The following is a 113,877-nucleotide window of genomic DNA, read 5'->3' as shown; positions in this document are numbered from 1 at the left end:
AAGCAGGTACAGGGTACCTGTAAAAAGGAAGAGCTACCTGATGGGAATAATACCCTTGTCAGAGGAAATGGATCGTTGATTATTAATGGAATTAGCGGTAGAAGCTAAAATCCATTGCATTTTAGATTTTACCATGTGAAGATGTAAAGCCATAGAACTCCCAGTTTCTGGGATGTGATAGGAAACTTAGAATGTAGTAAGGAATTTTTTATTTTAAATCCAAGTTATCCTTCCCTGATGTTAGTAAGTAAAAGTGATTTTTTGCTAAGAGAAGAGACTGCGAGTCTTTATTGTGTGCGTGCAACATTAATTAGCTTCTACCGCTAATTCCATTAATAATCAACGATCCATTTCCTCTGACAAGGGTATTATTCCCTTCACTACCTCCCATCTTCTGCTTCCAACTCCCCAGTAAGAAATGTAAATGACTTTCAGCTCTGACACTGGTTCTGATTTTTACCCCAGGCACGCTTTGCGGTTAAATAATTAGGGTTGCCAACCTCCAAGTGGAGCCTGGAGATCTGGAATTACAACTGCTCTCCAGATTACAAAGATCAACCACCACCACCACCACCCCCGGAGGAAATGGCAATTTTGGAGAATGGGCTCTACAGAACCAGATCCCTGCTGAGCCCCCTCCCCCAAACTCCACCCTCTGCAAGTTCCATCCCCATCCAGGAATTTCCCAAACGGCAACTGGGATTTCCTTACCACAGTCCATGGATGGTCCAACTGACTGCATTCTTTGGGAGGACACAATCCAGCTTCCGTCCTAGAGCCTTCAAGGAGAATGTGGGATCTGGAGTGAGCTTCCAGACGTGGTTTTGATTATAACCACACAACTTCTAAACCCATCTTTGCTCCCCTGTAGCCTGACTCTCCCCAAATCGGTCCCCTCATTCCTCTACCAATCCCCTTTGGTGGCTGTCCTCCATCCAGCCCAGTTTGGGTAGGGCATGACTAGATTACCAACTTAAACAGGCTTGAAAGTGGCATAGGTCCAGGGTTGCGCTTTCATGAGTCTTGGCTCACTTCTTCAGATATGTGAAGGGAAAACTCTAACATGCCATTGCAAAAAAAAAACCTGTACAATCCCCAGGGTATCTTGGGTGATGCCAAGAGAACAAAATAATGTTAGAACCGATTAAAGCTTGTAGTATCCACATAGGAGAACTACAAACCCTCTTATCAGGGACCATGTGGTTTGTATACTTCATGCCACCCCAAATGTTCTGTTCCACTGCACAGCTAGCAAACTGAACAGCCAACCCGACGGGTTCGCTTTCCAGCGGTTCTCAGACTTTTGAAAGTGGAACCTACTTCTGAACATCCTGAATGTTTGCTAAGTAATTCCATGCTATTTCCCCCCTCCCCAGGATGGAATGCCGGGATCTCACTTTGTTTGGCCCCTTTAGCTGTGAAGACGTCTTCCAACCATTTTTTAGCCGTGGTATCCAAAAACCTTTTAAAGCGATTGTCTCGTCCAGCGCCTGGAGCTCGGCCCCCAGGCCCCTTTTGAGTAGTGACAACAGAACTCTTAATGTCCAAAATATTACATCTTTATTATTTCTTCACATAAATGCGTAAGGATTAATCTCTCAACTCACACATCGCTGAACAGGAAGTAGATGCAGAACATATCTAGAGTCTTTGAAAAAACAGATGAATTGGGAGCCTCCTTTCTCTTCTGTGGTCACGGTAGAACAAAGGATTTCAATTTACCCGGGCCGGAGGGAATTGTGGGAAGAAGAAGCTCTGATAGCCAATTAGCGTGCAGTTCAGAAACATCTGACCTAGTGTTGGTCTGGACTACATTTCCCACGATTCTAAGTCTTAAAGGGCTAACTACTACAAACATTTTCTATGTAACATTTTGCTTTCTGCTGGGGCAGCACACTCCCCGCCTGGAATTCTTATGAATTCCACTAACTGCATGCATACTATGGTTAATATAACAAGTCTAACTGGGATTATACAATACTACACACAACTAGGTTGCATAACCAAAGAACATGCACACGGTCTAACAGGATTCACCAGAATTATTCTTTGGCGCACAAAAGCACCACTTCAGTGATCGGTCTGGGAAGAGTCTTGGCGCCATCTGGTTTGATGACGCGTACTTCGACCTTGCGAACTCGCCCGTCTGCACTTGGCATGGCCTTCTCCACAAGTCCCATAGGCCATGCATTCCGAGGAGCTTCCTTGTCTTTCAACAGGACCACATCTCCCTCATGTAGATCAGGTGTAGAGGTTTTCCACTTGTGGCGGCCTTGCAGAAGTGGGAGGTATTCTTGTCGCCATCGCTTCCAGAAGGTGTCAGCTAGCACCTGAACCTGTCGCCATTGCTGCTTGTGCAAGTCTTTAGCGACAAAGTCCCCTGGGGGTGCTGGCCAGGCTCCAGTCTTCTGCGTCAGCAAGGTGGCTGGTGTCAGTACCATTGGGTGGTCAGGATCTGAGGAAACTGGAACCAAGGGTCTGGCGTTGATGATAGCAGCAACTTCCGCCAGAAGGGTAGTTAGGACTTCGTGGGAGAGTGACTGAGTTCCCATCAGCATGGAATCTAGGATGCGACGTGCTACTCCTATCATGCGTTCCCATACACCTCCCATGTGGGATGCATGGGGTGGGTTGAATGTCCATGTACAGTCCTGGGAGATCAAGTAGGAGCTGAGGGCTGGATCAAAGTCTGCAGTCCCTCGTATCCCCAGCTCTCTGCAGGCTCCCACAAAGTTTGTGCCACGGTCGGAACGGAGCATCTTGATAGGTCCGCGCACAGCGAGGAATCGTCTGAGGGCGTTAATGAAGCTGGAACCATCCAAGGACTCGATCACTTCAATATGAACAGCTCGTATGCTCAGGCACGTGAAAAGCACTGCCCATCGCTTGTTACAAGCTTGTCCTCCTCTCGTCCTGCGTGCAACTATATTCCAGGGTCCGAAGACGTCAAGCCCTACGTTGGTGAAGGGAGGGTCCATGCTGAGTCGATCCGCTGGCAAGTCTGCCATCAGCTGGTGCTGATGCTTCCCTCTGAGCTTGCGACACTTTACGCACTGGTTAATGATGGCTGCTATGCATCGTTTTGCGCCCACAATCCATAGTCCAGCCGCTCTGACGGCGCCTTCTGTGAAATGCCGTCCCTGGTGGTGGACTGATTCATGATAATACTTCACCAAAAGGATGGTGATATGCTGCCGTGCTGGAAGGACGATGGGGTTCTTTACTGTTGAGGCTAGATCCGCTCTGTTCAAACGCCCACCCACTTTCAACAGCTCGTCGTCGAGGTAAACATTTAACTTAACGAGGGTGCTGGTCTTCGGGATTGCTCTCCCGCTCTCAAGGCACCTGATTTCCTCTGAGTAGGCCTGACGCTGCATGCTTGACAGAATCAGCCATTCTGCGCGATGTCGTTCATCTGGTGACACTGTCTCAGAGTTTCTGTGGCGGACAAAGTGGATCAGGCGGGCTACTCCCCGAACGAGCGCTGCCCAGGTGGAGTAGCGGTGGAAACGTTGTGTCCCTAACTGGAGTCCTGTCCTCGCTTCAGTCTGCATGCAGGAAACTTCGGGCCTCACGTCGGTATCCTGATCTGGGGCTAGGAGGTCATACCTCGTCTCGGGCCGGACGGGGCTGTCTGGATCCCGAAGGAACTGTGGGCCTGTCAGCCACATAGACTTTGCCAGCGATGATGCCGGGATTGACCGGGTCGCGTGATCTGCTGGGTTCAGGTCCGTGGACACATAGCGCCATTGGCTTGGTTCCGTGGACTTCCTGATTCGCTCCACTCGGTTGGCCACATACACGTAAAACCTCCGGCTTTGGTTATGAATGTAGCCCAGCACCACTTTGCTGTCTGTGTAGAAGGTGGTGACTGTGAGCTCGAGTCCTATCTCTTTAGTTAGGAGCTCTGCCAGCTCTACGGCCAGCACGGCCCCACACAATTCTAATCTGGGAATGGTGTGTCCTTGACGTGGCGCCAGTTTTGCCTTTCCCATGACGAAGCCCACATGGATATGACCTTTTTTGTCGGTGACTCTCAGGTATGCAACGGCCGCTATGGCTTTAGTAGATGCATCTGAGAAGATGTGCAGCTCTCTACGGGTGGCGCTGGCAGGTGAAGTCGGCACATAGGGGCGGCATATGTTCACGTCCTGCAGGCTCTGAAGGGAGTTTCGCCAAGCTTGCCACTCCTGGATCTGATCCGGGGAAAGCGGCTCATCCCAGTCCTTTGTTCTCAGGGAAAGCGCACGAAGGAAAAGCCTCCCTTGGATGGTCACTGGGGCTGCGAACCCCAGGGGATCAAACAGGCTGTTCACTGTTGAGAGGACGCCTCGCCGAGTGAACTGCTTCTCGTGTCCCGGCACGTGAAAGGTGAAGGTGTCCTTTATGATGTCCCAACTCAACCCCAAGCTGCGCTGGATGAGTGACATGTTGGTACCTAATTCCAGGTCCTTCATACCTTTTGCCTGATCCTCTGGGTCGAAGGCCTTTAGCACCTGCATACAGTTGGATGCGATCTTGTGCAATCTAAGGTTAGCCACCGCCAACATTTTTTGCGTCCTCTTTAACAGGTCGATGGCCTCAGCTGCAGTAGATACAGACTTCAATCCATCATCCACGTAGAAGTCCCGTTCCACGAATCGTCTAGCTTCGGAGCCAAACTCCATCTCCCCCAGCTTTGCCGTCTGCTGTAAACCATAGTTGGCAATAGCTGGAGATGACCCATTTCCAAAGACATGCACTCTCATGCGATACTCTGAAATCTGTTGGTTGTGCTGTTCATCACTGAACCACAAGAAGCGCAGATAATTGCGGTGGTCCTCTCTAACAAGGAAGGAGTAGAACATCTGCTGAATGTCGGCCATTACAGCTATCGCTTCCTTCCTGAAGCGCAGGAGAACACCAATCAGACTGTTGGTTAGGTCTGGTCCCGTGAGGAGGACCTTGTTTAATGAGAAACCCTGGAACTGCGCGCTGGCGTCGAACACTACTCTGATCTGGCCAGGTTTCTGTGGGTGGTACACTCCAAAGAAGGGAAGATACCAGCATTCTTCTCCCTCTTTCAGTGGTGGTGCAAGTTCAGCATGGGCATTCGTTAGCATCTTGTCCATGAAATCCATGAAGTGAGCCTTCATGTCTGGCTTGCGTGCTAAAGTCCTGCGCAGTGTGAGGAGTCGTGTTCGTGCCTTCTCGCGGTTGTTGGGTAGTCGCTGTCTGGGTGTTCGAAAGGGGAGTGGTGCGACCCAACTTCCTTCCTTATTCTTTTCGAGGTCTGACTCCATCAGCTTCAGGAACTGTTTGTCTTCAATGGACAAGGCTGGCTCATTGTCATCCTTGGTCACCTGGAATACTGTGGAGCCTAAGGTATAGAGACTTTTCTCAGTGATTGTGAAATGATCCGGGCATGGCTTCCCATGAGAAGCACGGCCATTGTCCAGGATGCTCGTGGCAAAGATGCTGACGGTGGCTGGGGTTTGGAGGCGGTCCACACACACGTTCCCCATGATAACCCATCCCAGTTCCAACTTCTGAGCATGCGGAGAGCCAGGAGGACCTCTGACTTGTTCGTGACATAAGAACAGGTCAGAACAATCCATTCCCAGCAGCAGCAGGATTTGCGCTTCGGGGTCCAGGTCAGGTATGTGGTCAGCAATAGGCCGCAGATGAGGGTGGCAGAGTGCGACATCTGGTGTGGGAATCTGTCCGCGGTCATTGGGTAGCGCATCACATTCTAATAGCGTTGGGAGATGGAACTGAGCACCACTTTCCAGTGCTTCAATCTGGAATCCACTGGCTGTCCTCCCCGCCGTGAGCTGGACACCAGCACACGTTTTGAGGGTGTACTGTATCTCGTCACCATCCAGGTGGAAGAGCTGGAAGAATGCAGGACTGGCTAGCGAACGATTACTTTGCCCATCGAGCACCACATACATCTTCACAGCCTCGTCAGGGCGTTCCGTGGGGAAAACTCTAGCAAGGCACACTTGATGACAGGTTCTCTGCTTCGTTGGAGCACCACAGATACGAGTACACTGGGTGCTAACAGCATTGTCCTGAGTAGGGGCAGTAGTCACTGCCGTCACCATTGCAGGGAGACTCATTGCAGGCTCCAGTGATGCCTGTGTGGTGGTGCCCATCATAGGGTGTTGTGACAAGATGAGGTCAGCATGAAGAGCTGTGGGATGCTTGTCGCTGCCACAGGCCGAACACAGAATGGTGATTGGACAATCCCTAGCCAAGTGGTCCTTAGACTCGCAGCACTTGTAACACAATCTGTATTCCTTCACCAGAGCCTTCCGCTCGTGCAGCCCTTTCTGCCCGAACTCTCTGCACTTATTGAGCGAGTGTGGCTTCTTGTGCAATGGGCAGAAAGCTCCCACAGGCCTCTCCGTCTTAGGTCGCAGCGTGGCAGCTGAGACTTCCGTCTTCTGCACAGAGATGGTGGCCTTGACTTTCGTGTCTCTGGACGCCAACTTCTCTTCATGAGCTCCGCCGTAGAGTTTATCCAAACCAGTGTGAGGGTCAGTCCTGTCTCTCGCTGTCCTCCTAATGAAGTCAACGAGAAATGAAAAGGGGGGGTAGGCATTATTGTTGTTCACCTTGAAGGTAGCCACTTCTGTGCCCCACTTCTCTCGCAGCAAGAGAGGCAGCTTGTCAATAATCCTGTCCTGTCCGCTGAATTGATCCAAACACACGAGACCGGACAGCTGTGGATTCTTCTTGGCCGCCTCCACCTCCAGCAGGACATCCAGTAGGTCCCATAGTTTGGGAGTGTCTTTCAAAGTCAGTTTAGGGAAGTCCTTCAGTTTCCGCATGAAAACGTTTTCGATGTCTGTAGGTCTGCCATAGCGTTCGTCAAGCCTTTGCCACACTGTCCTGAGTGCCATTTCAGGGTTCTCGACGTGCGCTGCATAGAGTCGCTTGGCTGCATCCGAAGAAGCTGGCCCCAGCCATGCGATCAAGAGCGTTAACTCCTCATCTGCTCGCAATCCCATCTCCCCTGTGACCCTCTGGTAGATGACCTTCCACAAGAAGTAGTCCTCCACGCGATCCGTGAACTTCTGCACACCCTGTTCAGACAAATTCTTCCGGAGATTGCGTGATCCCAGGTAGCTGCCACTGTACTGGGGAAGGCGGGTAGGGTCTGGGAGTGGAACGGCATGAATGAGCTGTGTGGGATACTGAGCAGTGAGCCAAGTCGCAGGAAAGGCAGGTGACTGGAGTGGCTGAGCTGCGGGCCCAGCAGATGGTTGGGGTGCAGGAACAGTGGGAGCAAACATTGCAGTATTTGGAATCAAAGCCCATTGGCTGATATCTGCCTTGCGTTCGGACCCACCCTCCACTGGTACGCCGATGAGAGCTTTCTGTTCTGCAGGTGACTGGAGCGGCTGAGCTGCAGGAATGACAGGTGACCTGAGTGGCTGAGCTGCAGGAGCAGCAGATGACTGGGGTGCAGGAGCGGCGAGTTGGCTGATGTCCACTGGTACGCTGATGAGAGCATTCTGTTCCCGTACGAAGGACAGCACGCGGTGCTGTGTATCCTCTTCTTCTAGCTCCTCAGGCCGGAAACCCAGGTCCAGCCGCGCTGCCGAATCGAAGGTCCGAGCCCGGGCCTCCAATTCTGCGGCCTCACCTTCCCGAGCTAACGTCCGTAGTCTCGCTTCTCATTCCTCTTGTACCGCTCGTTGTCTGGCTTCGCAAGCTTCTTGCTCCTCACGGAGTTGGGTCTGCCGAACCTCTTGCTCTGCTCGTTGTTTGGCTTGCTGAACCTCATACTCCGCTTGTTGTAATGCCGCTTCCCTTCTCACGCCTTCTTCCTTCCTGGCAAACTCTGCTCGTTTGGCGGCTGCTGCCGCGTCAGCTTTGGCTTCCAGCGCTATGCATGCCAGGCTAGCGTCTGATCCTGACCTGTAGGAGCTCCCAGAAACGTGAGAACGGGCCTTAGAGGTGGCAGGTCTTGACCTGTGGGAGCCCTTAGCAGCATGGGAAGAAACCTTCGAGGCGACAGAGGCCCCGGACTTGAGGGTACCTCCAGAAACGTGGGAGAGGGCCTTGGAAGACTGCCGTTTTGAAGAAACAAGGGAGTGGGCTGTCGAAGGCATGTCTTTCACTGATGCCAGGTGTGATGGTGGAGAGGAGAGCTGTGTGGTCGAGTTCCCCTTTTCTGCTGCCTTAATGCGGACGTCTAGGTCTTGTGCAGCGCCTTCGAAGAATCTCTCTCGGGTCTCCCGTTGATCCTTGAACTGTGGTGCCTCCTCTGAGCCCAGTTGGGCCAGGATTATCGAAATTCGATCCTCGTTCCCCCACCACTGTGAGTACAGCTGTACACGACGGGCCTGAAGGCCGCGCAGTTCCTCTACACTGCAGCTAGTAGTGTCTTTCTGTAATTCTCGTTGCGCCTTCTGCCATGCGCGTTCCGCCTTATCGCAAAGCTCATCCTTTTGGCTCAATAGATAGTCTCTCATCTTGGCTGTGAGCATTGGCATCCGATGCACTGAGGTCGTTCCGTGCATTTGATTTGTTGCTGCTGCAGAGGTGGACTGGTTGCTGTCTGCTCCATCTGGACCCACGATCAGGCTTTCGTCTCCTGGTCGGAGGTTGTCAGCTCCCGAGTGGCGTGTGTCATCACTAGACTGATCTCCCGTGGCTGCAACGTTGGTGGACATCCTGTCCTCCAGGTGGTGCTGTCCTCTCTGGGGGCGCAGTACCGTTGCCGTCCACCAGGTGGCGCTGTTCTGGTCTGCTTGGGTGCGTGGGTTGCCAGCCCTCAGTTGTTCTTGGCTGGCACTAGGCGGCGATGATCCTAAGCTTTCCTTCTATGCTGATGTTGGGATCCTGATTCCCCACTCCCTGGTTCTCTTTTGGCCTCTTATACTCCAACTTACAACAGGGAGATTTTCCTGATTTGCAAAGGGGTAGCCGTCTGGTGCTTGGACCTCGTTAGCTGTCTGAGCTGTATGGGGCTCCAGTGACCGTGGCGTGCTTTGCTTTCAGGGAGCCAGAGACTTCCTGCCTTAATGTCCTTGTGGGCTAGGTTAAAGGCCAGGAGTTACTTAGAGGAGAAGTGAGCTGAATGCTGTAGACATTGCAAAACAGGAGCATGCAGACTAAAACCTTTTAAACTGTTCAAACTGCAGGGAGATCTGTTTCCCCCACCCTTTCTTCAGCTAGTTGGAGAGGGTAAGCTGGAGACATATACAAATGCAAATCGGCAATCTCCTTGCAATTCACATGCTGACTAGACCAGCTTCAAGCACAGGAAAAATGTCCTTTTAAAATCCAAGCCGTTTGCATGGGCTGAAGCAGTTTGCAGAGCAGGCATGCAAGTTTATGAAGTTAGTTGATACAGTCTGTCTGTATAAATCCAAAATATCCGTAGGCTCTTAATAGTCACTGTTTTTTCACTGTCTCGTCCAGCGCCTGGAGCTCGGCCCCCAGGCCCCTTTTGAGTAGTGACAACAGAACTCTTAATGTCCAAAATATTACATCTTTATTATTTCTTCACATAAATGCATAAGGATTAATCTCTCAACTCACACATCGCTGAACAGGAAGTAGATGCAGAACATATCTAGAGTCTTTGAAAAAACAGATGAATTGGGAGCCTCCTTTCTCTTCTGTGGTCACGGTAGAACAAAGGATTTCAATTTACCCGGGCCGGAGGGAATTGTGGGAAGAAGAAGCTCTGATAGCCAATTAGCGTGCAGTTCAGAAACATCTGACCTAGTGTTGGTCTGGACTACATTTCCCACGATTCTAAGTCTTAAAGGGCTAACTACTACAAACATTTTCTATGTAACATTTTGCTTTCTGCTGGGGCAGCACAGCGATGTTTTTTATAACATTTTCAAACTCTTAATACGTTGCTGGGAATACATAATGCGGTAACCCCCCAAGTCAATCCATCTCTTGCTGGGTCCTTCTCTTTTCCAGCTGCCTTCAACTTTTCCTGCCATGATTGTCTTTTCCAATGACTCTTGTCTTCTTATAATGTGATCAAAGTATGATAGCCTCAGTTTGGTCCTTTTAGTTTCCAGGAAGCGTTCAGGCTTGATTCGATCTAGAACACACTGGTTTGCCTTTTTGGTGGTCCACAATATCTGTAAAACTCTCCTCCAACATTATGGCCTTTTATGTATGGCTGTTTCCTCCCAGTCACCCCGCTGACTACTTTGGGGCTTTGCTTTGATTATGCTTGCATTTTCCAACCATCAGAGGTCAGCTTGCTCTTCCCTCACGTTTCCGTGCATTATGCTGGATTTGTGTTTAGCCAGCATCCAGAAAACGTGGGGGAAATGCACAGGGAGAGTGAAGCAACCTCTGAGAAAATGCAAGTAAAATCAAAGTAAAGTGGGGTGACTGTGAGGAAACAGCCATGCATAAATGGCCAAAATTTCAAACAAACCAACTTTCTTCCTGTCAGCTTTCTTAGTTGTCCAACTTTCACACCCATGCACAGGGAATTCTATGGTATGAATTATCTTGATCACCAGTGACACGTCTTAAGGAACTTTTCTATCTCCTCCCATGGCTGCCCTTCCCAGTCTCAATTTCCTTCTGATTTCTTGGTTGCAGTCTCCCTCTCAGTTGATGATGGAGCCAAGGAATAGAGAATCTTTAACCATTTGTCAGGCCTGTGTCTCAGTTGGTTTCGTTTTCCCACTGACCAGACTCAAGGACTGTTATGCATACCTAAACTCTTTTGAAGCTGTGGGAACCACAGCGCTGTTTGTGTTTTGTAATTTCTTGCTTTTTTTCATGCTTTTATATTACCAAGTGCAAGCCAGCAAGCTCCATTGCTGTCACCTTTTCTTTGTGCTCTGTTAACCTATATGACCAGTAAAAACCAACTTCTTTGGACCTGACTGTCTCTGACGTGGTTTCTGGTTCAGATTGGGCCAAGGGCTTACATTGTGACAGCAATCGAGCTTGCTGGCTTGCACTTGGTAATATAAAAGCATGAAAAAAGCAAGAGATTACAAAACACAAACAGCGCTGTGGTTCCCACAGCTTCAAAAGGGTTTAGGTATGCATAACAGTCCTTGAGTCTGGTCAGTGGGAAAACGAAACCAACTGAGACATAGGCCTGACACCATTTCAATTTCTTCTTCATCATCCTTAAAGTTCTGTAATACCCCATTCTTTGTAATTCCTCCTTTTTCTTACAAATGTTTCGCCATTATTATTTAGCGGGATAATTATGGGGGTTCAAATGCAGAAGGGCAGCATCCCAGGGGAGAAGAATCTCTCACTCACCACACAGAATGAGCCCGGCCACATCTGTACAAACGCCAGGCAGTCCCAAGGACAGGACCTAGAATGTAGAAGCAGGTGTGTGTGTGTTGTTAATCCTGTTTAAAGTTTTGCCACCCCCCATCCTTTCACTAGACTCGGCTCACCTGGAGAGCTTCTTCTCTGCTGGCCGCCACAACTCCTCGGGTCTGACCAGTGCCAAGAAAAACCCCACACTCAAGAGGCTCAGGGGGACCACGTTCACCACACCTGCAAGAGAAGCACAAAGGTGTGGGTCTTGACATTCAAAGCCCTATATGGTTTGGGACCAACATACCTGAAGGACCGCCTAATCCATTACAAAACTACCTATCCATTATAGTCATCTTCGGAGGCCCCTGTTTCAGGTGCTCTCGTCTTCTGAGACCAGGCAGGTGGCAACCCAGGACAGGGCCTTTTCGGTCTTGGCACCAAAGCTCTAAAAAAAACCCCTCTCTACCCAGGAAGATTTGTCTGTCCCCTTCTGTCACCGTCTTCTGCCCGCAAGAGAAAACTTTTTTGGTTTCATTTGGCATTCCCTCAATGATCCCTCCTTCCTAACCAACGTTTTCATGATTTGTATGTATTTTAACTCTGTTTTCTAACTCTGTAAAAAAATTAATGATATATGTTTGGAGGGGGAGCTGGTTTTAATGGTTTTACAATGCAGTTTTATCACATATGTTTTAAACTGCTAGCCGCCTTGGCAGACCTTGTCAGGGCAGAAAGGCAGGATACAGATTTTGTAAATAAAAATAAATAAATAAGAGAAGTAGAGACCACAGGTCAAAGATGGGGCAGCCTTTCAAAGGATAACATGCAGTCTCTTAGATATAGGACTTCAAGACTTAAATAGCACTGCTGATAAAACATGCTCCCCATCAAATTTAGGGGTATCTTTTGACTTTAATCAGCCCTCCCCATACTTATCCCACCTGTGTGATCCTTCTCAACGTAGAGCCATTTCTCTGGCCAGATTTAATGTTTTGCCATCTGCGCTACTCGAAGGCAGATTTCGGAAAATCCCTCTGTCTGACCGGCTTTGCCCTTGTGGCAACAACTGTATTGAAACGGTTGCTCGTGTCTTATTTTATTGTAGTTTCTACACAGCATCTCGTAACGAACTTTTAATAGTTAATAGACAGAAAGTCTCAGATTCTTTTAACGCTTCCTATGTATTGAACAATCGTTCGCCCCAAATATTGGAGACGGTGGCACAGTTTTTAAAGTTTGTTTTAAAAGCCCGCCAAACAGTTAATTGGATGGCAGTATCAACAAACAGCGCTATTCGATGTAACTGTCTTTTAACTATTCCATAAAGGGCACTTCTTAATATCGCCATTCTTTTTGTACCCTTCTGTATTGTGTTTTTATGCCGATAAAGGAATGGATGATTGATGATGTGGCAGCCTGGCCTCTTGAGACTCTCAGCTAGCCTCTTAAACAGAATGGCAGAATAGATGTCTCTCCAAACTTTGGTGATATTTGCACGTGGTACTCCTTGAAGCTTGACGAAAGCTCTGAAATGGGGATTTTACCGGAAGCCCATTGCATTTGAAATCTGTTCCGTGCTTCATTTGGACATTACCATTCTGGATTGTCAATTTTTGTGCACCTGATTTTGTTGTATATATACACTTACCTGATGTAAATTTATCGCATTATAACAAGTTCCTGCTCTGTATTTATATCCTTGGGATATTGTTTTGGTGAGGCTCCACCTCACAATATAACTGCTTGCAAAGTGCTTTGTATGTGCTTTATTGAGCTTTACACAAGTGCAGACTTTTGATTTCCTGGCCTCTTAAGAAGGCTGGTATAATCTGCAGCCTGCAAGCAAAGCACAGACCACCCGGTATCCACAGCAGTTCCTGCCCCCAAGCTGAAGGAACCCCATTTTCTTTAAACAGCCCCACAGGCTCAGACCATCCTATTCCCTATTATCTGGCCTAACCAAGACTGTAACAGCCTTTGACCATTTATCATAAATTACAAAGACTATTATCCAGCCCACCAAACACCTCTGGGTAGCTGACAACTGGGCGCAAAGGCCTTTCTCCACCGCTGCCCTCCCCGCACTGTGGCACTCAGAGGTATACTGCCTGTGAAGATGGAGGTTCTGTTCAGCCATCAGGGCTAATTAGCCAGTGACAGACCTTTCCTCTTCCACGAATTTGCCGTCCAAGCCAAAGGCCAGTCGCTATTTCTTGTGGCAATGAATTCCAAAGGTAAATTATGTATCCTGTTGATACCCAAGTTGGGGTTCATGTTTGCCTGGTGCTGTTTTGAGACCAATTGCAACACATACATAGTGGAAGAAAAATACAGTTTATTAGGGGCCACGAACAGACTGACACAAGGGAGTCATCTCCAAAGCTTGCATAAAGAGACGACAGATGTGCATTACATCTTATACCTTGATCAATTTGCCATTTCATTGGCGTGACAAGACATAACATAACACGCTGCACCTCATTTCCAACACACCTCTTAATCCACAGTTGGTCATCAGTTCTGCTCATTTACTTGATCTCCAACCCCTGTGTCATCTCAACTTTGTGATCTGCCCAGCTGACAGATTCCCTTTGAAGCACCCATTCATTACACAGTGACTGGTATGAATTTCTTTTTACACAGGGCCCCTTTCAGCTACTGCCTCATCCTGCTCTTTCTGTCCTTTCAGTTCACACAAAGATTCCTCTTTCCTAGCCTGAATATAGTTCTTGGCAATCACTAACCAATTCTAACATATATTAAGAAAGCATACCATATGTGCACCCAGCATTGATGTTTCTAATAATCCCCACCATTTTACTAAATAATATATATTTTCTCATATTTTCTCATACATCCCAGAGTTATAGTTTGGTCAATAAACAAGACATTTATTCATTCATGAATAAATGCCTTCTAGGGTTGCCAACCTCCAGGTGGTAGTCAAAGAGGGCTACAAGTGCTACTAGGAGTTTTGGCAATTCAGAATAAGAGCACCAGCAAAGTTACACACACAAAGGTGACTATCATGCAAATGCTGTTAGAAAAATATATTCAGAAGTAGTTCTTACTAACACAACCTTAGTTGAGCAAAACAACACAATAATTTTTTTACAATGGTCTAAAAAAGACCCAAAGTGAAGACGCAAAAGCGGTACAACATAAATAAATGTCCTCATTCCCTTTCTCTGTCCTGAATCTACAGCCCATCAATTTTACTGGGTTACCCCCCCCACCCCAAGTTCTTGTATTACTAGAGAGGGGAACAAAGCTATCTCCATCCACACCTCATTGTATAAAGCGCCTGTTTTGCTTCCTGCCTGGCATCCTCAAGGCCCTGGTTAGCCAAACTCTCAGCCCCTGTTTGGCCTGGGGTTTTGCATGCAACACAGGCCAGGTTTATGCTCAACCGCAGCATATAATGTTTTCATCAGAAATCATTTTCACTTCATCTCAAAAGCTGCCTGGAGACCCTAATGGGTGGGACGCTGGCACAGAATTTCTCTACACAGAAATAAAATAAGTACCTGCCATCACGTCGATATGCTGGTGTAGAAGAGTCAGGCACCCGCTGGGGTTAAAATAAGGTGAGTGGAACCGCTTTCGTTTCTCTGCATGAAGAGACGCTGGCAGTGCCGCCCATCTGTGACACCCTTGGCTGCCGCCACCCCCAGATTCTCAGATGCTCCTGAGAGCAATCATGTTTATCTGTCAAGGATGCAAACTTTCAGGGTCCTTGGAGCTGTTCACCAAGCAGAATAGGAACGAGGTGGAAGGGACCACCAGGGTCATCTAGTCCAGGGACAGAAGAGGGTTCGGCCACTGACATCCCCAGGGCTAAACACGGCCTTCTCCTGTCCCTAAACTGGCGGCTGCTCCTGCAATCTGCCGTTGCCCTGGAACCAGGAATGACCAGCCTCAGCAATCTAGCCAGCAGCACCATTAAGCAGCAAAGTCTTCCCTTCCTAGTTAATGGGGAGCACATGTGCCAGAGCACAGCACGACACATAAAACAAACATGTGCATGCACACACAAGAAAAAGATGCCCAAAAAGAGGTGTAACATTTAATGCCAAATCTGTTCCCCACAGACATTTTCGTTGACACCACTGGCAAGGAATATAGAAAAGCAATTCATGCACGTGAAGATCATGCATTAATTTATTTATATCTCACTCCCCCCCCCCCCAGCCCAGTTGGGAGCCAAAGCAGCTTGGAACACCGTTCTCCATTTTCTCACAACGACCCTGCGAGGTAGGGCAGGCTGAGAGCTTGTGACAGGCCCAAGGTCACTCAGCGAGCTTCCGCAGTAGAAGCGGGGATTTGAACCTGGGTCCTGGTCTGCCACTCTAACCACTACACCACACTGGCCCTCGAGGGTCACTCACGGCCCAGCTCACAGGCGTCCAGTTGGCCTCTTCCAGTGTGAAGGTCTGCTGAGAACTGAGCAGGTGAGGGAAGAGCCTGAAACAAGATTCTTTGCAGCTCAAAAGAATTGCGAGACGGGAGGAGAAATGTGGTTATGTGCTGACATTGCTAGGGTTGCTGGTTCTCCCAGAATTAAGCTGATCTCCAGACTCTACAGCAGTGGTTCCCAACCTTTTTTTGACCAGGGACCACTAGGACTTTTTTGTTCGGTGCAGGGACCCCAAGGTTCAAAATAAAAATGCTGAGAGTTTGAAAACAAACTTTAATCATAACTGTTAGTTAAACATTAAACTTAGAATAATATTTGAATATATCTTTTTATAATAAAGAACTTTTAATTGAAAATATTAATTTATTATGGGTTTATAACTTTGTTTCGCGGACCTTAATTTAGTTCTCGCGGACCCCTGGGGGTCCATGGACCCCCGGTTGGGAACTGTTGGGTATTAGAGAGCGAGCTTTGTTACATGTCAGACAGTTAAGGGGTTAATATTGTAACTAACCAAGTGGTCAGTTTTGGTGGCCATCGCCACCCTGCCGAGGGTCACGTATACAACTATTTTGCATGTTTAACTGCTTTCGATTTCTTTGTTAGAAGAGAAAGTAGTTGCACACTTTTGCTTGACTGCCAAGCAGGCAGGATGAGAGGCTCTCCTTTCGCTAAGGGTGCCTACTCATAAGTAAGCTTAGTGCCTTGCCAAAGGCTTTTGGCAAGTATAGGAAACATAGAATGTAGACAGAATTATTTGTTTTGTATCCCAGTGATATTTTTCCCTACCCTGAGTTAGAGTAAAGATTGTTTAACACAAAGACAAATGCTTTGTGTCTTTTGTGCGTGTGTGTGATCTCAATTCTCTATAGTTCAAGAGGAACGATCCAATCCCTCTGATTTGGTAGCAGAAAATTAAGTATCGGGGTTTCCTTTAGGAACTGGGGCCCCGATCATCCCCAATAGGAACCAGTGCTCTACAGGGGTAAGTGTTCCCCTGGAAGCCGCCCTCCCCAGGCTCCGCTTTCAAATCGCCAGGTGTTTCCCACACCAGAGTTGGCAATTCAAGCCAACACAGTCAGGCGGTCCACTTGGCAGGCCAATGCCAGGTCATAGGGATGCCAACACCAGCTTGGGAAATTCCTGGAGATTTTGGGGCGGAGCCTGTGGAGGGCAGGGGATGGAGAGGGGTACCAGGCCACGGAGGCCGCCCTCCAAAGCAGCCCTTTTCTCCAGGGAAACGTATCTCAGCAGTCTGGACAACAGCTGGGAGTCCAGAGATCTTCAGGCCCTGCCTGGAGGCTGGCGACCCTAGCAGGGAAAGGGAGCCGGCCACTTAAGGACCAGAAACTCCAGAACAAGGTGCCGCATAAAAGGACAACCTCCATCCAGGCCTTTTAAGTGGTCCGCTTCCGTGCCTGTTCAACTGAAATGTGACTCCAGCAGAGGGGGGGAAGCCCTTTCCCCGTGGGACTTGCCACTGGCGTGGTTGTCTTATGCAAAGCGGGCTGCCGGCCACCCACGCGCAGCAGGTCCACCTGCTTCGTAGCCACCGTAATGCCCTAATTAGTTTATAGAGAAAACATATATGCTGTCACATATATGCATATTTACATAATATGAGACACACACACACACACACACACATATATATATTCTTATATACAGATCCAGAATCACTTTGCATTATGGGTAACATGTATACTTTGGTCAAGAGACATTCATTGCTGAGGAGCCTGGGTCAGAGTGATCTGCAACTGTTTGCAGGCAGCTGACTAGGTGAGATCATTCCCTCTTAGTACAGGCAGGTTCCTTAATTAAGCCTGGAGCTTTGATTTAAGACAAAAAGTGTCATCTTGGAATGTAAAGTTGTGCTTCCTCATTAACCATCAGGGAATGCCTTGAAGAGCGTTTTTTTATTGGATATGCAAATAATTGCTTATACGTCCAAAAGGTTTATTGGACAGTTCAGTCTGACGTATGTATTATGCTTCTGTAACCACCCATGATCAAAGTCTATATCCATGCTTGCAACCCTTTGATGTGCGTGGAAATTGCTCTGCGCTTTAGGCAATTTTCACCAGCATTTTGTGTATTGGCCAATAAAACAACCTGCTTTGAATCTTCAGCTTCCAACTGTTTTATTGTAATTAAATATTAATACAACAAGGCAGGAAACATAACACCACTAGCCCGGTGTATAAATAAGACATCGTGTGTGTCCGGCTCAAGTGCAAAAAAAACCCAGGCCGGCACTGTGGTCTCCTCGGCCTGCCGTGTTTATCAGGCCTCCTCCGTCTGAGTTTTGGACGCGTCGGCTGCCCTTATTCCTGGCAGCTGGTCAAGAAAAATAAAACCCTCCTCCTCTCGCCAGGCCGCAGTGCCCTTGTAAGTCCGTGCCGGAGGTCGCTGGTGACGGAGGGAAAGGGAGCGAAGGAGAGGAACAAGAAGGCGACGGAGAGGGCAAACAGACCAGGCTGAAGAGAATGAAAGCCCTTCTGGTAAAAAACAACAACCACACTTTCGTGCCCCCCAGACGGGAATCACTAACTGTCGCCAGCTTGGCAGGAGCTTGGTTGGGACTGCGGGGTGGGTGGGTGTCCAGTTCTGCAGCTCGCTTGTGTTGGAAGAATTTCCCTTTTGCCCTCTCCCTCGGTCCTTGATGTAAATGGAAAATCTCTGCTAGCCTACTCACCAAAGCTTAGCAAAAACCTTAGTTCGTTGTGCATGGTTCTCCGCCTGCTTCACTTACCAAAAAGCAACCCAGAGAGATCTGGAGAAACACTCTTACACAGCACATGATAAAGTAAATCATGCAGCTTTATTATACTTACAAGGAAATATAAAGCAAAGAGAAAAAGCAATACTTAACTAAATATATATATATATATATATATATGACAGAATATAACAAAACTTACACACATGCAAGACAAACAATTACAGACAAACAATTACAGAGGCCTCTGGGTCAATTCCAGAGAGAGAGATGGCAACAACTGGGAAGCCTGATCTCTTTCCCCAGAATGACAAAATACCAGGATTTTGGGAGGCTCTTTTATAGGTAAAACTGTGCGAGAAAGATTTTTACAACAGCCCTCCTTTCATGTTTTCCCGGAGATAGGCTTGCCATGTTTTTGCTTTGAAGCTTTCTGCTCCCAGAATGTTATTTTCAACAGGGTCTCTGACAATTTGTTTGTTTGTGACAAGTTCCCCCAATTTAGCAGATAGATTGCTGCCGGACCAAATGTTCGTTCTCTCCTTAAACAATTACAAGCATCCTGGTGTGTTTTCTTTTGGGTAACTAGCCTCTAGCCTGCAATTTGCTTTAAGATCAGAGGCCCTAATTGAAAACTGGGGTCAGCTAAAAAGTCAGGTCTTTGTATGGCTATAGGTTATAATATTAAGATATAAGTGTGGTTATTTTTAACCCAAACTCATTTAATATAACCTAATATATTTAATATGAACTAATGTTCAATACAAAAAAATTCTCGCGACAGCTTGTTTCTCATCCCCAGCTTCGGAGCAAACAGCTCTAAGCCAACCTCGGCAGGCCGGCGGGTACTAACCAGCAACACAATCCCCGCGTTAAGACGGCTGCAGAGTCCTGCCGCACCCTCCGGACTGACAAATGTGATTGTGGCCCAGGTTCTGGATGCCAGGCACAAAATAATAGGCCCAGATTTGAACTCACTCTATGGGCTGTCAACGTTTCCTCCTTCCGGCATTGCCGGGTCAAATATTTTCAAACCGCTGGGAGCGTTCAAAGTGATTCTTCAGCTGCTCTTGATCGAACGGTGGAAAATGCACTCCATGCAGGCCTCTGCCGTCTTCTTTTTAAAATTTATCTGCAAGTGACGTGCTGCACGGTCAGAGCAGACGGTTTTGATCATCCCAGAGTTTGGTCAATAAACAAGACATTTATTCATTCATGAATAAATGCCTTCTAGGGTTGCCAAACCTCCAGGTGGTAGTCAAAGACGGCTACAAGTGCTGCTAGGAGTTTTGGCAATTCAGAATAAGAGCACCAGCAAAGTTACACACACAAAGGTGACTATCATGCAAATGCTGTTAGAAAAATATATTCAGAAGTAGTTCTTACTAACACGACCTTAGTTGAGCAAAACAACACAATAATTTTTTTACAATGGTCTAAAAAAGACCCAAAGTGAAGACTCAAAAGCGTTCCAGCATAAATAAATGTAGGCACAATTGCTCAGTTCGTTCAAAGTCCATACAAGGTCCATACACATAAAGTGCAAATGCAATAATTTAGGTCTTTGCTGCGTAAATTATTGCATTTGCACTTTATGTGTATGGACCTTGTATGGACTTTGAACGAACTGAGCAATTGTGCCTACATTTATTTATGTTGTGTTTTGCTCAACTAAGGTTGTGTTAGTAAGAACTACTTCTGAATATATTTTTCTAACAGCATTTGCATTATAGTCACCTTTGTGTGTGTAACTTTGCTGGTGCTCTTATTCTGAATTGCCAAACCTCCAGGTGGTGGAAGGAGATCTCCTGCTATTACAACTGATCTCCAGCCAATAGAGATCAGTTCACCTGGAGAAAATGGCCACTTTGGCAATTGGACTCTGTGACATTGAAGTCCCTCCCCAAACCCCGCCCGCCTCAGGCTCTGCCCCAAAAAAACTTCCGGCGGTGGTGAAGAGGGACCTGGCAACCCTACTCCATATTGAGAAAATGAATACTCTGCCTATTAAAAATATACATTTGGAGGATTGGGAGTAACTCTGGCTTTAGGTTAAGGTGGGGGAGGCTGAATGTGTCACCAGAGAGGGGATTTGCAAAATTCACTTGTTCTTTTAAAGCCCCCAGGGGACAGCAGATGGGTTCTTCTCTTTCACAGTATCTGTGAAAAGCAGAAGTCGAAACAAAGGCTATAACCATCACTGTTTTAAATCAGAATTGTGTGCTTTGCACATCTAGCTATTTATTTGCTTTGCACATCTAGCTCTTTATCGCTGACACCGAATTCTGAGTTTGCATTATGCCTTACCAACCTTTGTTTTGTCTGCCTTCCCAATGACCCTGAGAGGTAGGCCACAATTATTTCACAGAGCAGGAACCGAGGCAGAGCATCAGCTGCTCGTCTGTGTTGTGTTTTTGTCCCATTCCTGTCCCATAAGTCAGGGGTCCCAGACCTTTTTGAGCCTGCGGGCACCTTAGGAATTCTGACCCTGGATGGTGGGCGGAACCACAAAATACCCGCCGTAGGAGGCGGAGCCAACCGCAACATCTCAGGGAGTGAGGTCGTGCAAAACTCTAATTGTAATTAACAGGGTGCCTTTTCAAATGAGCATATATGAAAATATTTTCTTGCATCTCTTCAGTCATACAGTGAAGATCCTTGTGTTGTGGAAGCAACTGCAGCCGAAGCAATTTCTTAAAAATCTGCATGGGCAATCAGATCTCCAGTGACCAATCGGAAGCCCTACTGGGCAAAAGCCCCAGCTGGGCCCACCGTGAGCAACCCTGCCATAAGTGCTGGGACGATGAAAAGGCAGTTAGAAGGAAGGCAGCTGCACATCGGCCCCCTCCCCAGCACCTCAAGGCACTCCAGTTTTAGCCAACTCCGTTTGCTAAATGCAATACCACACCGGCCATACTCATCAACTGGAGAGCCAGTGTGGCGTAGTGGTTAAGAGCGGTGGTTTGGAGCGGTGGACTCTGGTCTGGAGAACCGGGTTTGACTCCCCACTCCTCCAATGGGCGGCGGAAGCTAATTTGGTGAACCGGGGTGGGGGGTGATTTCCCCACTTCTACACATGAAGCCAGCTGAGTGACCTTGGGCTAGTCACAGCTCCTAGAGCTCTCTCAGCCCCACCTACCTCGCAGGGTGTCTGTTGTGGGGAGGGGAAGGGAAGGTGATTGTAAGCCGGTTTGATTCTTCCTTAAGTGGTAGCGAAAGTCGGCATATAAAAAACAACTCTTCTTCTATCTTCTTATGGGTCTCCCATTCACAGACTCCGGGTTCTAAGAAGACCAACATCTAACAACTGGAAACATCTGCAACTGCTGAAGAATATTAGCATCAGTCTTCTCGGAGGAACACAGTCCCTTGAGGACAAACCCTCTCAGTACATATTTATTTAAAAAATTGTTTATATTCCAGTTCCGTCATCTTCTTTTCTGTCCTTCGTTGGTCCCTTCTCCTAGGCTTCCCGCTTGGGGTCGCGCCGGTTTTTCTCCTCCTCCAGCCAACGATTGAAAAACAGAGTCCCGGAATACCAGAAGCTCTTTCAGGTGAGAATTTTGGCTGCATCCTGCTTCTCACCACTATATTTCTGGATCAGGAGTGGCATGTGGAAAGAGAAGGAACCCTGCCTAGAAGGGGCAACTGGAGAGGTGGGGGGGGGGCTGACCCTCAGTCATCCCAAGATTTTTCGGGAAGTGTACCCATGACAAGGCTACCACTGGAGATGTGCAACACCCGGGTTCAAATCTCCCATGAACCTCCCTGGCGTTGTCAGCCTCTACCTCGCAGGGTTGCTGTGTGGCTAAAATGGGATACGCTTGTTTATGCCAGGGCCAGAGGGGTTTGTTGCCCTGTTAAAATTATATATATATAATTTGCTCTGCTGCAGTGAACCTTTGCTGGGCAGCGTGGTTCCCATCAGGAATCACAAACAGATAGCGTTCCTGTGTCCTCATTTTCATTTTTAATTTCAACGATGTAACTATTGCCCAGATTCAAATCCAGTACCACCTTAGACCAACAAGATTTTCGGGGTATACGCTTTAAAGAGCCAAAGCAGGAGAGGGAGCTTTGACTCTCAGAAGCTCATACCCTGAAAATCTTGTTGGTCTCGACGGTGCTCCTGGACTCGAATCCAGCTCTTCCGCCGCAGACCAGCATGGCTATCCTCTGGAAGTAACTATTGTTAATTAATAATTAATCTGAGCCCCCTCACATTTCTGGACACCATTGATAGAATAATCCTAGGGTTGCCAACTCCGGGTTTGGAAATACCTGTTGATTTAAGGGTAGAGTCTGGGAGGGTGGGGTTTAGGGAAGGGAGGGACCTAATGCCGTGTAGCCCACCTTCCAAAACAGCCATTTTCTCCAGGAGAAGGGGAACCAATGTTTTAAATAAATAAATAAACAAATAAACGATCCATGTAGCCAGGAGATAGGTTGCAATTCCAAAAGCTCTCCAGCCCTCCCCTGGAGGTTGGCAACCCTGTGTAGTCCACACCTCCACCTTTTCACCAACCGGCATGCGTTGAACAAGGGGAGGGTCTGAAAATTGCAGGTAAGGGGGCCTTCCTTTGAGGCAGGTACTTTGGGCCTTTTGGCCCGAGGTGGGTCGGTGGGTGTCAACTAGTGCCAATATACCAGGGCGAGACATGCATGCCCAGCTCTTTGGAGGAAGGTGAGGGCACCAATAAATAGTTTTTTTAAAAAAAACCAGCACTCTAACCCTCCAGGAGAAGTTGCTGTTTAGGGACCGGCCACGCTGGAAGGGGCCGCCTAAACTCTCTCCGCCTGTCCCTAGGAGGACAACGGCCTGCCCGTGCATCTGAAAGGAGGAGTCAGGGATGCCCTGCTGTACCGCTTCACCATGGCCCTCAGCCTCTTCGGTAAGAGGAGGTCTTCTGGCCCTCCTGAGAGCTTTGTGCTGGGGTAAGGGAGGGAGAGGGGTCCGGGAAATCCTCAGAGCAAGAGCCCGGATTGCAGTCCGGTTCCCATGTGCACACTGAAAAAGCAGCTCTTCCACATTTGCGGATTTCTTCTCCTCTGGGAGCTGGTCCTGGGCACAATGGCAAAGTCTTGAAGGACCTTTTTCTTGGGCTGGTTGCTGGCAAGAAGAGCCAGCGTGGTGTAGCGATCAGAGTGTTGGACGAGTAACTGGGAGACCCGGGTTTGAATCCCCATTTCTGCCATGGAAGCTTGCTGGGTGACGACAGGGTTTTTGTGAGGATTGAATGGAGGAGCGCTACTTAGGGTCCCCGTTGGTGAGAAAGGCAGGGGATAAATCGCTGGTTCCCAAACTTTTCGGGCCACCGCCCCCTTGGTTCCACAAACTCAACCCCAGTGCCCCCTACCCTATCCTATAAAAAACATTATTCAAATAGGGGTTTGCATGACTCACTAAAGAATAACAATAAAATTTAAAAACAGTAACAGTTAATTGCACATCTATTCAAAATCAAATTAAAACTTTTTAGTTGAAATTTATTCAACAAAACTGATGAACTTGATCCAGTGGTACCAAGTTCTTTAAAGTCTGGGGGGAAATTCTGATAGTTTCCACCACATTTGCCAGCAGGGTGCCATAGCTTGATCTTGTTAGGATCTGAAATTTACTTAATTAATCTGCTACCATTCAGGGTGATGGATCTTGGATTATGGCTTATTGATAATAAAGGTTAGTCACACACACAAATACCGTAGAGTCATTTTCTTAATCAAATCAATTCTTTACTAACTAATCTCAAGGGTAAGGTACATGGATTAAACAATAAACATCCTACATAAGACCCAACAGATCTACTGTAAATTAGTGAACAACACAGTTGAAGGGGCCCACCTCTAGCGCCCCCCTGCTGCCCCCTTGCCTCTTAGTGCCCCCCTAAGTAATCCCACCGCCCCCCCAGGGGGTGGTACTGCCCACTTCGGGAACCACTGGTATAAATGAAGCAAATAAATAAATAAATAAATAAATAAGCAAATGGGGGGGACCTTTTAGTTTGGAAAGAAAGCATTAAGCACACAAATGCTTCAGCCTTAATATTATCACTTCTTGGGCTGTAATTTCTTCTTAAGATACTATATGAAGAACAAAGGAGGTGGTGGTGTTGTTTTTAAATAGACCAATTCTCTTTCACACTAGCTGTAAAAAACAGAAGCCCCACTGAAGCGAGAAAAACAGAGAAATGAAACTGTGTGACATTTGCAGCTTCCAGGACTTTCCTCACTGGAAAGGATCTCCTTTTTAGACTGAGGACAGGTTCCTTTTGAAGCACACCAATCTGGGGCAGACACAAAGAGCATGTGTGGGGATCAGAACGTCATCCTTATCCCGTGCTGAAAACAGGACTAAGAGGGTTTGCATGGGCACTGTAGAAGACCGAGAGGGGATATGATAGTACTTGAAGGGCTGTCACATAGAGGAGGGTGCCGAGTTGTTTTCTGTTGCCCCAGAAGGTCGGACCAGAACCGACGGGTTGAAATTAAGTCAAAAGAGTTTCCGTCTAGACATTAGGAAGAATTTTCTAACAGTTAGAGCGGTTCCTCAGTGGAACAGGCTTCCTCGGGAGGTGGTAACCTCTCCTTCCCTGGAGGTTTTGAAGCAGAGGCTAGATGGCCATCTGTCAGCAATGCTGACCTTAGGCAGATGATGAGAGGGAAGGCATCTTGGCCATCTTCTGGGCATGGAGTAGGAGTCACTGAGGGAGCGGGGGGAGGTAGTTGTTAATGTCCTGCATTGTTCGGGGGTTGGACTAGTTGACCCTGGTGGTTCCTTCCAACTCTATGATTCGATGATTCTGTAAGCCCTGGATCCTTGGGATAAAACATGCTTTGGGACTCTCATAACTGCTGTCACTCAGTACCTTCAGTCAGTTAGAGCGGTTCCTCAGTGGAACAGGCTTCCTCGGGAGGTGGTAAGCTCCTTCCCTGGAGGTTTTTAAGAAAAGGTTAGATGGCCATCTGTCAGCAATGCTGATTCTGTGACCTTAGCTTAGGCAGATGATGAGAGGGAGGCATCTTGGCCATCTTCTGGTCACTAGGGGTGTGGAGGGGGGAGGTAGTTGTGAATTTCCTGCATTGTGCAGGGGGTTGGACTTGATGGCCCTGGTGGTCCCTTCCAACTCTATGATTCTATGATTCCCCCTTTACCCTTGGTCAGAAAGAAAGGGAACATTCTCATGTTTGAGGGTCCTCAGAATACCCAGGCCACCTCACTCTCATGGACCCATGAAGCTCCCTTATACCAAATGGGACCATCGGTCCATCCAGGTCAGTATTGTCTACTCAGGCCAGCAGCAGCAACTCTCCAGGGTCTCAGTCAGAGAAGGGTCTTTCCCATCACCTACTGCCTGGTCCTTTAACTGGAGATGCCAGGGATTGAACCTGCGACTTTGTGCACGCCAAGCAGGTGCTCTGCTCCTGAGCTACGGCCCCTCTTCAGAGAAACAAGTCCATGCAGGCTGACAGAGATGCTTGGTCACCTTTATTCGAAGCCATACGGACAGAGGAACGCAATGCAAGAGTTCCCCAATTTTCTGGGTTGGACCAGACAAGTCGGTTTCGAGGAAGCACGCTGAAAGCACGCACACCTTCCGTTTTTCCTTAGCCAGTCTGGATTCAGTCCAGTTCAAAAGCAGCTGACACCAAACTGGTTGAAGCAGAATTCGAGAGATTGGCAAATGCCCAGAGGCCGCTCCGCCCTGTCGAGAGGGCTGCCCAGCCATAGCCCTTTTGCGGACTCTTCCTTGCCGAGGTCAGGAAACAGCTCAGTCCAAACCCAAGACTTTTCACTAGAACCAGCCGTGGAAATCCCTGCTCTTACCCTGAGAATCTCAGACCCTCATCTACAGATAGATGCCTGTTGACAAATACAGTTGCATTTATTTCAAACTGGGCCCAGTTACATTTAGGAAACTGCCAAACCATTGCCGGCCAGCAAGCTGCTTTGGTAACAAATAAAGTAATGCTTTGATCTGATAGGACCATAAGGGCAGAAAGCTAAGAATTCAGATTTATGCTCTGAATCCGTTCCAGCGCTGCTTCTGTCCCTGGGGCCAAGAGGACGTCGGTGCTAGCCTATCGCTGTGTTGAGGACTATGTCCTCTTGCCCTGTATACTGGATATCTTTCGCTGCACAAGTACATTGTTCTTATTCTGTAATCCGCCTTGAGCGGACTATAAAGTAAATCAATAAACACCAGGGTGATGGGTTGTCAGACTTTGCCAGAACACAACATCCCTTTTCTGTTTTGCAGGTACTGCCTACTCCATCTTCGAACTGTTCCGAGCCGCTCAGCCCAGGAAGAACAAGTGAGAATGAAGTGGGGCGGGGGGCTGGAAGAGAATGCCCTCCTCCGGCAGACACACACGGGATTCATGTCTCCTTTTTAGGGGACGTGGTACAGCAGAGACCGAACACACTTTGGGGGAGAAAATGTTACCATGTCAGTAGATTTCTGGGAAAGCTCTTTTCAAAACCATGCAAGTGTCAAATCTGTTCATGAAAATGATATAATTAAAGAGACTCACCCATCCTTTTAGAACAATGTCTTTAAAAGCCACCTTGTTTACAAGCCTAAGTTTTAAAAAGTCGTAACCAACGAACATGGAAGCGTTCAATTCACAGTGACAAGTTGCATTGGAAAAAGAGACCCTGCAGATATTTGGGAGGGAGGAGTTGAATAGGGGGCAGGAAAGGACAGATGACCCGCCTGTCGCTATAACCACCCTGTCCTCATCACGCCCGAAATCAGGTCTTCACATCTACACGTGCCTTCTGGAGGCTTTTCTGGGGAGAACAGCCCACAGAAGAAATCAGTTTATTTAAAATCAAAAGTGCTTCAGCCCAGCTAGCTGGAGTTAGGGTTGCCACTCTCCAGGTGGGGCCTGGAGAGCTCTTGGAATGACAACTGATCCCCAGGCTAGAGAGGTCAGTTCCCCCGGATAAAAGGGTGGGCTCTACGGCAGAGTTCCCCAACCGTGTCATGATGCCTGCCAGTACTTCCCATGGCACCCACCAACCTTTTTGAGGCGAAAGTTGTGCATCCTTCACCTTTCCAGTGTTTGATCTTGCTCAGTATCCTTTCTTGCACAGGTCCTTATTGGATGGGGGGCATTTACATGCTGCCCCTTCAGCTACTGGGTTTCCCCAAAATCCACCTCAGCTTTAATCAGTTATCTCTCCGAAGGGCTCACGTGGGCTACCTGGCCATAGGTTTTGGATGATGCCCGTAGGCTGTTTTTAATCGCAATATCTTTTAAGCATTAGTAACCATCCATTGGGCAGGCTGGTTAAGGAAATACATGGATTCCAAACTACGGGAAACTTGGTGATTTAAACCAGGCCCTGTTCCCACAGTGTTCTAAATGGCCTTGGACATCCATCCATCATCAGAATTCGAGTGGAAAAAATCAGAGGGGTTTGTTTGGGGAGAGGCGGGTAAAAGAAGGACGAAGGGTCGGCTCAGGACGACTTCAGCATCTTGGTGGTTATGGAGTTGGCTCCTCTGATACGTGTGTCATTCGTGTCAACCTGAGAACGAGAAAATGATCAATGTTGGCAGGAGATAGTATTCTCCTCCTTCAACTAAACCAAGTAGTTAATTTACCTATCCAAGTTCCAGTATACTTTTGAGGCAATGCAATACACACAACCATGTAACACAGACTGATATCAACTTTCCTTGCCGTCCAGAGTTTTAAATACGTGGTAGAATGCATTTAAAACCCCATGGTGGAAAATTTTTAAGCACAAGGAGGGGAAGGGTTAAGCAGCACCTAATTCACAGCTGCCGATCTCAATCACATATGTTGGAGAGGAATTATCCTCCTGTAATCAGGTCTTTGTCATTATGACTGTTTTCACCAGTGCCTGCAGGAGTGTTCAAAATCCGAGTATCTCTGAGCATAAGCAGGGTGTCCTCTACTAACTACAGCTGGCCTCTAAACTTTGACTCAGCAAAGTGCTACCTTGCTGGGATAAGGGACTGGTGCGTCATGGAAGACCTGAATCCAGAACCCCTCCTTTTACAAATTAAGTAGCCGATGAAATTATCCTCTGTCTGCCTCCATACAACACTTAGAGAGATCTTGTTGGACTAGGATGTAGGAGACCCAGGTTCTAATCCCTGCTCTGCCATGGAAGCTCACTGGGACACACACTCTCAGCCTAGCCTACCTCACAGGGTGGTTGTGAAGAAGATGAGAGATTGATGTAAGCTGCTTTGGGTCCCCATTGAGGACAAAGGCAGGGTATAAAAGAAGTAAAATAAATAAACAAACAAAATTGTACTTTTTTGCCATCAAGTTGCAGCCGACTTATGGCGACCCCATAGGGTTTTCAAGGCAAGAGACAGGCAGAGGTGGTTTGCCATTGCCTGCCTCTGCACAGCAACCCTGGTCTTCCTTGGTGGTTTTCCATCCAAATAATAACCAGGGCCGACCCTGCTTAGCTTCTGACGAGATCGGGCTAGCCTAGGCCATCCAGATCAGGGCAGGAGATGTTCAGAGGCGGTTTGCCCTAGCTTGCGCAGAGTAACCCTGAACTTCCTTGGTGGTCTCCCATCCAAATATTAACCAGGGCCTACACTGCTTAGCTTCTGACAAGTTCAGGCTAGCCTGGGCTATCCAGGTCAGGGGTACTTTCCAGATTTAGCCATTTCTAATTAATCCAAATATAGGTGGAGCTATCTCTTTCCTTGCCCTGACCTGGATGGCCCAGGCGAGCCTGATCTCGTCAGACCTCAGAAGCTAAGCAAGGTCAGCCCTGGTAAGTATTTGGATGGGAGACCACCGAGGAATACCAGGGTTGCTGTGCAGAGGAAGGCACTGGCAAACCACCTCTCTTGCCATGAAAACCCCAAAAGGGGTTGCCATAAGTCGGATGCGACTTGAAGGTACTTTACACACACACAGACACATCTCTTTCCTTCCCCACTTTGTTCATTCTTCTGAAATCCTTTAACGGGAAGGTTCCTTAAATTGAAGTGAAACAGAGGTGGGTAATAAAGAAACGGCCCCACAATGCACGGGAAAATGAAAACACCCACAACTAGACGTGAGTTTGGGAAATCTGTGAGCAGAACGGGTTCATTCCAAGGGTTTTTGAAGAGGTAAACGGATGATGTGCCTAAGGGGGAGGATTTGGATGGAGTTCAGGGTGTAGGAAGGGTTAATGGTGCCCTCCACAGGAGAACCCAGGGAGGGCAGTCACTAGGGTGGCCCTCCAGCACTTGCCTTTTCCCCAATGTTATCCATCTGTTTGTTCTGGATTTCGATCTCGTTGCCGATATCTATGGCCATGTTGCGTAGGTTGCCCAGCAAGCTGTCCACGTAATTCATGTTCTGCTCCATCTCCTCTTCAGCATCATCCTTTGTGATCCTGAACGACAGAACACACACAATGCCAGACCGCTGGGACAGGCCCTCCTGACAGTCCCACCAATCCAAGAAACTTGTTTGGTTGGGTATACGAGAGGGAGCCCTTTGGGTGGCAGCCCCACAATTATGGAACAACCTCCCCAGGGAGGTTGCAACTTGGCGGCACTTTACACACACAAGCTGCCTTGCGCTCCATAAGGAAGAAAGGAGGCTTCTAAATATTTTAAATCAATAAAAATTAATTTCAGGAAAAGGGACCAAGCAAGAGGTCCCTTCCTCAAGCACGACTAGAATTCCCAGATTTTTAAAACAAGGAGATTTCCAAACTATGTGCATGAGTGACATTTGTGCACCGTGAGAATTAATCTTTTTTTCAAAGGATCCTGTGAATCTAAAGTACCCACTCACTGGCCTTTTATGCATGTCCGTTTTCTTCACAGTCACCCCCCCCCTCCACCCAATACGTTGGGGCTTTGTTTTGATTATGCATGCCTTTTCCTACTTTCAGAGGTCGCCTTCAGAGGTTGCCTAAACAGTATCTGGAAAATGTGGGGGAAATGCGTGGGGAGAGCAAGGCAACCTCTGACGGTCAGAACAGGCATGCATAATCAAAACTGGCAGCCCATTCCTAAAGGGGCCCCTGAATACCCATAGGAGCCGGCACGACCCCTACGCCGGAGTCCATGCCACTTGCGCGTGCAAATTGGCACGGATGCCAGCGTACAACAACTTACGCCGGCCCCCCTGGTCCTCCATAGCAGTGCGGTTTTTCGATGCCGGCGTGGCATCCCGCCAGCATTTCCCCAGCGTATCTCCCCGCGCTAGAGTCCTGGGGGGCAGTCCAGGGGCAGAACTGCCTTGAGGCAGCTTCCTAACCCCTTTTGGGCTCAAAAAGCACCACTTTGCAGGCGTCAAGATATGCCTGCAAAATCATGGCGCAGCCCCATGTAACTGAATGGGAAGTTTCACAGGGTTTTAAGAATACAATAAATAATATTTCTTTTTTCGGCTTGCTGCACTGGCAGCAAGCCACTCTGGAGGTGGCACAGGTGCACTGTCTCCGGCAGCCATGGAACCCCCCCCCCCACACACACACACCAAGGAATGGGCTCAAAGCCCTGAATTAATGAGGGGGGGTGACTGCAAGGAAAACAGCCATGCATAAAAGGTAGGGTTGCCAGGTCCCTCTTTGCCACTGGTGGGAGGTTTTCAGGGAAGAGCCTGAGGAGGGTGGGGCTTGGGAAGGGGAGGGACTTTAATGCCATAAAGTCCAATTGCCAAAGCAGCCATTTTCTCCAGGTGAACTGATCTCTATCGGCTGGAGATCAGTTGTAATAGCAGGAGATCTCCAGCTAGTACCTGGAGGTTGGCAACCCTAATAAATGGCCACTGTGTCTCTGACAGTCGGGAAGGCGTGCATAATCCAAAAGAAGCCCAGAAGCAATCGGCGGGGGTGACCATGAGGGAGCATAAATGGCCAGAGTCACCTCATTCTCTCTTCCACACACAAGCCATTTCTTACCTGTGAATGAAGGGACCGCTCATGACCATCTGATTCCCGTCAGCCACCATGCAGGGCTGCCGGGACACCACATTGTCCTGGCTGTTGCCGGACACAGTTTTATGGGCCTCCAGGGCTTTTATGTTCTTTAACCTATGTTTCAAAAATAAAGCCAACCCAGTCAGAAATTCAATGTGTTAGAAAAAGATGCAGTTTTCCAGGGATTGCAGGGGGTGGGGGAGAAACATATTAAGAAGCACTTCTCTATAGTAACAAGACAATACACGATAGGCGTGTCATTCAACACCTAGGAATGACCACTGAGTAAGACCTCCATGTACAAGAGCAGCCTGCTACTGAGTGCCAGGTGCTGCCTGCCAGAGAGAGAAACCGGACTCTTGGTCTGAGCCATCAGAACTTACTTGGCACAGGGGCAGACGAAAAGCCCACAGCACTTGGCCATGTCTGAAAGGTTTTTCTCCGCCTGCTTCATGTTTTGATGAATTTGGTCCAAGCCTTCCTCAATCCGGTCTAGTTGCTCTGGGCAGGAAGCAATGGGAGAAAGTTAAAGGAAGGAAGGAGGAAGGAAGGAAGGAAATCTGCCCAGGTTAGACTGACGCACTCTAACAATCCATTTTGCACACCCAGGTTGGCTGCCGCGTGGTGCAGCGATCAGAGGCTCAGAAAAGGACCTGGGTTCAAGTCACCACTCTGCCATGAAATTTGCTGGATGATCCTGGGCCAGTCAGTCTCGGCCTAACCTACCTCGCAGGGTTGTTGTGAGGATAGCACGAGGGAGGGGGAACTTTGTAGCACTGCCCAGAGCTCCTTAGAGAAAGGCAGGATAAGAACAATAAAAAGATGGATCCATCCACAGCAGCAGAATGGGGCTAGTAGGGGGGAGAATGGAGCGTAGCCCCTTCAGACCCCGGCCAGAGGGTCTGCAGTTTTGAGTGCTTCCCTGGAGCTGCAAACAAATCTCTACTCAAAAAGCAATAGGGTTGCCAGGTCCCTCTTTGCGACCGGCAGGAGATTTTTGGGGCAGAGCCTGAGGAGGGTGGGGTTTGGGGAGGGACTTCAATGCCATAGAGTCCAATTGTCAAAGCGGCCATTCTCTCCAGGTGAACTGATCTTTATCGGCTGGAGATCAGTTGTAATAGCGGGAGATCTCCAGCTAATACCTGGAGGGTGGCAACCCTAAATAGCAAACTAGTACCGGAGAGAAAAGGCCTAGAGGTTCTCACCCTGATGCCCTACCTTTCTGTTTGCAGGGAGGTTTTTCAAAAATGGTACCTTCCATCCTCCTTCTAAAGCATCACAGTCCACTCTAGCTCCTCCTCCCTCTGTGCACAGATCCAGCCAATGCTATAATAATATGAGCTTCAGAGTGACTTATAAGTGGGTATTTGTCCCACTCCAGAGTGGGAATTGCCAGCCGTGCTAGCGATCGAAAACGTGGAAAGAAAAGGGGGGGGTCAGTCTTCTCGGTCTACTGTCTTCCCAGCTGTGGTACTTACCTCCCTGTTCATCCAACATGACCAAGGTCCGGATTCCAGCATCTTTGGTCTGTTCAAAAAAAATAAGAAAAAAAAGGAGAAGAGTAAAAGACCCCCTGATTCTGCATAATTCATGAGACGGGAGAGGGGCTCCTCGGGTGCGGCATTGATTCCAAGCAAATACTCTGGAATGGCTTTGTGGGTTCAGACTAGGGTTGCCGGGTCCCTCTTTGCCTTCGGCAGGAGGTTTTTGGGGCGGAGCCTGAAGAGGGAGGGGTTTGGGGAGGGGAGGGACTCCAATGCCATAGAGTCCAATTGCCAAAGAGGCCATTTTCTCCAGGGGAACTGATCTCTATCGGCTGGAGATTAGTTGTAATAGCAGGAGATCTCCAACTAGGACTAAGGGATTACAAAGCCATTCTCATGAACTGCAAATTTGCAGTAGGATGTAAAATATACAGTCTGAGGAAGCCAACGTATTTTTCAACGCGAAACAAGATGAGACCGGAATCTTGTTACTATCGAGGTGGTTAAACGCATAGCTTTTTCCAGCAGCGTTCTGTGTGTACTGAGTGCATAGTTTCAGCCAGCAGTGTGTGTATGCTAGCTAAACACAGCAGCAAGGAACTCAAGCAATAGCACAGGATTGGCCAGCGATCACCAACTGACCACGGAAACATCTTCTATCTTCGGCACAGAAGATTTATACCGCAGGATAAGTCATTGTTAATTTTCCTGGTGTATTAACAAGTTACAGAAGAATTTCAAGGTCTGGATGGATGTTTATTTTACCATCTAAACGTCTGCTACACGGACTTTGATGCACGGCAGTTCTTGAGTGCAAGAGTTCTGTTGTGCTTGTCGTGTTAATTGATTTATTGTAAGTGCTTGTCTGACGTTGATACGTTATAAATGCAATATAAATTTGAAGTAGTAACTCTATTGTAAATAGCGTCATTAGTGGCTGTGCGCTGATAATTAATTTTCCTGAACAGGAATTTTCCTCGGTACCTGGAGGTTGGCAACCCTAGTTCAGACTCAGCAAGAAATTGTTGGGAGGGAGGCCTGAGTGTCACCAGCCGCTGGCGAAATCCAGAGGCCAACCCTGGGATAAAAACCGAGTCCCGGGTTTTGTCTCTTTGTTATACGGTATGGTGACCATGAAACAGAACCAGAGGCCGGCCCGTGCAGAGGAAGGGGGAGTCCGCATGGCAGCAAGCATTGGCCAGCTGTTAAGAAAACCCATCCATGCATTCTCTCCCCCTCTGCTTGCGCATGCACATTCCTCAGCGTCTTACCTCCTCCACTAGATGTACCATCCTCCTGGTGCTGTCCAAAGACTGCAGTGGGGATGGGGCGGCCAGAGAGCCGGGCGGGAGAGGATCGGATAGGGGAAAAAAAAACATACAATATTGTTATCAAAGGTCTGGCTATCCTAAATCCCAAAGCAGTTCCATGAGGCTACTGGAGAACTCCAAGGTCCTCCGTTGGACAAGGAAGGATGGCTTTTCCCCCCAGAGAAGATACCTTACTAGTCTGCCCTTTGCCTATAAATTCAGCCCATACCTGCCACCTAGGGTTGCCAACTCCAGGTTGAGATATTCCTGAAGATTTGGGGGGTGGAGTTGACAGACGGTGGAGACTGGGGAGGGCGGGGCCTGAACAGGACGCGATGCCACAGAGCCCACCCTCCGAAGCAGCCACTTTCTCCAGGGGAACTGATCTCTGTAGACTAGAGATCAGGTGTAATTCCAGGAGATCGCCATGGCCCAGCTGGAGTTTGGCAACCCTAATGCCACCATTTTTTTGGTAAAGGCATCAACCTTAAATATTCCCCATTTGCACACCTCCAGAGTTGGATGAAACCCGATGACATCTTGCAGTTTAGGCTAACGGGAACATCACAAGCCCCCCCCCCCCAATCTGGGGTTGCTGCTATTAGGAAGAATGACTGTTGAATGTCACGCCTCCGGCTCCCTCTTTGGCCCTTTTGTCCTGCCCACCAAGTACCGCACGTGTGAGTTTGCACCGAGACCTGGAGAGCATCAATTAGCCACAGACATTTCCTGGCACCCTGAGCCAAGCAGATGTGCAGCGGAGGGGATGGGAATTGAGGGATGAGGCAGGTGTGTGATTAAACCCTTCGGCCTGGCTTGGCCCATCCTTCTCCTTTCTGTTCTTGGCAAGGGGAAAGAATAGCCAGCCACCTGCTAAAACTTCAGACACGGTTGTAACTGAAAGGGGGGAGGGGGGGATCGAACCGCCCACCAAGGCAAGGCCCAGACAGCTGTGAGCTTTGTTTCCAAGAGGCCCCGGATTAGGTTGGGAAGAGCCAGGGTCACCATTCCCTCTACATGAAGGCCTTTCCCCTTTGAAAACTCCTCGGATGTGCCTGGATCCATAGGATCTGTCCATCCAGGCAACTGAAACCCAGAAGGGAGGCTGCGCTGTGTAGTGGTTAGAGTATAGGAATTGGGAGGATCGGGGGTTCAGCTCCGCAATGAGGATAAAAATGGGGGGCACAGATGCCACTCTGAACTCCTTGCAGAGAAGGAGGGATAAAAATCTAGTAAGTATATAATTCTCAAAGGCTGGGCGGATTCCCCTTCAGCCCTTCGCTGCATTCTCAAGGCAGTTTGCTAGGGTGGCAGTAGGGTTGCCATCTTGGGGTTGGGAAATTCCTGGAGATTTGCGTGTGGAACCTGGGGAGAACGCCATAAAGTCCAACCCCCCTCCCCCAAAGCAGCCCTTTTCTCCAGGGGGCTGATCTCATGGGTCTGGAAATAAGTTGTAATTCCGGAAGATCTCTAGGCCCCACCTGGAGGTTGGCAACCCGAAGGGAGGCCAGGGCTACTCACTGGGGACTGCTGTCTTGCCTACCTCATTGGTGACCTGGTTGATGCGACTCTGAAGCGCTTCCTGTTCGGACTCTGTCATGCCGTTGGCTGCCATCCTGCTGTCCTAAGGAAGGATCCCAAAGGGGGCAGTTTCCCTTTTTTGGATAACGCCAGGATCCTAAGAAAACAGGAGAGATTTCTTGAGCAAAAGAGATCAAGGGGACATTTTCTTCCCTGTGAACCAAGAGGTGACCCCAGGAACCCTTTGCAATGCTGAAGAGTTGAAGATGATTTCCCAGTAGAGTTGTCAATTCTGGTTTGGGAAATACCTGGAGATTTTGGGGGTGCAGTCTGGGGAAGGTGGGATTTGGGGAGGGGAGGAACCTCACCAGTATACAATGCCATAGAGTCCACCCTCCAAAGCAGCCATTTCTCCAGGGATGCAGATATCTGTTGCCTGGGAATCAGTTGTAATAGTGGGAGAGCTGCAGGCAGCACCAGGAGGTTGGCAACCCTACCTCCCAGGCATGAATATGTGAGCTATTAGCAAACTGAGTCCCCAGTGCCCTCTGCAGCACAGCAAGAAATCCAGACAGTGTGTTTTCAAGTTACTTCCCTTCATACTACATGAACACCCAACAAAAGCTGAGATTTTCCAGAAGTTGCAATCTGCATCCCCATCAAAGTCAATCATTCGCCACCCGGCTCAGATTCTACCCTCCCCATCCACTTCACCCATTCAATGAAGCAGGCCCTCGCAAGGAGAAACTCCAAGAAATTAGGTCGTCTTCAGGGTGTCACAGAGGTCCTCATGCGTTGCCACCAGAGGCACCTGGCCCACCCCGAGGGGCTTTGCTGCTGTGTTGCTCTTTGGGTTCACATTCCTGCCCAGGAGGAATCCGAGGCGGGGTGGACAGGCCCTGCCATTATTCCAGCCCCCTCGGCTGCGATGCCTGCCGGCACCCACTCATTATTGTGCTTGCAAAATGCAGCTGTTGCTGCCGAAAAGCACCACCCACCACTTTAGGACCTTCCTGCGCGCCTACCTTTTGTTGATGCGCCGTGGCTGAAAGATTAAGAGGCATGAAAAGAGGCTCCTCTTCAGTGTAGGAAAGGGAGTTGGGGATGAGAAACAGGAGAAGAAATCCCCAGCCTCTTTCTTGGGGCTGACTGCAGAGAGAGAAAAGGGTGGGTTGGGAATGAAAGTGGTGGAGGGATCATTAGGAAATTGGCAAAGAACAGAACGCCAACTTCTCTGAAGATACAAAGGAGATCTGGGAGGCGGCCAAAGGAGGAGAGGAAAGAGGACCTAAAATTAACAACGGGTTGCGGCATCTTCCCGACAAGGAAAGACTTGAACCCGTGGGGGCTTTTCACTTAGAAGAAAGGGGGAGGGCGGAGAGAGAAAGTTAACCAGAGATGAATCATTTATTTACTAATGTACAGAAGGAGCAGGCAGGCTACAGCGTGGCGTAGTAGAGCGCCAGAGCGGTGTAGTGGTGAACAGCGGTGGGCTCTAATTTGGTGAACCAGGTTGGTTTCCCTTCTCCTCCACAGGAAGCCTGCTGGGTGACCTGGGGCTAGTCATAGTTCTCTTCAAACTCTCTCAGCCTCACCTATAGGGTTGCCAAGCTCCAGGCTCTAGCTGGCGATCTCTTGCTATTAGAACGGATCTCCAGCCAACAGAGATCAGTTCTCCTGGAGAAAAGGGCCGCTTTGGCAATTGGACTCTATGGCATTGAAGACCCTCCCCAAATCCCACCCTCCTCAGGCTCCACCCCAAAAACCTCCCGCCGGTAGCGAAGAGGGACTTGGCAACCCTACCCACCTACCTCCCAAGGTGTCTGTTGTTGGAGAGGAAGAGAAGGAGATTGTAAGCCGGTTTGATTCTTCCTTCAGTGGTAGAGAAAATCGGCATATAAAAACCAACTGGTCTTCTTCTACATTCCCTGAGCAGCCTCAACCCGGCATCTCAATCTCCTTGAAAGAGCTTCCTTCCATCCTAGCCAGCTCTTCCGGGGAGCGGCACACCCCAAGAAGGGTCTCTCATTTTGGCCCACGCATGAAAGGCAAAAACCATTCCTTTCCTGTCTCTTCCAGGCAGGTAATGTCTTGGAGATGCCCCTGGAGCCCCCAGCGGCTGTCAAAGGCACAACTGCCAACCTTTTAGCATGCCCGGTAGTCCCAGGCCAAAGGTGATCAACCCAAACCCTGCCAGTCCCAAGGATCAAACCACATGTAATTTTTTGTAACAAGTCAGTCTGGGGAACCTGGGCCCAATTTAGGGTTGCCAGCTCTGGGTTGGGAAATACCTGGAGATTTTAAGGGTGGAGTCTTAGGAGGGCAGGGTTTGGAGAGGGGAGGGGCTTCAATGCCATAGAGTCCAATTGCCAGAGCAGCCATTTTCTCCAGGGGAACTGATCTCTGTCGTCTGGAGATCAGTTGTAAGAGCAGGAGTTCTCCAGCCACCACCTGGAGGTTGGCAACCCTACCCCAACTCACTTTCTGCACAGCCACAAAGCAGCTCATTCATTCATTCATTCATTCATTCATAGACCTTTATTGGCATAAAAAGACCTTTATTGGCATAAAACACAAAGCAGCGGTGGAGTCTGATAGTTTGAAGGTCAGCTTTAGGTTGGATTTCAGCTCAGGACCACAGAATGGCAATTACCCACCAATCCAAACGACCTGGCAACCCTAGTTACGATGGAGGTCTAACAACGGGGCTGGAGGCTGATAAAAACATCAGAAGAGCTTTGCTGGATCAGACCGCTGGTCCATCTAGCCTAGGATGGTCAGGTCCCCCCCTGGCCACCAGGGGGAGCATTGTGGGGGCGGGGCGGGTGTTAATCCACATACCTGGCGCGATGACATCTCTTCTGGGTTTACCCCAGAAGCGCCAGCTATAGAGTGTTTAGGGGAGAGTGTTAGAGCGTACCCATCACGGTGCTGGCGCTTCCAGTGTAAATCCAGAAGTGATGCCATCACGCCACTTGCGTGGATCGCTCCCCCGCCCTTCAGCTGGCCTGCTTCTGTCCACTGACCAGCTGAGGGTCGGTGGGCAGCACGGTTAATTGGCAGGCAATCGGGCAAATGGGAACCCTAATCTAGTCCAGTATCCTGTCTCTCACAGTGGCCAACCAGTTCTTCTAGAAGTCCAACGACAGGTCACAGAGGCTGAAGCCTCCCCCTGAGGTTGCCTCCTAGCACTGGGATTCAGAGGTTGACTGCCTCTGAACATGGAGGTTCCCTTTAGTCACCATGGCTAGTACCCACAGACCTGTCCGCCATGAATCTGTCTAATCCCCTTTTAAGGCCATCTATGCCTGCGGCCGTCACAACATCCTCTGGCAGCCAATTCCACATTTTAATCATTCACTGTGTAAAGGATTTCCTTTTTTTCTTTCCTTTGGATAAATGCAAGATTAAGTTGGGGGAAACCACTGTGTTTTAAGAGTTTACCTGACAAGAAATGACAGTGTTTTATTTAAGCAAAGAGATTTGTGCCTTTGAGATGCCCCCCTGGCGTTTTGGCTTACTTTCAGTGTTTATAAGAGCCATTTAGGGTGTTTAACTTCCCAAAGGGGTTTTCCAATCTGATCTGGAGTGTGGGAGCAGGAATGAGGACTCTCCCTGAGCAGCACCCAGAGTATGTTTACAGGAGGTTTTCCCAGCCAGTTTGGGACTGCGGGATGGAAAAACCAGCAGTCTTCTCCTGCCCACAAAGGGAATTGCTGTGAATAACAAGGCAGCTAAAAGCAGGGCAGCAACTCTGACCTAAGCTGTCCTGGGTGATTCAGCCCCCCTGACACGAGCCATTTTCTCTCTCTCTGCGAGGAGGAACATGTAAACTGCATTAAGTGGGGGGAGCTCCTGCCAATGCATTAAAGGGGGAGGGCAAAATGCCTCAAAGATAATGAACGCAAAGTTCTCTGCCAACATCATCTCTTGCCACAATAACCTTTCCGATCTGTTTGGAATCCGAAGCAGGGATGAGAAGAATACCATCATCTCTCTGTCTCTGTCTCTCTCCCCCACCCCACCAATTCCACAGGGGAATCTGAAATTGCAACAAGCAGAAAGGGGGTTGCCAACTTCCTATCCAATCCCTGCTCCTTGGCTTTTAACAGCAGGGTGATGTGCAAACAGATTAGCAGCAGATATGGATGTCTCCCTCCATATCTTGGTCCATGTGTTATGCTCTGGGATTCTCACAACAGATTCCGTTTGAAGTGTACCACTCCACACTTTGCCAATGATATTGCAAAGGATCCTGAAGGAAAGCAAACAAGTCTTCGGGCCGGCACAGGACTATCGAAGGAATGACCTGCCGTGTCTTTAGCAATGTGCAAGACCAGAAATGTACTCGGTTGCCCCTCGGAGAATGCTCACAGACACCGCAGGGGTGTTCTGGGCACCTTTTCCTGCTGCAAGGGAACACTCCCATCCTCGGCAGCCAAACAACTGATTGGCGAGCTGGGCTCATTCTCTGCCTTAGCAACCCAGCCAAGCCCTTGAGTCTCTGGCAGTGCCGGCGAGGCTTGGATAGAGCCCAGAGTACCCGGCCAGCTACATGGCGGCCTCTCCCCCAACACAGGTTTTCGTTTGCCAGTCCTCCAACAGCTTCATGGGTTCATGCTGCCTTTTCTTTCCAGCATGCAGGCCAAAAAGGTCGCCCTCCCTGGTGGGCAGGAGGGGGGGGAAACGATCAAAAGCAGGGGGTCAGGGGAGGGCACAGCCCATAACTTTCCCCACAGGGGCAGCTGGTCCAGATCGAGATACTGAACAGGGTCAGGTGCAAGCCGAGACAAGCATCCCCCTGGGGGGTGTAGTGAAAGAGACCCCAGTGCGCTGTTCATGGATCGCACAGCGCCCCACAACTTGGAAGAGGAGATTTTTTGGGTGCTCTCCCCCGGGAGGGAGCGGGATTCCTTCTCAGATCCAGTCATGGCAATCGGTTAGATCCTGATCAGGAAGAAAGCCCACCCACTGATCCTTCCAAGAACTGGGGGCTTGCAGCCTACACCCTTTTCTTCTCCTGCCTCTCGCCGGCAGCGATTTCCATGTCTGAGATCTATAAACACAAAATTGCCAACTTTACGTTCTTTGGCAGCCAACTCTGCAAAAACAAAAGGGTGGTCTAATTCACCTCCTAATTGTTTTCCAACCTTGAAGGGTAACAAACCTGCAAAGTGTTTTCACCTGTTGTCATATTAAATGCTACCTTTGGTGAGTTCAGCAGGAAGGTTTCTTCTCTTGTTGTCCATGGCCATGAAGGCAAAGCAAGAGAGACTGGTAAGAGCTGCGGCACTTGATCAGGAGAGCTCTTTCAAGAGCTCCGCCGTCTGTTTAACATCCTCTTTGCAAGAGGTCAGCTGCAAGCTACATACAATGAGAATGTATAACCGGGGCAAAGAAATTGCAGGCTTCCAGAAGAGCATTCCAAATAGTATTGGGGAAAAAACAAGGGTGACGTTGAACTTACAAGTATGGGGCAGGGGAGCTTAAGGAAAAGGAAGCGTTCTTCTTGGGGGTGGGGGTGGGAGTGGCGGGGCGGCAGCTTCTAGACTCAAAATAAGAAATTACCCCAAGGGTGTTTGATCTAGGGGAAGAAACTTTAGATGTCCCAGTGTCCTCCATCACTGCAGTGGGGGGGGGGCGTTCATCTGGGGAAAGTACTGGCATCAATTTGTGCATCCTGACACTTATCTAGCAAATCCTGAGTCCAAGTATCCTGCCCAACAAATCTTCAGGATGCGACCAATAAGGCAGATTAGTGGGATGACTGACTGACTCCTGGCTTCCCCTTCTTGGTCTCGAGGGGATAATGCCAGCATGCCAGAATTTTCCTGCAGGCCAGATTGACTGGAGGGTTTTTTTTAAAAAACTTTCCTCTGGTCATAGAGCTGGGGTCACTGGAGGAGTGGTAGTGGTGGGAGGTAGTTGTAAATTTTCTGTGTTGTGCAGAGAAGACCCTTGAGGTCCCTTCCAGCTCTATGGCTCTATGTTTCTAAGCTTCTCCTAGATTTAAACAGATCCTTACCCCAACTGGTATAATCTGAAATGCCTACAGTATCTTACCATCTATAAAACCTCTATGTTAAACCCTTTGCATATTAGCCTCTCCCCCACAATCGCACGCACGCACACCAAGAGAGAAGAAAAGAAGTCTACACTTTCCCAGTTACCCTTCTCCCCAAGACAAATAAACAACAGGTTGCTGGATTTCAGCAGGAGCTCTGATTCAGAAAGGAACGGCGCTTCCAGCAAACTCACAACAGCAAATCACTGAAGCGGCTCCAGCCTTCAAGGGAAAACAGTCAAAGGCGGAGATGCTGAAAATTAGATTGCAATTCGAATTTTTTAAATAAGCATTAACTTTGAGTGTCGAAAGCTTAGAGCTGAATTTCAGCCGTTAAAAATGATGGGCATCAACATTTGACTTCTGTAAACCCCCAAGCCCCTTTGAGATCCATTGCTAAGAAGTCCAGCAGACCCTTACGGCCATTCCATCCCCACTTTTTACCTGCTCCTTCTTTACTCCCAGGCAAGCTCTCTCTTTCTCTGTGTCTCTCATCAGCAACAGCCTGACCTCAGGATGGGAGTCACTCCTTCACAGCAAGGGGCTTCAGAGGATGCTGGCCCCACCCTCTGGAGACACGCCATTGGGCAGGAAGCCTGAAAGGCAGCTCCAGATGCTTGCTGATTGGCTGCCAAGCTGAAGAAAGGGGCAGGGCAGGTCGGAACAGCCTTGGGCTGGTACCCACCCTCCCTCCAGGGGATGCTGTTACCGGGGCAACCTTCTCCTGCTGACGTTAGCTGAGGAAGATGGAGAAGGCTACTTTGCACAGCATCCTGGGCAACTCAACATCTGGCACAAGGGACTGCAAGCACTGGGGAGTTTGGGCAACCTCTGGCATCCGAGCCACCTAAGAAGGCACGCGCTGGCATAACAACAACTTGGTGAAGAGGAGCATCCTGGTACCTGGTGCCTGGTCAGCCTGACAGACATGGTACATCCTGGGCATTTTGGGATTCCAGAGCATACTGGTAACCTGGCACAGTAACCCTGGCAACTTGGACATCTTTGTAACCCGGGAAACTCAAAGATTTTGGTAACCCGGGCAACTGGGATGCCTGAATAGCCGGGGCATCTTTGGAAACTGGCCAACACAGCTTGCTAAACTCGGGCATGGGTAATGCCAATGTGGTAAAGACCTTTTTTTGAGGGGGGGGGGAATCAAGAGCTTGTGTCCACACACTTGGATCTGAGGGAGGGAAAGTTTATCTCAGAAATGGACTTGAAGGGATTTGGAGAAATCACCGATGGGCTGTCCCTTCCAACCAAATTATTTACAGAATCGAGATGCTAGACCACCCTCTGCCTCAAGGCCGAGAACAGGTGTGCCCTTCTAAAAGGTACCCACAGAACCACTTTCTACAGCAGGCTCAAGCGAGTCAAGCCGTGCTCGGCATAAGGAGACAGCCACAGATTCACAAGCCAGTGCCATGTTACCAGATACACCCTGCCTGTAATGTGGGAGAAAAACTCTCATGGAGAGGCTAAAGCTTGCAGGGAAAAGAAAAAAAGGCATTACAGAGCTAAAAGCTTTCTTCTTCATGACCCCAATGCAAACTCGGAACGGAGCGCTTGGAGAAAGAAATCTCTGCAATGTTGTTACGCTGTGCCTCTAGGAGGAGTCAAAAATCATATGGGAAAGAGCGCTAGAGCAGTAGTTCCCAACCTTTTTTTGACCAGGGACCACTAGGACTTTTTTGTTCGGTGCAGGGACCCCAAGGTTCAAAATAAAAATTCAGAGAATTTGAAAATAAACTTTAATCATAACTGTTAGTTAAACATTAAACTTAGAATAATATTTGAATATATATATTTTTATAATAGAGAACTTTTAATTGAAAATATTAATTTATTATGGGTTTATAACTTTGTTTTGCGGACCTTAATTTAGTTCTCGCAGACCCCTGGGGGTCCACGGACCCCTGGTTGGGAACCAGTGCGCTAGAGGCTGTATTCCATATGGAATGTGTCTCCCAAACACGCCTTTATTTGTTTTATTTATCTATTTACGTTATTTATAGTCCACCTTTCTCACGGGGACTCAAGGCTGATTACGCATAGTGAGACAGCGCAGTCAACAAAATAAGCCATTCAATATTTTATTTGTTTATTTTTCATATTTATAGCCTGCCTTCAATTCCTGGCCAGGCTGAGCGGGTTACATTGACCAAAACACATAAACCTATAAAACCATCAAACATCAGTTTAAAACATCATGTCAACAAACAGAGATGGCAGTTAAAACCCCAGTTACCACTGCGAAACTAGATTACAGCGGATCACCCCACAGATGGCAGAGTGGGGGGGGGGGAGGATTGGGAGGCCAGCAATAGGGGATCGTGCGTTAGGATTTTAGAAGTCTAGAAACACCAGAACGAACTGAAGCACAGCATAAGTATGCACACGACACATTAAGCAGTACAGAAATAACATAAATAGGAACCTACTTACAATATGCTAAATAAAGCAGTATAGAGAGGGTTGCCAGGTCCCTCTTCACCACCAGCGGGAGGTTTTTGGGGCAGAGCCTGAGGAGGGCAGGGTTTGAGGAGGGGAGGGACTTCAATGCCATAGAGTCCAATTGTCAAAGCGGCCATTTTCTCCAGGTGAACTGATCTCTGTCGTCTGGAGATCAGTTGTAATAGCAGATCTCCAGCCACCACCTGGAGGTTGGCCTGGAGAAAGAAAGGCTCAGTGCTGTATGGATAATGGAAAGAATCCAGACAGCACTCACACAATATATTAAAGTGCTAATTTATAAAAAGTGAAAGTAGGTGCAAAAGTGAACAATATATACAACAAGATAACAATAAGATACACATATAAGTATATAAATGGCAGTCCAGCAGAAGAACAGATTCAACATCCTGAAAATCAGGTAAGTGAGTGTCTATTCCTGAATGCATTTGTCCACTTTGAGACCTACATGAATTTCTTCTGGTCCTATTTGAGACTGTGTTTTTTCCTTGCACTTTACTGATACATATAGCTGATGAAGCCATGAGCGAAACGTGATTTGGATCTAGACAACACGTCCTGACATCTTCCCTCCGTGGCTCTCGCCTGGGACATCGCTTTCCAGCAGTCTATAAACATAGAGAAGTCTATATTTGATTATTACGACTGACTTACCTGCTACACAGGATATTCAGGAATAGACACTCACGGTACCTGATTTTCAGGATGTTTATATATTGAATCTGTTCTTCTGCTGGACTGTCATTTATATACTTATATGTGTATCTTATTGTTATCTTGTTGTATATATTGTTCACTTTTGCACCTACTTTCACTTTTTATAAATTAGCACTTTAATATATTGCATGAGTGCTGTCTGGATTCTTTCCACCACCTGGAGGTTGGCAACCCTAAGCATAGAGCACAAATCCCAATAATTTATCTAAGGAAGTTTGTGAACCATTTTGTACAGTGCTACCCTATTGCCTGCACAGAAAATCCTTCTTGAATAATTCAGTTTTGCATGGTTTGTGGAAGGCCAGGAGAGTGGGAGACTTCCAGCTTGCTCAGGCAGGCCATTCCACAAGGCGGGGGCCACAACGGAGAAGGCACGTGTATGGACAGAAGCTGATTTTGCCCACATGCAGGTCGGCCCCTGCAGAAGGCCCTGCTCAGAGAAGCGAAGCTGTCATGGCGGACCATAGAGGGAGAGGCTAGGGTTGCCACATCCCTCTTCGCCACCGGTGGGAGGTTTTGGGGGCAGAGCCGGAGGAGGGCGGGGTTTGGGGAGTGGAGGGACTTCAGTGCCATAGAGTCCAATTGCCAAAGTGGCCATTTTCTCCAGGGGAACTGATCTCTATCGGCTGGAGATCAGTTGTAATAGCAGGAGCTCTCCAGCTAGTACCTGGAGGTTGGCAACCATAGTGGCAACCCCAAGGATCCCCGTTTTGCGTTTGTTCACACCCCACACAACCGACATCCGGCAGCTCAGGCCAATTGGCCCAATTAGAGCTGTGGACTTAGAGCTGTGGTTTAATCTCACGCTGCCCACTCTTTGGCCAAAGGGCTGCTCATTTCCCCCTGCCGACAAAACAAAGCGGGTGGGAGGATGCGCTGAGACCTGCAGAGCAACAATTAGCCAAAGACGTGTTCTGGAGTCCCAAGTCGAACAGGTGTGCAGCCAAGGGGTGTAGGAGATGACGCCGGCTTGTGATCCAGCCCTTCCCCCAGCTTGGCCCATCCCTCTTTCTGTTCTTCTCAAAGGGAAAGAATAGCCAGCCACCTGCTAAAACGACAGACCTGTTGCTGACGTGGAAGCAAGTGGTTTAGGAGTTCCTCCAGGACATAACCACCAGCAGCCTTGCTTTATAAGAAACAGTGTCTTTTATTTACAGTGCACAGATAAAACATACCATCACGTACACTTCTCCACTACTACTTCCAGGCTGTCATTGATTTGTATTTGAGTGAGTGAGTTACAGAAGCACAGTTACGTAGCCTTATATACACTTACTGCACCTGATCTGCATTAAGGCCACCTGTGGACCTTCCCAAGCATTACATCAGCAAACTGCTCAGATCTGGATGACTGCAGTTCCCTTTGGTACCAGCAAGGCTATTGCTTGTGCTGACATCATCCTTGGCCTCTTAGATCTCCAAGATCTGACAGCTCTCACACAGCTGTTACTTGTCAGATTATTACAACCAACTTGATACTCTGACAGTTGCAGCCGAAAGCAGGGAGGGGGGAATTGAACCACCCAACAAAGCAAGGCCCAGACACCTGCTGTTAACTTTATCATTACTGTTGTATTTATTTATACCCTGACGTTCTCCCCAAGGGCCCCCCAAAGTGGCTTACATCCTTCGCCGCTCCTTCATTTTATCCTCCCAACAACCCTGTGAGGCAGGCCAGGCTGAGAGTGTGACTGGCCCAAGATCACCGAGCGAACCTCCATGGCAGAGTAGAGATTTGAACCAGGGTCTCCTGGATCCTAGACTGACCCTCAAACCACTACATCATACTTGCTCTCAAGAGGCCCTAATATTGGTCAGGTAAGGGAGCAGGTTCCACAAGATCCCCAGGGATCCAGATCTGTTCACTTAGTCTAGGAAAAACTGATTTCTGCCGTATCTGGTTTAAATGGAAGCTGAGATGCTCGTGCGTCCAATTCTGCACTCCCGCAGAAGCCGAGCATTCGCCGCCCCACTCAGACTGTACCTGAGCCCACGTTCATATACGGACCACCTTCCCCGTCCATTTCACTCATCCGAAGGCCCTCGCAAGGGGAAGCTCAGCAAAGTAGACCATCTTCAGGGTGTCACAGGAGTCCTTGTGAGCTGCCACCAGAGGCACCTGGCCCACCCGAGGGGCTTTGCTGCTGTGTTGCTCTTTTGGTTCATATTCCTGCACAGGAGGAATCCGAGGCGGGGTGGACAGGCCCTGCCATAACTCCAGCCCCCTCGGCTGCGATGCCAGCCGGCACCCACTAATTATTGCGTTTGCAAAATGCAGCTGTTGCTGCCGAAAAACACCACCCACCACTCAAGGACCTTCCTGCGCTCCTACCTTTTGTTGGTGCGTCGTGGCTGAAAAATTAAGAGGCATGAAAAGAGGCTCCTCTTTGGTGTTTTTCTCCTTCAAGTAGGAGAGGGAGTTGAAGTGGGGGGGGGATGAGAAGGAGGAGGAGAAATCCCCAGCCTCTTTCTTGGGGCTGGCGGCAGAGAAAAGGGTGGGTTGGGGATGAAAGTAGTGGAGGGATCATTAGGAAACTGGCAAAGAACAGAATGCCAACTTCTCCAAAGATATAAAGGAGATCTCGGAGGCGGCCAAAGGAGGAGGTAAAAGAGGACCTAAAATTAACGAAGGGTTGCAGCATCTTCCCAACAAGGAAAGACTCGAACCCGGGGGGGGGGGCTTTTCACTTAGAAGAAAGGCGGGGGGCAGAGAGAGAAAGTTAACCAGAAATGAATCATTTATTTACTAATGTACAGAAGGAGTAGGCAGGCTACAGCGTGGTATAGTGGAGAGCCAATGTGGTGTAGTGGTTAAAAGCGGTGGGCTCTAAACTGGTGAACTGGGTTGGTTTCTCCACACCTCCACATGAAGCCTGTGGGGTAACCTTGGGCTAGTCATAGTTCTCTTTGAGCTCTCTCAGTCCCATCTACCTCGCAAGATGTCTGTTGTGGGGAGAGGAAGAGAAGGAGATTGTAAGCCGGTCTGATTCTTCCTTCAGTGGTAGAGAAAATTGGCATATAAAAACCAACTCTTCTTCTTCTACATTCCTGAGCAGCCTCAACCCAGGATCTCAATCTCCTTGAAAGAGTTCCTTCCATCCTAGCCAGCTCTTCCAGGGAGCAGCATGCTCCAGAATGGCCGCTGAACTTTTCCTCTGGCCCGAAGGTGTGCCTGGCTGGACAACGGGGCCAGCAAATCCCCATTGTGTCACCCTAAGGTGATTTAATCAGCACTCTGAGCAGACCATCTCTTACCCTATCTGCACCCATCCCACCCATCAATCAGTATTCCGGAGAATAGCCCAGCCATTCTCTTGGGTCCTGACGACTCATCAGGCCTCTCCTATCTTTTTGTTTGAACCCCAGAAAAGCAATCAATTCTTTGTCTCTGGCTTTCCTGCCAGCTTACCTCATACTGCCTCAGGACCCATTCTGGGGTATAAACATTGGAGCTTTGGCCATTCACAATGTGTGGGTGTGTTCTGGATCTGTGCGCACACCCCCACTTTTTTGTGGGCTCTTTCCTTTGCTCCGGGAAAAGCTGGTTTCCCCCTTCAGTGCTGCTTTTCTTGGACGCCACTTCAAGACTGGTAACGATGTCTTTTCCCTGAAACCCTACCCAACTTCCTCCCTTTTCTCTTTGTCAGCTCTTGTATGCTTTGTGTGCGTATGTTCCTAGCTTAAAATATATTTCTTGTTTAACTATTTTTATTCTTTAACAAAGCCATATTTTAATGATATGACTGCCTGCTCATTTGAGAGCTTTCACCGAGGATTATCCTGGTATAAATAGCTTTTCAATCCCAGTCACCCCCTCTTGCTCTCTGTCTCCAGCTAATTCCCCCAACTAAAGTGGAGAATGCCTACTTACAGTACATGCTAGTCACTGGCCAACAAAGGCCATTTACCCACACCCTGCAGCCCCAGCACATGAGGGGAGGGGCTGTGGCTCAGGGGTAGACCCTCTGCTTGAGCAGGCAGAAGGTCACAGGTTCAATCCCCAGCATCTCCAGTTAAAAGGATCCGGCAGTAGGTGATGTCAAAGTCCTCTCTCTGCTGGTGATGCTGGAGAGCTGCTGCCAGTCTGAGTAGACAATACTGAACTTGATGGACCGATGGTCTGATTCAGGAAAAGGCAGTTTCAGGTGTGTTCTCATGCAAAATGTGAAACTGTATGAAGACAGAAACAGCCCATTTTTCCAATGATTTTTAAGAGAACTGTTGTTGTTTTCCTTTTTATGGGGGAGCAAGATTTCTAGCAAGGTTTGAAGGTCCTTAAGCTGGTGGGGGAAAACTTCGTCTGTTTTAAGAGTACTGGTGAGACTGTGCTTTATTCATCCCAGCTTGCAAGGGCCCTTTTAAGCAAAAGGATTTGTGCCTTTGACATGCACGTCCAGTACTTCGTCACATTTTAATTGTTTGTAAGAAAAGTTATTAGGCGTGTAGAAGGTTTGAGCTCTCCAAGCTGCCTAGAAGCTAACTCTTATCTAATCTGGATCATGGAGGTGGGACTGAGGACTCTCCCTGAACAGTATGATTGCATGAAGGTTGTTCTTTTCATCCAATATGGGATTGTAGGATGGAGAAGGGAGGGGCAGAACATCTGCTTAGCATGCAGAAGGTCCCTGGTTCAATCCCCAGGATCTCCTGCTAAAAGGACCAGACGGTGATGGGGAAGACCCTGGAGAGCCGCTGTCAGTCTGAGTAGACAATACTGACCTTGATGGACCAAAAGTCTGATTCAATACAAGGCAGCTTTGTGTGTTCATGTAAGAATTGGCACAGCCTTAGCGGAGTTAGATACACTCAATTGGCTTAAAACAGGGGTGGGGAACCTTTTTTCCGCCAAGGGCCATTTGGATATTTATAACATCCACAACACTGCAGCCACGGGGGGAAATATAGGTAAATTCTAGAGGGTCATGTTGGCTAGAACCATTTAAGATATCAAGATTAAGACTAGAGCATAAATCTGCCAAATACTGCCCAGCCTGATTAATAACCTGATCTTTTCTTGAATGTAGAAAAGAAAGCAATGTAAAATCCTCATCATCCCAGTTCAAGACTTACCCAGCTTATTGTTGTTGCTACCCAGTCTTGCATTGAAATCTCCCCCCCATAAGTAGTGCTGCCCTGCGATATTTAGCCATCAGGATTTTCGTATATGACTCTAATGTTTCCCAAAGGGATTTATGATTGTTATCGGCAACAATTGGTGGCATATATACATTAACTAATAAGATCTGAGAGTTTCTAACGCCTAGAAGGAAAGCTTGGGCAATCGGAGGACAATCCTCCAACTGTCTTACATTAAGACTGGCTGAATTGTTGATCAAACAGCATAAGCCAGCTTTAGGTCTACCCTTTGTATTAGGTTTCAAGGCCGGTAATACATAAGAGGTGAATCCATTAAATAAAATATCCCTGAGCCGCCAGGTTTCTTGGATCAAAATGATATCAAAGTCTTTTGCAAACTCTATTAAGTCAGGATCATTCTCTTTACTGCCCCAACCAGTAATATTCCAGCAATATTCCAGGACGTGAGACGAATATACTGTCTCTGTTCCTGGTTGCAGGAATCCAGTCAGTCCAGATCCACTATTAGGTTTAAGGTCTCACTATGTTCTGGACAAATACAACCATTTAATGGAACGTTGGTTGCATTGCCTGATATGGGACATGCTACAGTCCTAGTACAAGGTGATCCCAATGAATCTTTGATAAGGGAAATTGGGGACACTTTTTGGGAGGGGTCGCTATCAATGTCACACAAGTTAGAGAGCACTGAGGCAAAATATTTAGAGGATCTTCAAGCATATGAGAATCGCTGCAAACCTCATTCGCGGGCCATACAAAATTATGAACTTAAAAATTAGCCGACCAAGCTCCAACACAGGATGTTCAGTATCCCATCTGCATATACCATATATGAAGAAGAAGAGTTGGTTTTTATATACTGACGTTCTCTACCACTTAAGGGAGACTCAAACCGGTTTACAATCATCTTCCCTTCCCCTCCCCACAACAGACACCTTGTGAGGTAGGTGGGGCTGAGAGAGCTCTAACAGAGCTGTAACTTGCCCAGTGTCACCCAGCTGGCTTTGTGTGTAGGAGTGGGGAAACAAATCCAGTTCACCAGATTAGCCTCCGCCGCTCATGTGGAGGAGAAGGGAATCAAACCTGGTTCTCCAGATCAGACTCCACCACTCCAACCACCGCTCTTAACCACTACACCATCTATATTTAAGGACATCAACAAAGCAATGTGTTTTCCAAGAACCCTAATATAGGTTGACTGGAAATAAGTCCCACTCAGCAAAAGTTCTGCTGCTCCCTCCCATTTTGCCTTGTAACAGCTTGACTAATTGTTTCCTGTTCTCACTGCCAAGTGCCGCAGCATTAATCAATCAAGGGCCAATTATTTGTCCTCCTGTGAATACAGTAAGCAGTTTTCACTTTGCAGCCAAAGATATTGCTCATTATTTTCATGGTGCTTTCCTGATCATTTTGAATAGCTCTATAATTACGATGAAAACATAACAAAATTAATCACTGGGTTTGGCTGCAAAAATGGACAAGCAGCACTAAATAACTCCCCAGCCCAAGCTGGTATTAAGCAACGGATTCACTCATGCCATAGCAGAGAATTTGAAGAAATTAAGTTAGAAGCAGCAGAGGACATTTTGAAGGGCACGTGAACCTGTCTTATCTCAAAACGGACTATCCAGGCCAGTTTTCTCACCTCTTACTGGCAGCAGGTTTCTGGAAAGGCAGATTGTAAAGGATTTGAAAGGTAACAATCAGCTTCTTGAATTGTGGCCAGAAGCACGTTATTATCCAGTGTAGTTGCTGCAAACATGGACATATAGAAACACACCTGCTCATACGCCAGGCGGAATGGTGAACTGCCTGCATTCTGTACTAACTGAAGCTTCTGAGAGGTCTTCAAGATCACATTACAGTAGTCCATCCCAGAAGTCACAGAAGTCTGCACCGGTGTAGCCAGATCAGGGAGGACAGGCAATGAACCTGATATAAGAAGGCACTCATGTAGATATTAAATAGCTCTGGCACTAGCACATAACCCCATGACACTCTGTAGCAGTGCAAGGTACATATAGCCTTAAAAGATATATATCTATATCTATATCAATAGATAGATAGATTCATGCAAAAGGTAAAGGTCCCCTGTGCAAGCACCAGGTCATTCCTGACCCATGGGGTGACGTCACATCCCAACTAGGCAGACTTTGTTTGTGGGGTGGTTTGCCAATGCCTTCCCCAGTCATCTTCCCTTTACCCCCAGCAAGCTGGGTACTCATTTTACCGACCTCGGAAGGATGGAAGGCTGAGTCGACCTTGAGCAGGCTACCTGAAACCAACTTCCGTTGGGATCGAACTCAGGTCAGGAGCAGAGTTTGGACTGCAATAGTGCAGCTTACCACCCTGCGCCACGGATGTTAATTAAAGTTAAATCTCCTGCCAGGAGACTGGCAGGTAAGCAAACTTCATGCTTTAACTTCATTGCAGTTAGATATGTCCAGGCGTGCCGCCAAAAACCTTTGCTAAAATGTCAACATAGATAAAAACGGAAAAATGTTCTCCTCTTTGAATCCTGGATGGAGGGTAATTTGACTCCATTGTAATGCTTTCTTCCATATGCCACAAGCATCTTTTCTGCAACTTTCTCACCATATTATAATTAATTGGCTTGACATTGAAGATATGAGTATCTATGCATATCTATATCAGAAAACCTTGTCCAGGGCCATATAAAGAAACCTTGGTAGGTGTGAAGGATAAATGTTATGGGATAGTTCCAGACCCTTGAGAAGATGTAATGTAAAGATTGTGATGTCTAACCACAGATTAAGATTCCCACGGTAAAAGGTATATAAGGGGCTGAAAACTGTTAAACGTTGGGAGGTCTTTCTTAGACTTCTTGGGCGGTGCGTTGGTACGTATAGAAATTTTATTCTGTGAATGTTATGACCTGGATGGCCCAGGCTAGCCTGATCTCGTCAGATCTCAGAAGCTAAGCAGGGTCAGCCCTGGTTAGTATTTGGATGGGAGACCACCAAGGAATACCAGGGTTGCTGTGCAGAGGAAGGCACTGGCAAACCACCTCTGTTAGTCTCTTGCCATGAAAACCCCAAAAAGGGGTCGCCATAAGTCGGCTGCGACTTGACGGCACTTTACACACACACACACACACACATGATCTGTGTACTCTGTGCAAATTTGGAACCTAGCCTGTTGTGACTTTGTCAACATTCTGTTATACTCTTATTCTTTCAGACTTGTTTTAATATTTTTGAAGTTAGCAATAAAAAGAATCTAAGATAAAAAAAAAAACACCGGAGCGACTTCAACTCCACAGAAGAGGAACTCAGAATTTCTAACTGTGACACTTTGCAGGCTACCTGACCCTCTCCCAAAGACTGAAACCATTAGAGAGCCATCTCTCAAATACCAGCCAAACAGCCCAAGAGAGTGACCAGATCAAAAGACATCGAAGGTCTAATAGAATCAACAGAGACCCATAGGTGAATACAATGCAGCAGAGGGACGGTTTTTAAAATTTAACTTTAAATATTTTAATGATGTGTGTTTGGGTGTGGCAAGTTGATTTTAATAGTTTTAAAATGTGATTTTATGGTGTACGTTTTAAAACTGTTAGCCACCTTGGTGGCCCTTGTAAGGGCAGAGACAGGGAACAGATGTTGTGAATGAAATAAATAAATAATGCCATCTCCATCCCTTAAACGGGTGAGAATTCAAACTTAAATGTCTCAAGGAGAGATGCATTTGGTCAGAAATGCCAGACGTTACCTTGCCCTGGTTGAGCTCCTAGCCCTACAAAGGGACATGAGAAAGGTCGCTGAAAATTATCTGGGTCATCCTTATGCAAGGAAGATTTCTTGGGCAGCAGAGGTGCTACAGTTCCTTCGACACCTGAAGAAAACTCCCTCCCTGCAAGAAGGCAGCGATAATCCTGACCAACAGCCCCCCCAGGATATCAGGACGGGCCCAGATCTACCTTGTTGGTGGTACATCCTCAGTGATCACTCACAACCCGTCAACATCATTCACAGTGAGCAAACCAGAATGATCTCGGCTACTGAGACAACCGGGTGATTCCAACGGGATCTAGGCTCTGCATCTGCGAGTCAGTGTGGTGTAGCGGTTACAAGAGTCAGACTAAGATCTGGAAGACCCCGGTTCGATTCCCCACTTGTGCCATAGATTCCCCACTTGTGCCACTGCTGGGTGACCTTGGGCAGATACTCTCTCTCAGCCCCACCTACCTCACAGGATGTCTGTTGTGGGGAGGGGAAGGGAAGGTGTTTGAAAGCCGGTTCGATTGTCCCTTAAGTGGTAGAGAAAGTCAGCATATAAAAACCAACTCTTCTTCTTTAACAACTGTTTACAAGTGGATTTTGCAATTTCACACAGTAAAATCCAACTGCAAAGTAGACTGAAAGTGCATTATTCGGCATGTATGAAAGTGCCCTGGGACTGGACTAAGGTCACACACAATGGGAATCACAGCTGACTGGGGATTTGAACCTGGCTCTCCCATGTCCTAGTCCAACTCTAACCACTCCACCACACAGCTTCAAATTTCATGAATGCCTTTGGTGGTCTCAGGTCAGCCATGATTCCCCAGCTTAAACACACACACATACCCATCTGCTATGCAGGGATAACATCCCTTCCCGCTACTGGCAGTCGAGGCACAGTGCCCACTGCAGGGGGCAGCCCCAAGCCACAAAAGAAGATGCAGAAAACATGGCCAAACGTGGGACACCCACCATTTAGGGCTGACGGGATCCCCTCTCCCCCAGGGAAGGCGCTGAGCCACAGGGACAGCAAGGGAGACAGAAAGGGAAGCGCTGATGTTACAGAACCTTTATTCTTGTTGCTACGGAGTTTTTAGAAAACAGAGTGGGTGTTGGAGGCAGACAGCTGGTACATTTCAAGGCAAACCCCAACAGAGTTTGGCAGGGGGAAACACGGGATCCCAAATTGGTGGAAATGCAACATCCCCCCCCTTCCCATTTATGGTCATTAGAAAACTCAAAGAAGGCACGCTTTTTCACTCCTGACATAAAGTGACTGAGGTCCCTCCCTGTAACTCTGGCTCCATTACCTTTCAGCCACAGTTTCACAGGGAGTTTTTGCAGAGGGAATTGAAATTGGATCAAGCTTCAAAGTTGGCCAAAGTCCTATTTCAGAACAAACGTTCCCATATATTATCCCATCTTGAGGGCAGAGACTGAATTTGCTATTCCATTTCTCGAGGTGGACAGTTAAGAGTTTATTACTGCAGCCCATCCGTGAAACAGGCATTGGAAAAGGATGGACTCCCAAGTCTTTCACCTCAACATTTCTGAATTCATCACAGCATCCCGGAAGCTGGTACTGAAATGTAAGGCCATTTCCCACCACCTTGTTCCAATGAAAATTGAAGATGTCATGCAGGAATCTCAAACCCATAACTTTTGGATTTCACAGGCCAGCCAGCCAACCAAGCCTTAATAATGGGATTGAGAACCACGCGGGACAAAGTGCAGCTGCAATACTGAGGGCGGCCCAAGGAGGGCGACAAAGCCACATTTGCAAGAAAGAGCATTGCAGAAGCAGCCGCCTTCCTCTCTGAGCGCCCCCGCCCCCATCTTGCTATGCTTTATTCCTTCAAAATGCATGCCCAGAAACCCCATGCAGTGCTAGTTTGGTGTTGGGGGAGGGGGGGCTGCATGGCACGCAAATAGTTATTCGATTTGCTAAATGTGCAAACTGTATTGGAGTCAACGGGCTTTGGCTGTTGACTGCTAATAGAAAACTGTTTAACAATGGCTTCTGGGTAGGATTGTAGCATCTTTGAAAAAGCAGAAGACTGTATAACTAACTCTAGTTTTAAATAGCTACTGGCAGACTTTCCCAGTTCCTAACCTACTGATTTAAAAAAAAAAACATTGCATGGATGTGTTAAGAGACTCTGTTCTCCAGTTCTTCAAAATGAGGGAGATTTCTCTCATTGAAGGGTGTGTGTTATTTGTGTGCATATATTGCTGCCTTCATCTCTCTCTCACTTCGTTTCCATCTCAACAGCCCTTGGCCTATCAGAGGGGTCTCCAACCTTTTCCAGTCTGTGGGCAGCTTTGGAATTCTGATACGTTGTGGTGGGCACAGCCACAAAATGGCAGCCACGCGGGGCAGAGCCAGCCCAAAACAGCTGCCATGGCTTATCTTCAGTCACACAATGAAGATCCTTGTGCTGTGGGGGCAGCTGCTGCCAAAGCAAAGTCTTTAAAAAATCTGCACAGCCAATCAAATCAAATCTCCAGTGGCCAATCACTGGGCAAAAAACCCACCTGGCCCCACCCATTTTCTAAAAACACTTGGTGGGCGCCAGGAAAGGGGTTGGCGGACGCCACGGCACGCACGGGCAGCACGTTGGGGACCTCTCGTCTATCAGGTTGTATCAGATGAAACATAAACAGCAGCTCACATGCATCATCTGTGGTGGCAAACACAGGCGGTGATCTTGCGCCCTACCAAAGCCCAATCCACTTTCCCCCCCTCACCCCAAACATGAACCATCGTTCAGTAGAAAAGGCATCCACATGGTATTGTCAGAAACCAAGCTGTCTTAGGGGGAAAGCAGAATGCTGCAGCAAATTGGTAGCCTCTTCAAGCAAGGTGCCACTAGTGGCCTGATTAAGACGATGCAAAATTAAATGGATGGCAAAACTTTTAAGCGAGTTGGGGTTTTTTCCCTACTGGCTATTAAAAATGCAAAATCATACAACAGGAAAAGGAGCTTTTTTTTGTTTTAGGGAAAAAAAGGGAGAGGAGAAAAAGCAAAACAATAACAGAGAAAAGAGTAAAGGGATTCTGTAGCACTTCCCAAGGGAACTGCAAATCAAACACAGTGGGCAAAGTTCTAAAGTATTCCAGACAGGCTCGATGAGGTCAGGGAAGGTGCCATCTCCTAGTCCTTAGGAATACATGGTGAGCTGAAGCCACTGAAAGAAGAAAACAAATCCTTCAAATTCCTAGTCCTCACTGGATTAAAAAAAAAAACCTCTTCGGGAGTACTCTTTTCTATTTGCTTCTTTCACCCTTACATCCCTCTGTCTCATCTGCCACCCGCATGGTGTGCCTTCTTTCCCAGTTCACAATCCCACGCTGCTTCCTTTGGCGTTTTCACAGCCTTTCCCCCTCTCCCTCTTCCAGTCCAGGCGAAGGCTGAATTCTTCTTTCCTGAACCACATTTTCGCAGATCCCCTTCTGCTCTCGCTTGGCCAGGTGGCCTCTTCGGCTTCCTGCCCCCTCGGTTCACCTCTTCTTCTGCTTCCTGAAGCCCCTCCCTTGGAAATTCCAATCCTCCCTCCCCTTCCTCTTTGGATGCTTCTGCGATTTCCCCAAACCTAGCTCTTAGGGCTAGCCCTTAGGGCACAAATAAAAGCAGAATCCCCTCTCACCTCCTTCAGGGTCACACGGATCTGTCCACTACCATCTCTGTCCAGAGATTTGAAGGCACCTGAAAGTGGAAAGAACACCAGGAAATCAAACTCCTAATTCAGTCACACCAGGCTGACGCTTAGCTAGAGCTGCCATAAGTAGCACAATGGAATACAGAAAGACCTCCTTGGAGGGTCCATCAGGAGAGAAGGAGCTGAAGGACCTGAACCCAAATCCAGCACCTTGAGAGATCACAAGATTGGAAGAGACCACAAGGGCCATCCAGTCCAACCCTCTGCCATGCAGGATCCCACAATCAAAGCACAATCCAAGCATTAGGAGTTTGGTGTTGGCTGTTTCCCTCACCCCAGCTGCCAAACTAGACACATGAGAGGAGCAGAGAAAAATGTATTTGCGGCAATAGAATCTGCAGGCAAAACACCCAGGCCAGGAGCAAAGACTGGCCCAGAAGACAGGGCCTTCTTTGTGGTGGCACCCCATTTATGGAACTCCTGCATGAAAGATGTTTGCCACATCCCATCTTTCAAATGCAGGGCAAAATCACTTTCACTGACCCTCCTTCTCCTTTGGTAGTTACATAATTTTATTTCTGGCAATGTAAGGCTGGATCTTGTAGGGCCATTCTGCGAATTTCCCGGGGCAAAAACTCTCCCCCAACACAAGTCATGGGGAGCCTCCTTGTTCCAGGGGAAAACACAACCATTGGTGGAACCGATCTGTAAAATCCAACCCAACACTTTTGTATTAGTGTTTGTGTTTACACCTTCTCTGTCTTGCTGCTGTTCAAAGTGGTTTTATTTATGTTGTTAAAATTAGGTCTTGTAAGCTGCCCCCAAACGCCCCTTGAGGATGAAAGTTGGCACCCGCAGCACAAAACAAGTCCACTCCTCGCTCACTTTCTGAAACTGCCCCCTGGGAAAAGCAGCAGCTATGAGATCCCTGACACTTACGAAACATGGCGTCCAGGCGCACCAGGCAGCTGATGAAGTTGTCGAAGTCCATGTTCCCGTTCTCGTCCGAATACCTGCGCACGATCATGCTGTACAGCTGCTCATTCAGCTTAAAACCTGGGTGAACAAAGAAGGAGGGCACAAAAGGGAAAGAGGGCAAGTCTTTGCAGTGCAAAAGCTATAACCTTTTGACAACGGCTCCTTTCCAGACCACTTTGACACCCCCTGACAAAAAAACCAAGTGCGGGGGTCATGGTGATCCATAGGATATTCAGCCTTCAAACTCCCATCCCAATAGTGACAACCCCACCAGAATAGCGCCAAGCCGGGTGTGCTGGCAACAAATGCTGCCCGTTCTTCAAAAATGTGATTGTTTCGGGAGGGTAGCAAAGTTGGTCTGCAGTAGAACAGCTATTCTTGACTCCAGTAGCACCTTAGAGACCAACAAGATTTTCGGGGCAGGAGCTTTTGAGTTTTTGACTATCAAAAACTTATGCCCCCAAAATCTTGTTGGCCTGTAAGGCACTACTGGACTGGAATTTAGCTTGTCAAAAATGCGGGGACACTATCTGCCTGGAGGACCCCATTTGGGTGGAAAGGAAGTATAGAAATGTTTCAAATAAATAAATAAAAGCTGCAGCCTGTCTGAAAAGAGACCCCCATTTGACCCGTGAACCCTCGCCACCCCCTTTCTTCACCTGCTGCCTGAAAGGCTCCTGGGAGTTCGTTGCTGCCAATGGTACCAGACCGGTCCGTATCGTACTGTTTGTAGATACACTGAGGTTAAGGGAGATTAAAGGAGAAGGCGGAAACAATTACACGTCAGCCGGCACCGGGAAGAGGTATGCAGAAGAGCCCCTTTCTCAGCTGAGACCAGCTCAGATTCCCCCTCCCACAAGGCCTTCTTGCACGCAAGAGCCAGGGTGTGCCTTCCTTACCTGCCACTTCTTCACGTTGTTCCAGAGGTACTTGAATTCATCAAAGCCCAATTTGCCGGTTGTGTCACTCTGCACCGGATGCAGTCAAAGAAAAAATATGGAGAACGCCACATACATGCCTACACACACACACCCCTCTTCTCTGATGCAAGGTGTGAAGGCATCACAGGTGGGGGAGCAAGGAATTCAGGGGGGCTAGCAAAGTTTGGCTGCATATGACAGAGGCATCCAGCCTTTCAGACCCAGGTCTTAGCCAAGAGGGTGGAAGTAATCAAAAGACACATTTCTAAATTCAGGGAGGAACCCAGGCACAGATAAATTCCTTAGGGGGGGAAGGCAGCGAAGACAGAGGAGAAAACTGCTTCTGTTGTTTTGCTTTGATGCTAAGAAAGTTTGCAGGGGTTCTTGGGTAGCTTAAATCAGGAAGACAGAGCACATCTTTGGGAAGGGAGAACGCTCCTCACACACCATCGCATCGACCTGACACGACTTCCTTCCATAAATATACTCCAAAGAAATGGGAAAGAGATTTAATAAAACCCAGAACTGGTGCTTCAGAATCTCCCTTTCCCTCAGAAACTCTCAATGAATCAATGCAAAAAAGGAAAACTACAACATTTGTTTATAAACGTTTGATGTTGATAATAATAATATGCAAAGTTTCAGAAATGAATGGAATAAGGAGCTAATCACCCTGTTTTACTGAAGCAATGGGATTCAGCCCTAAATATTATACCTGTTCTTTCTATGGACCTTAAGCTGTGTCTCGTTCAGCAGAAAATTATGCTTAGGATATCCTAGACACCACAGCACCTTTTTAGTAAAGGCCTAAGTAAAATGTTTAACCGCTGGTGCTGTAACTTACAAGATGCATCTCTTAAACATTTGCTTTGGGCCAGTTATTCTGTCTTTTTGGAAGGAAGTAATTATATCAATTTTGTATTAGAATATTCATTGCTTTTTGATGATGCTTATGTACTTTTAAACTATGTGTCTAACTGATGGTCAAGGGAAATGGACCCTCCGTGCCCTTACTATTGCTAAAAGACTTATATTACAACACTGGAGAGATAAATGCCCACCTCCCGTCATCCAATGGATTGAGGACCTTATCAACATTTGAACGTATGGCATATAGATGATAATTGTGCATGAACTTTTTAAAGATATTTGGAAACCTTTTATAGAGAATTATCTGTAGGCTTGCTACTGTTATTATACTTTGCTATATTTTTTTTTATTTCTTTGTGTTTGGGGGCTGAAATTAAAACAACAAACCAACCCAGAACTGGGGGTGGCGCTTGGCAAGAGGATACATCCATGACAGCCACCATGCTACGACAGGTGTCGATCCCAAATCCGTCAGTCTTCAAGTCAGGATCTAGAAAGGAGAAACAGGAGTTGAAAATTCTGCCAGGCCTCAGTGAGAAAAACACCACTTAGGCCAAGGTGGATTTTGCTTGCCCAGGACAGAGACCCAGCCCCATACCCAGAGACACCCCCCCAAGGGAAATGCAGCCACCACTTACGTCTGGTAACCACTTTGTTGAGGATGTTCATCAGCTCTGAAGCACTCACTTCCATATCCTGAGAGCGAAACAAGAGACGCATATAGGCCGCATCTCCAGAGGGAGAGGTTAGGCCCCATCCCTGCTATGAAGAAACGTCACGAGTCCCCACGCAACTCAGATCCCTCCCCCCGGGGTGTCTCCTCCCACCAGCCAACCCCCACAGCATCAAGTGGCTAGTCCTCAGTTTTTAAGGAACAGCCACCAGATGGACCCCCAAGACTCACGTCTCCTGCCAGCTGAGTGAAGAGCCGCCGGAACTGCCGCACCTCCTCGCTCTCGTTGGCTTCGACGTTGGAAAAGTGGCTACGAGGAGGCTAGAATGAGGAAAGAGGCAGCACGAGAAGAAAACTGGGTGAGGAGACCAGGAAAAGCAAAGCATGACCTCCATATTATTGCAAGGGTTGCCTGTTTCCATTTATTTCAAGCATTGCTGCCCGGCTGTTCCATCCAAGCCCCCAAAGTGGGCAGAATTTGCTCAAGAAGTTTCTCGTTATCCAACTCGGTCTCAACCGCAATAAAAGGTTTCCTATCCCACGACTAGTCTTCGCTTAGCAAATCTTGTTGGACCTGAAACGTCACTTTGCTTCGCCTATTACACCACTGAGCTTTACCTAGAAGCACCCCAGGTAGAGTTGCCAGCTCCGGGTTGGGAAATTCCTCGAGATTTGCGGGTGGGGCCTAGGGAGGGTGGGGTTTGTGGAAGGGAGGGACCTCAACAGGAAATAATATCCTAGAGTCCACCTCCAAAGCAGCCATTGTTTCCAGAGAAACTGCTCTCTGTAGTCTGGAGATCAGTTGAAATTTCAGGTCTCCAGACCCCACCGGGAGGTTGGCAACCTTAGTCACATGAAGACATGAAGCTGCCTTCTACTGAATCAGACCCTTGGTCCATCAAAGTCAGTATTGTTTACTCAGACCGGCAGCGGCTCTCCAGGGTCTCAGGCAGAGGTCTTTCCCATCATCTACTTGCCTAGTCCCTTTAACTGGAGATGCCGGGGATTGAACCTGGGACTTTCTGAATGTCAAGCAGAGGCTCTACCACTGAGCAACAGCCTCTCCCAGGTGGTATTAGAGTACCTCTGGACCCCACAGTCTTTCCCCCCACACCCATGTGTGAGAGCGTATCTACTGGTAAATGGAGCGCACGCTTTAGGTATTTGGCGAAGCAGACCAGAGTCTTACGAAAGTTTGCACAAGACTCCATCTTTTAGTCTTTAAGGTGTCACTAGGCTTGTTGCCGGTTGTGTCGCAACACAGATTAACAAAGTTAAGCCTCAAGAGCCTGGTGGTCGTGTATGAATTAGCCGCTGCAGGCCCGCACTACCTGTCTGCCAAACGCAGCTTTGGCAATCCTCTGTTAACGGATTAAATGAGCTGTGACTGACCAAACCATCTACCCTTGAAAATGCTGCAGGTCTTTGAAGCTGCTGCCAGACTCAGGATTTTGTTCAGGAATTCTCCTGATTCTGCTGCCAGCCTGGGAAGGCAAATGGAGGGCAGGGAGCTGGTGGAGTCCCAAGCATCTAGCAGGCTGGAAATGAGGCTAATAGGAAGATTTCGCCTTGGTGGGTAACAAGCTGGGCAGATTTCATTTTGGTGGGGTTTATTTCTACAATCAGAGGTAGCTCTTGGGGGTGGGTCATCCTAAGTGTTACACCCTTTGACCCCCCCCCCCCAGTTAGGAATTATAGTTTGTCGTAAACACAGGGGCCACAAGATTCAGCCAGAGTATGTGAGTCACCTAACCCAGTATCTTGTCTCCAATGAAAGCAGCATTGAAAGGCATAAGGCATGAAGGCGAAGCCCTTCCACTCTTCTGGCAGACTTACCGGGGGTTCCGGATTATACTGAGCAGCCGCTTCACTGTTAAATAAGCAAAGAGAGAAGAAAGGAAAAAAAGTTATTAGAAAGATGCTCCACCCAAGCAACTCACCTTCTCTCTTCCTCTAATTGTAAGAACATCAGAAGAACCCTGCTGGATCACACCAGCGGTCCTTCTAGTCCAGCATCCTGCCTCACTCAGTGGCCAACCAGTTCCTCTGGAGGTCCAACCACAGGGCATAGAGCAGGGGTGGGGAACGTCAGGCCCAGGGGCCATATAAGGCCCGCGAAGTCATTTGGTCTGGCCCTTCATGGGTCCTGGCAGATCTCTAGCTCAGAAGGATTTAAGACTGGTGATCCGCCCCCTCCCGCAGATAGGAATAGCCTCTATTCAAGGCAGATGTGAGTTTGTTTTGGCAAGAAAAGGAACCTTTTCCCCCCTTGCAGAAGAGTTGTTAGCTATGGAGCTGCTAGGACCGCCCAAGAAACTGTGTTAACCCTTTCCCACCCGGGCCATGGAGAAACGTATTCCCTCTGTACTACAAGAGGGCTGGGGGCGGAAGTGGCGAATGGCCCGCGAATAATGTTACAAATATCCAAATGGCCCTTGGTGGAAAAAAGGTTCCCCACCCCTGGCATAGAGGCTGAGGCCTTCCCTGATGTTGCCTCCTGGCACTGGGGTTCAGGGGTTGACTGCTTCTGAATGTGGAGGTTCCCTTTAGTCACTATGGCTAGCAGCTGCTGATTGACCTCCCCTCCATGAATCTGTCTACGCAGAGCTCTCATGTAGGAAGTTACCAGCCTGCATTTCTGCGCTTGAGATGCTATCCACTTTCGCACGCTCAGAGAAAAGTTAGTAGCACTAATTATGCTCTTCCTACTTAAGATAAATAAATACATTAAAAGAATTTCCACACAAGGAAAAGCACAGCCATATGGACTGACAGGTACGCACGAGCTCACTTGCCTGTTACATGCCATAACATACGAAAGCATCATCGTTGCCTGTGAAATATATGCCCGCAGTCTTGCTTCTGCGCTTCTGAGATGCTATCCCACAAGTCTAAAATCTGATGCTTAAATATATGAAGCTGCCTTCGGCCACTGTTCCAGGTAACCCAGGATTCACCAAACTGCCACGGCCCTTTAAGCCACACACTTTCCCAGTTCCTGAGATCCTTTAACTGGTGAGGCCAGAAACTCTGTGCTTGCCAAGCGGGTGCTCTAGCATTGAGCCGTGGCCGACGACACCCGGCGGCCTGAGAATCTATTTTGTTCTGTTTTAACTGAACTTTTTTTGGGGGGGGGGGAATACAAACAACGTACATAACTGCAACGCGACGGAGACTTGTCGTATATATTTTAAAAAGGAATTAAAAGTTGGGTTCAGTAAAGCTTTCACATTTTATTTTTTGAAAGCACGCGTTTAGCCCTCATCACTGCAGAGAAAAACTGGCGGAAAAATGTAGCGCTGTCTACAAGAAGGCTCCGAATCAGGGCTCAATATGAGCCCTGTCTCACAAGGGTTCCATGCTGTATGTGTTAGTGGCACTTTGGGACATCATTATAAAATGGATAATAGGGAAATTCTAATTGTGATCCAGGCCCACAGAAGAATGCCTTAATTCCAGGGTTTTTTCAGTGGGGGAGAGAGATAATTCGAGTTCTTATTGGGTGTAAACGGCCAGACTTCTGCTGGCGTTGCCGGTGGACGTCGCTTGTCTCGGAGGATTACCTGGGCTCCCCAAACCAGTCCCACAGCACACACAAGCCAGGCAGAGGGTTTCAGTAACGCAGCCCCACCAGCCCATCCCTGCAAGCAGGGCATGGTTGAGCAGTCAAAAGCAAACTCCTCCCGGCAGCACTCTCTGACTGGGCTTGGACAGAATAAAAAATGCAGCCCTGAACAGGCCAAGGCCCATCCCACAAACCACAAGAACTGTGTGCTCCGGGGCTCCAAGCTTCATCGATCAACCCCACCCAAACACAAGGAACAGAACCAATGATGCAAAGCAAGTGCTTTGCATATATTTACTCTGCTTACTTTTTAAGAAGGACAACAGTAGTGACAGAGACCTAAGAGGGAAACTTTGCTCAGGGTTCCCCAACGTGGTGCCCGTGGGCGCCACGGTGCCCACCAGTACTCCCCGATGCCCACCGAGCTTTTCAGAAAGTGGACGGGCCCATTGTAAGGCAGGACTTGTTATTGGCTTCCCTCATTCAAACAAAAGGGTTTTTGACTGGAAGGTGAGGAAAACTGGTAAGCATCTGGGCTTTCCTTGGTATGCGGTTCCATTCTCCCTTCAAGATTTCCTCCTTCCCAGGTAAGTGTGAAGAGGGAAGCATTCCATTTGGCTCCGCCTCCTCAGGCAGCTGTTTTGCATTTGGCCCCACCTCTTGTGGCAGCCATTTTGCAGTGGCGCTCACCGCCTGCTCAAAAAGTTCCAAAGGTGCCCACAGGCTCAAAAGGTTGGTCGTGCCTGATTTAGCGTTTATACAGTGCTGTGTGCTCAAAGCTATCATTTCATTGTAATCCTTACAACTGCCCTGTAAGGTAGGCCAGTATTCTGTTCATTCATCGTACTTTTCTTTCATCGTGGAATTCAAAAGGGTTTCCAGGAAGTCTGATCCTGGGGGTCAACTGGAAATGGCTCCGCATCTTCCACTGTGTCTTTATAACTTGGCCAGGATTCATTTATCCCCACTGGGCAGATGGGCAGGCTAAGAATGAGCTTATGGGAGAGACTAAATTTGAACCAGGGACCTCCCAGAGGAAGGCCTTAGAGGAGGGGGGGGGCTTACAGGAATTAGTGAGTGTTTCAATGCCTTTGCAGTTCTGTTTCTTCCTCTCCGCCCCCTTGCCTAGTTTCTGAGCAGTACTTAATTTACAAATCAAAGAGCCTTAATTTTAAGCTTTTAGCATTTTTTTAAACCTGCCTTTGAATCCATGTGGTCTCGCAAGAAGTTACAAGAGCCACAAACGTATAGAATCATAGAGTTGGAAGGGACCACCAGGGTCATCTAGTCCAACCCCCTGCACAATTCAGGAAATTCACAACTACCTCCCCCCACCCCCCAGTGACCCCTACTCCAGGCCCACAAGATGGCCAAGATGCCCTCCCTCTCATGATCTACCTAAGGTCATAGAATCAGCATTGCTGACAGAAAAACTGCGGTTTTGGACTGCCCATTTTGATGGGGTTCAGTTGGCCATATCCAATTCAGTGTGGAGCCTGGGGGCTATTATTGGTCCCAGCACCGTTATATGAAAGACAGATAATTCAACCTGCTAAAAGTGCCTTTGTCCATCTTTGCCGGACACAGAAGTTGGCCCCCTGCCTTGTTTCTAATGACCTGGCCACAGGTCAGGTCCACAGCAGTGCAACCTCAAGACTAGACTACCGTAAAACACTCAATATAGGGCTACCCTTGAAGACAATTCCAACGCTTCAGGTGGTCCAAAGCTCAGCAGTTGGTTGATTATTGAGGGCCAAGCTTAGTATGCACATTATGCCTGATCTGCAGACTTCGCACTGGCTCCCTGCTGGCTTCCAGGTCCAAGTCTACAAAGTCCTCCCTGGCCTGCCTTTCTCATTACAGATTTCTCCGGCAGCCGAGCCCCGGGGGTTTAGGTGCAGGAGGGGGCTGCTCAGCATGATGGGAAAGAAGCACCTTGCAAAGGCTCAGAGGGCCTCTGGTCTTCCTTATTACTTCACACTTCCAGGGGCTGGCTGCCAGACCTGAAAACAGGTCCTAGGGCTGAGCCCTGGACTGAAATATTACAGGGGGGAAATGTAATACACAAACAGCCACCAGGCTTTCATCTTCAGAGCCCCAATCTCCGGGGTGGGGGAGCACCCCAGTTAAAAGGGTACGCCAGAGAGGGCCTTTTCTACAGGCAGCCCCACGATTGTGGAACAACCTCCCAGGGGAGGTGCACCCCGCCCCCCCTCCCTTTCCATCTTCAGGAGGCAGCTGAAGACGGTTTTATTTAGAGCTGGCTGCAGTCTTAAACTGATTTTAAATTTGGGTTTTGTGGATTTTTAATGCACTTTTTTATGTATCTCATTTTTATTGTAAGCCGCCTAGAGTGCTGTAAAGAAGAAAGGCAGCTAATAATGTTTTAAATAAAATAAACAAAATGCTCGGGCTACTCCAGCAGCTTTGGTGATGCACAGGAACGTGCATCCTTGTCCGCAAGTGCTCCAAGCCCGTCAAAATTTATGCTAGCCGGGCGATGCGCATATCAGCAGCGAGCACTTCTGGCACATCGGCTGCCCAGGAAAAGGCACCGTCCGCCTCTCTTTCATGGTGACCAAAAGCTTCTCTGTCCAACGTCACAGACTAACCTGATAGCGCTGATGACTCCTCCCAGGATCCCGAGGGCTCCGCCGCCGCCGCCACCACCACCACCTCCCCGTCCGCCACCGCCGCTGCCTCCCCCGCTGAGAAATCCTCCAATCATATTGCCGATGTTGATGTTCCCTCCTCCTCCACCTCCACCGCCCCCTCCGCCTCCTCCAAGGAAGTTTTTGACCAGGAACATCTTCCGCAGCTGTTGAGAAGAGGGATCAATGCAGAAGGCCTGGTGGAGAGAAAGGAAACAAGAGCCGGTCACGCGACTGCTTGAAATGAATACGGCCAAAATTAACGCATGCTCTGAACACGTTGCTCTTCAGAAGCTGTCCAGGATTAGGGGTGCCGGAACAGACTGGGAAAGTAACACAGCCCACGGGCAAGTCTAAACACTGATGGAATGCACAAAACTGCCTTATGCTGAATCAGACCCTCGGTCCATCAAGGTCAGAATTGTCTACTCGCATTGGTCTCAGGCAGAGAAGGGTCTTTCTCATCACCAACTGCCAGGTAGTTTGAACTGGAGATGCCAGGGATTGAACCTGGGACCTTCTGCGTGCAAAGTGCAGGCTCTACCTCTGGGCTGGGGATGAACATATGAAACTGCCCTATACTGAATCAGACCATTGGTCCATCAAGGTCAGTATTGTCTACTCAGACTGGTAGCAGCTTTCTATGAGAGCCAGCGTGGTGTAGTGGTTAAGAGTGGTGGTTTGGAGCGGGGGATTCTGATCTGGAGAACTGGGTTTGATTCCCCACTCCTCCACACGAGCGGCGGCGGCTAATCTGGTGAACTGGATTAGTTTCCCCTCTCCTACACATGAAGCCAGCTGGGTGACCTTGGGCAAGTCACAGCTCTTAGAGCTCTCTCCGCCCCACCTACCTTACAGAGTGTCTGTTGTGGGGAGGAGAAGGGAAGGTGATTGTGAGTTTGATTCTTTCTTAAGTGGTAGAGAAAGTCAGCATATTAAAACCAACTCTTCTTCTTCTATGGTCTCAGGCAGAAGTCTTTCCCATCACCTACTATCTTGTCCTTAACCGGAGATGCTGGGGACTGAACCTGGGACCTTCCGTGTGCCAAGCAGATGATTGCCACTGAACCACAGCCCCTCCCCTAATCCGATACAGGAAAATAATTGTCAACTCCTGACATGTCCAGAGACCGTATCTTTGGAAACAGCCTTTCCTGTGCCCACGGATCTTTCTGCCAATGAAGCATTGAGGAATGGAACCCTCCACTTGGACACCCCTTTCCTGGCAGTTTTTACTAAACAAACCTGGCACACACCAGCTACCTAAGCAGCAGAGCCCAGATCTCCAAGGATTATGCCCATATCCTCGAGGTGTCCCAGCAGAAAAGACTCTAAAGAAAGCAGATGAAGGGACGTTTCGGAAGAATTCAGAGCCTGGGAAATTGATTGGGAATCTAAGCTGGAACAGACACAACCATTAAAAAAAAATGTTTTGCAAATGGGATGCCAAGACAGCCACTCTTGGCTCAGAAGGGTCCTAAATGCAGCATTGCTGGACGACTCTGTAGATTCAGCAGTATGGGACTCACATTTGATCAAATTTGGCTGGAATCTTTCTCTGCAGTTCAGGCCCCATCCCTTTCCTGATTTCCACATAAAAACAGAGGGTCCAACCAACCCTGGCATGATTGCCGTGTCTTTTAAAAGTCAATTTTTTTTGTTTTACAACAACAACTAAGTAATCTGGAGTTTGTAATTAGCCCAAGTTGCAAGCTTGTAAATAATTAAAGTATTCTTTCCTACTGACTAATAAAACGAATGCTTTAAAAACATTTCACCTTTTAGCTCCAGTCAAATGTCCAACCAGAGTTACAAGCAAGCACGGTTCAAATCCAGCATATCCCTGCAGAATTGCTACAGGATACCAACCATTCGGCGGATGAGGAATCCACGGATTGTGAGATGTCCAAAACACAGCAGTGCCCAAGTAGATCAGTGGTCAACATTGTGGAATCCACACCAAAGTGCCCAATCAGAAATAGAACAAATTCTACTAAAGAGATACCCCCAACAAAAGGAGGAGATTCACATTTCTCCAGGTTTCGGACTTCCACGTAATCCAAGACTCTCCCAAACAAACAGTTATACCTTGGAATATTTTTTTGCAACCCAAATTCCTAGCTTGGTAGTAGCAGGTTTCTAAGTTAGTGAGTGCCATGGGATTTGTTTGGAGTCGAGCCTGTTAACTTCGAACCCCTGTTCACTACTCAGACTGAAACAATACTGCAGGGAAACTCAATTCACTTGTAACAACGAATCACTCCATCCCAAATTGTGCACAAAGCCTGTTTAACAACACACACACACACACACACTAAGTGGAACAGCTGGAATGAAAAGAGATCAGCTGATTTAACTCTCTAAAAATAAAGTTGTTATTTGCAGTGCCAAAGACAGGCGGCACTGGGGCCGGTCCTGCTATTCTGTTCTTTCTGGATCAAAATGGCTGCGCTAGCAGGATAAACAGAGAGGAAGGAGCCATGACCGATAGGAAAATTCTCTTGCCTGGATTTGTAAATAAGGGAAAAACACGGTAACAGCAAAAGCAGCCCTTCCCGTTCTAACCGCTACTCACTAGAACGGAACCCCCGCATGCTGCCTCCCATGTAGAAGAAGAAGAGTTGGTTTTTATATGCCAACTTTCTCTACCACTCAAGGAAGAATCAAACCAGCTTACCATCACCTTCCCTTCCCCTCCACACAACAGACACCCTGTGCGGTAGGTGGGGCTGAGAGAGTGTGAGTAGCCCAAGGTCACCCACCTGGCTTCGCTTTGTGTGTAGGAGTGGGGAAACAAATCCCGTTCAGCAGAGTAGCCTCCGCTGCCCATGTGGAGTGGGGAATCAAACCTGGTTCTCCAGATCAGAGTCCACCGCTCCAAACCACCGCTCTTCACCACTACACCACGCTGGCTCTCCGATTTGACACGTTAGAATGCAAGGAATGGGGTGGGTGGCAATTTAGAAATCCCACCCCATTCCCTAAAATCTGCCCCTCCAGGAGCCAGTATTCTCTAAGGGCAAATATCCTTCCCCTTTTACTGACTCTCAACCGCATTAAGCTTTTTGCACCTCCCGAAGTATTCTCAGTCCTCAGTGGGCCTTCTGCTGCCCCTTCTAGTTAATTTGCATTGCCCTTTGGAGGTATATTGTTGTTGTTTTTTATCTCCGTCTTTTGGTATGCCAATAAAGGTTAATGAAATGAAATGAATGAAATTAATTTGAAAACCATTTTTTCAGCATATTTGAGGAGTCTCGCAGGCAGAAAGAACCAGAGGATGTTGTTTCGGTTACTGGCTCCAGCCCCCTAATTTACTCTTAGAAGTAGTGATGATCCCACCTCAATCTTCCGCTCTCCCATCATGATAGGCAAAGGGGCTTACATAGGATTCCTGGGAGATCTCTGGAGAGCCAGTGTGGTGCAGTGGTTAAGAGCGTTGGACTAGTTGTCTGGAAGACCCAGGTTCAAATCGCCGCTCATGCCATGGTAGCTCGCTGGGTGACCCTGGGCCAGTCACACACTCTCAGCCTTACCTACCTACCAGGGTTGTTGTGAGGATAAAATGGAGGAGAGGAAAATAACGGAAGCTGCTTTGGGTTCCCAATAAGGGAGGAAAGGCGAAGTATAAATGAATTAAATAAAGAAATATCCCGATCCAGACACGCAAAACTTCCACAAGGCTGCTGTGTCATGTGCTTCTAGACCATTGCTCACACCCAATCTAACCACTAGCCTATTTCCAGCTCTGGAAAATTTAATCCCTTCCTAATTCCTTCTCTTTTGTAATGTGCTGATTTTTGCCCCCAAATCGTATCTCATAAGAACATAAGAAAAGTCCTGCTGGATCAGACCGAGGCCCATCAAGTCCAGCAGTCTGTTCACCCACTGCCCAACCAGGTGCTTCTAGGAAGCCCCCAAACAAGACAACCACAGCAGCACCATCCTGCCTGTGCTCCACTGCACCTAAGATAACAGGCAAGCTCCTCTGATCCTGGAGAGAACAGGCATGCATCGTGACTAGTATCCATTTTTACTAGTATTTCCCTTCTTTACCCCTAACCGCTACGTGGAACTCGCACTGGGCAACTGGGACATCCCGTTTCTCAACCTCCAGATTCTCAAAGAAACATTGGGGGTGGGTCATACCGGAAAACAGCTAAAACTCCAACTAGATGACAGGATGACATATGAAACACTTGAGAGAGGGACGAACTGGTCTTTATGATGAAATAACTGCTTTTCCAATGAAGCCAGCTGGTTTGTCATCACTGCAGAGCCAAACCGGATTAACTGCAGCTGGTTGTTCCCAAGTAAGGTTGCCAACATCCAGGTGGGGCCTGGAGATCTCCCGGAATTACAGCTAATCTTGTGAGGCTCCACGGTCACGTCCGCACTCTCCACCTCCACATGCGCCTGTTCCAGAGGATCTTCCTCAGATTGGGAGGGAGACGAGGATGAAGATCCTGTTTCCTCCATGGCTGGTAGGTCCCCCATGCTGGGAGACCTCTTCGCATCTGTCCTCCTCCGCCTCAGCTTCCCGACTGCAATCATGTTCAAATCATTGAAATAGAACTTTTGGTATCCACCAAAGCTTGGAGTGGCCTTCCTCACAAATGGAGAGTTGCTACCAAGGGTGGGGCTATATAGTCTTGGATACCAACTAAACTGATTCATCCCACCCTAAGTCACATTCCATCAGGGGGGGCATTCTCTTCAAAGATGCCCCTGCTGGCCACTTGTGTAACCCAGTCGGACTCCCTGAGCCAGTCTGGAAGGGCCAGCATCTCAGGCGTCACCCCCTCCAGGGCAAGTGTGCAGCAGGCCTAGCTTTGGTCCCGGTCCTGGTGGCGTCCAACCTCCCGGGGGTACCCGGGGTCTTACCAGCGCGCCAACATTCCTTGTTTTTGGGGGGCCCTTCACGGGGCTCTGAGGTCATGATGTTCTCCAGTAACCGGGCGGCCTCGTTGAGATCAGCAGGCTCGTTGCAGGCAACCCAGTCTCAAACTCTTGGGAGGGCTATCTGCAGTAACTGCTCGAGAACCACCAGATCAGCCTTCTTCTTTTCCCTATCAATACTTGGATTTAACCACCGGTAGGCCACGTCCCTCAGGGCTGTCAGGAAGGCTCGGGGCCTATCCGCCTTCTTCCAGGCCAAGGACCAGAATTTTTGCCTGTAGGTCTCTGGAGAAATTTGGAAGCGATCTGGTATCGCCCCCTTGAGGCGATCATAGTCTGCCTCATCCTCCTTAGGTAGGGCTTTTAAGGCGGCCTGAGCCCTGCCAGTCAAATAAGGTCCCATAATAAAAGTACATCAATCTCGAGGCCACCCCGCGGCTACCACCGTCCGTTCAAAGGCCTCCATAAACTTTTCAATCTCATCTTCTGGACCTAGCTTGGTAAGTGGCACTATGGGCAGACGGCTGGCTCCTCCCACAGGGCCTCCGTGCCCCAGTCGCCCGCCTGCTTGTAAGGCTCGCCCTCCTTCCAAGGCCCTTACCAGTGATGTCACTGCTGGGCCACATTGCTCCTGGTGTTCGGCCAGCCGTTGCCCAAACTGGGTAAGATCCATAGTTGTGTCGAGAGGGGAGGTTCCATTGGTATGGCCTCTGCAAGGATGGGTAAAGTCTCCGTGCCAGCCTTACCAGCCGTCAGGACTGGAGGGTGTAGGAGAGGTCAGCTGCTCTTCCAACCTGGTGGGAGCGGCAGGTGGGGAGGGGGCTTCCTCATGGCCAGACATGTGCCCGCATTCTCCACCACTCTGTGAGGCTCCGCCCCCTCTGCTGTTGCATCCGCGCCATCCGCCTCCACATGCGCCTGTTCCAAAGGAGCTTCCTCACCCTCAGATTTGGAGAAGAGGATGAAGGTCCTGTTTCCTCCTTGGCTGGGAGGCCCCCCGTGGTGGGAGACCGCTTCACATCTCTCCTCCTCGGCCTCAGCTTCCCGACTGCCTTTTTAACCCCAGTGCCTCCGCCCATTCCCTCCTCCCTTGTGGCCTCCAGATGACAGAGATCAGTTCCTCAGGAGGAAATGGATGGTTTGGAGGGTGGACTCGATGGCGTTATACCCCACTGAGGTCCCTCCCCTCCCCAAGCTCCACCCACAAATTTCCAGGAATTTCCTAACCAGGAGTTGGCAACCCTACTTCCAAGGAACTCTGGGAACGGTAGTTTTCTAGCTGCAAGATGTAGGTGAGGGATCTGTGAGTGGTCCGTTAGCTGCCAAGCTCCATAGCCTTTTAAACATTGCAGTTTAATTGATATTTTAAAGTCTTTGGAATTTAAACAAAAGTGGTTACATTCAGGGAGACCCACTTCAGAGTAGGGATGTGAACCAACTGGGCAGCTGGGGACTTCGGAGGAGGCAGCCCAGCCCCTCAGGAGAACTCCGCGTCTCAGTGGAGCAGCCCGTTTAGCTTTCTGCAGGCCCTTTTAGCACAAGCGCCTTCCCCCTTGAGATCGGATGGGGACCCAGAAGCATCCCCCCAAAATGCAGGCTAGCAGCAATCCCCCCTCCCCAATCTACAGATGCCAGCAACAGGGCGCTCCTCAACTTCCAGTCCAAAGAGGAGCTAAAGGCAGGCGCGCTCATCCCTGCCAAGAAGAAACACATGCAGAGAGCCAGCGTGGTGTAATGGTTGGAGTGTTGGACTAGGATCTGGGAGGCCAAGGTTCAAATCCCTGCTCTGTCATGGAAGCTCGCTGGGTGACTTTGGGCCAGCCGCCCACTCTCAACCTGACCTACCTTACAGGGTTGTTGTGAAATTAAAACGGAGGGGAGGAGCACGACGTTTAAGCCACTTTGGGGAGAAAAATAGGGCATAAGTGAAGTAAGTAACTAAATACTAAATCCAATGCAGCAGATAGATCCCTTATTTACTGGATTACGTCCCGTATTTCTCCCCCCACCAGCCCATGGCCCCAGCCAAACCCTTAAAAAGTCAGAAAGACTAGGGGAGCCCCCAGGGGTAGAAGCTTCACCGCGCAATAGTTAAGACCCCCGCCCCAATAATCATAAAATAATCCAAGAAAATGGGAAAGAGAAGTGTCTCCTATATAGGGCGGATGATTAAATCCAGATATGGAAATGAAGACTAAGTGGAACCCATATATTAATTGGGTGAAAAGAGGAGAAGCCAACGAAGAGACTTTAGTAAAACTAAAAAGGCTATGCTCATGGCTGAAAATATGAAAATATGATATTATGGATTGGTCCGTGGGGGGAGGGAAAGGGGGAAACTTGTATTGGAAGAAGGAAAGTGTAAATTGTAATTATAAAGGTATGGAGATGCAAAATGACTTCCAATGCAATAAAAATATATATATATTTTTTAAAAAAAGATTAAATCCAGATAAAATAAATCCAGAAATTTGAGCGAAGAGAGACCCCGACCGGGCAGAGGCCTGGAAAAGTGGGAAAGGAAGCAAATGATTCCAGGAAGTGGAGGCGGGAGAAGGGGACCCCAAGGGAGAAAGTAGGAGATCCCAAAGGATCTAGTTGGGCTGGAAAGTTGGGGGAAATGTGCATAAAGGAAATGGAAATCTTTTACGGGGGGTGGGGGGGAGACCGCCTGAGAAAACGGCTGGAAATGACGCGCTGGGGGAGGTGGGAGTGTGGATTTCCAAAAGGCAAATAATGGGGGGGGGGGGAGATCCAGCGGCCAGAAGAAAGGATCCTAGAGGCCTAAAGCGACTGGAAACGGATCCCCCATTTAAAGCAAAGGGGGAAATGATCCCAGTGAGAGCGACGGGGGGGAAGCAATGAAGCAGGCCCAACAGAGGAAGCAGGGCCCCGCAAGAGAAGGGGAGATCTCCTCCTAAACGGGTGGATCTCCAGGGGATCTACTACAAGGAAAGGGATCCACGGCGGGGAGGAGGAACCCGGCTTCCCCGTTCAGCCCTCCTCCCCGCTTACCTACTCGCAGGCGCCGCTTCGCTGTAGATTCCGCAGCAGGCGGATCTCCGGGAGTCTCCCTGCGGGATCGACCACGCCCGATCGAGTCACTGCGGCGGGGCGGCCCGGATGATCCCGCGGGGCCCTAGCGCCGCCGGTCCTCGGCCTCTTTCTCCCAAGGCTGCCTGGACAGCGCAGGCAGGAGTTCAGCCGGTGATGCTTTCAGGCTGAACTTCTGGCTGCCGTTTCCAATTGGTCCTCCGGCGCGGCAGAGGAGAGGTGGCCCATCCCGCCGCCGGAGCTTTTGCAAAATGCATATTGCAAAGAATAAAACAAGCAGCACTGCAACTTTGGTTTTCAGGCTCCCCTTCTTTTCGTCTTCCTTTTTTAATCCCCATCGACTGCTTTTCCTACAAGGCAGGAATTCATAGGAGAGGTGGAACCTCCAGGTGCAGGAGCAGTCTAACCCCTGACTACGAAGCACCAGGCACTAGCCACAGGAGCGTCGGCCTGCATGCCAGTTCCAGCTAGCCACTGCTGGGGAAAGAAAGCCCAATTCCCTCAGGGCTCTGCTTACATCCGTGTAAAGAGCAGAACGTTCAGGCTGGTAGCCCTCCACCAGCACCTGCGAGCCAGGAGGGCTGAGTAGAACCTCCATGTCCAGAGACAGTCTACCACTGAATGCTAGTTGCCAGAGAAAGCCAGCGAGGGGAGGCGGGGGAAATAGTTGCTGGCTTCATGCCCGGCATGCGCGCTTCCCCGGGGGTGGGGTGGGGTGGGGGGCATGCGGCTGGCCCCTCTTGGGAACAGGTGGCCGGGAGCCTCTGGACCCGATCCAGCGGGGCTCTTTCCCCAAACACAGCAAGAACCGATGTCTCTCATTGCCAACCACGATGGGCTTCCTGCGCCGCCTTGCTTGTCCCCCTCCAAGTTCTCAAAACTCTGCACGGGGCCCGGGGCTGCAGCGGTTTATTCGCCCGTCTGGGTGTGGGATGGGTAAGGTTTTAATTAATTTAATTCTAGCATATTAGAAAAATGTTATTTTTCTATTATATTTGTAAGCTGCGGTTATTTATATAAGTCAGTAAAAAATAGTCCTGTCTAACTTAAACTGAACAAAGCAGGTGATCTTTCGTATCTGGAACAGGATATCACCAAATAACAGATAAGCTCATATGCATGTGACCACAAAGATGAGATCAGAGTTAGGGTGGATTTAAGAGAAAGAGATATTCAAATCCTCTTAAAACAAAGAACTCTGGAAAAGTATAAATATGAGGACTAGGCGGAGTCTGTTAGGAGACTTTCACTTTTAAACCCTAAAAGGGCTGAAATTCTCTCCTCTTTGCCTGGCAAAATAAAAAAAGCTTTTTTCTCCCCTTGCTTCTTAAACCTGGCATCGTCTCTACTTTGTGATAATAAATCTGGTCACAAAGGAAAGTGTATTTACATCCAACATGGGTGCTAGATTTTTATGCCGCTCATTCCTGACAAGCCAGGCTCTAAAAGCAAAGCCTCACTCGGCGCTGCAACTCGCTCGTTCCTCTCCGTGCAAAGGCTGTGCTCGTCCGTGCGGAAGCGAGGCCGTTGTGCGCGGCGCTAATTGAAGTTGCCAACCTCCAGGTGGCGCCTGGAGATCTCCCGGGCTTACGGGTCATCTCCAGACGACAGGAATCAGTTCCCCTGGAGCAACTGGATGCTTTGGAGGGGTGGGCTCTATGGCGTGGCACCCCGCTGCAACCCCTCCTCTCCCCGCCCCAAACTCGCCCCTCGATCCACCCCCAAAGCGCCAAGAATTTCCCAACCCGCGGTGCTCTGAGCGTGTGCAGAATGCCACGCCCTGGCTGGTTGAGTCGTCTCAAGGCAGAGCTTCCAACCCAACCTTTTCCGGATTAAAGTGCATTTATGCTTCCCCAAAAGGGGTAAGATGCTGAGTTCCTTCCACTCAACTTGAGTCCTTACCTGGAGTGGAAGGAACTCAGCATCTTACCCCTTTTGGGGAAGCATAAATGCACTTTAATCCGGAAAAGGTCATTCGTTGAAACCAGATATTATGGATGGTGATATATAACTGCATGCATTGTATTCTTGAAGAACTGAGGAAGAATTGGGCTTCGTGCTCCGAAACGATCGTATTTTCTCCTTCAATGCTCATCTTGCCGCTGTATGAGAAAAAGCATCCTAAAAGAATATTTCTAGTGAACTTTGCTTCAATACTTACCCGAGAGAGGAATTTGTTGAGACTTACCTGTTTGGATATTTCACAATAATGTAAAAATATACATCTCTTTATTGTAGTATCTATATGTGTTGAGGGTGGCATCATTGCCACATACTGTGAAAAATATAGCTACAATATATTTGGCATTGTTAACAGCTATATTCCTGTACTGATTGCCTCCAGGGCGACTGATCTCCGCGCACCTTGTAATTCCGGGAGGTTGGCAACCCCCGCCGCCCGGTGGATGCATTGATTATCCGAGAGGTCTCCCTCCCTCCTTCCCTCCCTCCTTCCTTCGCTTTTCTTTTCTTTTTTAATAACTTTTTGTTGGTTTTATATCTTTTCCATTAGACAAGCAACAATTTAAAAATATATACCATTTAAATGTCTAGGTATGTTGCTAATATTCTAAGTACATAATAATAGAAAAAGAAAAAGAAAAGAAAGAAATTTTGACTTCCCCTTCACCTCCGTCTGCCTCTTAATAGAATGGTTAAATTCCGTCATGATGGGTTCTGATCCTAATTCTTTCCAATGAAACCACAACATTTTCATTCCTAAGCTATATAATCTATTCAGTATTAATTATTAACATTATTATCATCATCACATGGATCAGATTAATAAGTATTCTTCCATTTTTCCCAGTCTTAACTCATGTTTACAGTAATTCATCCAAACCTCCCATTCCCCCATAAATTGCTCGCTGTCCTTTTGATTTAAAGTAGCTGTAAGTTTCGCCATTTCCACCAGTTCAAACATTTTTATAATCCAGTCTTTTTTTTCCAGGAATATCTGCCCCTTTCCATTTAGCTGCATGCAGCAGTCTTGCAGCTATTGTAGCATAGATCAAGAATGTCCTTTGTTTTTGTTTTTCTTTTTATGTATATGTATTTTGTTTTTTTTGTTTTTTTTGTTTTTGTGTGTGTTTATTATGAAAATAAAAAAATTTATAAAAAAAAGAAAAGAATGTGCTTTGTATTATCACATCATCTGGGATCATGCTGAGTAGCATCAGTTCCGGTGTTTGGGGTAAATTTCTTTGAAGAATTATTCTTATTTCATTGTAAATCATATCCCAAAAGTCTTTAGCTTGATCACAAGTCCAACGCCTTCCTTCGCTTTTCGTTCCTCCCCAGGGAAGCCTCTTTACACCCGGTCCCCGGCACCGAACGGGAGGGGGCGGGGCCTCGCTTCGTCGCGCCCGAAGCTGTCACTTTCCCCCCGGCCCCTCCTCTCCGGCCGCCTGGCCACGTGACTCCCGGTCCCGGAAGAGGATGGCGGCGGGATGGCGGCGGGCGGGCTGCGCGGGGACGCGGCTCTCGTTCCGGCTCGGGCTGCTGGCTTGGGCGGCCGTGCTGGGGGCGGACGTGGCCGGCGGGGCGGGCTCGGAGCCCGGCCGCTGGCATCTGGAGATCAGCGTGAGTTCGGGGGCGGAGGGGGCGGGGCGCTACAGGGGGCGGGGCCTGGAGGGGAGGGGCCTCCCCAGTCCTTTGGTGCCCCCCCTCCTCTCCCAGTGAGGGTCTCCCGCCTGTCTCCCACCTCCCTGGATCAGCAGGAGATTTAAAAAAAGTTTTTTTATGGGGAGGGGTTTACAAAAAGGGGTGGAGCAATATTATTATGAATGACAGAGGTGGTTGTTTTTAATTGTAACAGTGGCCCCAAAGATCTCCCGGTAATAATTGGCATCCAGACTGCTAGGGAAGCTGGGGGAAAGGCATGTCTACCTAGATCGCTGGTTCCCAACAGGAGTCCGCGAGAACTGAATTAAGGGCCACGAAACAAAGTTATAAACCCATCATAAATTAATATTTTCAATTAAAAGTTCTCTATTATAAAATATATATTCAAATCTTATTCTAATTTTAATGTTTCACTAACAGTTGTGATTAAAGTTTGTTTTCAGATTCTCGGAATTTTTATTTTGAACCTTGGGGTCCCGGCGCCGAACAAAAAAGTCCTAGTGGTCCCTGGTCAAAAAAAGGTTGGGAACCACTGACCTAGATACAGGCTTGCTCTCTGTGTGCTTTAAGTAAGTGGGTTAAGAGACATGGAGTGTCAGAGTGAACTATAAACAATGATTGGAGAAACTGGAGGAAACTGCAACTGTACTGAGTCGCCTTTCTGTCTGTAATACAATCAGGTATGTTCAGAATGCTGATGTACTGTCATAACTTGAATTTGGATAAATATCCTTTCCTCAGTACAATCGTAGAAAAAGATTTTGAAGGGTAAGGATGTGGCTCTGGCCACCAAGACTAGATTAATTCATGCCATCGTATTCCCTATTACTATGTATGGGTGTGAAAGCTGGACAGTGAAGAAAGCTGATAGGAAGAAAATAGATTCCTTTGAAATGTGGTGTTGGAGGAGAGGGTTACGGATACCGTGGACTGCCAAAAAACACAAATCAATGGGTTATAGATCAAATCAAGCCTGAACTGACCCTAGAAGCTAAAATGACTAAACTGAGGCTATCGTATTTTGGTCACGTCATGAGACGACAAGAGTCACTGGAAAAGACAGTCATGCTAGGAAAAGTTGAGGGCAGCAGGAAAAGAGGAAGACCCAACATAAGGTGGATTGACTCAATAAAGGAAGCCACAGCCTTCAATTTGCAAGATCTGAGCAAGGCTGTCAAAGATAGGACATTTTGGAGGACTTCCATTCATAGGGTCGCCATTAGTCGGAAGCGACTTGACGGCACTTAACACACACACACATACACACAGTACAATCGGGACTTGGAGATTTCTGCCCATTAGGGCCTCTGGGTCGCAGCTGCCAGAATAAACTGTTTTCTTGAAATAACGGTTCAGGTCTCTATTTCCCCCACGAACCCCTGTTTACTGCAACGTTATTGACACCAGTGGCAAAGTTATTTAATGAGAACCAGCACAGTGTAGCTGTCCCAGTGTCAGACTAGTATCTGGAGATCCGGGTTTGAATCCCCCCTCTGCCATGGAAGGGGGGGCTTCGGGCCATGCTGTCAGCCTAACCTACCTCTCAGGGTTGTTGTGAGGATAAAATAAAGGATTGGCGAATGATGTGAGCCACTTTAGGGCTCCGTTGGGGAGAAAGGTTGGGTAAATTAGTAAAATACAAATTATTCTCGTTCTTGGTATTCGAAGTCTTTGCAGACAGTTGATGCTCTATTACACAGTAGCATGACCAAGAAATGGGATTGTGGGTGGGGCTATGTAGATAGGTGTGGCTTTCGACAGTCTGGAGCAAAGACTAGGAAAATCAATGTGGGGGTGGGGGTAGCAGATCTAAGGCTGTTGGCCTGGCGCTTGTGCTGAATCGATGCATGGAGGGCAAACTCTGCACATTGACTGAGCACAGGCGGTTGGCCAGGGGTTGTGGTTTCCACACAAATTCGCATTGATCATCCTAGTGTTTGCTCTTTGGTGTGCCTCAGCTGTAAAAAAAACAAACCCACACCTCCTCCTTTTGGCATAGTTTACCTCTTTGTCAGCCTAGCCCCCACCCTCATGTCTAAATCAAGCATATGCATCAGGCCAACAAGCATGATTCTCTCTGCCTTCCCTCCCCACACATCAGTTCTCTCTGCACTTTGGTCATCTCTACAGGGTCCACCTTAACTTTGTTCCCCGGTGGGAGTGGAGGTCTGTGAATGCACCCTTTTGCTCGTATGGAGAGTGGGAGCATGTTCACCCTACCCTGATGTGGCAAAACTGTGCTCAAGAGAGATTCTGGCGGTTCAGCAGATGGACGCTTTCCTCCAGCTCTGATACCAAGCATCTCTGCCCGCTCTGACAGATACCTGGGATGGGGGTGGGGGTAACTGCGCAAGATTCCTAGAAACATAAAAGGAATCCTCAGTTGTGCCCCTTGAGAGGAGCATGGGGGCACCATGAGAGTGAAGCATCATTCTCAGGGGTGCTTCTGCAGTGAATGCCATGCCTTTAAGCTACTGTAGACATTGGTGGGGCAGGGGTATTCCTTTTACAGGCCTTCCCCCAGGACAATTGCAGTGTGTGCCCATATGCATGGAAATGCTGCCTCTCCACACCCTGCCAGTCTTTTTGTTTTTTACAGAAAAGTTTATTATCATGATATGCCTTTTATAACTTAAACATAGCCATTTACATTATAGAGTTTTTACAAGAAATGATTGCCAAATACTGAGCTGTTTTTACACATCATGACCTCTCCTGGAGAGCCAGCGTGGTGTAGTGGTTAAGAGCGGTGGTTTGGAGCAGTGGGCTCAGATCTGGAGAACCGGGTTTGATCCGGACTCTGATCTGGAGATCCGAGTTTGATTCCCCACTCCTCCACATGAGCGGCAGAGACTAACCTGGTGGGTTGGTTTCCCCTCTCCTACACATGAAGCCAGCTGGGTGACCCTGAGCTAGTCACACTCTCTCAGCCCCACCTACCTCACAGGGGGTCTGTTGTGGGGAGGGGAAGGCCAGTTTGATTCTTCATTAAGTGGTAGAGAAAGTCGGCATATAAAAACCAACTCTTCTTCTGCTTTAGATTTGTCAGTTTGATTGGGAGAAAGGTTTCCTTTCATTTCACCCTGCCAGTCTTAATGGTGAGTCTTAATGGCCTTGGCTCAGTGGCAAAGCATCTGCTTGGCATGCAGAAGGCCCCAGGTTCAATCCCCAGCACCTCCAGTTAATAGGACCAGGTGGTAGGTGATGTGAAAGACCTCTGCCTGAGACCATGGAGAGCCGCTGCCAGTCTGAGTAGACAATACTGACTTCAATGGACCAAGGATCTGATCCAGTAGAAGGTGGCTTCATGTATTCCTGTAGATGTTAGGCTGGTGGCTGGTGGTACTATCAGAGAAACCTAGATCTTCATTTCCTGATGAAACAATTGCATTAATTCTCATAAGAGCTTCGATAATGCTTTATATACACTGCCTCAGTTGACCCCCTGCACCAACTCTGTTAGGTAGTTTGGTCCTGTCAACCCTGAGACAGGAAAGGTGAGAGAGGTGGGGAGGGCTGTAGCCCTGTGCTGGAGGAAATAATTTGCATGCAGGTGGCTGGGCTTGGAAGCAGTTTCTGCCTTACCGGAGGAATTTACTGGAGCAAAGTTCTCTTAACTGCTATGCAAATCTGGTCTTTGGAGAAAGGTGGAGAGTGTTCTAGAGAGATCTGAGACATGAGGAAGTCAGAGTTTTGCTGCTTGGGAGTATTTTGTAGAAGACTGGGGACAATGAGCGGAAGTGGGCGGAAGGAGGGAGAGATGGGCATCTATAGATACCAAAAAAAAATTCCCTATAAAGAAACCCTGCCGTTCTTTCATAGGATATCTTGTTCCCAAAGAGCAGTGGGGTAATTGCTGTTTGGATTGGCTTCGGGGTGGGAATGGAGATTTTTGCATTCGATACAGGCACCCCCTCTCTGTCTTTGCAAATGCCCCAGATCCTTGGAGGAAAGGGCTGTGAAAACATCAGCCTCACGCGGGGGAGGGGGGTAGCAGCAGCAGGAAATAGGAACCCTAGGTGACTGACTTGCCCTTGCTAGCTCAAACCACACAGTCTGATACCATCTCTGGACTCGAGAAGGCTAACCTACTTCTGCACAGACACGTGCTGTGCCAGAGGTGAGGACTTCACACCCTCTTCCTTGCTCCAGGCTAGTCAATACCTGTCTCCCACCTTTTTACCTTCTGCTACAGGTGCAGTTGGGAAAAGTAGAAATGAGTGCCTTCGGGTAGACAGGTGGCTAGCCCCTGTGACTGAACCAAGGGGTGGGGCAATTCTTTTCCCCAATCGTCTTATCCTTTTCTGCTAGTTTCTCTCTACATGAGAATGCGAGTAAGATGCTATCATGGTGGCATCTTTTCTCTGGCTAGACTAGAAAAATGTACAAATCAGCAACAAGTAACTGTTGGTATTATGGAGAATTAAACACCGACCATATCTTCACATGGTAGAACTGTGCGAGGGGACAAAATTATTGGTGTATGATTAAAATTATGTTGTCAAGGGGTATTCAGCGCACTGTAGAGTTCTTTCCAGAATTGCTAGATTTGAGTCCAGTAGCACTTTAGAGATCAACAAGATTTTTGGAGTGTGAGCTTTCCAAGCTCTCTTCATCAGATGCCGAAATTGTTTTTGTTAAATCTAATTGACTCTTGTCCTAAGAAATTTTTGACTCCTGTTCTTTATATTATCACTGCTGCAAGAACAGAACTAGTGGTCTGGAAATAAAATTCCGACCTGAAGAGAATTTATGGAGAAAGTTAAGTCTTTTTATTTACATGTTAAGTTATCAGAATTATTTAGAAAATAGAGATAGATCTTGGATGGATTCAAAATGAAAGAGTATTATCAATCAGACAGAACAGTTGTTATAAGATATCTATGAATTTGTATGCGGGGGGGTGTTTCCGGGTTATGGGCAATTGAGCATGTGGGAGGGGCAGCTTTCTGCCTTCACGTGGTTTTGGGCACAGGCAAAAAGGCAGAGGCCTTGGCTACTTCCTGTTCTACTCTGGGTAAGATCCTCATCTTCTCCCCACTTGCCGACTTAGGGCCAACAATGTGGTTATTAGTCTGGCTTCACTGTGATGTTTCACACCACTAGCATGCCAAATCAGTGATCCGTCTTCTGTCAGACCTCCCAAACCCATTATGTTCGGGGAGGTGGGGAGCCTTCTGTTTGGCAACTCTGCACAAATCTGGCATCGGGAGAGCAACGCTAGCCAACCAGAGAAGCACGTTGTGGGACTATAACCTGGCTGTCTGGAGCGGCAGCTGTGGTTGACTTGAAATACAACTTAAATATTTGTAATGAATGAGCAAGGAAGGCGCTTGTGCAGAGAAGGGCACAGAGCCAGGTGATTTGCTGAGCCTCAGGTTTTCCCCCTAGCATAAGCATCTGAGCTGGAGAGGCCACCTTGGTGACAGCGCTGTAGTAGCCCTGGGGGCTAAGGGAGAGGCCACCAAGACCTTTGTCAAGGGGGATCTTGTCCTGCCGGTTCCTAAGCATTTGTCGGTGCTTCTTGGTTTTTTGGAGTTCTCTTTTAGGGCAGAGAGCCAGAGTGCCTTGATCAGGTGCTTCTAGAATTGTATTTATGCCCGTGCAAGATAAGGACTGCTTTGTGGTGTGAAACTCCTTTACAGCTCTCAGAGTAATCTTGCTGCGGGTTACTCATTTACCTCGGCAATTGGTAGGTTGTAATCTTAATTAGGACAGCACATAAACACAACTCTTGCTGGCCGACAGGTAGGCCTTTTTGGTTAGAGCAGGACATAACCAGAGGGCAATGGGACATCTTTTCATGTGTGGCACCTTGCCTTTTCCCTGGTCTACTCAGAGAGGAGAAGGAAGAGCTGCAGCCTACCGTGCAAGAGCCAGGTTCACTTTGATGGATAGGGAAGGGCCCGTAGCTGTGGCTCAGTGAAAGAGCCTCTGCTTGGTGTGCAGAAGGTCCCAGAGTTCAATCCCCGGCATCTCCAGTTAAAGGGACTAGGCAGGTAGGTGATGTGAAAGACCTCAGCCTGAGACCTTGGAGAGCCGCTGCTAGTCAGAGTAGACAATACAATACTGACTTCGATGGACCCAGGGTCTGATCCAGTATAAGGCAGCCTCATGTGTTTGAGGAGGGGCTGTGGCTCAGTAATAGGGCATCTGTGTTGCAGGCAGAAGGTCCCAGGTTCAATCCCCTGCATCTCCAGTAACAAGGACTTAGCAAGTAGGTGATGTGAAAGACCTCCTCCACCTGGGACTCTGGAGAGCTGCTGCTGGTCTGAGTAGACAATACTGACTTTGATAGACCAAGGCTCTTGACTCAGCATAAGGTAGCTTCATGGGTGTTCATATGGAAGCAGAGGAATTGGCAGTGGATGGATCGCCAATCGTGTCTGCATGTAAGTGGGATGGTTTGGGATTAGGAGGATTTGTTGAGCGTTCTGTCCTCAGTATCACTCCAGTTCCCCAGTTCTTTGCTAGAGAAAACAGTGGCAGAAAGAACAGCTGGTACCAAAAATAGGGCCCATAAGACTCCATGGCAGAGCAGGAAATTCTGGATTTGGTCCCTGGCCAAAATCAACCTTCTCTTCTTGAGACTTTGGGGAACCGCTTCTAGTCGAGCCCTGAGGTGGGTATCTGACACATGATTCGAACTCGGGGCTTCCTAGTATGAACATACAAAGCACCCTTTTGCTGAGTCAGACCGTCGATCTATCCAGATGATCCTTGTCTAGCAGTAGCTCTCCAGAATCCCAGGCAGAGAAAATCTTTTCCCGAGATCTGCTGTCCGAGATCTTTTTGACCAAAGATGATGGAGACCGAACTGGGGGCTTTATGTATGAAAAGTGGACGTCCCTGCCTCTTTTCAGTGCCTTCATTTGTTTTCTATACAGCACTGGACTGCAGTACCCTTTGGGCAGCGCTGCCTTTCCTCACACGCCCTCCTTCTCAGTAGCTGGGTGGCCTGCGACTTTCCACTGGAAAAAAGTTGTTTGCTTTCCTTCTGAGTCAAAGAGGAATCTTCCATGGTGGCCGGACTCTGGCGCCTTCGGGGAGGGGAGGGCTCGGGCCGGCAGCTGCTGCACACTCTCCACCAATCCTGCCCTGGTTCTTCTCTTTCAGGGCCAAAGCGAGCACTTGTTTGTGTTCCCCAAGACGATGTTTAATGGGACCGGAGTGACGCTCAAATGTAAGTGGCTTCATTAAGCCCCACAAAAGGCAGGCCAGGGTGGCTATAAAGAGACTTTGTTCACTTGACAGACGGCTTTGGAGGAGATGGGTCTCCCAGGGGAGGTTAGGGGGCAGCTGGAAGGTGTTTCTTTTGCAGGCAGCATCAAATGGCTCATTTATTTGTCTCTCCAGGGCCTGGAGGGGGGCTCACAACCGTTGCCTGCGATTGATAGAGGGTCATTCTGCATCCAGAGTGGGTGTAACTGGTGCTGATATTGGGTCAGTCAGCTCGTCCTATAGGGCTGGGAGGGGCCAGAGGACCACCAGTTCCGTGCCCCCAGTTTTTCCAGTTTGCTCCACAGAATAGGTTAGGCAATGGAAACCACATTGTGTGTGGGTAATTAACAAGCAGGTATTTACCCGGCCGGGAGATATGCCCCCTTCTGCAGTAATGTGTGGTTTGGCACACCTCCTGGCTGGGTAAATACCAGGTAAACAAGTTGAATCTCCTGTAATCCCAAAGGCTGCCCACTGCATCTCTGCAAGATTCTTCACTGACTTGTTCTTCTGTAGTCAGTCTCCACAGAGCAGCAGGTGTGATCGAGCTGTTTGCTCACTCCTGACTTGGGACGACTCTCTGCTCTCAAAGGAGAATGCCTGTTGTGTCTCTGCATGCCTCTTCTTTGCGCTTGCCTCTTTCCATTCGGGAGGCACGCTGAGAACAGTGACATTTGGAGATATACAGATGTTGGGGTGATTCTTTCCTCGGTTAAATAAACTTTTTGGGCTGTAAGAGCAGAAGTACTTTCCAATTTTAATTTGGAAGAAAAGTGCAGTTTGGCTATTGGGAGTTTAGGAACTGCTGGATTTGATGAAAGCAAGACCTCTGGAGATGTCCAGGGTTCCCAGTTCTGTGGCTTACGGTGCTTTGCTTTGCAGTTCTGAATGAGACCTGTGACTCCAGTGTGACCCTGACCATCACCTGCTACCTGCGCAGCTCCCGGTGTCACGATGAAGTTTACGTAACCGTAAGTGGCTGGCTCATTTTTGGCTTAGCGGGTGAAGATGGATGGGAGGAATCGTGAAAGGGCTTGCCGTGCGTGCACGCAACTCCCCTGCGGGAAAATGTATTAAAAACCAGAGTCGTCAGATGATTAACAGAGTTCTCGGCTGAAGTTCTCTACCTTTGAACCAGATAATTTGATCATGTTTTTAAGTATCTATAATAGTAATAGCGAAGTCGGCCAAATCTGAGGATACTTAAATCCAAAAACTGGAGCAGTGAACAGGCAAGACATCTTTTTACAAACCTGGAAAATGCACCAGATTTGCAGAAGAATGTGAAATCTAAAACAAACAAACAACAACAAAAACTTTGGGAGGTTTTAAAAAAAACCCAAATGAAAAGAGGAGTGTCTGTAGTTTTAAACACATATTTGCTCAGTGGCTGTTGCTAGGCAGCCACAGCATTCCAAGCTTCAGTTTTTGTGAGTAAAAGGCAGGAAGAGGGAGCAGGGCTGTTGAGGGAGGGCTCATTTAGGCCAGCCCTGGGCCTGGTAGCAACCACTGGGTGACTTGATACTACTTGAGTTGCATGACTCAACTAGGCCTTTCTGATAGCTACTGTTCTACAGCAGCCACCCTATGAAAGCTCATGTGGTGAAGCTGTTAAAGCTTCAGAGCAGGGTCTGGGAGACCCAGATTCGAATCCCCATTCTGCCATTGAAGCTCTCTGGGTGACCTTGGGCCAGTCACACGCTTTCAGCCTAACCTCCTTCACAGGGTTGTTGTGCAGATAAAAAAGGAGAGGAGACTAATGTAAGCTGCCTTGGTCCCCACTGTGGAGAAAGGCTGGGTATAAATGAAGTAAATAAATAAATACAGCTGAAGATGAAAGGCAGATAGAAGGTAGGTTGGTGAATGGCTGGGAAGGAGGCAAGGAAAGGAGAGGATATGGGGGTTGCCAGCAGGAGGGAAAGAGAAAATAGCGTGGGAAGGAGGATACACAGCAAAGTGAGGGGCCACCCCACAAGTCCTTATGGGTTCCCTGCCAGTCCAATGGGCCTGGCCCACCGGCTGGCAAATCTTCCTAGGTAGAGACAGCTGGGGGTGGTGGTGAGAGGGAAAGCTTAAGACAGAGGGGCAGATAAAGATAGGGCGGGAAGGAGATCGGGTTGCCAGCTCCAGGTTAGGAAATTTCTGGAGATTAGCAAGCAGCTAGTTCTCATTGTTTCGCTATCTTCAGTGTTCTCTGTTTTATACTCCGCTACATTATTTCACCTGAACCAAAGCAGCCTGATTATAAACAAGAGAGTGTCTCCTTAATTTTCAGCCCTACTGATTGAATGGACACAAGTTTGACTGCTGATTTTAGCCGGTTATAGCTGTTGTCCTAATAAGCAGTGATAGTGATTGGAATTGCCCCCAAACCATTCCTTTCCAGCTCCAAACAGGAGAGTTGTGGGTCTCTCCTTACTGGCTTCAAGATCTGGTAGCCTCACTTCCTGTTCTAGGACAAGTTTACACATTTGCTTTTACCGTACAAACGCCGGGAACCAGGAAGTGCTTTTGAGCATAAATAAAGATGGTATTTTCATTTGTGCGCCACCTCCATCTGATCTCTGGGGAGGCAGGCTGTCCCTTCCGTAAGTAAACAAATAAAAATGGGTGTCAGGAGTGGTCACGCCAGCTTTTTGTGCAGATGGTCCCCGGTTCACTTTCAGTGTCTTCAGATGGCAGAGGCCATACTCTCTGCCTGGAGAAAATATTGAGCGTGGGGCGTCGAGGGTGTGACTCTGCGCAAGGCAGTTTTCTATGTCTTTTGTATCTGTGTTTCAGGGCAGGCTTTAGTTTCAAGGGCCACAGCTTTGGGACTGTTTTGGAGGGTAGCCGCGTTGGTCTGCAGAGGAACAGTGGGATTCGAGTTAGGAAGGACCTTTGAGACCAACGGGATTTTTGAGGTATGAGCTTGTGAGAGTCAAAGCTCCCCTCACAGTTTACCATATCTGGGAAAGGGAGCTTTGAGTCTCAGAAGCTCATACCCCAATAATCTTGTTCGTCTCTTAAGGTGCTGCCGGACTCGAATCTAGTTTTGGGATTAGAACCAATCAACTCAGGCGAGAGTCTTATTGGGAAACTATATCACACACACCCTTTATTTTTTTCAGGAAAAGAAAGCCGTCAGCTACCTGAGCAGATATACCCACACAGACAGTGTTGTGGGAGGCGGACAGTACATCTACCTAGCCAAAAAGATTGAATGCCAGCATCTCAATGAGGTGGGAAATCCAAAATAGCAGATAGTAAGGGTGGGGTGCTCAGTTTGTGGGGTGGTGGTGCTGTATTCGGGAGCCTGGGTATGGAAGGGGGAGGGTGGGAGAGAAGAGGAACCGAGTCGGATGGGTGGATGAGGGTGGTGATGAAGCAGGCGGGTTCTGGTGCGGAATGTTTGGGGGCAAAAGGCAGTATCTGGTGGGGGAATGTTTGGCCAGGTAGGGGAAGGGTCTTGAAGAGGGGCCAACAAAGAGGTTCTGGATTCCGCTATATGTGCCTGCCCAATTTGGGGGAGGGGTGAGTTGTGGCGGGACCAATGTGAGGACAAAATTTCATCCAAGTGGAAACTATAGAGACATTCTGAAGTGTACAAGCCAGTGTGCTGGTTAACTGTCAGGGTGCGTCAGACTAGTACCAGGTTCAAATCCCTGCTCAGTCCAGAAGCTCATGAGGGGGACCTCTTCTCTCAGCCATAACCTACCTTGCCTGGTTGTTGTGAGGATAAACGTAGGGATGGGACAATCGCCTGGGTTGGTCTCAACTCCTTGGCAGAAGGGCAGGAGAGAACATAAGCTAGACGAAAGGAAAGGGGTTTACTTCAGACCCAAAGGAAGAAAGGTGTGGGTGCGCATGATTCCAGTGGGGATCAAGTCTTTGAGTGGGGGTGGAAAGGGGGGCAGGGGGATCGGGTTGGTGTGAGAGAGGTAAAGAGTACCTGTCACTGACCTCTTCTGCCTCCCTTTAGCTGCGTAATTGGGAATTCCCTCTGCCCGAGAAGCTGGTGCCTCCGGAAGAGCCGCAGATTCCCAGTTCGGTCAGTTGCCATGCTCTGGAAACGGGGGGGTGGGGTGTTCTGGTTTGGGTTAGTCTGATCTCACGCTGGGCGACCAGCGGGAAAGTCTCTTGATGCCGTTGGGATTCTTCTTCTCCCCCCTTTCCTGATGTCAACTCTTAGGTGGCTTTATGTCCACTTCGCAAACTTTTATTTGGAACAGAGCAGCCACCCAGTTACGGGGAGAACTCCTAGCGGGGCCCCTGCCCTGAAGAGGGGCATCGGTGCCCAGGAGCGCTGCTGAGCTCCAGCAACTCCAGGCTAAGCATGCCCGTGGGCCTTTTTAATTCCCCAGCCCACCCCCGTGTTGGTTCCTTTGTGGCCGTGATTTCCCAACCAGCCTAGTGGTTTCTCAGTCCCATTTAACGCACATTTGTTTCCCTCATGGTGACAATCGTGACTCATCTGTCCCCAGAGACTGTCTGTTGCTCTTTTCTTTCAATTAAAAAATTGACGGCATCCTCAGCCTGTGGGGGCCACCAGCTGCGGCTTCCTGGGTGAGGGAGGGAACTCAAACTTTCCTGTCACAACCTTCAGCTCTTAATACGAAAGTTTAATCTCCACATTTAATGTCCTCAGTTAGATATTTATGAGTGTTAGAGCTATATCCCAGCTATTCAAGACTCCCTCTGTAGTCAACAATAGTGTGTTCAAGTAACCAATTTTAAACACTGTTTTGCACTTCCAAAATGATATGTTTCGTCAGTGTCTTCAGGCAGAAATCTTCCAGCTGCTGCCCCTCAAGACTGAAATCCCACACAGTTGTCAAGTCATAAAATTTAACTTGTGTGGCTTATCTCAAAGCAGAAGTACTCCCTTGGGTATCAGTTTTCTTCTGACCAGCTTCAGAGTGTCCAACTTAGATAGAAAGGAGGAAAAGAGGAGAAAAAACTGTAATTGCAAAAGACACTGACTGAAGATGTTACTTCGTCACCATCTTTGGGAGGGAGGGAAGAGTTCCGTCTCCCAGGACACCGAGAGAGCGTGGTCCTCGAACCCTGTGCTTTTCCTCTTCCACCCTTTGCCAGTGTCTGTGTTTCACTCACAGGACCCATCTGGCAGGGCGAAGAGGGAAGTCGAATTGCCAAAAGACCAGAAGACCAATGAGAAGCCAGAACCCGTGCCAGAGGCTGGCGCGAAGCAGAAGGGGAGCGCGGCCCAGGCAAAGGTCCCTTCCTCTGTGGAGGAGGTGAAAGCTGAAGGGAAGAAGCAAGACTCTCCGAGGAAGGGGAAGAAAGAGGTTGGTGGATGCCCAAGGGGACTCTTGGTAGCCGACCAGCAGAGACAGAGGCGGGGGGATGTTTCCCAGGGGCTGCAGGGAGAACCCCCTTGCAGTGAGAGATTCCCTCCCGCATCCGACGAGAGGACCCGCACTAAACACTTTTAAAGGCTTTGCCTGTGCAAAACTGTGTGGCAGCAGAGTTCTCCAGGATTTCTCTATTAAAGAGGGATTAACAACCTTTAATTCTGATAATACCAAAGAGTAAGGGGGTTTCGTTTGGTTCTCTGAACCATCAACCAGTAAACCAGACAGATCACCTGTAGAAACTTTTATCTGTTATCGAGCGACACAGGAAAAAAAAAATACAGGCATGAAAAAGTTAACTCTACAATTACTGTGAAGATAAATGCTAAAATTACCAAAGTTCCTGGCATTGCTTAGTCATATTATTGCAAGAAATAGTTTTACAAGCAAATCAGGTTTCACCTTGTTCTCACTGCTTTTAGGGATTATCCAAAGCCCAAGTGACCCACCAAGAAATCTCACCTGGTCTTCTTTCTGAGATTTCCATCCAGAGAAATCTGATTTGCTTGTCATAGGAGTGCTTATTAGTAGAAAAACATCAACCTTATCTTTCTCTAAATCTGTTCTGTCATAATCATGTGGTTATTATCTAGATAACTGATTGGTTCATAACTAAATATGAGCTAATCAACATAAGTGTAAATAAGCCAATCTGCATGTGCATATGCGTTACATCTGATATAGTGAGATAAGAAGGCCATTCTCAACTTTAAAACCTCTATTAAAAAGCAATTCATCTAACTTTTCTATAACTAACTGTCCAAGGTGAAAGCAACTTGAAGCAAACAACGTCCATTGTCAGTCGAAAAGCGCTTGAACTCTTTGTTAGCTTGCAAACTCAGCAAGAAAAGATTAGTGACGTTATAGATACCACTACATCCTCATGCCCTGCAAGGTTTTCTTCCTGGGTGGAATTTTTCAGCAGCAAAAGACACAGTCCTTGCCTGGAATCCAGTGGGAACGATCTATGGGGGTGAGGTTGCTGTCCCAGAAGCCACAAGTGGAATTGGGGGGCACAGGGTGGAGAAAGTGGGGTGGTTGACAGTGAGCTGGGAAGCCACTGGCAGTTGTCTGAGGCAAGGATCCCAGGCTCAGGTAGAACGTGTCAATTTTTGCACCCAGCTGTCGGCGATGATGACGACGTGGGATGACGGTCCGTACGTCCTCATTCTCAAGATCGAAGGGAACCCCTCGACTTGGAAGCTGAAGTGTAAGTTGTGCCCCCAGGAGCCTCCAAACCATGCTTGGTGTTGAATATCCAGGCATTTGTTTCCGAGCAGCATGCGCATTAGAAGTATTTCTTTTCCCAGACTACCCACTACTACTGTGTGCATGGTAGAATTTAGGCATTCACACACGCAGCGTGGTTATTATCCCTCCAACAGCCCTGTGAAGTCGTCCAGTTTTCTTATCCTCGGCTATGTTGCGGGCGAAGATGGTGCTTTCCTAAGGCCCACCGGATGAGTCAGTGGCAGAGGCGGGAATCAAACAGCAGACCTTCCAAGCCATAGCTCAGGCTCTTAGCCGACATCCATCACCCCTGTGCCAAGAATGTCTGCCAAATGCCCCTGAGTGGAAGGCATGCTGCCCCTCCCTGTGGGAATGCCAGTCATAAGAACATCAGAAAAGCCCTGCTGGATCAGTCCCAGGCCCATCAAGTCCAGCAGTCTGTTCACACAGTGGCCAACCAGGGGGCTCTAGGCTGTTGATGGATGGCGGTGGGATTCAAGTCCTGCCGGACGGCCAGTGGCACAGTCCCTGGTCTGCGTCGCTTTTCTGTGTCGCAGAGAAAAAATGCATTGTAGAGGAAGGAAGGCTGAGCACTCCATAAAACGTGGGTGCTTGAACTGCCGCCGGAGCAAGTATTTTCTTCCTAGTGGCGCCCTGAAGAAAGACGGAGGTAGGTGCGGGAAATTCCTGATGCCAGCAACTCCGACTCCCCCCGCCGCTGCCACGTCACAACAGTTGGAGAACTTTGTTTCCCTTCTTTGCAGAATATTTCAGTTGGAAAAACAACAACAACAAAGAACAATTTTGTTTTATCTGACCAAGGGCCATAAATAAACTATCTATCTAACAACAAAGAACAGGAGGGCAGAGCTCAATTCCGCTGCCCTTTTCTCAGTGTTTTAGGAACCTTGGTGGTTCGGGCTGGTTTGTTTTCTTTAGGTGGAACCCAAAGAAATGTAGGGTTCTCCTTTTCAAGGGAGCTCAGGTGAATTCTGTAGCACAGAGCGCTGGTCCCAACCTACCTGGGGGTCTGTGCATGCTGACTTGGAAACACATCCCTTTTGAACTCAGCAGGGCTTGCTTGCGAGTAATCAGTCAAAAGGATGGGCTGTGGCTTTTGCGGAGAGGATGGGAAGCCGCTGCGAGTTGCCCATTTGGCCGTGGGTTTTCTCCCAGAGGGTTGGGCCACTGAAGGGCTTTCCCTTGGCAGCCGTTGACCCACATGTCTCCTTCCCGTTGTGACCCACAGTTGACGTGGAGATGAAGCACCCAGAACACCTCTACATCTCAGCCTCGGAGTGGCCCCTTATGGTGGTGAGTGGCTGGGGTCTTCCTTGCAGCGTGTGTGTGTGTGTGTGTGTGTGTGTGTGGCCCCTGGAAGATGAGGGGAAAGGCACGATCGTTCATTTCTCTTGACCTTTGTTATGCAGACTTGACTCCAATCCCACATCCTACCTGGGACCTGTGAGCTCCTCTCTTTTCTCTGCCCCAATTCTGCATCCTCCATCTTTTTGGAGGGCGAGCATGCAAAGATTCTTCAGCATTGTGGCACAGGTCCTGCTGATGCATGTGGAAATCTGTGGATTTTTTTATTTGTTTTTTAATGGAGATGATAGAAATGTCTGCCAGATGAAGTCAGGAAGGCCCCTGTTGTCCTGGCTTTCCACAATTTGTGCAAAGCTGAATTATTCGAGAGGGTTTTCTGCACAGGAACCAGGGCTGCACTGTAACAATATGGTTCATAAAGAGGCTTGGAGTAAAGGCTTAGGGACTGTAGACTATATTACTGTGTTTAGTTCATACAATTAGCTGCGGTAGGGGGGCTCCTTTTATATAATTTTTGCTTTGTCTTAACGTGTCCTGTTAATACTTATGCTGCGCTTCACCTCTGGTTGGTTTCCGGAGCTCTACAAGTCAAATCCTATTGCATTGTCTTTTAGATAGAAACATAGAGCTGGAAGGTATCTCAAGGGTCTTCTAGTCCAACCCCCGGCACAACAGAGGAAATTCACAACTACCTACCCCCACACTCCCTCAGTGACCCCCTGCTCTATGCTCAGAGGAAAGGAAAAAACCTCCAGGATCCCTGGGCCAATGTGGCCTGGAGGAAAACTCCTTCCTGACCCCAAAGTGGCAGTTGTCATTTCCCTGGGCATGTAAGAAAGGGCCACGAGAGTTCTGGTACATCCTTTCCTGCCCTCCCTCTCAGGATCCGCCGAAGGTCATAGAATCTGCATTGCTGACAGATGGCCATTTAGCCTCTGCTTAAAAACCTCCAGGGAAGGAGAGCCCACCACCACCTCCCAAGGAAGCCTGTTCCACTGAGGAACTGCTCTAGCTGTCAGGGAGTTCTTACTAACATTTTTAGCCAAAAACTCTTTTGGTTTCCCACTCTGTTGATTGTGCAGATTTATTCTGTGTAATCCGCCTTGAGTCTCAGTGAGAATTGTGGACTGTGAGTAACGTAAACGGATAAATAAAATTGGGGGAGTGACTGAAATATATTTCAGTGCTTCTTCTCTTTCTGATGTTAAAATTCGTTGGCCACGTTCGTGGCTGTCCAGCTAAGTGCTGCCTGCCTCTGGAATTGCATGACCTCCCGGCCTCAGCCGTCTCCTTCCTTTCCTCCTAACCCCCCTCCATGCAGTTCTACATGGTGATGTGTATCGTCTACGTCCTTTACGGGGTCCTTTGGCTGGTCCTCCTGGCCTGCTACTGGCGGGACATCTTGCGCATCCAGTTCTGGATCGGCGGCGTCATTTTCTTGGGCATGCTGGAGAAGGCCGTCTTCTATGCCGAGTTCCAGAGCATCCAGAGCCACGGAGTGTCGGGTGAGTCGTGATCCACGAGCCTGCTGTACCGGTACTGGTAACTCGCCGTTAAGGTGACTTGCTTTGCAAAATCAGTCCTGGGCTGCTCAGTGTATACTCCTACTTCCCGCAAGATCAAGGAGGCTTATAGAATCATAGAGTTGGAAGGGACCACCAGGGTCATCTAGTCCAACCCCCTGCATAATGCAGGGAATTCATAACTACCTCCCCCACACACACTCACCCCCAGCGACCCCTGCTCCATGCCCAGAAGATGGCAACAAAAACCCTCCAGGATCCCTGGCCAATCTGGCCTGCAGGAAAATTCTTTCCTGACCCCAAAGTGGCAATCGGTATTACCCTGGGCATGTAAGAAAGGGCCACGAGAGCCAAGCACTGACACAACCCCTCCTGCCCTCCCTCTCATGGTCTGCCTAAGTTCACAGCTGAAAAATACTACAAAAAGTCGGCGTGTCCGTTAGAAACAACACACGACAGATTAACCCAGGCGTCACCAACGTGGTACCTGTGGGCACCATGCTACCCACCTTTCCTGGCACCCAGCAAGTGTTTATAGAAAGTGGGCAGAGCCAGGAAGGGCTTTTGCCCAGCAAGGCTTCTTATTGGCCATTGGAGATTTGATGGACTGTGCAGATTTTTAAAAACATTGCTTTGGCAACCACCGCAGCACAAAGATCTTCACTGTGTGACTGAGGCTAAACTGCGGCAGCGTTTTATTTCTGGCCCCGCCTACCGGGGCAGCCATTTTTGGGTTGCGCCCACCATGCTGCGCTAGAATTCCCAAAGTGCCTGCAGGCTCAAAAACGTTGGGGACCCATCTCTCCTTCCCGAGTGTCTGATATTCAGGGGTATACTGCTTCAGAAGCTGGAGGCTCCATTTAGCGGTCATGACTAACAGCCATTGAGGGACTTACCTTCGTAAATGTGCTGATTCCACTCTTTAAAACCCTCTAAGCTAGTGGCTGATCGTCAAATCTCATGACCTAGAAAATATCAGGGAGGTGCTAAAACAATATCCTGCGGAGACCAACCTTAATCCGTGTAGGGCTTGAAAAGGCGAAGGGCCAGGCAGCTAACTAGAACTCATTGCGGCTGATGGTGTGTTCCTGCCTCCCTCCGTTCAGTGACGACCAGCAGCATTCTGCCAAAGTTCCTAGGCAGCTGCCATCTCACCTCTGATTTTGCTCAAAGCACAATACCTTCTCTTCCCATTTTTCGTTTAATTTCCCAGTCCAAGGGGCAGTGATATTTGCAGAGATCCTCTGTGCTGTGAAACGGATGTTGGCCCGAGTCCTCGTCATCATTGCCAGCTTGGGATACGGCATTGTCAAGTGAGCGCCTGCCAAAGGGTTGGGACCGGGGGGTGGGTGGTTCAGGCACGGGGGAGTGGGTGTCGGGGTGATGTAGAAGAGGAGGGAGGCCAATAAGATCATTGGTTCTTGTAGGCTGTCCGGGCTGTGTGACCGTGGTCTTGGTATTTTCTTTCCTGACGTTTCACCAGCAGCTGTGGCAGGCATCTTCAGAGGAGTAACACTGCTCAGTGTTACGCCTCTGAAGATACCTGCCACAGCTGCTGGCGAAACATCAGGAAAGAAAATACCAAGACCACGGTCACACAGCCCGGATAACCTACAAGAACCAACGAACTCTGACCGTGAAAGCCTTCGACAATATATGCCAATAAGATCATTGCTGCGTTTCCTTGCTGAGCTTTTTCCCTGCTGGAGCAAAACAAATTCTTGTCCATCCTTTCATGGGCCAGCTGACCCAAGGAGCCAGCTGACCCAAGGGAGGACCTCCGCCCACATGCTTCTTCCCAGGTTCTTAAATCTGGGAGGGCACCCTGCTGTACCTACCGAGGTCCCCTGAGATTCAGCCTCTGGCCAGTGCCTCGCTGGTCTTGACCATATTCAGAGCCAGTGTGGTTTAGCGGATAGAGTGGCAGACTGGGACCCTTGGCGACCCAATGTTCGAATCTCCACTCCTACCAGCCTGGCCTACCTCACAAGGTTGTTGTTGTGAGACCGTGGAAGAGGGGAGAATAATGTTCTAAGCGGCTGTGAACCCCAACTGGGGAGAAAAGCGAGATATAAGTGTATTATGTCTCCCTCCACACCCAGGCCCCGACTGGGTGCTCTCCTGAACCGCGTGGTGGGCGTCGGCCTGATGTACCTGCTCTTCTCCATCATCGAGGGTGTCCTACGGGTGAAATCGGTAAGATGGAAGGCTCTAGGGTGGAAGGGGAGGGTTCTTCGGGCAGTTGGGCTGGGGTTCAGCTATCTCAGTCTCTGATTGTCCCCATCCCAGGCGCAAACTAACTCAACCGCACTAATCTGCGAAATTTTCCTGGCCTTTGTGGATTCCTGTATCGTCTGGTGGATATCCTTTACGAGGGACTGAAAGGGGGGGGGGTCTGCTTTCCTCCCAGTTCTAAATCCTCTTTCGCCCATGTTTTTTAATAGAGGGGGGGTGAGGGAGGGGCCCGGCCTTGCAAACAAGCCCACAGGCCGTTAACCCACAGGAATCTCCCCTAACTCGTCTGCCCACGCAGACGTGGGTCTGTGTTGCATGGGTGGCCTTGAAGGCTATTAAAAAACAACCCAAACCCCAGTTTATAGAAGACCCCGTTCATGGCCATGATTTTCCGCTCACCACTGGCAAGTAGCTATTTGCAAGCCTGTGTTTTCACCTCGCCGGGAATCCCGCTTGATGCCTGCAGTGTTTGTGCCTTCCCCTCCACCCCCTTTCTGTCCCCCTTATCACCTTTTTTTTCTCCTTTCTCTCTTTCTCTCTCGTTTTTCTCCCAGGCACAAGATGACTTGGTATTGCTGGCTGCCATCCCCCTGGCTATGCTTGACTCTGCCCTCTGCTGGTGGATATCCTCCGCACCTGGCCGGCCGCGGCAGGCTTGTCTCTCGTGTTTGCCTGCATGCCTCCCCCCATCCCCCTCCTCCCTCCCCAAATTTGTTCTTTTGATCCACTTCTCTGTGGGTTTAGAGGCCTTTCTGGCCACAGAGACACTGATTTGCCTTCTCTGGCCCCCTCACTTTCAGTCTTCAGCAGGCAGTTGGAGACCATTGTGTTCAGGACGGCATTTGGCCAATTCAGTTTTTATTTATGGACAGTCCCAATTGGAGATTTTAAATTGAAGTATTTTATGGGTTTTTAATCACTGTTGTTTTACTTACATTGTAAGCCTCCTTGAGCTCTGCAAAGTGGAAAGGCAGCGATCAGATGTTTTAAATAAATAAGCCTCCATCCCTTTGACCATCGCTTCTGGCCGAAGGCGTGGTTATGATCTCAGGGGAGGCTGTCAGTTCCCCGGAAGCCGAGCCTGGTTCGCACGAGGTCACGCGGACGGTGTAACGGGCCACGGTGCATCTGTGATTGAAGGGGTAGGGTAGCATTGGATGCCAGGACCCCTGGGTTTCTGCTCCCAAGTGCGTTTTTAACCTTACAACAGCACTGGAGTAAAATTGACTCAAAACTGGCCCTCATTCTGCAGTTGCTTTGTCTAAAAAAATCTTGCCTTGGGAGGGAGGCTTTAGGCTTGGGGGTATTTTTTGGTGGGGTGGTGTCAGGAGTTTGAGGTGTAAAACCCCCCCTTCTTTGGACGTTTTGCCATCTTCCTTAACGAGCGTCACATCCTGATCAGCCTGGTGCAGACTATGAAGCTGCTGAAACTCCGTCGAAACCTGGTGAAACTCTCCTTGTACCGCCACTTTACCAACACGCTCATCTTCGCTGTCATCGGTGAGGCCGGTCTGGGAGGAGGCAGCCCAACCTTTTTTTAGAACCAGTAACTTTATATATGTGGGGGGAGAGAGAGAGAGAGAGATTTTTTAAAAAGCCTCCCCTATCCTCAAAAGTGATAAAGCTGTTTAATATCCCTGTCTGGAGGGCGTGGGGGTGGTTTTTTAAAAAAATATTTAAAGTTTTATCAATAAAAATGGACAGTCAACAGTAAATATATACATAAACTAAAAACAAATAGTCACGTAAAGTCACATAAAATACTTTACAACCCTGCATCCATAGCCCCATCTCGCTTAACCAAAACTATATCTTATCATAAAATGGACATTTCCATTCTTCGAATGGTTCTTGTCCATAATAGGTCTACACTATTAATATCATTACTTTTTGGTAAGCAGTTAGCTTCACTAAAATATACACCTCTTATTTTTGACATCTTAGGGGCGGTTTTCTGGTTCCACTGCCTAGCAAAGAACATTCTAACTGCAGTTAACATATGTAACACTACTATCCGTTGGTCTCTCGGAATTTCGGGAAGATAGTTCAACAGGAAGGCTTTGGAGGGTGGGGTTAATGCTGTTTCAAGAATATCTAAAACTAACTTGCCACTAAAAAAAATCCCTAGCCAAAAAATTCCACATTAGAGGACTTGCTAAAGAACGATATAAACTGTAGTTAGCTTTTTGGGTGAAAAGAGTGGGTGGTGGGTGGATGACAATCTGATAAATATTTATTTTGTTGACATCATTTCTACCTGGCCTTTCTCCCCAGCAGGGACCCAAAGCACCTTATGTCCTTCCCCTCTCCTCTATTTTATCCTCACGACAGCCCTGTGAGGTAGGTTAGGCTGAGAGAGTGAGACTGGCCCAAGGTCACCCAGTGAGTTTCCATGGCAGAGCTGGGGTCTGATCCTGGGTCTCCAAGATCGTAGCCTGATGCTCTTAACCTCTATACCATACTGGCTCTCACATTAAAAAAAATACATGAACAGATTGGATCTAGCTGCCAGAGATTCCCAGTAAGGTGGCCCCTCCCAAACATGTCTTGTCCAATAGGGGTAGGTACCTTCGATCGGCATCTCTCTGGTGGCAGAACAGCTTTGTGCTTTTTCCCCCAGCCTCCATTATCTTCATTATCTGGACCACCAAGACTTTCCGGCTCGCCACTTGCCAGTCGGTGAGTAGCAGCTTCAGGGATGGGGGGTGGGGTCTCCAGTGTGGGGCTGGGGTCTCCAATGTGGCGCCTGCCATTTCCTGGTACCTGCAAGAAGCTTTCAGAAAGTGGGTGGAGCTATGTAAGCCTTTTGCCCAGCAGGGCTTCTGATTGGCCCTGCAAATAAGAAGGCGTCCTGTTAAACAGAGCCTGAAATGTTGGAAGAGTTACTATTAGAGTTGTATACAACCTTGCTCCCTGACATGTTGTAGTTGGCTTTGCCTCCTGCAGAAGCCATTTTGTGATTGTGCCCACAACCCTGTGTCAGAATTCCAAAGGGGCCCGGCAGGCTCAAAGAGGTCAAAACTTTGCTTTAAAAAACCCTGCAATGCCGGCAACTCAGTAAGTAGACTTGTGTTTTCCATTGCCTCAACATAGAGATTATTCTGTCCAGTAAAAATACCTTTCATTCCTAAATTCTTTAAATGGTGGTGGTGAGGGACCCACAAGGCGTTTTCAGAGCTTAAATGATGGGGGATGTGTTAATGACTGTTGGGGGGTGACTACCAGCTATCTCCTTTATCTTTTCCTGCTCATTAGGACTGGCGGGAGCTCTGGATCGACGATGCTTTCTGGCGTTTCCTCTTCTCCATCATCCTCTTAGTCATCATGTTCCTCTGGAGACCCTCGGCCAATAACCAAAGGTACGGCAGCCCCCAGGCAGCTCTTGGCAGCTGGTTTTCCAAAGCACAGGTCCCCAGGCTAAGGTGACCCCCCCCCCATCGTTCAGTCGCAGAGCAGCAGTTCTGCACGCAGAAAGTTCTTGGGTGTAGTTGGGCTGGGAATGCCCAGTTCAAGGCCTTGGAAGCAAGTTGGATCGGCAGGTACAGAGTAAGTTGATCCAATGACCTGAGTCAGGACTTCCGCTAGGGCAGCTGAGCGAAGCACTCGTCTCCCCGGGGGCTCCCGGAGGGGGAACTAAGAAACGTCTTAAATAGGGGTGTCAACGCGCCCCTCCCGATTCCTAAATAGTGGAACGGATATCAGGAAATCTCCTGCAGCCGCTGAAGAGCGGTTTGACTCCTGAACTCTCTGAGATTTACGACCTCGGAGACTCAGTAACAGTCCCGCCTGCTAGAGGAGCAATAAATTGCCGCAGACGTCTCTTTGGAATTTAAGCTTCGCTCTCCCCTATCTATTACCATCTAGCAACTATACAGAAGCAAGAATACCTACTCTCCTAAAATCTGAGTAAGTTTAAAAGAACTCCTTTGTTTTACCTGGATTTGGAAGTCCCAGGAGACTGCTAAATACATCAGTTGAATCGTATCTCCCCACTCAATGTTTAAATGACTTTTTAAAAACAAGAAAAGATCTGATAACCCGGCAGGGATCTTATCAATTTGATCAGTGGGAAGACATAACAACTAAGATTTTTGAAAGACACTTCAGTTGCCAATCAGGAACTACTACGTATAAAGGGGAGGGAGGAGTGGAACCCCCCCCCCCGAAGAGTAGTCTTTCTAACTAAACAAGCCTTCCTGCCACGTCCTTCCCGGAAACAATCTATCATCGCGAGAGAGTCAGAGAACTTGGAATCGGAAGTGTGGTATCAGTGTGTAACTGGCAAATATTTCCCAAGCTCCTGACTACAAAGAAGACGGAAGGTCTATGACTCTGATTCCTGCAGCACCTCCTTACACTGGAATTTGCCTGGATCTTATTAACTGAGTTTCAATAGCAATTTTCAGAAGTAGTAATCATGGAACATCTGATTACAAAGATGGAACAACTCTATGCTTTGATGAGCACTTCATTTCAATCTATTAGTCAAAAACTGGACATTATCTCAGATGAACTTAAAGACATAAAAACCCAAATGATCACAATGAGAACAGAGGAGATACTAGAGGGCCCTCTAGCTGACAAGAGAGATGAAGAACAGAAGAACCCTGCAAAGGAAACGAAGGATTACAATAAACATTCTGCAATAGCTCATTTGACAACAATGGATTTGAACGTGAGTGATTTTGGCTTTTGTCCCCTTAATCTGCTTGAACTTTTCAACACCTGCTTGGAGGATTTAATGAGTAGAAAAACTGGGGCTGTCATGGTCTTTTTCTTTGAATTTGGGATGGAAGATATTGCAACATGGATTTACTATGGAAATCATCTATCTGCAGAAGGGACTTACCACCAATTTCCAAGGATGCTCTTTGACGATTACTGCTACTGTGGGAAAGAAAGAAAGAATTGCTGGAAATTCCGGATAAAGGGACTAATTTAAAAGAGTCTAGTGTCTTTTCTGGCTAAGATTGAAAAGGAACTGATTAAAAGGATTGGTTATAATGGAAATAGAACTATACATATCAATTTACTAGAAAAATAATATGTACTAAATAAGTGTTAGGGAGAAATGGAGGACTTACAAAATAATTAATTTTTAATGGAAATAATCAAATGCTTTTTATTATACGAATCCATTTATTACTAGTGAGATTTACTATTTCTTTTCTTTTTTCTTTTATTATTTCTTTTTTCTTTTTCCTTTCCTTTATTAACTATTATTTTTTTCCCTTGAAAAATATAAATATCTAAGAGATCAATAAATATTAACAATAATATTAGGATTAGAATTTTGTGCAAAGGAGATTACTAATTCATCACAAGATGAAGGGAGGTGTAGGGGAAGTCAACAATTCTTTATTATATATACGGTAATTTTTTTAACAATGTTACCTATTTGTTTTTATTTTTATTGTTTATGTCATTGTTAAACTATGTGATTAATAATTTTGGAAAAATAATTTAAAAATTATTTTTTTAAAAAAGATCCAATGACCTGAGTCAGTGGAAATCAGCAACAATCTATTTTTAACCAGAGAGGGCAGAGAGCTGAGCAATAGAGGGCCTGCAGAAGGTCCCAGGTTCAGTCGCCAGCATCTCTGGCTAATGAAAGGATCTCAGGTGGCAAAGCTGGGAACGGCCTGTCTCTGTCCTGAGATATAAGGACTCAGATCTCCATTCCAGTTTGTGTCTGATGAAGGGAGCTTTGACTCTCGAAGGCTCTCGTTGGTCTCTAAGGTGCTCCTGGACTCGAATCTTTGTCCTGCTGTTCCTGGAGTGCCAAAACAAAAATACCAAACATCCCCGGGAGTAAAACTATCCCAGACTTAGACCACCCTAACTGCCACAGCAGAATAAAAACCACCTTAACAGCAGATCATAAACCACCTTAACAGCAGATCATAAAAACATCTGTCAGCCGTTGAGACGTAGCCCATAAAACATTAAAACAAATTGGATACTGCTGTTAAGTAAATGCCTGAGTACTTGATGTTTTATTTTGGTGTAAAAGATGGCAAGGTAGGTGCCAGTTGAGTCTCAAGGAGGATGGTATTCCAGAGAGGGGGAGCCACCACCGAGAAAGCCATGCCTCAGCTGTACAATCCTGGCCTCAATGGACCAATGGACTCAATGGACCAAGGAACACACAATTATATTGGAAGGGGGGCATTAACTGTCCTTTTAATGCAGAAGGTCCTGAGAGAAGTGACTAGGACTTGGAGAGAAGTGACTAGTGGAGTGCCTCAGGAATCTGACGTGGGCCCTGTGTTGTTCAACATCTTTATAAATAATTTGGATGAAGGAATAGAGGGGATGCTTAATAAATTTGCAGATGATACTAAATTGGGAGGGGTAGCAAATACAGTAGAAGACTGAGCCAGGATACAGGATGATCTTGACAGGCTGGAAAACTGGGCTAAAACAAAATGAATTTCAACAGAGATAAATGCAAACTTTTGCATTTAGGTAGGAAAAATCAAATGCATAATTATAGGATGGGGGAGACTTGTCTTAGCAGTAGTGTATGCAAAAAGGATCTTGGGGACCAAACACTGAACATGAGTCAGCAGTGCAATGCGGTAGCTAAAAAGGCAAGTGCGATCTTGGGTGAGGTGGGGGCACCAAAACACCGACAGCTCCTTCCCCACATCTCATAACGTTTGGCTGCTGGCCTCTCTCCCCAGATATGCCTTCATGCCCTTGGTGGATGAAGGCAGCGAGCCGGAAGACGAGGAGGATGAGCAGATGGTCAACAAGGCCTTTGGTAAGTCGGGCCGAACCTGCCAGGTGGGGCCGGGGGGCACAGCGTGCCACCTGTTAGGACCTGGGGGGCTAACCTGTGGGGTGAGGGACAGGTCAAGACGGTGTTAGCATGTCTGCCTTCTTGGGGCAGAGGGTTAGCTTTGGTAATTCCCGGCCCGCTGTGCTTGACCAGGGCCAGAGCCTTCTCAGCTCTGGCCCCGGCCTGGTGGAACTCTCTGTCTAATGAAACCTGGGCCCCGCAGGATTGGCTCAGTTCCACTGGGTTTGTAAGTTGGAGATCTTCCTCCAGGCCTAGTTGAGGACAGTGATGGTGTTGTGTAGTAACTGGCCTCCCTCCTTTCCTTCCCCTCCCCTCCCTTCCTTTTCTCTTCCCCTTTCCCTTCCTTTTCCTCTCTCCCTTCCTCCCCTTTTCCCCTTCCCCCCGCTCTCTGTCTTCATCCCCTGGTCTGGTTAAATCTTGCGCTTGTCTGGTGGTCTCCCCCGTCTACCGTCACCATATTGGTGATATTTCTCTCTAAAGAATAGTTGTAGCTTAGGGTGACAACCTGTACTGTACTGTATTAAAGTAGGATATTGTTTTGACTGTATGTTTTAAACTTATATATTTATTGATTGATCACGATGGGTAGCTGTGTTAGTCTGTCAATAGCAGTAGAAAAGAGCAAGAGTCCAGTAGCACCTTAAAGACTAACAAAATTTCTGGCAGGGTAGGAGCTTTCGTGAGCCACAGCTCACGAAAGCTCCTACCCTGCCAGAAATTTTGTTAGTCTTTAAGGTGCTACTGGACTCTTGCTCTTTTCTACTGCTATTTATTTATTGATTGTCTTATTATGTTGTAAGCTGCCCTGTGCCCAGGCTTGCTGGGAAATGGGGTATAAATCAAATCAAATTAAAAAATCTGCTTCTGCTGGTTGTGGAGAGAAGCGGGAAGGGGCTGTGAGGAGGCCTACTCACTGTTTGACCCTCGGTCGTGTACGTCAGAAATCCCCGAAACGTTTGAGAGCCTGAAATTTTTTTTCCACCTGGTGGCTGAGATGTTGTTCAGGCGTGGGCTTTTGAAACACTCAGTTCTGTGCCTGGTGCCACGTTCTGCGCTTCCACACGATTTCCGCCTGCTCCCAGGCTGTCTTGAGTCTGAGCATCTTTTCCTGCCCAGGAGTGGGAGGGGAGTGGCAATTCCCCCCTCCCTTGGCGAAGCTCAGCCTCTTGGAGTCGTTTCTGGGTTGCAAGAGTCTAAACCGCCCGCTCTGCCCCCAAAGCGCAAGCCCTGCGCGTCCCCTTTCAGTCTCAGAGGTGGCTGATCGGTAGCGCCTTTGTTTTTCCTCTTCTCCGGCAGGAATGAAGATGAGAGGCTCAAAGCCGGAAGCCAACGGGATCCTCAAGGGGAGCCGAGTGGTGAGACACCCCCCCTCCCCGCTTGCCTTTCGGCCCCAGAACACGGGCCCTTACCTGAGCTCAGATTGTAAACTTGATGACCGGGATTCATCTTTGTAGCGGTGGTGGTGTTAAGTGCATTGCGAAACACCCCTCGTAATTTTATACATTTCACAGATTTAAAGGGGACATCCTGCAAATCAGGGATTTGTAACCGGACTTTCTGCTATATAATTTAACCTCAAAAAGTCATGGAGTGGGAAGGCAATTTGGATCCGGGTTGTAGGACAAGGAAGGGGGGGTGCTAACTTGCTTCTCTTGCTGGTTTTGAAATCCCCCTCCCCCAAGACAAGTAGATGAGAGCCAGTGTGGTGTAGTGGTTAAGGTGTTGGACTAGGAGCTGGGAGACCCAGGTTCGAATCCCCCCTCTGCCATGGAGGCTTGATGGGTGACACTGGGCCAGTCACTGCTTGGACCATCTAAAGTATTTGGATGGGCAACCTCCAAGGAAGACCAGGGTTGTGACACGGAGGCCAGGAATGGCAAACCACCTCCGGACGTCTCATGCCTTGAAAACCTTACAGAGTTGCCATAAGTCAGCTGTGACTTGACGGCAAAAAACCCAAAAAAGACAAGTAGAATACAGCTTGTTTTCTTCTCATCGAACCTAATAATTGGGGGGAAGGGGCAGAAAATGATATGGGGAAAAGGTTAAAATCCGTCCCTGTTGCCAAGGCCTGTTGAAGAACTTTCCATCTGCTCAGCCCAGGGATGTCCTAAGAACATAAGAAAGGCCCTGCTCGATCAGACCAAGGCCCATCAAGTCCAGCAGTCTGCTCACACAGTGGCCAACCAGGTTTCTCCAGGAAGCCACAAACAAGACGACTGCAGCAGCACCATCCTGCCTGTGTTCCACCGCACCCAAAATAATAGGCATGCTCCTCTGATCCCCCAGGTGGCTTGGGGCTCACTTGCCCGCTGATGTGGCATTGCATCCAAACCTGGAAGTGACACCACTTTCAGGAGACACTCTAGGAATCCCCTATGGCAAAGACCATAGAGATTCTGGTGTTCCTAGAGTGTCGGCAGTGACTTCTGATGCAACTTCCCACAAACCCCTTCTTCTGCCACATCAGCAAGCAAGCGAGTCCTGAGCTGTGGCTGGCCAGGGCATCTCCCGAGCCACTGGCATTAGAACTGAGGGCACCTCTGCAGTGGCCCAGAGCTGTCTTAGAGGGCAGGCCGCCCCTGCCTGGTGCCAGAGCCCCAAGGCTCAGTCTCTCTCAATCCACACAGCTACTTTTTTTTAAAGCACTTTATTACCAAGTTGGCGCTTATATTTCTGGGTTTTGCTCTTTCCTTGTATAGGATGAAGACTTGAAATGGGTTGAAGAAAATATTCCCTCTTCCATGGCTGATGTGTAGGTTTTATTTTTTTTAATTCTTTTTTTAATATATATAATTCCCCCCCTAAAAAATAAAAGGATAGACATAAGAAAGGATGGGAGGGATGGGGGTTACAGTGATACTTCACAGATCTTATTTACTGTTCAATTATTTTGCCAAAAATATGTATGTCTACCCTGGGTGTGAATATCCCTTATATCCCGATACATTCTAAAGCATATTATATTTATTGTCTGTTTCTATATTTCTATTAAACTAGAACAACAGTACATTTTAATAACATAGTTTTTATATCCTCCATATCACTCCTTACAACTTATATTGTTCTCACATAAGCATAACAGACCTCCAGTTTGAGATAAATTCTTCTCTAGGTCTTTTATTTACTAGATTGGTTAGCTTCCTCATCACAGCATATTCTGTTAATTTGCTCCTCCATTCTTTTATATATATTTTTAATTCTTGATAATTCCTCTCCCCACCCCCAGTCGAATTCCCCTATCGTAAAAATTGATAGAAATGCCTCCGGTCTGCTTATGTTGTCTGTCCTTCTACCAGTTAAAAGCAAAGACCCTGATACTTTTTTGTTGCGGATGTAAGCTAGAAAGCCAAACTACCTTTCCAGATTCTTTTCTGCCAACACTGGGAGGAGGGGGAGCCAGTCCATTAACACCGTGCTCCGTAGCCATCTTCCACGCATCCAGAGGTGTCAGCTCAATTTCAGCCCTGTTGAGTAATCTGAAATTCTGAATATGCTGTTAAAGGCCTCCTTGACTTAATTGCACCAATTAACTGGTTAAAGCTTGGCATTCTGGGCTAATATATGGGCAAGAGGGTCCTTAGAAACTTTTAGGAGGTCCTTGGAAGATATTGTTTTTACCAGAGCTTTTAATAGAGTAATTGCAGGCATTTTATTAGATGTGGCGGGGGGATTGGGGTTTTATTTTATTTTTAATTATGTATGGTAAGCTCTCTTGGAGCGGTGAGAAAATGCAATGTTCTAATAAACAAAATATTAATAATTGGCTTTACTAATTTCTTTTTCCAGTGTACTGCCCCCTTTGCTAGACTCTGATGAGGTAAGCCAGCTTTAACTGTATTTAATTTTTCTGGGTTGTTTCTTTTGCCCTAATAATTCCAGATGGGGTAGACAACTGCATCGCCAAGAGCTGTGATGTGACTGAATTCTCCAAATTAAGCAGAGTTGGAAGGGGGCTGCTGGTGGGGGTGGGAATCCAGCCTTGTCTTCCAAGTGGGTCCCGGGTCACGCTTCGGCCTTAGGCCCATAGCTGTCAATTAAGGGAGGCCGACCGTCATGTTCCTGCCACCTTTCCATTGAATTACTTCCCCTAATTCCCCGCTGAAGCCTTTTCCCGTCTCCCCCCAGTAACTCTACAAAACAGGCTGTGGGACCCTTCCTTGTGCTCTGCTGTGACCTCACAGCAGCTCAGCCAATGAGGGAAGAGGCCTGTGGTTGACATGTTGCCCTACCAGATTGACCATTGCACAGACTTCCTAACTGGGTCATTAATGCTCCAGTCTACCCCCAGAGCTGGCTGTGTTGTTGCAACACAAAACAAGAGAAATTCAATTGTGACAATTGAATTCCTCTTATTATGCTGCCTCTGATGGCATCAAGCGTCTCTCTGTCTCCCAGAAGGCTCCTCTGATTTTCGGGGTTCTTCTCTGATGGGTGCCATGTCCACAGCCAGTTTGATCTAAACCCAAATTCTTCCAAATCCTGCACAAGTATTCACTTGCCAAAGGCGCCTTCCGACAAGGCTCCTTTTACCATTGGTTGCCTTGCTGTGAGGTCACAGGACCTAGAGCATGCATGGGCAGTAGTCGCTGGAAAGAGACGGCAAAGGAGTGCAGGTCATTCATTTGAGAGCGTTGGGAGTGTGGGGCACTGAGAGCGTGATCAGAGAAGTCCCACAACGGAACCCACTCGGGTTTGAGGAGCATCTGAAATCTAAGGGTAGTACAGACCCTACGCTGCTGGGTTGGTTCAGATTACAGGCGGAGGGTCTTGAACGCATGAAACACGCTGTATAAACCCTCACTGTTTCTCTCCTCTTTCTCCCGCCCCCTTTTTTTAGGAAATAGTAACCACAAAGTTTGAAATGTCCAAGATGGAGTGAAGTCAAGACTGCTAACCGACAGTGCTCTCTTCCTGTTGGATTTTGTGCGGATAAAGAGTTGCAGATGGTCATTTTGTTCCTTTTTACACATGCGTATATATATATAGATATATATATATACACACACACACATATATATATTTGTATATGTTTAAAAGATTATTTTATTACCGTTCGCATTTCTGACTCTGAAGGAATTCCAAAATGGTCAGGTCTCCCGGTGGAGAGAAGGATGGCCCGATCCGACCGACCCTGGTCCACCTGCCATCTCCCCAGCCGTATTCGGAACTAGTACTTTCTCAGCTGGTAAAACGGCAACAGTTTGTAACGTCTGTCCTTGTTTCCCAGGCCTGGCTTTGCTTTGGGGCCTTTAACGGCATTAGGTGATGTGAAAGTACTGAGTTTACATGCAACTCCCAAGTCAAAAGGGGGAATTGTGTCCAGCGGGGTTGCAAAGAGGAAGGCATTTCTCTCTCTCTCTCTCTCTCTCTCTCTCTCTCCTCCTGATGATACAAAGTGGTTTGGGGGGTTGACCAAAGGGGCTGGGGGTGGTGAGAATATTGATGTGTATGATCATTACTGACATTTTCAAGTAGGGCTCTGGGATTGTAGAAGGGCTGTTCGGGCCGAAGGGTTTCAGTGCCTTCTGGTGACGCCCTTAGGAGAGGACTAAGTGCCCCGTCATGTGGCAAAGGCCGTGTTGGGCAGCCAGTGAACTTCTTCGGGTGACAAAGGCTGGTTCCTTGCTGCAAATGAGAACAGATTTCTTGTGAATGCTAACAGGTTCTGGTGCAGACTTCGAAAAAGAGGGTTCTGGCCTGACTCCCCACAATGGCGATCCCTGCCGAACCCCTCAAAAAACTATTTCTCAAACTATTCTGGGGGAGGGGAGACCTTTGTGGAAAGGCCAGCTGCGAACACACCACTGCTTGCGTTTGGTGTTCGGCCGGCCGCTGTTGGGACAGCTGAGGTGAGACGTCGGTTCTGGCATGCAAACGCCGCAGCACGGCACCCTGGAGCGTTCTTTCCTGTGTCGCAGCAGAACGTTCCTCTTCCCTCCCTTTTTTTCTGGTGGGGGGTAAAAATCAGGTAGAAAAAAATAAATCCTTTCCTTCCATGCTATCATCTTTCCCACCTCTTTGTCCTAATCCTGTGCTCTCACTGAACCTCCTCTGCTGCTTCAGCAGGAGACCCCACTTAGCCCCGAACACTTGACACACTCAATGCCCAACTCTGCGTTCATTCACACTTTTCTTTAAATTTTCTTTAAAAAGTATATTTGTGGCCTGAATACTCCCTGGGGATGGGAGTTGCTTTGGCAACAGCCGGCAGCCTCTCCACATCTTCACACTTTCACATGTTTCCTCTGCCCTGGTGTGATGCGTTAAGATGACCTAGATAATTGGTGGTGGGGGGGAGGAAAAGAGAAAATCAGACCTTCTTCTCCAATAACCTTTATTTATTTGCAATTGTACATAATGTTGTCTTCACTTGGGGAGGAAAACCTGTGTGTGTGTGTGTTATACAGTAATATTAAAAAAAAGGAAAAGTCACACCCTCTATTCAAGTGTACGCCTGGGTTCTTTTTTGGTGGCTATCCAGCCTTTTTTTAGCCATGGGCTATTTCATCTGTACAAGGATTCAGCTGGGAAGGAATGCAAATTGTAGGGAGTGTCTCTCTGAGCATGCACAGAATACCTTTCCTTCACTTAAATGACCACATCTAACCCCAAACAGCTGCACTGGCAGGAGGGTGTTTTTTTCCTCCTCCTTACATAATGCTTTGGGGACATCAAATTTAGGCAGTGAGAGAAGGAGAGCTGCAGGGATTGGGGGGGGGGGGTTGGGGGATGTGCTCAGAGCCTGCTCCTTAAGCCAGCCGCCCACCCTGTCGCACGGCAGCCCTGGCCGAGGAATCCTCCGCTTGAGCCCAGTGCCCGGCTTCCTCCTGCTCTTTCTTCTTAGCCAACTGCTCCGCCGCTGCGTCAATAGCGGCTTCCACGATTTCTACGGCAGCCACATAGATCAGGCGCTTCTGCGTCTCTTCTGGCCCTGCGGAGGCCAGCCACCCTGTGGCTCCCTGAGGCTGTGTGGTGGGCAGTAGCCGCTGCCCTGCAGGACTTCCCGGAGATGGGCCATTTTCCCCCAGCAGGTCCAGAGCAGCCATCTGAATGGGCATGGGTGTCAGACCGCCTTCGGCCCCTCTCTCTAGCTCCCTGGATGGCAACGAGGGCTCTGGCAGACTTGACTCCCACGAGAAAGCAGGGTCGGGGGCTCCCACTTCTAGGGTGGAGGTGCCAGCAGGGGGTGCTGTTACTACACCGCTTGTGCCATTTTCTAGGAGGGCAGGTGGAAAGAGGCTTTTGGCTGTGCCGGTTCTGCCAGCGGAGACACTCGATGCCTGATCATGGGCGCATTTAGACTCCCTGGGACTATTGATCTCTCCTTCGATCCCTTGCGTGTTGGGGTTGCTCTTTGTGGAAATGGCTGCCTTTCCTTCCACCTTCGGGCCTCCCAGTCCCTCGCTGTTCAGCCATCCCAACCCCCTGGTCGCCATGACCATACCCTGTCCTCCGGGATTCTCGGCAAGTTCTGCCAAATCCTCCCCAGCAGATATCTCCGGCCAAAACCCACCGTCTCCCTGGTTGGGGGCTTTGTCTTCTGCACCAGCCCCTCCTGCCTCCAGCCTGATTCCCCCAGAAAGTTTGCAGACTTTTGTTTGGATGCCCTCCAGCTCGGAAATAACCTCAAGGATTGGACTTCCTTCACAACAGCCATTTCCCTCGCGGCCTGGCAGCTTGGGAACAGGTTTTGAGATGGCTTCCATCCTTCTATGGCTCTCCAATCCATGCTGTGGTGTTCTGTTGCCTGCTTCGTCCTCTCGGGCTTCATAAATCTCATCCACCACAGACGGAGGTGTGGATGGCGGGGTTTTGCCCTCTCCAGCAACTGCATTGTTCTGTTGTTCTCTGATGGGTTTGTTGGCTGTGGTGCCTGGAGAGGTTTCTGGATCTGCTGGCTGACAAAGAACCCTTTCTCCTGTTGCCCCTGGATTTAACTGGTTCCCTGAGAAGACCGATGCTTTCTTTGCTCTGGCAGTCATCATGGTCCTGAACGTTCTCCATGGCTTGGCCAACCATGAGGCATCTCGCTGGTTGACCGTTCCCTCCTTCTCTGGCTTGGCAAGTGAGCCAATCTCTTCTGGATTCTGCGTCTCGGCTCTGGGCTTCCACTTCAAAGGAGATTCCCCATGAGGGTCGGCTGTTCTACTGAGGGCAGCGACAGGCCCACATGGCGCTCCCTGAAGAGGCGGCATCTCCAGTCCAAGGGGTGGTTTCTTCAGCCTAGTGTTAGTCGCCTTCAGACACCACAGTTTCCTGAGCAGGGAGGTGCCTGTTTTCTCTCGCGTAGAGTCCTCCTCGGAGTCCAAACGGAGGGCCTCCCTTTGAGTAGCTGGCTTCCTGACGGCCTGAATGGGGCTTTCATGGGTGGCTTCCACACACAGACGGCTCCTGGAGACCACCAGTCCCTGAGGAGAGTTGGCAGGCCCTTTTCTTTTCAGCCACAATGGGAACTTCCTCTTTAAGAAACCTTTTCCAGAGGGAGATCTCCCTCCAGCCTTGGGTTTGAATGTTGATCCGCCACTCAACAAGGAAGGCTGGGAATCGGGCTGATGGCGGGTCCCTTGATCCATGGAAGACGCAAGCTTTTCCCCAGTACCATGCGAGGTTGGATGTGCCTCTGTTATCTCTACGGCGGTCTGCATGCTTCCTTTCTTAGACCTCTGAACAATTTATGTTATGTCTTTTTTTCTTGGGAGAGAAGCTTAAAGCTTTCCTTTCCTCGCTGCTGCTTCTGAGCCGCAGATCCTGCCCATCTCGCTACACGCTTTCCTCCACGCATTCATCTCTTTTAATGCTGCCCATCTTTTTAATCCAACTGAAGTTTCAACACTCCTGTGAAGTCTCCCCGGTTCTGTTTTACTTCTTCAAAGGCTTGCCCCCTTCTTGTGCCATTCCCAGGCAGAAATATTTGCATTATAATTCGGACCAGAAGAAGAGTAGTTTCTCTGAGCGCAGAAAGTCAAAAGCAGTTCATGACGATCTTGCAGGCCTTCCTAGAAAATGTGTGCCCGCGCACACCCAAACAAACAAATAAATGAACAAAAAATTGACAATTATTCTTGGATAACTTTAAACATTAGCTTATCTTGCAGTTACAAAAATACCTAAGCGTTACAATGATTCTGTTATCTTTGTTTTAATTTACCCCAGGAATATGAGCTGTGGCTCATTGGTAGAGCCTGTGCTTGGCATGCAGAAGGTCCCAGGTTCAATCCCTGACATCTCCAGTCAAAAGGACCAGGCAGTAAGTGATGGGAAAGACCTCTGCCTGAGACCCTGGAGAGCTGCTGCTGCCAGTCTGAGTAGACAATCCTGGCCTTGATGGACTGATGGTCTGATTCAGTATAAGGCAGCTTCCTGGGTTCCCTTTGAAATAGAGGTGTTGGCACACATCCTAGCCCTCTGCGTAGCAAAGTCTGAAGCTGTCCCACCCGCTGAGGAGTCTTCCTCCGACTTCTGTCCCTGGCCAGCAGATCAGCAAAGTTGGAGGAAGGCACCTCGGCCTAATATAACCCATCACTGGTTAAAAGGAATGGTGCTGTCAAGTGA

The 113,877-nt window shown here is 48.3% G+C and overlaps 3 protein-coding genes and 2 long non-coding RNA genes across 5 annotated transcripts; 3 read left to right on the top strand and 2 right to left on the bottom strand.

The window, feature by feature from the left end:
• Nucleotides 1-18,162: 18,162 nt before the first annotated feature.
• Nucleotides 18,163-23,289, top strand: LOC130474209 (uncharacterized). Its single transcript, XR_008933224.1, has 3 exons — nt 18,163-18,183; nt 21,869-21,955; nt 23,209-23,289. It is a non-coding gene; the product is annotated as an uncharacterized LOC130474209 (long non-coding RNA).
• Nucleotides 23,290-27,867: 4,578 nt separating this feature from the next.
• Nucleotides 27,868-35,777, bottom strand: LOC130474310 (synaptosomal-associated protein 25-like). The gene is made up of 7 exons (XM_056845864.1): nt 35,661-35,777; nt 34,079-34,120; nt 32,802-32,850; nt 31,707-31,824; nt 31,306-31,437; nt 29,640-29,784; nt 27,868-27,936 (listed from the first exon to the last, which is right to left on the bottom strand). The coding sequence occupies exons 1-7, from the start codon at nt 35,730-35,732 to the stop codon at nt 27,868-27,870; spliced, it is 627 nt and encodes a 208-aa protein (XP_056701842.1). The 5' UTR covers nt 35,733-35,777.
• An 11,146-nt stretch (nt 35,778-46,923) lies between these two features.
• CAPNS1 (calpain small subunit 1) lies at nt 46,924-74,992 on the bottom strand. The gene is made up of 14 exons (XM_056845858.1): nt 74,966-74,992; nt 67,016-67,221; nt 62,675-62,708; nt 61,070-61,159; nt 60,804-60,861; nt 60,591-60,655; nt 59,275-59,343; nt 59,035-59,113; nt 58,337-58,453; nt 57,361-57,444; nt 51,772-51,923; nt 51,637-51,656; nt 47,227-47,371; nt 46,924-47,064 (listed from the first exon to the last, which is right to left on the bottom strand). Exons 2-14 carry the CDS (start codon nt 67,210-67,212, stop codon nt 46,924-46,926), a joined length of 1,251 nt encoding a protein of 416 aa, XP_056701836.1. The 5' UTR covers nt 67,213-67,221; nt 74,966-74,992.
• Nucleotides 74,993-78,520: 3,528 nt separating this feature from the next.
• Nucleotides 78,521-86,817, top strand: LOC130474211 (uncharacterized). The gene is made up of 3 exons (XR_008933225.1): nt 78,521-78,586; nt 85,745-85,811; nt 86,732-86,817. It is a non-coding gene; the product is annotated as an uncharacterized LOC130474211 (long non-coding RNA).
• A 40-nt stretch (nt 86,818-86,857) lies between these two features.
• On the top strand, nt 86,858-109,304 carry LOC130474300 (transmembrane protein 87A-like). Its single transcript, XM_056845853.1, has 19 exons — nt 86,858-86,888; nt 88,631-88,752; nt 88,960-89,070; nt 89,811-89,879; nt 90,946-91,137; nt 92,326-92,413; nt 93,683-93,747; nt 95,081-95,264; nt 96,496-96,595; nt 97,385-97,478; nt 98,072-98,140; nt 98,909-99,017; nt 100,138-100,196; nt 100,773-100,876; nt 104,204-104,283; nt 105,619-105,677; nt 107,025-107,077; nt 108,112-108,142; nt 109,163-109,304. Exons 1-19 carry the CDS (start codon nt 86,858-86,860, stop codon nt 109,202-109,204), a joined length of 1,662 nt encoding a protein of 553 aa, XP_056701831.1. The 3' UTR covers nt 109,205-109,304.
• Nucleotides 109,305-113,877: the final 4,573 nt, after the last annotated feature.

This window comes from Euleptes europaea, chromosome 3, assembly GCF_029931775.1.
Source record: "Euleptes europaea isolate rEulEur1 chromosome 3, rEulEur1.hap1, whole genome shotgun sequence".
Classification (NCBI taxonomy): domain Eukaryota; kingdom Metazoa; phylum Chordata; class Lepidosauria; order Squamata; family Sphaerodactylidae; genus Euleptes; species Euleptes europaea.
The sequence above is the reverse complement of the archived record's forward strand: the minus strand, read 5'-3'. Positions and strand labels throughout refer to the sequence as shown.

Coding starts and splice junctions, on each gene's coding strand:
- LOC130474300 (XM_056845853.1), top strand. CDS start 86,858: ATGGATGGGAGGAATCGTGAAAGGGCTTGCC. Junction 97,479..98,071: donor GTGTCCTACGGGTGAAATCG/GTAAGATGGAAG, acceptor TTTTTCTCCCAG/GCACAAGATGACTTGGTATT. Junction 99,018..100,137: donor GCTCATCTTCGCTGTCATCG/GTGAGGCCGGTC, acceptor TTTTTCCCCCAG/CCTCCATTATCTTCATTATC.
- CAPNS1 (XM_056845858.1), bottom strand. CDS start 67,212: ATGTTCCTGGTCAAAAACTTCCTTGGAGGAGGCGGAGGGGGCGGTGGA. Junction 59,114..59,274: donor ACAACGTGAAGAAGTGGCAG/GTAAGGAAGGCA, acceptor CCTTAACCTCAG/TGTATCTACAAACAGTACGA. Junction 57,445..58,336: donor GCGCCTGGACGCCATGTTTC/GTAAGTGTCAGG, acceptor TTCCACTTTCAG/GTGCCTTCAAATCTCTGGAC.
- LOC130474310 (XM_056845864.1), bottom strand. CDS start 35,732: ATGGCAGCCAACGGCATGACAGAGTCCGAACAGGAAGCGCTTCAGAGT. Junction 32,851..34,078: donor TGGTACATCTAGTGGAGGAG/GTAAGACGCTGA, acceptor TTTTTTGAACAG/ACCAAAGATGCTGGAATCCG. Junction 31,825..32,801: donor CATGTTGGATGAACAGGGAG/GTAAGTACCACA, acceptor CTTCCTGCCCAG/AGCAACTAGACCGGATTGAG.